This window comes from Muntiacus reevesi, chromosome 16 (assembly GCF_963930625.1).
Source record: "Muntiacus reevesi chromosome 16, mMunRee1.1, whole genome shotgun sequence".
NCBI lineage: Eukaryota > Metazoa > Chordata > Mammalia > Artiodactyla > Cervidae > Muntiacus > Muntiacus reevesi.
The window spans coordinates 27,076,252-27,220,430 of record NC_089264.1 but is presented as its reverse complement, the minus strand read 5'-3'; the positions used below and the strand labels follow the sequence as shown (position 1 = coordinate 27,220,430).

At 36.6% G+C, this 144,179-nt stretch overlaps 1 non-coding gene across 1 annotated transcript; it reads left to right on the top strand.

Moving 5' to 3' along the window:
- The first annotated feature begins 55,237 nt into the window (after positions 1 to 55,237).
- Positions 55,238 to 55,309, top strand: TRNAC-GCA (transfer RNA cysteine (anticodon GCA)). Its single transcript has one exon. It is a non-coding gene; the product is annotated as a tRNA-Cys (tRNA).
- Positions 55,310 to 144,179: the final 88,870 nt, after the last annotated feature.

Genomic DNA, 144,179 nt, shown 5'->3' with positions numbered 1-144,179 from the left:
GTCTGTGAACAACCAGATTATTTTATGGCAAAGTATTTTGTCTGATTATATATAATGCAGAAATGGTATTTACAGTCTAAGTTGAGAAGAGATTCCCTGAGCTTCCCTAATAGCTCAGTTGGTAAAGAATCTGCCTGCAATGTGGGAGAGCTGGGTTCAATCCCTGGGTTGGGAAGATCCCCTGGAGAAGGGAAAGGCTACCCACTCCAGGATTCTGGCCTGGAGAATGCCATAGACTGTATAGTCCATGGGGTTCCAAAGAATCAGACACAACTGAGCAACTTTCACTTTGAGAAGAGATTCAATGGAGATTTGCAGACAAAGCCAAAGGCAGGGGGATCAAATGATTTAGGAACTAGTAATGAACAGTATTTTTCTTTTCAAGATTTCTTAATAGATTTGTATCTTGATAAAAATGTGTGTTTTCTTTGAAGTTACATCTCACCATAATGGGATTGCATATGTAAAAGGTACCAACAAACTCAACTGCCCTGACAGACAGCTAGAACAAAATTTGTTAATCATTTCTGTTCTTGGTTTTGTCCCTCAAAGTAGCTATTCTAATTGAAGTTCATCTTCTCCTACTTCTGTCCCCAAAGCAGTGTTCAGCCAGCCTTTTGGCACGAAGTCCATGCTATAAAAATATTTCCTCCTTTTACATGAAATCTAGATGTCAGCCTGAGACTCAATTTAATTTTTTGCCTAATAGCTAACATCTACTATGTCTTTTGACTTGTTTTGGACTCTTATTCTTATGGTAGACCTTGTGTTGGCAAATGGAAACAGAAGCTTTCACAACATGAAACTGTTAAACATGTATTTATTTTGTTGGGTTGTCTGTTATCATAGTCCTTGTCCCGTAGTTTACTGTGGCTGCAACACACTGTATTAATCTAATCGTTAAAATTTGTTGGTTTAAAAAGGTTTAGTGCAGGGTGACTGAGCAATACTTCTTCACACTGACATACTGAAAACTATAGAAATGTAGGCACTTTTTTTCCAAAGTAGGAATTCTTAATTGTAGCTATAGTTGTTCATTTACATATTTAATTTAAGCATTTGATATTGCTTGGTAGAAATGAAAATTAAATCCCAGTTTCCTTACTGGTTGCACAATTTGCCAATGGTGAACCAAAAATACCAAGGAATATGTGAGAGAATCCATGACAGTATCTCTGCAGCTGTGGCTCTTTGTGGAAAGCATTTTGAGGATGCTAAGCACAGATTTTAGCCTTATTTCAACGGCCAAATCACAAGCTATACTGACAGTTGAGTCATTGACTTCTTCCAGTCAAAGTAAAGAAAAAAAAAAATAAAAAAATACAGTTATTTGTGAATGTTCTGTTTAAGTCTTGAATACGGGACCTGCATTTTATCTCACTGCATTAGAGTAAACAAAACATCTTACTTCCATTTCTTGACTCATGTTTTGTTACTACAGCCTACCACTCATTTGTTGTTGTATTTGTTTGGGGCATCTCTTTTCTATCAGTGAAGTCTGATCCTGCCCTGGTCTGTGCCCTGTGCAACTCCTGGGCAAGTAGAGTCTCGCTTCAGAAATGCCAGGCATAAAGAAAAAGGGAAAAGCACCCCTGGCAACTGCTCCTATAGCGCTCTCTGCAAGGCATGCTCTCAGACAACTATACAGTGAAGCATCTTTGGTGCTGCTCTTGGAGAGCTCAGCATATGGTGATTTCAACGAAGAAGTACCTCTTCTAAGTACAGAGTGCTTCTGAAACGTGCTGTTTGCTTTGAAATACCTCTGTTAGGTAGAAAGGGCAATCTTTTCTCTCCATTTTTTTAGATAAGAAAGCAAAGACAAAATTTGTTCTCTGGATTACTAATCATAATTTCTTTGTGATTTGCCAGGCTATAAAAGTACCTCTGATACATTAACTGTAATACTCACCAACTATTTACTATCAGCTTCTCAGAAGACTGGGAATGGGAGGAGGTAATTATACATTAGTTGAATGTGCCTTTAATAAGGAGACTCCAATTTCAGATATGTTAAAAGGGGAAGCAGAGAATCGATAAAATTCTGTGTGTTAGCTGGTGCCATGGGTATAAACAGGACTTAAAGAGTTTGTCTAGCTTCCTTTACTTGTTGAAAAAGACCAGGAATATAACCAATATTTCAAATAAATAGCAAAAATAATTAAAATGAATAGTCTTTTATTCTAAAAGTAAAACGATCAATGATAAAACCTTTAAAAGTGTTTCAAGATAAGCTTTGAACTGCCTTGTATTTCTTCTTTACTACATATTGGATGGCTAATATAACAGAATGCCTAAGTATAAAGAATAGTGATAATAAGTTTTCATAATATTCATAGCATTACAGAAATAGACTCACAGATATAGAGAACAAATTAGTGAATTCCAACAGAGGGAAAGAATGAGGAAGGGGCACATTAGGTATGTAGGTTTAAGAGATGCAAATTACTATGTACAAAATATATAATAAAAAATAACATATTGTACAGCACAGGGAATTATAGCCATCATTTTGTAATAACTTTTAATCAAGTATAATCTGTAAAAATGCTGAATCATTATGCTGCACAGCTGAAACTAATACTGTAAATCAATTATATTTCAGTTACAAAAGAAAGAGGTTTCAAAAGCACATACATAGTTCTCTAAGACCAAAAATGAGAAATAGTGTCTGAATTTGATGCATTCAATTTTATTTTAAGACATTGTGTTTGATAATAATGAATGGTATTCAATACATCAAATTGTTCTTAGCTAAAAGTATTTCATGCAAAAGACATTTTTTCCCCCTGTCTTGGAGTTTTCATTTTCTTAAATGTGAGTAATTCAATTTATTAAGCACCTACTGTGAGCTAGGCATTGCTTCTCAAAGTATTTCATTTAATCCTCTGAACAATTAATTTCTTGAGTTTGAGCTTAATTTGTCCAAGGATGAAAAGTAAAAAGTTAGTAACTGGCAAAACCAGGATTTGATTTCAGAAGTATGCCTTCAGAAGCTAACTTCTCTTCACCTTATTCAGTAAAGTTTTATTTAAATTACATATTTTACACAATGTAATTTTAAAGGATACAGAGTTATTACAGAATAAAAAGCTTAGAATAAGAGTTTAACAACTCATTTTAATGTGATCTCTGAATTTAAGATATTCAATAGAAAAACTGGAAAGCATGCTGAAAGTTGAATTAATGATTTGGAAATTGGCAAAATGCTCCACCACTCAAAAGAGCCTTATGAAGAACTGGAAATCAGGAGTAAGAGCAACAAGAGAAATGAACATATCCAGGGATTCAATTTGAACTACTGGTATTCTGGAAACCTATTAGAGGAAACACATAAACCATGACTAGAGTACTCACATTATCTGAAAAACAGCTGAGCTTTTAAGACATGCCTACCAAGTGTGCAAAGTGTGATTAAGCAAAAGAAGATACACACCCAGACCCCTAGCCTGGTGAAATTTCCTCAATTCCAAGGATAAACTGAAAATGTACATAAATTTTTTGAGAGTAAAGGGAGTCCATTTTTTGTCCCTCATCTCATCTGCACCAGTGAAATCTGGAAGATAGCCTGAGACTGAACCATGAACTCCTTCTTTTGTCAAGGAAAAAGGCAAAATTAGAAACAAAAAATGGAAAGAAGGAAAAAAAGGAGCAAGCTAGGTACATACACACATACCTACCACATGGAGGTATATTTTCTGAGACAATTTGAAGAGATATACATATTCTAAGAATTGCTCAAGAAAATCCCACATTTGAAAGAAAATGGTATCAGAATATCTAAAAATAGAAGGATAGTTAATCAGGGAAGCACAGTTAAAAATGAATCCAGTAGAATTCATATTTAATACAAATTGATAATAGTTTGTGAACAATACTGTTGATATAAGAAGCATTCTGTAAGAAAAAAATAACTTGGATTTAAATTCAAAAGTTTATTTAATGAAAATTAAGAGTTTTTGTGTGTTGGAAAAACTGAAGAAATAAATATGTTATAAAAGTTCTGTGTTAGTGGAAGTAAAGGTTTATAAAATTTTTGATTTTGGTATAAATAAATAAACCTATGCTTAAATGTAATCATTAAAATGATAAAGATAAACACTGAGAAAAAAATATATATCTACATATGTATATATCACACAAAGCAGCTTGAAATTACTGACTAGAGGAAAACAAATTATTCAATCAGGTAGAAAAGAAAAAAAAACAAAGGCAATAGGAAGGATATTGAATAATAAAAGTCAACTAGATAAGAGAAATAAGCTCAAATGCATTTATTATTAGAATAACTGTAAATAAGTTACAATTCTCTGTAAAAAAGCAGTAACTTCAGTTGAATTGAAATTTACAGCTCTATCCTGATTTCCAGAGAAATGATACCTATTTGAAAGTTAAAAGGTATAAGAGAAATACATGGACTAAAGACATACCATGATGTAAATTAAAGTGAAATGTTCTGACGTTATGATAATGAGGGAGCATTAATCTTTTTAGAGGGCTTATACTGTTGCAAGATGTTTATTTTGTGAAAAAAGTGAGAGTCAATTCCTAGGCAGGTTGATAAGAAGTCCAGGGTCCCCAAGGGGGAGAAAGAGATCTGGGCTCTCAAGGAGGATATAGGGGTCTGGCATTCTCAAGGAGGAGGAAAGGACAAATGTTTTTATTTCCCCTCTATATTCCTCAGTCTTAGTTCCATAAGGCTTTTTTTTTCTTTAAGCCTTGAATTGATGATTGTACAACAAACAACTCAGTTTAAACTCTGTACCAAGGGTTATATAACAACAGTGGGTCCTACTTGAAGACAGTGTTTCCTTCCTGAAACCTTCAGGCTAATCCTGTCATCTTAAAATGTAAATTATGGGGGTGAGTCTAGTAAGATCTTTACAACCTTGAGACATTCTTTTGATTAACTGTAATAACTAATTTTAAAAAGTATATAACTCCCTTGCTAACACTAGCAAGGGGGGCACTCCCCATCTCCCTTCTGATGTCTATGCCAGAAGCTTTCTCAGTACCTTTTCTTACTTTAATAAAACTCTGCACACAAAAGCTCTTGAGTGATCAAATCTGGTCCCTGGTCCTGAAGCTAAATCTTTTTCAGAGATCAAGAATCTGACACCGTTCACCGTAAGCTATCAAAAGCTTTATTAGCCTTGTTTCACAGTTGAAAATTATATGGCAGTGTTAGTACAGGCAATTTATCTGTTGACTAGTATTTATATGAATAAGATTTCAATACAAGATTGGACTCACAATTCTTTATGCTATCCATTAGACCAAACTTCATTACCTGTGAGCATGGAAAATGTGTACTTCAGGGTTTCCACATACTTATTATAGCTAAGCTGTATGTTATGAATAGAAGTATTACCCATTTCTAACCTTTAAATTAACAGCAATACCTGTTAGCGAACACTCACAATTGTCATCAGATATTTATCACGGTACAGTGGTTTAATAGAATAAAAAGAACCAACACTTATTCAGGTATAAATTGGACTTTCATTCATGACATTGATGGAATTATCTGCCAAGAAGAAAAGGATCAACTGTTTAATAGTGGTGTTTGGTAACCGACTAACTACTTAGGAGAATACAGAAGTACACTCAAACATATCAGTTTACTTATGAATGTATTTCCATTGTATTGGAGCTAAAAATGTAAAAAATAATCCCACAATCAAGTAAATTAAAGAAGATTGGATGGAAACATCCAGGTATTTCCATAATTTGGGAGCGGATATGTTCTTATTCCCAGAGTCTATAAAGATAAAGGAATTGAAGTACATTGTTACACAAACATGTTGAATTCTCTAAGAAGACAAAAAGAAACTAGAAGAAGATCCTGACCATAGCTTGGGCAGGAAACATCAGTATGTTTTTTTCTCTTAAACAAAATGATTCTAAAATGTCAAAGAAAACCATAACAAGCAAGCATCACAGTAGACAGAGGATGTGCTCAAAAATTTTAGAGAAACAAAAATGTGAAAGCTCAATAAGCAGGTTGTGTTTCTCCAAGGAGCAACAAGCAACCCAGGTTCCCTCCTTGAGTGGGCTTCATTGCTTGGGGGTATAATGCTCTGTGGCCATCATCTTGAAATTCTTAATGATTTAAATGATCATTTGGGGTTTTTTACGTGAATTCAGAGAAGACATTCAGAACATGTACCCTGGCTCCGGTGAGGTTCAGCTTCTTTCCAACTTCCTGCCCCCTGTTACTTCCCTGGGATGGGTTCCTCCCCTCTCTGTTTGTGTGCCTGGGGAGGGCCCCCCTTTTCCCTGTCGCCCTGTGAAGACCAGGGCCTTCACTGGGCATACTGTGTGGAAGCCGCGGGTCAGGCACTTGCTGTAGGGGGTCTGGACAGGGCCAGGAGGGGTGAGCCCACCTTGGCCGCCTGCCTACTGCTGCTTCTGTGGAGTTCTTTGGCTGGCCTCTGCCCATCTGCAGCCAGGTACCACTAGTGCCCAAGGGTGGGGTCTTCAATCCCTTGGAAGTTACCACCCACAGTGGGTTGCAGGGCTGTCCTCTGAGAAGCGGAAATTGCCTTTCCAGATCCCAGCTGGGACCCTGCATTTTCATTTCATCTCAGATCCCACCAATCATGAGCTGGTCCTACTCACTATTGGTCACAGTTAGGAATAAAGCAACAATGTTATTCTCATCAGACTGACCAATAAATGAAGAGGTAGAATTCAGCAATGATGAAATAACAAGGATATGAGTTCTCATTCATGAATCCTCTCCATTCTCCTGGTGAGACTGTACAACATCATCTACAGTACTTTTGTTTCAAATTTTATGCTGCTTCAGTAATCCTACCTTGGGGAATATTTCAGATGTTAAGTCAAAATATTATTAAATATTATTAAATATCTATTATTATTATATATAAATATATAAATATAATATATATTAATATATATTATATTTTATATATTATATAAATATTAAATATTGACATAAATAGTATTATGTCAAAATATATTTCAAAGATATCTATTGCATCATAATTTATGGAAGCAAATATTGGGCAAAATTGGCATTTACACCCAAAAAGGAATGATTAAGTTGGTTCATTCAAACTATGGAATGCTGAGAAACTAATAAAAATAAAGCAAAGTATGTGTGGCTACAACAATCAAGTGAAAAATGGTACAAAATGATATGTTTTGTTTATAATTTCATATTGCTAAAATTTTTTATTACAATAACCAAAAGCGATGTATATATGTGTTGGAAGAGGAAAATAACTTGAACTGATTTGTACTAAATTGACAAATTTGGTTAAGTCTGTGGAGAAAGGGGTAAAGCTGAGGAAGGAAGATGCTAATGATTTTAAAATTCCTATCATTTACTTGGCCATTTAAATGGCAGGAACCTATATTATATTTATCTTTGTAAATCATATGAATGAAATTTCACATATATATGTGTGGATTTTAATGAATGCATATTTATGTACACATATATGGATATATGATGTACTTTCATACACATACAGAAGAGACACAAATCCCTAAGAACCTGAAAGTCTTCTAATTGCATAGGAATTAAAGATTACACCCAAACCTATATCTTTTTTGAGAGCAGACTAATTACAACAGCAAGCAAATTATAGTTGTGCTTTGATAAAATCTGTGATCTGATTTTAAATATTCAACAGGGCATTGCATTTAAGAAAACAGAGAAAGAGAGGCAAACACTTTCCTTGTATCCCTTTGCTAGGACTGAAGTGTTGATTTTATAATTTTCTGGAAGAAATTCCAGATTTTGCTGACTTTGTTGATTTGATATATGTCTGTTGGTGGTATACTAACATACTGACCTAAATCCTCAGTCTCGCTTGTGCCCCATTTCTTTAGTTTGACTCTAAGTTGCTAAGCCCGGGAGTAGCATCTCCTTCATCATAGTCTATTCTAGGGCTGTCTTTGACTTTCTTACTTTAAAAGAAATCCCTGTTTTCCTAGATTAAAGACTGTATCCAGTCTTTAATGTCTTAGGCATTGTCCACAGATGCTGACCTCCTTTTCCTATCTTTTAGCTACTATTTTGAGGGAATATTTCAGAGTCTTCCAGAAAATGCTTAACCCAGTCATTCTATAAGGAGAAGAAAAAGCATTATTCTTTACACTAAAATCAAGGGAAAATAAAATGTCCCTATAAATTCACCTCTGTGCCTTCAAAGTTATAATATTTCTTAGACTGATTTAGTGATACCCTTTCTTGAATTATTTTGCTAAGGCTGGGGATAAGTTCTTCAGTTATTCTCTCCATTATTATTAGAGAAAGCACATCTTACACTGCAAAATATGATCCAAATAGCACTTATTGCTGTTATGATCATTATATGTGACTTGGGGGCCTGTAAAATAAATATGCTGCCTCTCTCCCATCCTCCACTGAGCTGGGCACCAGGTTTGTCACATGACAAATTTAAATCCATGTCTAAATTTTGATTACTATGTAAATTTTGACATCATGTTGAATAAATCACACGCAGATGGCAGAACGCTGTTTTATTACCTACCAATCCTTACTTTGCACCATATCACACATCACACAATGCCCTGAGCTGTAAAATAACATATAATTATGAAAGCATAGAAGCAAGGATGGCCTCAGATGCTGGTGCTGTTTACAGAAGAATTTTTGAGTTTGTTTATAGTCGTATAGATTTAGTGGTACTTTCCCTCCCCCTGTCATGACATCCACCATAAAAGTTAGCAACACAAAATTCCTTCCACTTTATTGCAGGTGCAACACTTGGAAGTGTTTTCAAGGAAAACTAAGCTTTCTATATACACAGAAATTATATTTATATAAAGACATTACTTCTGTTTAAGTAGTTAGCCTTATTGGGGGTGGGGGGGAGGCTATGAGTTTCCTGTTGAGAGTGCATGTGTGTGTGTGTGTGTGTGTACATGTATGTGTGTATGTGCCTGTGTATGTGTGTTGAGCCAGGGCCCTCTAATATGAGATTTTTCAGAAGAAATTATTTTTTTTTCCAAATGTTGCTTTATTCCACTAAGTGTGTAAATCACTAGTCTACATTCTGTTCTATTAAGCTCGGCGCTTCTCCACACTTATTCACTTGCCCTCAATCCTTCTCCCTCTTTTCTCCAATAGGTATTAACTAGAACCTACTTTCTAAATCTGAGCAATTAAAGAAGCATAATTAATCTTCTTAGAAGCTAAATGTAAAATGACAGAGTGTGTGGTAACATCCTTTTAGCCCTCCATTTACTGCACTGTAATTTCTGAAGTAGGAAAATAATTCCACAGTTCATTTAATTAATGTATAACACATGTGATAGATTGATAGCTGAAAAAATTCTCTCCCCACAAAAAAATGTCTAGAGTTGTTACAAAACTATTTTTAAGAAGAGTTTTAGAATATTCTATTGTCCAGAAATGCTGGGCTATGACTCACAAGCTGGAATCAAGATTGCTGGGAGAAATATCAATAATCTCATGTGCAGATGATACCCCTTTCATGACAGAAAGAAAAGAGGAAATAAAAAGCCTCTTGATGAGGAAGAAATAGAGTGAAAAAGTTGGCTTAAAACCCAACGTTGGAAAAACAAAAATTATAGCATCCATGATGGGCATCCAGTCCTATCACTTCATGGCACAGTTTGGGGAGAAGTAGAAATAGTTAAGGATTTTATTTTCTTGGGCTCTAAAAGAACTATGGATGATGACTGCAGCCACAAAATTAAAAGAAGCTTGCTCCTTGGAAGAAAAGCTATGACAAACCTAGACAGTGTATTAAAAAGCAGATACATCATTTTGCCAACAAAGGTCCCTATAGTAAAAGCTATGATTTTTCCAGTAGTTGTGTATGGGTGTGAGCGTTGGGCCATAAAGAAGGCTGAGCACCAAAAAAAAAAAAAAAAAAAAAAAAAAAAAATTGATGCTTTTGAATTGTGATGCAGAAGAAGGCTCTTGAGAGTCCCTTAGACTGCAAGGAGGTCAAACCAGTCAATCCTAAAGGAAATGAACCCTGAATATGCATTGGCAGGACTGATCCTGTAGGTGAAGCTGCAATACCTTATTCACCTGGTGTTAAGAGCTGACTCTGGAAAAGACCCTGATGCTGGCAGGGATTGAGGGTAAGAGGAGAAGGGGGTGACAGTGGATGAGATGGTTGGTGGCATCACTGATTCAATGGACATGAGTTTGAGCAAACTCTGGGAGATGGTGAAGGATACTTCATGGGGTCACAAAGAATTAGACACAGATAACAGACTGAACAACAGCATTGTTCAGAAAACACCTATAAGGAAGAGAGCTGTTGACCTTTGAACTGGAAAACACTCTGACAATCAAAAGCAATTAATGCAACATTCGTACCTTCTTTCTCCCTTTATTTTTTCCCCATTCTTCTGTCTTATGCTTCCCTTTCCCTTGATAGATTTTTATTTTATTGCATCCCTTTATTTTATAGTATCTGAAAAAACAATATTTCTTGAATTCATATATGATGTGACTGTCAAGTGAAGGATTCTCTGGTGAATTTGAAGACATAACAGGTATGTAACGTTTTATTGATATACTAAACCACTGTTTACTGACTTCATTTTTAGAACTTAGTTCTTTTCCTAAGATTTTAAACTTTTTAACAGTGTTCATTCCCTCTATAGAAATCTTGGGGTCATATAATTTCAGATATAATCACTCATCTTACTTGAGAAGATTTTCAGATATTTTTTATTTTTAATGTGTGTAAGTTCAGTGAAAATGTTAAGGTACTTTAAGAGTTAACGTACATGGTAAAGTCTTTAAATTTCTCAAAATAATTTCCCCAACACAATTATGAGAAGACTAATGTGTAAGGTTATGATTTAAATTTTCTCATATCATCAGATGCATCAACAAAAAAAGTTCATGGTATCAAGGTATTTAAGGAACACTCATCATTTTTGCATAGATATATTATCATATGAAATCACTGTAAACAGAACTTCACCATTTAAAGTTTTTACTCTGAGGTTAAATTTATAAGGTTTTGGCCTGGAGTTCCCAAGAACTTGAGGTATTTTAATAAAATAATAAATTACTAGAATAATATTCATTTTGGTAATGGGAATAAAATAACAAAATTTAAAAATGAAAGAGTTATAGGAAATCACCCTAGACATCATCTAAAACAAGTCTGCAGAGCTCCCTCAGATCTGTAGAATGTTATTATACTTTTACCCCATGTGTGTTCATATATATATGTGTGTGTGTGTGTGTGTGTGTGTGTGTGTGTGTGTTATAGTCATATATTGTGCTCAGTATTTTTGTTCAGCCTTATCTCTCTTCTAGTTTTAATAATTATAAAAAAAGTTTACTTATTTTCTTTCTGCACTTAATAGACCATTTTGCATATCCCCAGTGGAGATACACTGTTATAGATATTGAGTTTGACAGATAATTTAGCTGAGTTATTCTGTTAGTTAATTAATCACAAAATCTAGTGGGAAAATAAGCTGTTGATTTTATGTCCAGAAATTCCTTGAACATGTTGGAATTCCTGTGTAAAAATTTAAATAATTTCATGTATTTCTGATTATTAATCCAATAAACATACCAATCTCATTTACTGAATATCCATTAACTACAAAAAAATGTGAGTTACTTTTCTTATTTGTAAGAGACAACTCCAGGTCCTATAGGCTTAAGAGTTCCTCTGTGTCCTTGATAGTTGGCTTGTAAAAATCAGATAATTCAATATAAGTGGATATGCTGTGTCACTGGATTTCAAACTAATAGGAATAGAAAAGAGAAGAGGTAATGGAAAGAAATGATTCAAAAAAAAAACAAAACAAAACAACAACACCCCTACAGAAGAAAGGTCTGTGTCAAGGAGCCTTGGCAGTGAACCAACAAGAAATCTACAAGGGCTCATTGAGTCATGGCTTTCCTGATTTGGTAGTTCATGTTAATTCATGCATTCATTCATTCAGCAGCTAGTTATTGAATGCCTACTTTGCAACAGGTAATATGCCCCCATGCCCTCCACTCTCATTACCTCCTCCCAAATCCCAAAAGTCCATTGTCTTATATTTTCACATAGACAAATTCATTCTGACAGTCTCATTGCATTTATTTCAGTCAGGTTCAACATGTCTGGGTTTTATTTTTATAAGTTGTGAGAGATATATTTGAAATTAGAGCAAAGAAAGAAAGAAAGGGCTATAGTTTTGAATTATTTGGGGCCGAGTTGGGGGGGGGGAATAGCAGCCTCAAAAAGAAAATTAGAAAGTTAGAGAGAACACAAACTCCAAAACATAAGAGAATACTCTGAGATATAGAGAATGTACTGAGAATTTAGGGCTTCTGAGGTGGTGCTAATGGTAAAGAGCCCGCCTGCCAGTTCAGGAGACATTAGAGATGTGGGTTTGATCCCTGGGTCAGGAAAATGGCCTGGAGAAGGGAATGGCCATTCACTTAGTGTTCTTTCCTGGAGAATCTCATGGACAGAGTAGCCTAGCAGACTATAGTCCACAGGATCACAAAGAGTCAGGCACGACTGAAGTGACTGAGCAAGGTAGGGATTTTTAATCTTGATTCCAGTTGAAACTATAAGTTATATCTCAATCTGGTTAATATTTTTGGTTTACTTTTACAAAAGAATAAAAATCTTCCTTCTGTACTAACTATAATATATAAAATTCACTATGAGAAGAATACGCATGTGTGCATGCATGCTAAGTTGCTTCAATCATGTCTGAATGACAGAATAAGTAAAATCATATATAGCAAACTAAACAATAGTCAAGAAATTCTTCTCGTAGAAGTTTTAATTGACCTCTATTTTTTTTTTTTTCCTTTGTCTTCCCTGCAATTAAGTTATGTTATCCCTATCAGGCTCCTCTCTCCACGGAATTCTCCAGGCAAGAATACCAGAGTGAGTAGCCATTCCCTTCTCCAGGGGATCTTCCCACCCCAGGGACTGAACCCAGGTCTCCTGCATTGCAGGCAGACTCTTCACCCTCTGAGTCACCAGGGAAGCCCCATCATTATCTTTTCTACAAGTCTTTCATACATTTTAGATTACCTCTAACAGCAACATTGTCATTAAGAGAGTGAATATGAATATTCACAAGTACATATTTTATAGTTTGAGAAGAGGCTTCTGGAGTCAGACTGTCTGTATTTAAATCCCGGCTCCACTTTTTCTCATATGAGTGACCTTGAGCACATGACTTGCCCATTCTAGTCCTCAAATTGATGTTCTATGAAATATAGAGAATCTCAGACTCTGCCTCATGGAGTTACTGGGAGGAATCAGTAAGGTAATACCTATAGAATTCTTACCATTGCACATGGCTAGTTGCTAAAATATTGCTATTATTACTGTTTATTATACTGTTGACATTTTCTACAAATTAAGTTGATAAACACAATATTATTTTCAATTTTTTCATTTCAACAAATTAATATGTATTTGTTGAACAGACATTATATCTGTGCATACCATTAAATGTGCATCCTAGGAAAATAATTTTAAAATAATATGTTTCACTTGCCGTTAAGAAACCAATACATATGGTAAAGGTAGGGTTTCAATTTTATATTCTTTTAGAAGGATAGTCACTTTGTGTCAGCACCGCTTGTTTCACTTTGGCCAAAATCTTGTTTATTTGGTTATAATGTCTTTATGCTGTGTTCTGCCATGAGACAATTTTTTCCTTTTCCTGACTCAAAATTTCTTGACTAGCCTCAGATAGTATTTGTTATTTAAAGCATGAAACATACTAATACAAAGAAAAACATCACTAACTCCAATTCCCCCCTTACATCACTTTTGTGTTTTTAATTGGATCTGTATATGTATAATCTTATGGAGAGCCAATCTATGTGTGGTAAAAATTCTTTCCATATAAGAGAGATACATGGTCTTCCCATGCATCCAAATAATATTTTACATTTGATGAGATTAAATAGATTGTTTCTTCTAAGCCTTTTGCCTAACTTTATTTTTAAATTTTAGTGTTTATATGTTGCACTTATATAATTAGATTTACACTCCTTTTTCCTTTTCTAAGAATACTGCTAGTACTACTCATTAAGAGTTTGTATAAGATAAGTTGCTAAACTTTGATACTTGAGGGATAGCAAGGCTAAGTTTGTAGTAAATAAACTAATTTACAGAAACACTAGGCCTGGCCTGCTGCAGTCCATGGGGTCACAAGAAGTTGAACACGGCTGGGTGACTGAGCCACAATAGCAACAGAAATGCTATTTGTTCCAAACAGTATTCTTATTTTCACAGTCACACTGCAGGTCTTACTTAACTCATTTGACTGAATCAACAATTAACCTCACTTTGTTCAGCCACATTAAATAGAGCTGTTATTTTTATGTATCTTTTTTCAACTCCTATCATATTTTTCAATATGGCATTCTCCCAAGACAAGAAAATAAGAAAACTGCTTCTCAAATATTTTCTACCCTAGATGTTCCATAATGATGCCATCTACTAATTACTCTTTACTTTCATAGTTTTCTTCGGTGACTTAAGATTAAATAATTGTAGAGTGGTTGACACTATATGCCAAACACTGCTGTGTCCCGGTAGCTTATAAACACGAGTAAGCCAGGCATGCTCTCTGCCTTCAGAAATCTGAGCGTCTACAGGAGACAATGGTACTCTTTATAAAATGCTATTAAAACTCTCTATCTATATATACTTAAATGACTTCTGAATTGAATTACAGACCCTCTTATATCTGGTCAATTAATGGTAATGGTAAGTAAAAATGAAATTATCACACATTAATAAATAGCTAAGTAGGTCACAGATAAAGAAATCTGTGTCTATGAGGCTATGATTAAGTGTTTGATCACCATGCTTGGTTTACTTTACTCTTTATCCATGATTTTAGCCTAAACACTTAAAACTGTGCAGTTTTGCAAATATGATTATGCCAGATATCACTAATGTTTCTACATATACCCCCTTTTTGGAGAAATATTTTAAAAATTGGTCAGTAGCATTTTCTGAATCTACAAAGGCCAAGACCTCTTCTTCAAATAAGCATTTTAAAAAGATGTATTGCCATGAGACATTTGCTTCTTTGTGGTTAAGGTACATGCCATGTTAATATTTGTTTATGACCTCATCATTTTACAATATCTGTTGCAGGTAACTTTTGTAGAAAGATACCTTCTTCCAACTTAGCAATAAGCAACCTATCCTAGATAGAATTGTCATCTCCAACTTTGCTTTTCCAATAATGTTTTTTACTGTAAAACTAAATGTTTTATCAGTGTAAAAGCAATAATTTAATTTAATAAATATTTTTGTATTCACCAGGCAGTCAGTACCCTCAATTACAATATGTAAACTCAGGCAATAAATTAAAAACATCTTGAATATAGGATCTTCAATACCATCTTTCTAAATTCCTCATATATATGTGTTAATATACATTATTTGTGTTTCTCTTTCTGACTTACTTCACTATGTATAATAGACTCCACGTTCATCTGCCTCATCAGAACTGACTCAAATGCATTCTTTTTTATAACTGAGTAATATTCCATCTTATATATGTACCAGAACTTCCTTATTCATTCATTGGCTGATGAACATCCATTCATCTGTCAATGGGCATCCAGGTTGCTTCCATGTTCTAGCTATTGTAAATAGTGCTGCAATGGGCATTGGAGTACATGTGTCTCTTTCAATTCTGATTTCCTTGGAGTGTATGCCCAACAATGGGATTGCTGGGTTGTAAGGCAGTTCTATTTCCAGTTTTTAAAGGAATCTCCACAGTATTCTTCATAGTGGCTGTACCAGTCTGCATTCCCACCAACAGTGTAAAAGGGTTCCCCTTTCTCCACACCCTCCCAGCATTTATCATCTGTAGACTTTTTGATGATGGTCCTTTTGACCAGTGTGAGATGGTATCTCATTGTGGTTTTGATTTGCATTTCTCTGATAATGAGTGATGCTGAGCATCTTTTCATGCATCTATTATCCATCTGCATGTCTTCTTTGGAGAAATGCCCATGTTTTGATTGGGTTATTTGTTTTTCTGGTATTGAGCTGCATGAACTGCTTGTATATTCTGGAGATTAATTCTTTATCAGTTGTTTCATTTTCTATTATTTTCTGTCATTCTGAGGGCTATCTTTTCACCTTGCTTATAGTTTCCTTCATAGTGCAAAAGCTTTTAAGTTTAATTAGGTCCCATTTGTTTATTTTTTATTTTATTTCCATTACTGGGAGGTGGGTCATAGAGGATTTTGCTGTGATGCAGAGCAACAAAGGAGACACAGATGTAAACAGCGGACTTTTGGATTCAGTGGGAGAAGGCAAGGGTGGGATGAATTGAGAAAATAGCATTGAAACATGTCCATTACCATTTGTAAAATAGATGGCCAGTGTAAGTTTGATGCATGAATCAGGGCACCCAAAGCCAGTGCTCTGGGACAACCCGGAGGGGTGGAGCGGGGAGAGAGGTGGCAGGGGGATTCAGGATGGGGGGGGGGGCACACGTATACCTGTGGCCAATTCATGTTGATGTATGGCAAAAACCATCACAATATTGAACATAACAGTAGAAGTGTTCCCCATCCAGAACGGGAACACATGTGCTCTGGTGGCTAATCATGTTGATGTTTGGCAAAAACCACTACAGTATTGTAAAGTAATTAGCCTCCAATTAAAATAAATTAATTAATTTAAAAATAAATAAATAAATACATAAAAATACAAAAAAAGCAATAGAAGTGTTATATAATATGCTTTCAAAGTTTGACATTAAAATGTTGGCAAAAAAGATCATAGGGTGAACCTTTTATTAATAGATACCACATAACGTTTAGAAAGGTAATAGAGGATCAAATAACGTATTGGTGATTTTGTATCTACTATGATATATAAGATGGCTCCTTTTATAGAAATCACTTACTCTGTCTGCTTTCCCTCCCTCTCAAATCTCCTATGAGCTCCACCATCTGTTTTTAAAAGAGCAATATACCTGTCTAGCCTCCAGCTATTTTGCCTGTGACTCAAGCAATCAGATGAAACATTCAGTAACTTGACAGAAATGGCAGTTCTTTTTGTTCCTCAGCCCCCTCCCCCGAAACAGCATTTTAACTCTCTCCATCTCAAAGCAGTCAGCCAGTTTTCTTAGGACGTGGCATGTCAGCCTAATAGCTGTGTAAGGGACCTGGCTTGCAGAAGCTGAGAGCGATGTCTGGGTGTTAGACAGCAAGAAAATCAGGACTGAGTCTTATAGGAACAAGGGACTGGATTCTCCCAACCCAAACGCATTCCCTTCCCCAGAGTTCCCATGTGTTATTGGGCATCTACACTGTTTAGTGTTTATAAGTTTTTAGGAGTGTTGTTTCTGAAGAAAGACTACTTACATTTGTATTTCTATTATGAGCTTGCTGTGTGACTTTGGGAAAGTCATTTAACATTCCAGTGCTTCACTTTCTACAAGGATAAAATGGGTCTAATGATAGTATTTAACCTATAGGGTTACTGTGTAAATTAAATTAGTTATTACATAAAAAACTTAGAAGAATTCCTGGCATATAGAAGAGTTCTATATTATCTATTTATATGGTATATCATATTTTTGGTTTTTACAACTGTTAACACAAATGCCTAGATTATAAATGTAGTGACAAATAATTAAATCACTGGGTAAGAAAAAAATCATTTTCAATTACAAAAGGTAGCAAATTATAACTTATAGAGAAACCTGAAAATGATGTAAAGCTTTTTCCCCCAAGGGGAGGGAACAATTTGCAAAAATGGTTAGTACTTGACTTATCCTGCACTCTCAGAACTTGGATAATATTTGAAATCTTGCTTTATCTAAACTGAGACCAATTTAGAGTTCTCAATTCCCATGGCTCAAAAAACCTCTCAGTTAATTTGCCTATACTGAATTATTTTAAATTATTGTTACAAACTATTAGAAGAGAGGTGACATAAGCCCCTCAGTACATTAAAAAACGGTGGTACATTTACTGCTATAAAGTTATGAATCAATACAGTGCCAAATACAAATACAAATACTAATTCCTGAGGGAACAAGAAGGAGCTCTTACTGCCCCTGCAAACCCTCATTAGCTAGAATTGTTCTCTAACTTGGGATTTTGTTAAAATGCAGATCCTGAATCAGCCGTTCTGGCATGGGACCCAAGCCTCTGCATCTATAAAAATTCCCTCAGTAATATACTCATCTTTGAACCATAGACCCTCTTTGAAGGCAGAGGGGTGAGTGGAGGATCAGCATTTCCCACAAGAATAGCATGTTCACATGGCCCATTTACCATAAACCAGGGACTTTAATTGAAGTTAATTTCTCTAACAGTTTGCTCAAATTTCTTGGAAATAAGCAACAAACATTTGAAGTATATATGAAAATAAATAACTTACAATAATCCCCCAGTCACTATGGTTTTTAAAATCAGTTCTAACTGTAGAGGAGTATCATTTCCAAGATCAACATGAAAACTCCTGGCTCTCAGAATTCACCTCCTGTGCCTAGTTGGTGACTCAGAGATCACATGTGGAGTATAGGCAAGGTTACCTAGAGAATGTCTTCACTTACATACAAACCACTTAATAAATTCAATAGTCCAAGGACACTCAAAAAACAATATTGACTTAGAGCCCATTGGTAATTCTTGGACCACGGCCAATTATACCAGAGAACCTGCTATAGAGGCATATTTGCACTGCCTTTGCTTTTAAACCTATTTTATTTACAGCATAAATTGAAATTACTAGGCAGTAATAAGCTTTATCTTTTTAATTTCCTTCTTTTAAGTTCCCGTCATGATTTTGCTCTCTAAAAGCTTTCCCTTTGTTTGATTAATTAAGCAAATTTATACACCCATTTACAAGGCATTTTCCCAAGAGTTACTGGAAAAACTAAGCATACATTTTGCACTGTACATAAAGGAGGCTTGAATTATAAAGGTTCCGTCTAAGTGATACATAAAATTTCCCCTTTACAATTAATATGCCCACTAAGAAAACTGCAGCTAGCAGGTTAGCACCAGATGAAAGTGCTTTCACTGGATCCATCATTTTCTCAGTACCAATCTCTGACTGACTCTGCTCTTAGATAATTAAACAAAGCTCCTATTAGGTTTAATTTCATTAAATGAACTAAGTATTTTCACTTTGTCTCCAATCTGATGACAACTTGTATGAGGAAATGGAAAGAAAGTAACGCGAATGCAGTTTGCTGCTCTTTAACTTCATGAACAAAGGGAAAGCGTAACTACTGCCAGTTTCTCTTCCCTGCCTGGAGCACTGTGTTATCAGAATATGCTTTCTTTGGTCTTTTAGATGGCCCTAAATTGGGAAGGTAAGGTATCTAAGGTTAAGCGGTTAAGTGGTGTTTTGCAATACATGGGGAGACTTTTTCATTGACAAGGCAATGAGACAGTAGTTAAAAGTGAATTCTCCTTTATCCATTCATCTATTGATGGACACTTAAGTTGCTTCCATGTCTTGGCTATTGTGAAAAGTGTATAGATACAATGGACTTCTACCCAGCCATATAAAATAATGAAAATAATACCATTTGCAGCAACATGGATGGACCTAGAGATTATCATACTGTGAAGTAAGTCAGACAAAGAAAGACAAATATTATATGGTATCACTTACACGTGGAATCTAAAAAAAATAGTGTAAACGAACTTATTTGCAAAACAGAAAGAGAGTCATAGACATGGAAAACACTATGGTTATCAAAGTAGAAGTAGGGGAGGTATAAATTGGGAATATGGGATTAACAGATACACACTACCATATATAAAATAGATGAACAAAAAGGATTTAGTGCATTAGCACTGGGAACTATGTTCAACATCTTGTAATAAACTATAATGGAAAAGAATCCAAATAATAATATAGATAAGTACATTTGGTCATTAGTTCAGTCGCTCATTCATGTCTGACTCCTTCATGACCCCAGGGGCTGTAGCCAACTAGGCTCCTCTGTCTGTGGAATTTTCCAGGCAAGAGTACTAGAGTGGGTTGCCATTTTCTCCTCCAGGGGATCTTCCTGACCCAGAGATCTCTTGTCTCATGTGTCTCCTGTATTGGCAGGCGGATTCTTTACCACTGTGCCACGGAGGAAGCCCCTTACATATTTATGCATAGCTGAATCACTTTGCTGTATGCCTGAAACTAATGCAATATTGTAAATCATCTACACATCAATATAAAAAAGAGATAACAGTCCAAACATTTAGGAAAAGAAAGTCACGATGTTATTATATAGAAGAAAAGATATATGAACCAAAAATTCATACAAATTTAGCTGCCATTCCCTTTCTCTGTGGGAACAACTTCAAAATACATAGAACCCTCTCTTGTTCCACAAGGATATAAAGCTAATCATGGCAGAAGGAAGCAGTGACTGAACTCTCCATTCAGCATGTGGTTTTGTCTGAAAGAACTGAGCTGAAAATTAGATTTTAAGTTTCATCTACTCTACTTTAACAGACAAAACTAATGGACAGGGTCATAGGAATTGTGTTGGGACCTTACTTGTATGTAAGTTGGAAACAGAGAAGCCGTGTATTAACACAATGCCTTGACAAGCACTGGGGTGCCTGATGAAAGTGGCTGATACAGAAAGTCTTCATAGAAAAGTAGCTGTCAGTTTCAAACTTGCAGCGTTAGATAATCCATATACTTAGATAAGAAGGTAGCTGTATAAGATGAGTTGAAGCTCCAATACTTTGGCCACCGGATGTGAACTGACTCATTGGAAAAGACCCTGATGCTGGGAAAGATTGAAGGCGGGAGGAGAAGGGGACGCCAGAGGATGAGATGGTTGGATGGCATCGATGATTCATGGAAATGAGTTTGAACAAGCTCGGGGAGTTGGTGAGGGACAGGGAAGCCTGGTGTGCTGCAGTTGGTAGGATCACAAAGATTCAGACTCGACTGAGTGGCGGAATTGAATTGAACATAATTGGGTAACAGTGATGATTCCTACTTGGAAAAAAAAAAGAAATCACAACAAAATATTGAAGATTTATTTGTAGACTCAGGTCCTTTTTTGCTTCCATTTTTTTTAGAGAATTTGTTAGAAATGTTTTCATAAGAAGATGTCCTCTTTGCAAGTTGGTTTTCTTTCCCACCTAGAACACTGTGCATAACCACAATCCTCAGAGGCCCTAGGAAGCGAGGGGCCCTTCTTCAGAAACTTTAAAGATTTTCTTTAGCTTTATGCTAAATCCATCTCTGCCAAACACACCCATATCCTTTCAAATAAATTAATTTTCTTTTTTAAGAGAAGAAAAAAATGGGAAAATTTAAAAACAGGTTCTTTGATCATTTATTTTTGAGACTCTCAGAGCTTACATATGTACCAGTACTGGTTATTACTGTATGAATTTTTAAGGAAAAAATTTCCATCTTTTGTATGTATAAATAAAAAGACTTAAAATAGTTAATATCACTTACATATCACTTTAATTATTTTGAATTATTTAAGTACTTGTCTATTTTACATTCATTAGATTGTTTGCCATATTTGTCTATTCTAGCTATAGTTATCCTTATAGTCTAAAAAACGGCAAACATGAAATGAGGCCTATCAGTAATTAAGCATATATCCAGTTTGGTTGTGTTTCTTCATTTTTCATTTATCAGGTAGTTTGAAAATTTAGGAGGAGGTGAACTAAGCAGTTTCTTTCCTTAAAAATCTTTCTAGCAACTCAAAACTGCATTAGTAATTTGAAAAATAAAGCCTCTAATATCACGTATCACATTTATTATATAGTGGCAAGTTTTTCACACTTCATCATTGAACCAAGAATTCTGTCATCTTGTGAAAAGATAGCAAAATTGCCTCTACTGGTGAGATTTGTAAATTGGAGCTGAGTGTGAAGGTAACGTGATGAGAAAAGCACATTAACCAACCCAGAGTTCAATACAAGATTAACACTTCAGCCTAGACATGTGTGAAAGGTTGCTAATACAAACTGAAGATGCAATTTTAAGACAAGGATTCGATTACTCAGTTACACAGTTAAACACAATTTCTAAAAACAAGAAGCATAACATGTCTTGCATCCGAATTACAGACAGTTTCATACATTCAGAATAGAACTTATTCTAAACAAGATTCATTAAGCTACTCAAGGAGCCTAGTATTTTTAATGCCTCTCCTTTGGTAAAAAAAAAAAAGAAAAGATTAGAGTTAAGCTGATGTTCAGAAAGTTAGGTTAAAATCAGAGGAGTGAGAGCAAACAGCCAGAACATGCCTTCATTACTAAGCACTCATAGAGCCTGGAATGGAAGACAAACTTCCCTCAGTTATCCTACATCCAAGTTATTGTAATGGCTCCCAACAGTGGGTTCTTCACTCATCTAGCACTCCCTTCTCTTCTTGGGAAAAAAAAAAAAAAAATATATATATATATATATATATATATATATATTAATCAATATACATTTATCTTTCCTTTTGCTACCTCCAAGCCCTGTTCTTCCAATCATCTCTTGGTATCTTTAATAATCATAAAATTAGTTGTAGGTGATACTCTTTCTTCTTTGCTACAAGTAAACACTGTGCTAAAAGCCTTATATTTATCGTCTTGTTATATTTACCCAACACCTATATGATTTAAGTACTGTTTTTACCCAATTTTTCAGATGTAGAGGGTTATCTGACTCTTCTTTTGCCTTGGTTCTAAATCTGTGCCTTTAAGAGATCTCATCCTCTTCATTAACAAACATAGTCCTTTCCCTCTTACCTTATTTTTCCTAAGTTGTCTACTCCCCTTTCTTTACCATAAAATAATGTGCCTTCAACTCTATCTTTTCTTCAGTCTATCCATTTATTTTCTTTTTCCCTTTAGTGAAGAAAGGTTTTTTTTTTTTTTTTTTTTTTGGAACTGCCATCTATAGGACTTTCTGTCAGCAGTTTTAAACTCTGGTTAACTTTGACCCACTGAATCTGGTTCAGAGCCTGCTGACTTGCTGAAACTGCCCTGTAAAAGGTCGTAACCACTGCCCAGTCAAACTGTCCTTAGAACCTGACCGTTTGACTTCCATATAGCAAATAATAACTCAACTTTAGCACAGTATAAAAGTAGACTCTCCCAGGGTGAGTTTGATGTATGATGCATGGCACCCAAAGCTCTGTGACAACCTGGAGGAACAGGGTGGATGGGGAGGCGGGAGGGGGGAGGATGGAGGAATACATGTATACCTATGGCCGATTCATATTAATGTATGGCAAAAGTCATCACAATATTTTAAAGTAAATATCCTCCAATTAAAATAAACAAATTAACAAAGTAGACTCAAACTAGAAATCTCATAATTCCTTCTTCTTCACTCCTGTTATTAGCTATCTATTGCTGTGTAACCAACTTAGTTGTCTAAAAGATGACACATTTATTATCTCATATTTTTCTGTGAACCAGGAGTCTGGGTATAGCAAAATTGGGCTCTTTTTTAGGATGTTATGATGCTATAAACAGGGTGTCATCTAGAACCTGCTGTCTCATTTAAGGCTCTATTAGAAGAGGGCCCAGTAAAAGCTTACTCTGCCAATACTCTGTTATTGGCAGAACTCAGTTCCTTAAGTGTATAGTACCAAGGGCCTGAGTTCCTTCCTACAATACCTTGAAACCTTAGGACTAATCAGCAGTATCTGCTGAGAACCCCATAGAATTATTATTATTATTATTTAACTAATATTCAAAAAAGATCGTCACGACCCAGATAATCACGATGGTGTGATCATTCACCTAGAGCCAGACATCCTGGAATGTGAAGTCAAGTGGGCCTTAGGAAGCATCATTATAAACAAAGCTAGTGGAGGTGATGGAATTCTAGTTGAGCTATTTCAAATCCTCAAAGATGAGGCTATGAAATTGCTGCACTCAATATGCCAGCAAATTTGGAAACTCAGCAGTGGCCACAGGACTGGAAAAGGTCGGTTTTCATTCCAATCCCAAAGAAAGACAATGCCAAAAAATGCTCAAACTATCACACAATTGCACTCATCTCACACGCTAGCAAAGTAATGCTCAAAATTCTCCAAGCCAGGCTTCTACAGTATGTGAACTGTGAACTTCCAGATGTTCAAGCTGGATTTAGAAAAGGCAGAGTAATCAGGGATCAAATTGCCAACATCCACTGGATTATTGAAAAAGCAAGAGAGTTCCAGAAAAACATATACTTCTGCTTTATTGACTATGCCAAATGTTTTGACTGTGTGGATCACAACAAACTATAGAAAATTATTGAAGAGGTGAGAATACCTGCCTCCCGAGAAACCTGTATGTGGGTCAAGAAGCAACAATTAGAACCGGACATGGAACAACAGACTGGTTCCAAAATGGGCAAGGAATACATTAAGACTGTGTATTGTCACCCTGCTTATTTAATTCATATGCAGAATACATCATGCAAAATGCTGGGAAGATAAAGCATAAGCTGGAATCAAGATTGCTGGGAGAAATATTAATAACCTCAGATATTCAGATGACACCACCCTTATGGCAGAAAGCAAAGAAGATCTAAAGAGCCTCTTGATGAAAGTGAAAGAGGAGAGTGATAAAGTTGGCTTAAAACTCAACATTCAAAAAACTAAGATCATGGATTCTGGTCCCATCACTTCATGGCAAATAGATGGGGAAAAATGGAAACAGTGACTGACTTTATTTTTTTGGACTCCACAATCACTGAAGATGGTGATTGGAGCCATGAAATTAAAAGAAGCTTAGTCCTTGGAAGAAAAGCTATGACCATCCTAGTCAGCATATTAAAAAGCAGAGACATTACATTGCCAACAAAGATCTGTCTAGTCAAAGATATGGTTTTTCTAGTAGTCATGTATGGATGTGTGAGCTGGACTATAAAAAAGCTGAGCTTCAAAAAAACAATTGATGCTTTTGAACTGTGGTGTTGGAGAAGACTCTTGAGAGTCCCTTGGACAGCAAGGAGATTCAACCAGTCTATCCTAAAGAAAATCAGTCCTGAATATTCATTGGAAGGACTGATGCTGAAGCTGAAACTCCAATACTTTGACTACCTGATGTGAAGAACTGACTCATTGGAAAAGACCCTGATGCTGGGAAAGATTGAAGGTGGGAAGAGAAGGGGACGACAGAAGAAGAGATGGTTGGATGTCATCATCAACTCAACAGACATGAGTTTGAGTGAACTCCGGGAGTTGGTGATGGACAGGGAGGCCTGGCGTTCTGCAGTCCATGGGGTTGCAAAGAGCTGGACACGACTGAGTTGCTGAACTGACTGAATATTTATTGTGTATTTTGTATGTACTAAGTGTAGCTCCAGATTCTTTCATGTTTTAACTCATCACAAAAATCCTATGACATAAATATTATTTACTCTATGTTACAGAAGAAAAAAAAACTGACACAAGAATAAGTTATGTGAATTCTCAAATTCATATAGCTAATAAACAATGGAACCAAGCCTCATGAAAATGCCTTTTGAGATAAGAATTAACACTTCTAATCACCCCACCATAATAGCTTTTTGTATAAATTATTTATTCTTTTAAATTTGGAAAAGTAGAAGGAAGTCTTATGAGAAAGTTAATGATGTTTAGTTTCCCAGCGAAACTGGAATTCATTAAGCAAACATTCCATGTTTTTATTTTTTTCTTTTTTATTGCTCCTAAGCTTTTTAACATCTATAAAATCAGGCTAGTCATTAATGCTGCTAAGTGCTGTCTTGCTCCTCACACATTTTAATATATCAATCTTGGGAAGATGGCTCAATCACGAATAGACCCCTACTTAAGATAAAATAAATGAGGTGCAGTGAAGGGCAAACTCTGAAAGGAGTCAGACTGAACATAGATTGGTGCTATTGTCATGAATATTCTGCTTATTCAGATAGATACATATATGCCTCCTTGGCTTCCTCCACTAAATAAGCTACTAAGGTATTAAAGTAAGTAGTAAAATGACCACAGTCAGTTGATCCTCCATCAGTATTTCCTAATCTGTATCCAGCTATGGCCACATTCACCGTAGACAAAGATGCCCAGACACTTGAATATACTGCTTTGAGACCAAGAGTGAAATACCAGAGTGGTAGGTTATTAATGTCACTTTACTCTGATCATTGAAGTTAGAGGAAAGAGGGTTGAAATAAACAACTGATTCAAGGGTATGGCTCTTGTATGTACTACTCCGAATCGTCAACATTCAGTGAATATGTTCTAGAACCTAGAGCAACTAGCATGCAATGCACATAACTTTATAAACTTTGGTTTCCTCATTCATAAAAAGGAAGTAGAGAGTTAGGTATTTCAAATTAAATGTTAGCTTATTAAAAATTAGGTAAGTTAATTCTAAAATAAGGTCCAGATCCCAAACTTGCTGGCAAAGAGTATGTGTTTAGTTTATACTATTTATTAATATTAGCCCTTGTAGTATTGTTATGAGAATTAAATAAGATTATATATAATATATATAGTGCTTTAGCTTGAAAAATTATACTTAACAATATTATTTAATTATTAATTATTATTATAATTACAATATAATAGCATGCTCTCATTAAGTGCTTGCTTTTTGGCCAAATTATACACAGCCTATCAAAGAAGTATTTCCCAGTGAGATCTTAGAAAATACCACATGTACTACTGAAAAATTTGATATAATTTCAGTAAGATTGAGAAGTAAACTTAATATTCATTATTGGATTTCTGTGTGGACATGGGACACAAGAAGGACCTTCATGACAGCCAATCTTTCCTCAAGAAGCAGTTTCAAATCTACTTAAATAAAATCATGCTAAAATGTATAAAACACATAGTCAAATAAAATGTGAGGTCTCACATTGGCAATATTCCTAGAATGTTAGAGGTTTCAGGGATCAATTCTGTAATCCAAATTCTTTAGGTTCTGCATGTTATTTTGCACAAAGTAGTAGGGGTTTTACACCGAAGTTAAACATCAGTCAGGATATTTTTTGACCCCATTTAATAACGGAGATGGGCTTCCCTTTTGGTTCAATGGTAAAGAACCTGCCTGACAATGCAGGAGACGCAGGTTCGATCTCTGGGTCAGGACAAGGAATATGACACCCCTGGGTAAGGATCCCCTGAAGAAGGAAATAACACTCAGTCCAGTATTCTTGCCTGGGAAATCCTATGGACAGAGGAGTATGATGGGCTAAGTCCATGCAGTCGCAAAAGTGTAGGATATGACTTAAACAACGACAACAGAGGCAGATGGTACAGGATACTCATCACCAATGGCATTATACTCATATTCCTAGTTGATGCTCTAATAAGTTTCATATTAGAAAATGAAGAAAATGGTTTCAATCTGGGGGGGGGGGAATCAATAGCTGATGTTGCAAATGACAAAATGGCTGATCTTAATGATATCTCAATATAGCCAACCAGATAAGAGGGATACAAAGGCAAGAACACTACCATATATTCAGTAAGTTGATTGGTATTGTCTCATTATCCACTGAGCTTTGGAAATTAATGATAAGTATCTTCTTGTATGTCAGGAATAAAACACGGACATATTCTCCAGCCTAGTCTCAGACAAGTTTACCAAGCTCCCACTTAACCAAGGCAAGTTTCACCAAAAACATTAAAAGCAACTGAGTAATTTCCTGTTATTCCTTTGATGAAGGATACAATGAGGTTAGGGATAAGTAGAAACGAAGATAAAGAGAAGGGAGGGCATGGATAAACCAAATCAGCCCTTCTTTTTGTGTGTCAGAGTTGACCGAATATCAGTCTGATAAACACAGTTGGTTCCATAAATCCTCATAGTAGTTAAAGCATTTTATCACAGCTTATTAGACTGTGATAAAATGTATAGTTCAGTAGATGTCCTCATATATTCTGGAAATTACCAGCACCCATTTATATGGAACCTGTATTACTAGTTTTAATTAACTGAAATCATCTGCTTGAAATTATGCTCTCAATTTAGCTCACATTTCAATCTCCATAAATTCTTTCTCAGTGTTCTACTCTGAGGAATGCAAATGGGTCCTGTGCCAATCCCCAGGAATGTCTAATGGCATCAGGCAGTGGCATGTTGTAGAACATTCAGCAATACACAGAATGGGGAGGGGGTACTATACTAAAGTAGCCCTGTTATACTGATTTAACCTGAAAAACAAGCAAAATTTTCATTTACACTGAATTTACCACTTCTGGTTAGCAAATTACTATTAATATTTGAATCAAAGATAGTTTACTTGACCTAAGGAAATGATATCTTCTCCATATAGGATATAAAATTTTATTTCCTTTTTTTGGCCAGGCAGCTTATGGAATCTTAGTTCCCCAACCAAGGATCAAACCTGCATCCGGGGCAGTGAGAGCACAGTCTTAACACTGGACCATGAGGAAATTCCCAATATTTATTTTCTTTAATGAAATTATGTGTGAAATTGATAGTATTCTTCATAAAATGCTGAAGTTTTCTACAATATGGTATCTGATGCATTTATTTATATGAAAGGAAAATGGTACCTATATATATATATATTTGCCATATCAAAATTTTTTACACTTTATTTTCTTTCTATCTCTTTTACTAAATCTAAAATGAAATGCTGTTGATAAATCTCAACATTTAAAATGTCACTACATGAGAAAATAGAATAAGCGTATCATGTTATATATGCAAATGATAATTAACAACTGTATTGTAAGTTAAATAATGCTTAGTATCCAGCTTTCAGAAGAGTAAACTAGGTCAGGTGAGACAGGATGTTAGAAATGTTAAAAAAAATACTTTAAAATACTTGCTGAGTAAGGTTTATAAGTGAAGAAAAGGTAGTTATTTGCTTCTTTCTTTACTGTGCCCTATCTACCAGTTCTGCTCTGAAATACATGTAAGGCTTTGCTGAGTTAATTTTACAAACAGACTAAGAGTCAGTTTGATGCAGTTTCATCTGACTTGTTTCTTCATGAATACTGTTTCCTCTTGGACTATGACCATTCCAAGAATAGTTCTCTGTAAACAGTAGGTGCTTAATAAATATTGTTGGTTAACCATGCAATTAAACTGGTAGTACACATTCCTGTGTCTAATGCTTCTTGGCAATCAGACTAAAAGAATACAAAGAACTAATTTGCATCACATGGGTGAGCACAGAGAGTGTTTAATTCAGTCTAATGTTCTTTCCAAATGGTTCAATATTTCCTTGAATTGCGTCTCTTTCTATGAGCAGGCAGAGTGAGTAAGATACTCTCTGGGAATAAAGTGCTCATCCATGTGATGAAAATTAACTCCTTCAGAGCACCAGGGAGTTAATGGTAAATTATTTCTTCTTTGGTACCAAAATGAATTAAATTGCCAATTAATCACTTCCCAGGGCGTGCCAAACAACAGGCTGCAGTTTTTGAAAATGTCTTGGGAAGAGAGTGTGCACCTTCTCTTTAGTTTGCCATCTTGCTGAGTCTTACGAGTCTTCCCCCCTGCTTCGTGCTCTTTGCTTTCCCCTCATCTAGACCAAACTTCAGGTGTGTGTGCAGAACGGAGGACATGAATAGCTTCTGGACAGACCGACTGGCCGGTAGCATCAGCTGGCGGTCTAGTCAACAGTATCCCCGCTTGCCGTGCTGACAGAGGCCTGCTTGTATTTCAATGTACAGAATGTTTCACTGTCAAAATCAGAGTTCTGGTGTCTGCTTTCTCAGGTCACCTGACTGCCTGAAGTGAATCATGGTAGTCTCCTTCCCCTTCTCGGGGTGTAGTTTAGGTGTGGATACATGACCCAGTGTGATCTGTGGGGCGTGAGGAGAAGTCTGCTGGGGTAGCCCTTGGTACAGATTCCTGACAAAGTAGGACCCAGAAAGAGGCAACCTTCCTTCTACCATGAGGTGTCTGGGCCTCTAACGGCGGTAGCCATCTTGGCAACAAGAGACCAGAGAGGCGCAGGCTGAGACTGAGGCTGAGGGCCGCAGGCTATAGTTGTGGAAGGAGCTGAGTCCCTGGAAAGGTCATTGAGGCCTCTCTGATGGTGCTGGGCCCTGCGTCTTAACCTTAACTCCAAATAAGTGAGAGGAATAAATCTCTGGCACACTGTGAAACAAAATATTCCTTATTACTGACATCAGTTGAAACAGAGTTGTCTGCTAATTGCAGACGAATGAAATGCCTCCTTTGAACCTATTTCACACCACCAGAAATAAATATTTATTTTTATGGGATCTGGGACGGTCTCTAAAATTATCTGTTCTTGTCAAAACAAGATCCCTAAACAGAGACTATGTCTTGGTCGCAGACATTGAGAAGTTAGTTCTTAGAATTCTACACTCCCCCAACAGAAAAAGTAGAAAAATTCTGTGTATTATTAATTATTTAAATATTTCTGAGTAAAGCCCAGATTTACTCCTTTTAAATCTAAAATAATATCCTTATTTATTTCTAGTGCTTTGAAATATTCACTGGGAGAACATAAGGTCCCCATTTCTAGGTTGAAACTTTTTCATTGCAATGCATAGCCAGTATTTTGACTATGCTTTACCATAAGAGCAGAACTACTGTGTACAGAGAATCTTCCTTGGAATGGTGACCCCAAGAACAAATGCAAAATGAATTTGTTGGAAATAGATAAAAGAGAAATAAAAATAAAATGGCATACTCTGGGATAAAAACAGATACTTTTGTAAATAAACTTACCAGGAACAGAGATAGGAGGATATAAAAGAATAAGTATGTAAATGGAGACTTATTCATGAAGCTATTTTATATTTCAATAGCACCTGAAGAAATAATATGTACTCTGAATTGTTATCCAGAGATCACAAATCAATTTTTAGTTAAGTGGTCCTACAGCTAAATATCAAGAAAGAGTAATACATATCGTAATGACATTTCAGATGGGGGGAAAGCACATTTCATAGTCCTAAAAATAGTAAAACATTCATTTGAACATCTGGTCACTTCAGATGGAAAATCGAAACGTTTGCCACGTATGTTATTATATTAAAAGTCAGAGACAAGTACTGGTTGGGAACAAAAGGCTCACTTGTGTGCTTCTTCACAGCATTAGAGTCACTTAGATCATTAATTAGTATTAGCTGACACTCATGCATATTGTTAGTTTGCAATAATGCCAACTGAACAGAGCTATAGAGTGCTCACTATAATTATAATAACCTTGACTACAAGACAGAATGGCATTCACATCTTATTTTCATTTGTCTGTAAAAAAAAAAAATAATGTCATGTTCTTTCCTTAAAATAAAACTATCCTATCTTTCATTGCTCCTAACTGTGTGAAATACAGTTATAGTTGAAGGAGAATTTGCATAACACTTTCAAGGGCTTAATAGCTATAATAATTTTAATCTACCACGGAATGTTTATAATATACAAAAAGATGAATTCTTTATTGTGAGAGGGGATTATTTAAGGCATATCATCTAATCAAGAAAATAATTGTACTACATGGGTAGATGACACACAAGGGTTTATATTTTGCAAATAAGTTGGAGATTTTCCTGTAATGATTTGGCCAATGAGTCTCTCTGGAAAGGAACTGCTTGGAAAATGAGGTTCTTTTAAAATGATTTATCTTAAAATTGGCTTGTTGTCTTCAGTGAGATACCTTCTCCAGCCTTTGGAATTTTGACTCACATTATATGAAAGGATCCCTATAGAGAATATTGCTTTCTCTTTTTATCCTACTTTTGATCTGAGAGTATGATTTCTTCATTTCACAGTTCTAGATAGGGACAAAGACACAGTGCAGAGCTCTCTGATGTATTCTGTCAGATATTATAATCTATAATCTGTATAACATCACTCTTCCAGGAAATGTCAAATGGTGAATTTAGTAATTTGATATTAATTATAATAATTAATCAAATCATTTTTGAGGGAAAAACCAATTTCCTTTTCAATAATTTGCATATTTTTTCTGATTATCTTCCCTCCACATCTAACTGCTTATGAACTAAAGCCTTGTGTTGGCATATGGAACTGTTTATCAGTTAATTGTGTAACCTTTCTGTTGGTTAGTTAGTTTCTTTATATATGAAATTAATATAGCAGAATTATTGCTGTGATCAAATGAGGTGGTATATAGGAAAGTGATTACAACATCACATATATGCTTATAGATATGTATATATGCTGTAGTAAGTAATCAGTAATATACTTTTAAAATGATGCAGTTTTCCTAGATTTTTGATAAATCAACTCTGTTTACTTATTTAAAATGAGTTCCTTCAATTTCCAGCATCAGTATGAATGATAGTATCTTTTCCATTCTATGCCTCAGAACATTTTAGAGGAACTAATGAATGACTAATTACATATAAGCATATACCTGTATACATAAATGCTATATACTTTTATTTATTGCTTTAAAAAAAGAGTAGTTTTTCAAAAAATTTAAAAAGGTATTTAAATATCCTCAACTATTTTTTCCTATAGCTCCACCCACAAAAGATTTCAAGGGTATTGTGTACTGATTTTAGAAGCTATCAAATTTTGTGAGCAACTGTATTTTCAGTCAGTATATAAGTAAATGCCAAGTCAGAATTTTATGTTGTATATGTGAGATGCTGATGTGATCATTTACCAACTTGTGAAAGTGTGCAGAATCTAATGCCAGAGAATGTACAAGGCATAAGCCATACATGAAAAATAATGTTGCATGTAGCTCATATACTTAAAACATGATTCATAAGAAGTATTCTTATAAGTCTGAGAAGGCACAAGTTTTCTATCTAATGCAATAAAAGCTTATACTTTAGTAGGATAATTTTAATGGACTTTTGTATGTTTTTTATCTTTCTCTCCTTTTCCCTTTGCTTATTTAGATGCATTACTACATATTTATGCAGACTTTAATTCCTTCTAGAGATAACATTTTAGACATTTTTACTACCACATCTAGTTAAGACCTTAAATGCACTGGCATAAGAAGTCCCAAATCTACTTGCTATAGACCTTGTGGATAGATCGCTGCTGTTTCTTCTGGTCACTTGCATTTGGCAGCACTCAGACAAATGTCATAAAAGGATGCTCCGTGTAGTGCATTACTCATTTCAATGAATGAATTATATGTTTATTTGCAATGAAGGTCTCCTTGGTTTCCTGTCCTGTACTATGATGATTCTGCAAGATAGCAGCTGCATTTCACCTGAGATAAGGTCTCATTTCTAAAGAGGATTAAAGTGGCTTCTGAAAATGTGACTTGTAAAGCTATCATTGGAGAAACACCATGTGCAAATAAAGTTACATAAGAAATATAATGTTGCTGTTGTTTAGTTGCTCAGTTGTGTCCAACACTTTAGCGACCACATGGACTGTAGCCCCCCAGGTTCCTCTGTCCATGGGATTTCCCAGGCACAAATACTTGGAGTGGGCTGCCATTTCCTTCTGCAAGGGATAATTCTGACCCAGGGATCAAACTGCTTGGCAGGTGAATTCTTTACCACTGAGCCACCTGGGAAGCCCAAGAAATATAACAGCTTTAGTAAATAAGCTAATTTATTGTATGAAATAATACCTGCCCAATAATTTATACAACCCGCACATGCATTTAAACATGACAATGTGATGTTTTTTGTACAAATAATCCATTTTCCCACATGCATTGCATATGGCTTAAAAGTTATCTCAAATACTTGCTTGTCTTGTTGTACTGTTCCCATTACCTTGAACAGTGCTGGAAATATCCTGGTTCTAGAAGATCCTGTAGAGAAGGGAATGGCTACCCATTCCAGTATTCTTGCCTGGAGAATCCCATAGACAGAGGAGCCTGGCAGGCTACAATCCATGGGGTCGCAAAGAGTCAGACACAACTAAGCAACTTTCACTTTTATTGATAATATCTTAATCTTCATTTTAGAAGTATAGTACATTTATCTAATGACTATAAATGTACATTTTCATATTCTATCTTTAATGACAGTAAGAATGTCACTGTCAAGGGGCATGTCTAATGTTACCTCACACTAAACATGCCCAGAACCATCCTAGCACCAGAGAAGAGTTTGTTATTAGGACCCAGACAGACTCTAAAGTCTCACAGACTTGAATATGTCTGACTGCCTTTCTCTACTCTTTGCTATTTGATGAAAAGAAAAGAAAAAAAAAAAGCAGCTACAATGACCATATCTAAGAACAAAGTCAGGTATCCGTCACCATTATCTCCACAATCCGTTCTCCACAATCCTATATGAGAACATCTGGAAACTAAAAACCATGATCTTTGATATGTAAAATGTATTTCCACTTGTGTATCTCACATGGGCCATGCTTTGGGCTACGAAGACAACCAATGAGAATTTGAATAACCTAGAGAAAATACTAAAATACCTTTTCTACAATCCTTGGAAGAATGCACAACAGATTATTTTTAACTGCCCTATAAAATAAAGACTCTTCCTTAATTGTATATTCTCAGTTATTTAATAAGCACTCTCAGCTAGGCACGGTGTTAATTGCTGGGTATCTGTTAGCAAAGAATACAGATCATAATGTTCCTTATAGGCATTATAATCCATTGTAGAGGAACTGGAATCATACAGTAAATAAATTGATAAGTAATTTTTTTTAATCAGTTTTCAACTTCTCTGGAATAAATGAATTTCTCATCATACCCTATTACTTAAGTGATCTGGTTCAAAGAAACTTATGCATTTTTTCTTTTTTACAAGATGTGTCAACTCATAAAATTGTACCATGCAGTACCAACAATTGTGGAATCAGGTCAGCTTAACACAATATCTAATGAAACCACTTTATCTATTTCTGGTTCCTCAAACAAACGGACTCCCTCTAAAGTTCTTCCAGAATATGAAAGAGTATGGATAAACTCAACATCCTGCTAATCTTCAGTTCAAGCTCCAATAGTATTTGATCATTAGGGATTCTCATTTTAGTATAGTTCACCTGTATCAAAAGGCAGAGGGGAAATAGTTTTAGCAGAATGTAGTAGCAGATCATAGAATAAGATGCTGTAGCAATATAAATGAGGTGATAACATATGTCTAGGAGAAATCTGTCAAGGAAGGAAAATGCAATGAATTACAGGCCAAGAGTGTGGCTTTTGATCATCTCTAAAGCATTTTGAGGAGAGCAGAAGTATTCATCAGGACTGACTTCAGGGAAATGTACTTGCAGCATTCCATAGATTGAGTGATCTCAAGTACTCTATTTTATCTTTTAAAAAAGCAGTTAACAACCCAATACTCTCAAGCTCCTGAAAATATCGATCTATCATTTGCCTCCTCATATTCTATATTAGTGTGCTTCCCAGGGGGCATACATGGTAAAGAACCCACCTGTCAATGCAGGAGACATAAGAAACTTGGTCCCTAGGTTGGGAAGATCCCCTGAAGGAGGGCATGGCAACCTACTCTAGTATTCTTGCCTAAAGAATTCCATGAACAGAAGACCCTGGTAGGCTACAGACAACAGGGTCGCAAAGAAGTGGACATGACTGAAGTAACTTAGCGTGCATGCAGGCACACATTTTATATTAGTACAACCTATGTCTGTGCCAAGCCATGTGATTTCCACATAATCTCCCCAATCTTATTTATTCTTTAAATCAATATAGTATGTTAGTCACTTGATAGTGTCCAACTCTTGCGACCCCAGGCTCTCCTGTCCATGGGATTTTCCAGTCAAGGGTACTAGAATGGGGTTCCATGCCCTCCTGCACTTGATCTTCCTGAGCCAAGGATTGAACCTGTGTCTCTGGTGTCTCCTGCACTGGCAGACAGATTCTTTACCACTAGTACCACCTGGGAAGGCCTAAGTCAAACCTGAAGGAAGCCCTAAGCTAAACCTGCAAGTGAAGTTGCTCAGTCATGTCTGACTCTTTGCGACCCCATGGACTGTACCCTACTAGGTTCCTCTGTCCATGGGATTTTCCATGCAAGAGTACTAGAGTGGGCTGCCGTTTCCTTCTCCAGGAGATCTCCCCAACCCAGGGATCGAACCCGGTTCTCCCACACTACAGACAGCTGCTTTACCATCTGAGCCACCAGGAAAGCCCTAAATCAAAATAAATGAGTATAATTATAGACTCAGAATGGTCAGGCACCATCTATTCGTTGGTTTATCCATTAATTTTGTCAACAGCTATTTATTGACTGCCTAGTACATGTCATGATACTATTCTAGCATAACATTTAAACCCTAGGGTGTAAAAGTGAACAAGGTAGGCTGAAATCCCTGCTCTTATTAATCATACATTTTCATGGGGGGAGAAAAATCAATTGACAAAAAAAAATGTGTAAATTATACAGCATACGGAAAACGATTAGTGTAATTTGGAAAAATTAAGTGGGGAAGCTGAATATGGAAACCAGAGTAACTAGAGATATGGAGTTACTATTTTAAATGGGGAAGAAGATATTTAGAAAAGTCTTCCCTGAGAAGATAAAAGGTTTATTAAAAAAAAACGGACTAAAATGGGGTTGTACTTAACCCTCCTAGTGCACATGCACCTATACCTGAATATGATCACTTAACACTTCCAAATAAATCATTTGATAGATACCACATTTCTACTCTGCTGCCATTAGGAATCAGAAAGGCAGACATTTTCTTCTTTTAAAATGACATCATTGCACTATCAGAAATCAGAATGCTTCTTAAGCAGCCAAACAAGTTGGATGTGATTCTCAGAGACCATCAGTTACATGGCAGCTAGGCTAAAACTAAATTTGCATTTGGCATCATTTAACTTTACTTGAGCCACAGTAAATAATTCCATCAAGAGTCCCTGAGGAGTACGTTTTGCAGCTCACAAACTCAAAAGGAGGCAGGACTACACCAAGTCTTACATTCTAGAGAAGGCAGTTGAGATTCTACCTCTTCCAAAAATGATCTCAGCCAGAGCCTTCCCAAGCTCCATGGTGCGGATCTTCCTGGGACTAAATCCTGGTGAGCAGATAAACAGCACGCTTGCTTTCTTGTCTGTGGCAGATTTTATTAACATGTCATGACAGTTTCACCACAGAATACTGAAACTACCTCAAAATTCTCAAGTTAGACTTCTGGGAAGTACCAGTTTAGCTGAGATGGCCTTTAAGATAAAGCAAAGAGTCTTCAGTTGATAGAGAGTCAAAGCTCTTTTAAAACAGATTTGACCAATTGCTCCCCTGCTGTTTACTCCCATGTGGACAGGGGATGACCCTCCAAGTGGGCAAGAATATAATTCAGCTCCTTAATTTCCATAACAGAATGTAACCTTGCTGCCAGACCATCTGGTATCTTTTCAATCATCAACATAGATTTGTGTGTGCCAGGTACTTGCCTGAGAGATCTGTTTCGAAATAACTATTATTTAGCTCTAGGCAAAATATGGCTGAGGCAAAAGCTTCTCATCAATAATGGTCTAAGGGACAGGGTACCTTTAGGTAGGTTCAAGTTATAGCACTAGAAAACAATGTACTTGGGCTTACTTCTTAGCAATGATTTGTTGCAATTGATTCTCTTGTCAGTTTTCAGTATTACCAATATATATCTAACTGATGACACTTTCTGCGTTTTCTGCAGATATTAAAGACATTGTTATTTAATATCCTTTGCATGTGATACATTATTACTAAGGTTATAAACAAGAAAATGCTTATTTTTCCTGAATGCTGATTCTTTTCTTTTAGAATGACTAGAAGCCACATGATTTCAGTTTGGCTATGTTGTCAGCCACAAATTTCAAACTTAAATGTAAAGCTGCCGCAAAAGCTTCCTCATATTTATAATTTAGTTCTCACCTTTCCTGCTGGCTACTTGTCTAATTTTACTCTGACCTTTTAAAAATACCGTGTGAAGAATATCAGTTTTATTTCAGGCGTCTTCAATATACATAGAAGTAGGCACATGCGTATTAAAAATTTAAAAATCCATTCAGACTTTGTTGTGTGGATACTATTGTAATGAATACATGTACTCCACTTCGCTCTCTTGTCCGGGCTACTGTAGAGACCATCCAGCAGATAAGCCAGCTCACAGCTCTGTGCTCAGTGGGGGTTGCCCTCCTATGTCAGCATAGGAGCAGCCCTGGCTCTGTCCTCCCTATAGGACGACTTGTAGTCAATGATAGGCTGCCGCAAGGACATAAAGCCTCTGCCATTCATTTCATTTGAAGCGACTGAGGAGCTATTTTAGTGTCAGCACTCCACATGCAATCAGAGGAGGCCTCACTTGCAACTGCATTGTAGATCAGATGTCCCTCTCTTAAGGTGAATCGCTTAAGAATGAGAAGGTGCAACTATTAGTTGTTCATTTGTGTCCTAGGACTCTTTGCAACCCTGTGGACTGTAGCCCACCAGGCACCTCTGTTATTGGAACTTTCCAGGCGAGAATACTAGAATGATTCTCCAGGGGAGTGATCTCCAGGGGATCTTTCCAACCCAGGGATCAAACTTGTGTCTCCATCATCACAGCCAGATTCTTTACCATCTGGTCATTTCCTACTGCAGGGATCTTCTCAACCCAGGGATCAAACCCACGTCTCTTGGTTCTCCTGCATTGGTAGGTGAATTCTTTACCACTAGCACCACCTGGGAAGTCCTCACTCCACTTCACTCTCTTGTCTGTGTTACTGTAGCGACCATTCCCCAGTTAAGCCAGTTCACAGCTCTGTACTCAGTGGGGGTTGCCCTAGACAATGAGGGAAACACATTTATCTCTAGATAAACATGTACACAATTCCTTATCTCAGAGTGTGTTTACAGGAAACCAGGTTACCAACTCAGTTTCATTTGCTTTTTCATTTATTTGCGTTGTTTTTGTTTAGACAGGAAGACTATTTCCTGGGCAATAACAGTCTTAAATACAATATTGATGAATTAATTCAGATGGTGTATGTTATTACTTGTTCTAGTTCAACATGCTCTTTTACCAAATAGTACAGTGGACCTATTACATGCACTTAACCTACCTATTATGCATGCTTCCTATTACTCTTTTCAAAGCAATTTTTCAGGGTTTGTATAAGATGTAAACAGATATTAGAAATCATTTTACTCATTTTGTTTGTTTTGGTTAAGGCATTTAAAACCAAACTATGGGATCTCTATGACTGGCTGCTGAATCTGGGAAGATGAAGTGTAGCTACTATAAATTTCTATAAAAGTAAAAATGGATGATTTTCTGAACACACATAACATTCTTCTATTGATAAAATGTACATGTCATAGCATTATATTAATCTTTGAGGCAGGAAAAGTGATTGTAAATTTAAGAAATTACACTACTGTTTATATTTTTAGTCCCAAAGCAATCTTTAAAGTGACAACTTGCCATTAGTTAATGTTTACAATTGATGGGTAAAATTATTGCCTAAATGGACTGCATATGTTTTAGTAAAATGTGGTATAAGGCAAATTTATTTTAAATGAATAATGTATTCATAACAGCAGATATTATGCTATTTCTACCATTCACTTTGAGAAAAAAATTAAAGAATATAATTCTGGATCTTTGAGTTTAAAGATGTTACAAATTTTTTCAGTTACAAGTACATAAAGTATTTGCTAACGGTTTATACATCAATTTTTAAAATTTCTTTTACATCCTTGAAAATATTCTTGATAAATGTACTAATTAGCTGGCAAAATTGGTCAAAATCCTACATACTTTCAGTCAAGAAATAATCACTGAAATGAATTTGAAGATGATTTATATTTATTTCACTATACATGTCAGGTGGCTGATAACTTCTATATGCCTTTGAATATAATGCAATACATTTAAACAATTATATTTAATTTTCTGCTATTTACATCAGTCAACTAATGGATGTCTCTTATAAAAACAATAAGGGCTCGCTAGTGGCTCAGCTGGTAAAGAATTCGCCTGCAATGCCAGAGACCTGGGTTTGATCCCTTGGTTGGGAAGGTCCCTGGAGAAGGGAACAGCGATCCACTCCAGCATTCTGGCCTGGAGAAATCCATGGACTGTACAGTTCATAGGGTCAGAAAGAGTTGGACACGACTGAGCAAACTTCATTTTATATAAACAATAGAAAGTAAAGATAAACAATATTTACCTATAAAACTATCCTGAAATGGAATTATATGGAGCATAATTTAAAAACTTTTCATGGTGAAATGCTTCACATATTTGGAAAGCAGATATTGTAACATTTTGCTCCATTACTTTTAGATATTTTTTTACACATTGTATAAAACACACATAATTGAAGCTTTTGTTTGTACTTTTCCTATTTCTTGTCTTTCCTTTCCTCCCCAGTGTTAACCACCGTTCTAAAAATCGTGTCTACTTTTGTCCATGTTTACTACGTAGTATGTGTCTGCAAATGATATGCAGCATTGTTTTGCATAATTTTAAGCTTTATATAAGTGCTTTCATATTGCAGCCATTGTTATAAACCTTTTTTTTGTCTTTTAGTATTTTTTATTTATTCCTTTCTTATAAAAATGTAATATCTTAAAAAAATAAAAATATTTTTATGCTGTATCGTGGTGTAGCTCGTTAACAACATTGCGATAGTTTCAGGTGGACAGTGAAGGGACTCAGCCATACATATACATGTATCCATTCTCTTCCAAAACCCATTCCCATCTAGACTGCCACGGAGTTTCATATGCTATATAGTACATCCTTGTTGGTTATCCTTGTTAGTTTTAAATACGGATTTATTGCTTTTAATTTCTGTAATACCTAGGACATTTAACTTCCACTGTGTTCCCTTATATAAATATGGTATCTAGATGGCTCAGTGGTAAAGCATCAACCTGCCAATGCAAGGAGACAGAGGAGATGCTAGTTCCATCCCTGGGTCGGCAAGATCCCGGGGAGGAGGAAATGGCAACTCTCTTCCGTATTCTTGCCTGGAGAATCCCATGGACTCAGAAGCCTGGCGGGCTACAGTGCATGGGGTCACAAAGAAGTTGGATGCAACTGAGCACTCATGCATTGTATTATTTTACGCTTGTGTGCTCAATAGTGTCCAACTCTTCTTTGTGACCCCTTGGACTGGAGCCCACCAGGCTTCTACGTCCATGGGATTCTCCAGGCGAGAATACTGAAATGAGTTGCCATTTCCTCCTCCCGGGGATCTTGCCTACTCAGGGATGGAACCAGCGTGTCTCATGTGTCTTCTACATTGCAGGCGGATTCTTTATTGCTGAGCCTTCGAGTACAACTTTTTAATTGTTCTGCTAGCATAATTTTGATTTTTTTGTTATTATTGTTTGAATATGTGTGTTAACAAATAAGATCATCCTTATATATAGTATATATGTGCAAAAGTTTATCTTATAAATGTTCGACGTATACCTAGAAGTGACATTGTGAAAGACGATGTCAGTTTCTTAGATAATACAAAGTTAAAAACCAGGTTATTTTTATATTTACACACCCAGATTAAGATAGAAAACTACTGGTTTCTTAACACTTGTTCCTCTAAGGATCTCAAACCTACACATTTCATAGTCTTCTATTTCTTACTTTTAATGAATTTTTATCGTCTTTCATAAATTTTTGTCAATTTTATTATTATTATCCTTCTCTGCATTAGTTTTCTTTGCTGTTTATTTATTTCCATTAAGTGATTCCTCCTGACCCTTGGCCCCTCCTCTGTGTCTCCTCTTCCAGTTTTCTCCCCACTCACCTCCAGTCTATCATTCTCTCAAGATTCAGCCCTGTTTGTTATGCAATTGCTTGCATTTCTGTTTTTCAGGATTGTTGGTCAAACATTAGATTTTATAGCACAACATTTTAAATAAACTATACTTCAATTAAGAAAATAAAAATAAGAGAACCAGATTATATATATCTCCTCAGAGATGATGCCAGACAATTCAGTCACCGAGTGAAAGGATTGACTCAATTCTCTCAACTTAATTCTTTCTGCCCTCCTCTTCCCCAGACATACGACTTCATTCAGCCTGAAACACCAGGCAACTGCTGGAAGATACAATATCTAAACCATGGAGTAGGAGGTGAAGGAGGAGGAAAATCCTGCATATGCAATACTATCCTGAGTTCATATTATCTTCATACCTGCTTTTCAGGTTACATGCCATAAATATACACTTATTGCAATACACTTATAACTATATTATTCTTTCAGTGACTCTCTAATAGATTGTCATATGGATGTACCATACTTTAACTAATTCACTCTTAGTTCAGTTCAGTCACTCAGTCATGTCTGACTCCTTGTGACCCTATGGACTGCAGCACACCAGGCTTCCCTGTCCATCACCAACTCCCAGAGCCTACTCAAACTCATGTCCATCAAGTTGGTGATGCCATCCAATCATCTCATCCTCTCTTGTCCCCTTCTCCTCCTGGCTTCAATCTTTCCCAGCATCACGGTCTTTTGCAATGAGTCAGATTTTTGCTTCAGGTGGCAATGCAAAGAACATGATCCAATTTGGGACCACTCTGTTGTTCCCTGTATTAGAGTTTCAGCTTCAGCATCAGTCCTTCCAATGAATATTTGGGACTGATTTCCTTTAGGATTGACTGGTTGGATCTCCTTGCAGTCCAAGGGGCTCTTGAGTCGTCTCCAACACCACAGTTCAAAGACATCAATTCTTTATTGTTTTTGTGCTCAGCTTTCTTTATAGTTCAACTCTCACATCCATACATGACTACTAGAAAAACCAAAGTTTTGACTAGATGGACCTTTGTTGGCAAAGTAATGTCTCTGCTTTTTAATATGCTGTCTAGGTTGGTCATAGCTTTTCTTCCAAGGAGCAAGTGTCTTTTATTTTCATGGTTGCAGTCACCGTCTGCAGTGATTTTGGAGTCCAAAAAATAAAGTCTCTTACTGTTTCCATTGTTTCTCCATCTATTTGCCATGAAGTGATGGGACCAAATAGTATGCTGCTAGTTTTTTTAATGTTGAGTTTTAGGTCAACTTTTTCACTCTCCTCTTTCACTTTCATCAAGAGGCTCTTAGATCTTTGCTTTCTGCCTTAAGGTGTCATCTGTATATCTAAGGTTATTGATATTTTTGCTGGCAATCTTGATTCCAGCTTGTGTTTTATCCACCCCAACATTTCTCATGATGTACTCTGCATATAAGTTAAATGAGCAGGGTGACAATATATAGCCTTGACATATTCCTTTCCCAATTTGGAATCAGTCTGTTGTTCCATGTCTGGTTACAACTGTTGGGTTTTGACCTGCATACATGTTTCTCAGGAGGTAGGTATTCCCATCTCTTTAAGAATTTTCCACAGTTTCTTGTGATCCATATAGTCAAAGGCTTTGGCATAGTCCATAAAACATAAGTAGATGTTTTTCTGGAACTCTCTTGCTTTTTCAATAATCCAACCGATGTTGGCAATTTGATCTCTGCTTCCTCTGCCTTTTCTAAAGCCAGCTTGAACATCTGGAAGTTCACAGTTCACATACTGTAGAAGCCTGGCTTGGAGAATTTTGAGCATTATTTTGCTAGTGTGTGAGATGAGTGCAATTGTGCAGTAGTTTGAGCATTCTTTGGCATTGCTTTTCTTTGGAATTGGAATGAAAACTGAACTTTTCCAGTCCTGTGGCCACTACTGAGTTTTCCAAGTTTGCTGGCATATTGAGTGCAGGACTTTCACGGCATAATCTTTTAGGATTTGAAATAGCTCAACTGGAGTTCCATCACCTATTCTAGCTTTGTTTGTAGTGATGGTTCCTAAGGCCCACTTGACTTCCCATTCCAGGATGTCTGGCTCTAGGTGAGTAATCACACCATCTAGGTGAGTGATCACATCACATCTGGCTCTAGGTGAGTGATCACACTATCTAGGTCATTAAGATCTTTTTTATACAGCTCTTCTGTGTCAGTATTTATTTATTCGTACATTTCTATTACCATTACACATTCCAGTGAAGATCTTTTAATATATATCCTTGATACATTTGCTTAGTTTTTCTCTTAAGATAAATTCCTAATAGTAGAATTTTTGTGCTAAAGATGTGTATCTTTCAGACTAGAAAAAGAGTTGCAGTAGGTTTTCAAAAACATTATTTTATCTTTAAATCTGGGAAATAATACTTAGAAAAACTCAGTCGTGTAACTAAATCTTTATTTGGAATTCTGTCTCAGAAAAAATTAAATAGATGATATCAAAATTATCAATTAATGAGAAGTAGCAAGTGTTTATTCAGCTATTCAGCACTGAATTATATACTGTAAATATTATAAGAAATTAGTTGTGAAACTCTTGGTTTCCCAGGACTTGTTAACATTCTTAAAAATTATTGAGAATCTATAAGTGCTATTTTTAATGTGGACAGTATCTGTCAATATTTATCATATTAAAATGAAAACTAAGAAGCTTTAAGTTATATATTAATTCATTTAAAACAGCATTAATAATCTCATTGCAATTTAATATAAATTAAAAAATTAAAAGTAAAATATTTTTGTAAAACAAAAGATAGTTAACCTTAAGAGTGGCTTTGCTTTATAATTGTCAAATTCTCTTTAATGTCTTACTTAATAGAAGACATCTGGATTCTCATAACAGCTTCTTCATTCAATCTGTTGTGAAACATTTCTTTGGTGGAAAGATGTAAAGGAATGTAGCCTGTCATATTAAGTAGTTGAAAAAAAAAGAACTTTTGCAGATTAATCATGGATAGTCTTTCTTGTACACCAAACTCAATGTGTGGTAGTTTTTAAATGTAAGTTGTGATTTGAAATCTGAAATCTTCTAAAAGAAATAGTCATATTCTGTTTTGTTAAAATCTACCATTTTTTCTTCACTTTGAACAGATTTTGGAGTATCACTCATTGGTTCTTTGAGGAAGATAAGTTCACTGGGTTCCATACATCTTCCAAATGTTGACAGATTCCATTATTTAACAACAAAAGAATCATATTTCTTGCTATCACACAAATCTCATCAGAAAAGTCTTTAGAATTGGAAGGCTGTCAAACTCATGTTGGTGAATACAAGTGTTCCGAAATTATAATTTTTACTCCTAATTTCATATTTTATCATTAAAGAAAATGTACTGTCCAGTGTTTTTCTTAAAATGATGAGCTCATTGTCATGATATGTCTATTAAGTGTCCAAGTCTGGATGTCTATAGTTCATTAGTACTTTCAAATAAAAATTATATTCCATAAAAAGGCATCCAAGCTAATTTGCCATGCAAATAACTGCACATGTGATTTTCCTAAAGACAATGATTGTATTTTGGTATGCAGTAGCGCTTTATGCTTACATTCCATTTCATCAAACAGCATATTAAAAAGACAGTATTCAACTAACTGAGATGTGGAAAGGATGTTAACGGCAATAAGAAAATGATCTTCTAGGGAAGACCAGCTGGGAAGTTGTTGCTGTAATCTGGGCAAAAGATAATGAGAGCCCAGAGCAGGAGAAAACAGCTTTGAGAAATATTCAACAGTTTAAATTATCAGAACTTGGGTGATTAGATGTGGGAGTGTGGGAGCAGGTCATGTCCCCATGAGAGGATGGTTCTTTCGTTTCTGACTTTGACAGGTGGGTGAACGGTGGCAACACTGAGATCGGGAACTCAGGAGGAGAAGCAGATAAGGGGTAGAGGCAGGGGAGAGACTGAGTTTTCAGGGGAGGAAAAAGTTTTCCTCAACCCTCTTAGGGTCCTAGATTGGGTCTAAACATTAAACTGATGAGGCCAGATTAAGAGGAGATTACAAGTTAATAGTTTATGGGATATGGGGTATGTAAACCTTCACAAAGATATGAAGACATAAAGAAACTTCCAGACCTTTGTTCTTTTACACTGCTTTGATGAAGAGTGGACAGCTAAGGGGAACATGATAGGTTAAGAAGTATGAGGTAAGTATAGTAAGCTTGGAGGAATTTAACAAGACCTATTTATTAGGATTCTTCTTGGCATTCCTTTGTCTTCGGAGAAAAGGATGCTCTTTCCTCCAGATATAGAGAGGGTCCCTATCACATGAGGAAATATATTATAGCCTGTTTCAAGGAAAGGTGAAGCAGGGGGCAGATAAGGGTGAGGGAGTTCAGAGTGATGTCCCTGCTTCTGCTGTTTTCTCAGACTCCTTCAGCTTAAAAGAGTCAATGCGTTAAGGTGACATATTTTGTGTGGCCACGTCAAATTCATTTTTAGTAAGATGCATCTAATGTATTTGTAAGAGATCTTGGGGATACATGGTGTAGACCTGAGCAAGGAACACAAGGGAGAGGGTGGGTCTCTATCTGCAGATGTGATGAATACAAGTCCTCAGCATGAAAGGGGTCCAGCAGACAAGGGTATGGAGCTGGGTGAGCAAGGAACTAGGAGAAAATTTGAGGAACACAACATTTAAACATGGAAGAGGAGCCCATGGAGGAGATTGGGGTGGGGGGTGGAGTGCGAGGGAATGTTGTCCCCTGTTCCTGAAGTCAGGAAAGGACGGGGCAGGGATCATCTGTCTAATCAGCAGAGAAAATAAGAGGAACCTTGGCCAGAACAGGTTCCAGTAGAGAACTGGGCAGAAGCCAGATGAGGAAAAAGAAATCTGAAGGAGAGTCTTCACATCATCTAGAAAGATGGTGGCTCCCTCCTTAAAGGGCCCTTTTATTTTTTTCCATTTATTTTTATTAGTTGGAGGCTAATTACTTTACAATATTGTAGTGGTTTTTGCCATACATTGATATGAATCAGCCATGGATTTACATGTGTTCCCCATCCCGATCCCCCCTCCCGCCTCCCTCTCCACCCAATTCCTCTGGGTCTTCCCAGTGCACCAGGCCCGAGCACTTGTCTCATGCATCCAACCTGGGCTGGTGATCTGTTTCACCCTAGATAATATATATGTTTCGATGCTGTTCTCTCGAAACATCCCACCCTCGCCTTCTCCCACAGAGTCCAAAAGTCTGTTCTGTACTTCTGTGTCTCTTTCTCTGTTTTGCATATAGGGTTATCATTACCATCTTTCTAAATTCCATATATATGCGCTAGTATACTGTATTGGTCTTTATCTTTCTGGCTTACTTCACTCTGTATAATAGGCTCCAGTTTCATCCATCTCATCAGAACTGATTCAAATGAATTCTTTTTAACGGCTGAGTAATATTCCATGGTGTATATGTACCACAGCTTCCTTATCCACTCATCTGCTGATGGGCATCTAGGTTGCTTCCATGTCCTGGCTATAATAAACAGTGCTGCGATGAACACTGGGGTGCACGTGTCTCTGTCTGATCTGGTTTCTAAGGGACCATTTCTATCTGCTACTGCAAGGTGATGTCTGCATGTGCTCTGTCGCTCAGGCATGTCGACTCTTTGCAACCCCATAGGCTATAGCCCACCAGGATCTTCAGTCAACAGAATTTTCCAGGCAAGAATACTGGAGCATGTTGCCATTTCCTACTCTAAGGGATCTTCCCAGCCCAGGGGTTGAACCCATGTCTCCTGTGTTGGCACGTGGATTTGTTTTTATCACTAGTGCAACCTGGGATGCCCCCTGCAAGGTCATAGAGACTTTGACTTGTATGATGCATGCTAAATAAGTGGAAAGCAGGTACCTGAGGCACAAACTGGCCAAGTTTCTGATTGTCGGGTCTTTCTTTCAGGTAAAGACCACAGGGAAGGCATTTGATTAGAAGTGGGCAAACACTGGAGTACCACATGTGGCAAAATAGGAATATTTTGCAATGTAAAAAGAAACAGAAGTCTCAGAAAATCCAGATGCTGGGTGGATCTGTGGAAATGGTGATGGGAGACAACTCCATGACCACTGTTTACCATTTTAGTTGGATAGAAATAATAAGCTATGAAGAATACCTAGTCTTAGAACTACTGAATAAAAGAAAGAAAAAGCAGTGGTAGATTCAACAAACAAGCAAACAAAAAATAGGTGAGATGAGGAAAAAATGGGAAAATTGAAGGCCAGACTTCACACAGATGATGAGCTAAAGTAGATGGATCACAGCCACATATTTGGAGAATAAGGAATCATGAAAACAAAATTTTGCACTTAGAAATTATTTTATGCCAATCAGAATGTAGGCTACAAGGCAGGAATTGCTTTATGTTCAGCCTCTAGGATGACAGATCCTGAAAAGCTCCCATACTGTCTCCTTCGATAAACCTGGTGAGTTTGGTGGACTTAACCCCAGAGAGAATTTGGACCTCATATGGGCATAAACACAAACTTGGATGCTTAGAGGTAATAACTTTTGGTTTTTCTCTTTTTCTTCTCTCTTCCCTCCCTTGCCTTTTCTGTTCTTTTTTTTTGCCCATGTATTTATTTTTGATCAAGATACCCAAATTTTTAACCACTTCTGAGAATCATATCTTCTACTCAGTCAAGTATATGCTCCAATTTTCAGGCTTCAGGGGAAAGCAGGCAGCTATGAAATTCCATGTGGGAATGACTTCTCCCAATTCAGGCAGCATGCTACTCTTCCCTTCTACCACAGTCTGTAGAATTCCCCCAAGCTGCCATCTACCATATCGTAGGATAACTCTGGAGTTGAGAAACTCACTCTGCCTTCTGAAACCAATGCCCATGAGAACAGTTTTTTCATCATACTGCATCAAATTTTGACCTTTTATTTCTTTAAAAACCTCTGTCCTAGAACAGCATAGTATGGAGAAGAGAATTTCATATTCTTTACTGCAACCTTACAGATTCTTTGTTTCATTGAAAGTGTGAAGAACACATTACCTGGCCCACTTTAAGCAAACAATAATCCTCAAGACTATAGATATAAAATAGTAGTTAGTGAAATTATTACATCTTACTGCTTCAGCATCCTTAAGTAAAATTAATTTTTTTTTTTACCCCTGTGAGTGTATGACATTGGAGACTATAATGGCTTAGACTAAGTATCTTGGTGCCATTGCCTTGATTCAAGTTAGGGAATCAACAGTTTTTACCCACCATTGCCTTTTACCATCAGCGCCAAGGACAACACAGTGAAAAAGTCAAATAGCATCTTGGCATTATTATGAAAACAACTTTGACCTCATAGACACTTGAAATGTCTCAGGTATTCCTAAGAATCTTTGAACCACACTTTGAAACTAATAACATGTAAGGAAAGAATCCTTTTAAAGAATAATTAGGGAAAAACAACAGCTTTCATATTTTGAATATTTCAAATGCAACTTGTATCTTACCATTCTTCTTAAAGATCAATTTACATTAATTCCTCTAAGTAAACGGTTTACTTATACACTTTAAGTTTTTACAATTCTTTGGAAGTACTCATATCACATTCAATATTAGATAACTAATAAATGCCTGTCATTTTTGACGCAAGCTCATGTTTAGTTCAACTGTATGTGTACACGCTCTTTTGTCTACCGTAAATGAATATGTAGATTCAATGTTTGGAATAAGGATAGCTTACACCTCAACTAATGGGAAATATAATCTTGTCTTGTTATATGACAACTTAGTAATTGTTTATTGAAAATTGCACTCACCTTATTCTTAATATATGAAACCAATTATTTAAGATGTATTCAGTCAGATTTCCCCAGTGTTTGCATAATAATTAAGCAATTTCTGAAAATGGTGTTTATGTTTTCAGTTAAAATTTTAATATAACTTTTAAAGTTTATCTAATTTAAGATTGGCTACTGGAAGACTCTGACTCAGTTTATTGCATACTTGGTATACGGGAGTTATGGGCACTATCATGCTCTAAGAATGGAGCACCGGTGTCATAAGGAAGCAATAATGATGCATATTAGACAGCTAATTCACCTATCTTGAAATGAAGTAATCAATCAAAATTAGATGCTTTTCATTCTCCACCATTCTCCCCAAATCCCACAGAAACCCATACAGAGTAGATAATATCCAGAGAGCTCACAAATACCATCTCTCAGTAAGGCTTTCCTTTCTATGTTTTTTCTAATATTTCTGGTAAATATCACTTCTCTTCTATTTCAGTAACTGTGGCAAGTAGGCTGCTTTGGTTGAAAACCAGAAATTCATTCTGTTCTATTTAACCTTAAGAAATTAATAGCATTGGGAAAACTGGTAACTACATGCAAAAGAATCAAATTGGATGACTTTCTGACACTGCATTCAAAAATAAACTGAAAAAAGGATTAAAGATTTACATGTGAGGCCTGAAACTATAAAACTCCTAGAAGAAAACAGTGGCAGTATGTTCTTTGACATTGACCTCAGTTGGATACATCTCCTCAGTTAAGGAAACAAAAGCAAAATTAAACAAATGGGACCTAATTAAAAATTGTTGCACAGCAAAGAGAAGTATCAACAAAATTAAAAGACCACCTATTGAATGAAATTTGATATTTGCAAGCAACATATCTGATAAAGAGTTAATATCCAAAATATACAAAGAGCTGAAGCAACTCAAATCAGAAAAACAAGTAACTTGATGGAAAAAGTTGGCAGAGGAAATAAATAAAAGTTTTTCCAAATAAGACATACAGGTGGCCAAAAGGCATGTGAAAACATGCACAACATCACTAGCCATCAAGGAAATCAAATCAAAACCACAATGAGATATCACCTCACACCTGCTGGAATGGATATCATCTCAGTTCAGTTCAGTTCATTTGCTCAGTCATGTCCAACTCTTTGTGACCCCATGGACTGCAGCACACCAGGCTTCCCTGTCCATCACCAACTCCCAGATCTTACACAAACTCATGTCAATAGAGTCGGTGATGCCATTCAACCATCTCATCCTCTGTCGTCCCCTTCTCCTCCTGCCTTCAATCTTTCCCAGCATATCATCTAAAAGACCACAAATAACAAGTGCTGGCAAAGGATGTAGCGAAAAGAGAACCCACGTACTAGTGTTGGGGATGTAAGTTACTGTATGACTATGAAAACAGTATGGAGTTTCTTCAAAATAATTAAGACTAAAACTACCATACAATCTAGCAATTCACTTCTAGGTATTTATCTGAAGAAAACAGAAACGCTAAATCAAAAAGATATATGCACACCTATGTTCATTGCAGGGCTTCTCTGGTAGCTCAGCAGTAAAGACTTTGCCTGCCAAAGCAGGAGACGCTGGTTAGATCCCTGGCTTGGGAAGATGCCCTGTAGAAGGAAACGGTAACCCACTCCAATATTCTTGCCTAGAAAACTCCATAGACAGAGAAGCCTGATGGGTTACACAGTCCATGGGGTCACAAAGAGTCAGACGTGATTTAGCAATTGAGCACAGCACAGTATATATACAGAGGAGCCTGGTGGGCTACACTCCATGGGGTGGCAGAGTTGGACATGACTCAACAACTCACACTTTCACATCCATATATATATATAAGATGGAATCAGTTCAGCTCAGTCACTCAGTCATGTCCGACTCTTTCCAACCCCATGTACTGCAGCACCACCAGGCTTACCTGTCAGTCACCATCTCCCAGAGCCTACTCAAACTCATGTCCATTGGGTCAGTGATGTCTTCCAACCATCACATCCCCTGTCATCCCCTTCTCCCGCCTTCAATCTTTCTCAGCTTAGGGTCTTTTCCAATAAGTTGGTTCTTCGCATCAGGTGGCCAAACTATTGCAGTTTCAGCTTCAGCATCAGTCCCTCCAATGAGTATTTGGGACAGACTTCCCTTAGGATGGACTGGTTGGATCTCCTTGCAGTCCAAGGGACTCTCAAGAGTCTTCTCAAACACCACAGTTCAAAAGCATCAATTCTTCAGTGCTAAGCTTTCTTTATAGTCCAACTCTCACATCCACACATGACTACTGCAAAACAATAGCTTTGACTAGATGGACATTTGTTGGCAAAGTAATGTCTCTGCTTTTTAGTATGCTGTTTAGGTTGGTCATAGCTTTTCTTCCAAGGAGCAAGCGCCTTTTAATTTCATGGCTTCAGTTGCCATCTGCAGTGATTTTGAAGCAAAAAAAAAAAAAAAAAAAAAAATTAAAAGCTCTCATTGTTTCCCCATTTATTTGCCATGAAGTGATGGGACTGGATGCCATGATCTTAGTTTTCTGAATGCTGAGTTTTAAGTCAACTTTTTCACTCTCCTCTTTCACTTTCATCAAGAGGCTCTTTAGTTCTTTGTTTTCTGCCATAAGGATGGTGTCATCTGCTTATCTGAAGTAATTGATATTTTCCCAGCAATCCTGGTTCCAGTTTGTGCTTCATCCAACCCAGCATTTCTCATGATGTACTCTACATATAAGTTAAATAATCAAGGTGACAATATACAGTCTTGACATATTCCTTTCCCAATCTGGAACCAGTCTATTGTTCCATGTCCAGTTCTAACTGTTGTTTCTTGACCTGTATACACATTTCTCAGGAGGCAGGTTGGGTGTTCTGATATACCCATCTCTTGAAGAATTTCCCACAGTTTGTTGTGATCCACGCAGTCAAAGGCTTTGGTGTAGTCAATAAAGCAAAAGTAGATGTTTTTCTGAAATAGTAGAATATAAAGGAATGAAATCTTACAATTTGTGATAACATGAATAGGCTTAGAGGGTATTATGTTAAGTGAAATAAGTTAGAGAAAGATAAATACTATATGATTTCACTTATATGTGGAATCTAAAAGACAAACAAAAAAAAACCTCAAATATAACAGAATAGGAAGAGTCACAGAGACAGAGAACAAACAGGTGGTTGCCTTAGGGAAGGTGCATAGGGGGATTAGAGAAATAGGTGAGGGAGACTGACAGGTGTATACTTTCAGTTGCATAAGAAAAGTGAATCATGGATAGAAAATGTATAGTGTGGGAAATATAGTCAATAATGATGTAATATCTTTGGTGACAGATGGTATTTATTGTGATCATTTGGTGATCATTTATGTGATCATTTATTGTGATCATAATGGTGATCATTTCAAAATGTATGGAAATACTGAATCATTATGTTGTGCACCAGGAAATACCATAGTTTTGTAGGTTAACTATACTTCAAAAACAAACAAATTCATACCGACTCAGACCAACAAATAAACTCATAGAAAATGAGATCAGATTTGTGGCTTCCTGAGGAGGGGGTTGGGTGGAAGGGGAATTGGATTTAGGCATCAAAATGTACAAACATGCAGCTATAAGATAAATAAATACCAGGGATTTAATGTACAGCATGGTAAATATAATCAGCACTGCTGTATGTTACATTTGAAAGTTGTTAAAACAGTATATCCTAAGAATTCTCACCATAAGGAAGTATTTTTTCCCTTTTCTTTTCAATCTATATGAGATGATGGACTTTGACTAAATTTATTGTAATGCTCATTATATTATATAAGTCAAATCACTATACTGTAGATCTTAAACTTATGCAGTGAAATGAAAGTCGCTCAGTCATGTCCAATTCTTTGCAACCCCATGGACCTAGTCTATGCAGTATTATATGTCAAATACATCAATAAAACTGAATGCAAAAATAATGAATTTTTTGGAGAGATGTGTGTTAAAATAGTAAAAGTTAAATCTATTCTGAGGCTTACAAGATGCAAATTTCTGCTTTTATAAAAATCCAGGTGATTTAAAATTCTATTCCTAATAAATAACATAGAAGATCATTGCAATTGTATTAACGGTTATCTGATCTGCACCCATTATGGTAACCTATTCTTGGAGCAATCTGCATTGTTATTTCTTTTCCATAAATACTGCTGTAAGACACATTTTAAGAAAAACATCTGACAAACAAGTTTATGACTGAACAAGTTGTCATTTCAACTACTGACAGTACTTCATGATTCTGGCATGGTGAAGCCTCCCACTATTTACAAGCTAGTCATTATCTCCAAGCTCTAAATAAAGATACAGAATTCAGTTTAATAAGCATTAATTGACTATGTTCCTTGCCCAAGATACAGTGCCAGGAACTGAGGGTACATAACTCCTGGTACAAAGGAGCTCTGAATTTTGTTAGAAAGAGAGTTGTATAAAGCAAACTCTAATGCCAGGAAGTCTGTGATAAATACTATAAAATAAATTTAAGGATGTTTGATAGGAGAGCAGAGAAAGAAAGAATTATCTTTGACTGGGAAGAAGGGCTGATGACTTCACAGAAAAGTTTCACATCAAATAAAGACTGCATTTTGACAACTGAAAGTGGTGCAGTAAAAGTCTCCAACACCTGGTCATGTGGTTATATTCTGAAAATATACAGCAATCTGGATATAGCCAGCAGATGGTGCACAATTGTTCTAGGGAAGGTGGGGAGAAGGACTCAATGACAAAGAAAAGGGAGGAGTGCATTCAAATGCATTCTGAACCTTCTTTTGTGAAAATTTCTGTTTCTTCCTCTTTATCTTTTTTGCTGGAATTTCAACTGCAATTAAGTTGCACATTATTTTGCCAACAAAAGTCCATCTAATCAAAGCTATGGTTTTTTCAGTAGTCATGTATGGATGTGAGAGTTGGACTATAAAGAAAGCTGAGCGCTGAAGAATTGATGCTTTTGAAGTATAGTGTTGGAGAAGACTCTTTTGAGTCCCTTGGACTGCAAGGAGATCCAACCAGTCAATCCTAAAGGAAATCAGTCCCAAATTTTCATTGGAAGGACTGATACTGAAGCTGAAGCTCCGATACCTTGGCCACTTGATGCAAAGAACTGACTCATTGGAAAAGACCCTGATGGTGGGAAAGATTGAAGTCAGGAGGAGAAGGGGATGACAGGGCATAAGATGGTTAGATGGTATCACTGACTCAATGGACATGAGTTTTAACAAGTTCTGGGAGTTGGTGATGGATAGGGAAGCCTGGCGTGCTGCAGTCCATGGGGTGGCAAAGAGTTGGACATGACTGAGTGACTGAACTGAACTGAACAAGCTCTCCACAGACCCAAAATAGATTCTGGAGAGGGAAAATTGATTGGTCCATTCATACTATCTTTTGTATTGAAAAGGAGTGAAGTCACCAGGTTGAATAGGGCTGAATGCCTAAGTTTATTCAACAAACATTGGTTATTTAAAGTGAGCCAAACAGTGAGCTGAGTGCTGCAGGTACAATGGTGGAGAAAAGAGAAATGATTCTCTTTCATACAGAATGTACAGTTCATTTGGGGAAATGGATGTTAAATAGCCATAGAAACATTTGATTTAAAACAGTTATAATGTTCTAAAGGAAAAAATTAAGAGAATAATTAAGGCTATTTCAGATATTTCTGACTTATAAGTCAGGTTGGCATTTACATTTCTCTCAATGGTAGACATAGTTTTCTAGATTAAATGTTTATTTGTGTACACAATTTATATCTTTCATAATAGCAACATTCAGGAGAATGAACTCTGAAATAAGGAATTTCATTAAAAATCTAGCTCAGATAATTGTCACTTAGTTACTGTTATTTGATCCTGCTTTTCTATAGGGACAATAATTGCCACCTTATAAGGTTGTAAAGCTTCCCTGGTGGCTCAGATGGTAAAGCGTCTGCCTGCAATGTGGAAGACCCAGGTTCGATCCCTGGGTTGGGAAGGTCTCCTGGAGAAGGAAATGGCAACCCACTCCAGTATTCTTGCCTGGAGAATCCCACGGACAGAGGAGTCTGGTAGGCTACAGTCCGTGGGGTCGCAAAGAGTTGGACATGACTGAGCGCCTTCACTCACTCAAGGTTGTAAATGTAAATCAGCAATACATGAACTGTGAACTTCCAGATGTTCAAGCTGGATTTAGAAAAGGCAGAGGAACCAGAGATCAACTTGCCAACATCCGCTGGATCATCAAAAAAGCAAGAGAGTTCCAGAAAAACATTCAGTTCTGCTTTATTGACTATGCCAAAGCCTTTGACTGTGTGTATCACAAAATAAATTGTGAAAAATTCTGAAAGAGATGGGAAAACCAGACCACCTGACCTGCCTCTTGAGGAACCTGTATGCAGGTCAGGAAGCAACAGTTAGAACTGGACATGGAACAACAGACTGGTTCCAAATAGGAAAAGGAGTACATCAAGGCTGTATATTGTCACCCTGCTTATTTAACTTATATGCAGAGTGCATCATGAGAAACGCTGGGCTGATAGAAGCACAAGCTGGAATCAAGATTGCCGGGAGAAATATCTATAACCTCAGAGATGTGGATGACACCACCCTTATGGCAGAGAGTGAAGAAGAACTAAAGAATCTTTTGAAAGTGAAAGAGGAGAGTGAAAAAGTTCGCTTAAAGTTCAACATTCAGAAAACTAAGATCATGGCATCTGGTCCCATCCCTTCATGGCAAATAGATGGGGAAACAGTAGAAACAGTGGCTGACTTTATTTTTTGGGGCTCCAAAATCACTGTGGATGGTTATTGTAGCCATGAAATTAAATGACACTTACTCTTTGGAAGGAAAGTTATGACCAACCTAGACAGCATATTAAAGAGCAGAGACATTACTTCGTCAACAAAGGTCCATCTAGTCAAGGCTATGGTTCTTCCAGTAGTCATGTACGGATGTGAGAGTTGGACTATAAAGAAAGCTGAGCACCAAGGAATTGATGCTTTTGAACTGTGGTGTTGGAGAAGACTCTTGAGAGTTCCTTGAACTGCAAGGAGATCCACCCAGTCTATCCTCAAGGAGATCAGTCCTGGGTGTTCATTGGAGGGACTGATGCTGAAGCTGAAACTCCAATACTTAGGCTACCTGATGCAGAGAGTTGACTCATTTGAAAATACCCTGATGCTGGGAAAGATTGAGGGCAGAGAAAGAAGGGGATGACAAAGGATGAGATGGTTGGATGGCATCACCAATGCAATGGACATGGGTTTGGTTGGACTCCAGGAGTTGGTGATGCACAGGGAGGCCTGGCATGCTGTGGTTCATGGGGTCACAAAGAGTTGGACACAACTAAGCGACTGAGATGAGCTGAAGGTTGTAAAAATAAGAATATGCATATGTAAAAGTCTACAGATGAAATTTCTTACATTAACTAATAATAAACTAAAAATAAACTAAATATCAACACCACTATGGAATTTCAAGCTAACCCAGAGTATCATTCAGAAAACACAACTGTTAACTTGTATCAGCTAAAATTTGAACAAGATAACATGCTTGACAATGTTAGTTTTTAAAGTTGGTTTTTAATTAAACACTATCTCTCTTATCTTATCCCCTAATGTTAAGAACTAATTGATAAACAGAAGAGTGTGTCTCTAAATGCCAGTTGTATTTCCAGAAGTGCTGTAATGGGGAACATGTTTGGACTCTAAAGGCAAATTGGTTCCCAACCATTATCTGTAACCTGCCGCTCAGTCTAAACTTTGGGGTGGTTCATCTGAGAAAGAGTTTATCTGCGAGGCAGGCAAACACTACATAAACAGCAATAAGGGTAATCACTCTATATTATTTTTGATGTCTGATAGAATGAGTCTAGTGAAAAAATGTCTCTAACACCTGCTCTTAAAAGTTAGCCTGGCCTGACCAAGGTCTGCTCTCCATGTGAAAGCAGGCACATAGCAGAATGCATCTACCTGTCCAGGGGTGATGCTACTCTTAAAGAAGGACAGAATGGCACCGAGATGCTCATGTTCAGTTCCTTCCTACAAGTCAGAAGTGTCACCATGCTACACATCCTCTAGGAAACACGATGACAAGCAAACAGAGTCATCATAAAGATCCATCAACTGCAGTAATAATGAGGGCAATCCAGGCCAGAGGTACATGGAATTGTGTGGGCAGAAAAGTGAATATGAAGGAGAATATCAAGTATAGATTAAATCAACTTTACAGTTTAGCCTAAAAAGAATCATCACTGTATTGTTCTAAAATAAGTTGTTCACCATCTTTGGCTAATGATCCATATAATGATCCTCTCCAATCCATATAGAGGGCTTGCTTTTCCTTATCAAACATATTCACACCATATTCCATTTGACCTATAAAGTTATATCTATATGTAAAATCATTCCCAAGGACTATTAATAGATTCATGTCATAAATTAAAAAAAAATTGAAGATAGTTTTCTTAGTAAAAAATCTTAGAAATAAAATATAATTATGACAATTCTATGGTTATTACTTTAGCATTTTGAGCCCTTGACAACTAAGCAAAGGAAAATGGATTTCAATGAGTTGTTGTTCAGTTGCTCAGTCTTGTCTGACTCTTTGCAACCCCATGAACTGCAGCACCCCAGGCTTCCCTGTCCTTCACCATCTCTCAGAGCTTGCTCAAACTCATGTCCATTGAGTCAGTGGTGCCATCCAACCATCTCATCCTCTGTCGTCCCCTTCTCCTCCTGCCCTCAATCTTTCCAAGCATCGGGGACCTTTCTAATAGTTGACTCTTCACATCAGTTGGTCATAGTATTGGAGCTTTAGCTTCAGCATCATTCCTTCCAATCAATAGTCAGGCTTGATTTCATTATGATTGACTGGTTTGATCCCCTTGCTGTCCCAGGGACTCTTAAGAGTCTTCTCCAGCACCACAGTTCAAAAACATCAATTCTTCAATGCTCAGCCTTATTTATGGCCCAACTCTCACATCCTTAGGTGACTACTGGAAAAACCATAGCTTTCACTATATGGACATTTGTTAGCAAAGTAATGTCTCTGCTTTGTAATATGCTGTCTAAGTCGGTTATAACTTTCCTTCCAAGGAGTAAGCATATTTTAATTTTATGGCTGCAATCATCATCTGCAGTGATTTTGGAGCCCAAAAAATAAAGCCTGACACTGTTTCCATTGTTTCCCCATCTATTTTCCATGAAGTGATGGGACCAGATTCCATGATCTTAGTTTTTTGAGTGTTGATTTTTAAGCCAGCTTTTTCACTCTCCTCTTTCATTTTCATCAAGAGGCTCTTTAGTGCCTCTTTGCTTTCTGCCCTAAAGGTGGTGTCATCTGCATATCTGAGGTTACTGATATTTCTCCCTGCAATCTTGATTCCAGCTTGTGCTTCATCCAGCCTGGCATTTGCACAATGTACTCTGCATATAAGTTAAATAAGCACAATGACAATATACAAACTTGATGTACTCCTTTTCCTATTTGGAAGCAGTCTGTTGTTCCATGTACAGCTCTAACTGTTGCTTCTTCACCTGAATACAGGTTTCTCAGGAGATAGGTAAGGTGTCTGATATTCCCATCTCTTTAAGAATTTTCCACAGTTTTTTGTGATCCATTAGGTCAAAGCCTTTAGCATAGGCAATGAAGCAGATGTTTGTCTGGAATCCCCTTGCCTTTTCTATGATCCAGTGGATGTTGGCAATTTGATCTCTGGTTCCTCTGCCTTGTCTAAATCCAGCTTTAACAGCTGGAAGTTCTTGGTTCACATACTGTTGAAGCCTAGCTTGAAGGATTTCAAGAATGACCTTGTCAGCATGTGAAATAAGTACAATTGTGAAGTAGTTTGAACATTCTTTGGCATTGTCCTTCTTTGGGATTGGAATGAAAACTGACATTTTCCAATCCTGTGGTCACTGCTGAGTTTTCCAAATTTACTGGCATATTGAGTGCAGCACTTTAACAGCATCATCTTTTAGGATTTGAAATAGTTCAACTGGAATTCCATCGTCTCCACTAGCTTTGCTCTTAGTGATGCTTCCTAAGGGCCAGTTGACTCACACTCTAGGATGTCTGGCTCTAGGTGATTTACCACACCATCATGGTTATCCAGATCATTAGGATCCTTTTTGTATAGATCTGTGCATTCAGAAAATTTATCCCTTCACTATCACTTAATTCTCTTGAAAGATTCTCACTTTAGCTTGCTGTGTTCCTTAAAGGGGTGGCACTTTTACAGGTACTTGATCTTTTCAAAGACCTCAGAACTTTGGGAAGAAAAGAAAGTCCTACTGTCTTTAATGGTCTTCCCCAGTGATCCAGCGATAAAGAATCCACCTGTAATGCAAGAGACGCAGGAGACGCAGGTTCAGTCCTGGGGTGAGGAAGATACCCGGAGAAGGAAACGACAATCCACTCCAGTATTCTTGCCTGGAGAATCCCATGGGCAGAAGAGTCTGGCGGGCTACAGTCCATAGGATCGCAAAGACTCGGACACAACTGAAGAGACTAATCCTGAATTGTCTTTAATAACTTCTGAGTTCCACTTCATGATGTAATTCTTGAAGTACCTGTTTTAGCTACAAATAGAAACATCCTAAGTTTTTACCTGCATCATGTTCACTTCAGATTTCACCCTTCTGTTATGTTTTGCTTTCAAAGCTACTTAGACATTTAATTTAATTTTATCTTTACAAATAGGATGGTGGTAGGAAGAATGAAAAAAACGCAAACTGCACTATCACATTCTAAAGTGCAAGGCATAAAGTTGTCACATGTGAAATCTGTTTTAGACTTCCCACTTTACAAAAAAATCAGCTTGCATTTTTGACTAAGGTCCTTTGAGGGCGCAGGGAATTTTGACTGTTTTCCTTTTAAGTGGACTAACTTGCACCCTGCCACGATCATTTTCTAATCCCTTTTCTACCAGGTGGTAGTATTTGTGTGTTAATTCTAACTGTGGTGTTTTTGACACATCAAGTCATAAAGCAATATAATCCTTCATTATAAATCTCTGATTCATTTTATCTCAATGACTAACTGTTTTTCCCATACAGGCATCAATTTCCTTTTCCCCTCCCATCTCCCAAGAAACCAGCTCATTTAATTAGGCATTTCTGGTCCGTCCAACCTTGGTGAGCTCTACAATCAGTAATAGGAGCAAAATATTAATAGGAAGAGCAGGGAATAATCTGTAATAGGGGCTCCCTTCATTATGAAACACCTCCTATTCAGCATTTATATTAATGCATAATTAAGTAGCTGTCTCGTTAAAGCCTTTACTTATATCAAAGCTATATCTCCAGAACACCTCATTTTCCCTGAGAGTGAGTGAGTCCCTAAAGTATTCACTTTTTAATGTAACTATTAAAAATGCAACACAGGAATTGAAAATGTGGCTAAATCGTTTAGTAACCTCTTTTGACATTTTCATTACATCTCCTATTACTGGAATCAAAATGAGAATAAGATTATTTCAGAAATTTAAAAGAAACCCTCCATGGCAGTCTATGCATGACATGCAGTGTAGAATTTCATATTGTTGAATTTATCGTATTAAAAAAAAACACAGGAGAGAATAAATACAACTTTGCATTTTTCTTCCCTGAGGACCTCTTTCCTGAATATATCTGGGAGCAGGCTTCTCACCAATGGCTATGAGAACTGAGTATCCTTCGCTGAGGATTTTATACGCGTGATTCAAATATGCAGTAGGAGGCTAGACTTATTATCACTGCTGCTGCTGCTAAGTCTCTTCAGTCATATGACCAAAACACCTTTTAATTGTAATATTCTGATTTAATTGTAGTTACATAACTAGCAGGTAGGCTTCTAGGGGAGTTTTCCCTTTGACTTGTCCTCCTGAGGCAGATGCCTAGCTCACAGGATAAGTGTGAAGCAAGGACTTCTAGCATGCTCTGTGTTTTCTTCCTCCAGTCAGATGGTATTTTTCTTTCAGATGCTGGGAAAGGCTCATTATTGCGGCCATGAGCCTCTAGCATTAGTGGCCAAGAGCCAAATAGTGACTGTTTACAGAACTCTTATTATGCGTCAGACACAGTGGTTCAGACAGTAAAGAATCCGCCTGCAATGTGGGAGACCTGGGTTCCACCCCTGGGTTGGGGAGATCTCCTGGAGGAGGGCATGGCAGCCCACTCCAGTATTCCTGCCTGGAGAATCCCCATGGACAGAGGAGCCTGGTGGCCACAGTCCGTGGGGTCACAAAGAGTTGGACACGACTGAGCAACTATGCACATGTGATGTTTAATGTTTTACTTGCATTATCCAAATCATCTCATATTAATTGCAGGATTTTAGTAGTGTTAGTATTCCTTTTGACAAAAGCAAAGGCCCTACTTAGTCCTGTCTCTTACTACTTAGTCCTATTTCTTACTAATGTCAGGAAATGGTGTGAAAGTTGTTGGGTGGAGGATGCGAAGTGAAAGCAGATCTGACTTCTTCCTGTCCGGTCTCTGTAGTGAAGTGGGCTATCCTGCTGCCTGTGGGCAAACGCATGGGCCAGAAGTCTGTGTTCAGCTGGTAAGGCGTTCCACCACTTATACTTTTATTTGTTTGTATATTCATCCCTTCACCAATATTTATACATTGTCTTCCAAGTGCTAAGCATTGTGCTTGCTGATAGAGATAACGTTAAGAATAAGACGGACGTCTGTTGTGCTTGGTAAAGTATAAAAAGCAACCGAGAAGCTGGGATCTATCGTAGATTGTTAGTAGCTAGCTAGCTGAGGTGCTCAGAAGAGGAAATAGCTTTGGATTACCCAGTCGGGGACCGTATCATAATACATAGTATTACAGCTATTTGTCAGGAACTTCTCAGGGGTGATTTATCAAATAGTTGACGTCAGAAACTCAGTCCTTGATATTGTGGGGGAAATCTAATCCTCTCATGACGCGACTCCTCGGCCTTGCCCGACTCATCTGGCTGAGGCTCTCCTTTCGGCAGACATCACGGATGCTTGGGGAGTGGCTGAGAAGGTACCTTTAGCCTAGCGGGCTACTTCTCTTCCCCCGTGTCAGTTTTGTAATGAAGCTGTCAGCCAAGGTGATTTATCTTTGTATCATGTGGTCCTTTAAGAATTTCTTTCTTGGATAATTGAATGTCACTCATCCAGGGAAGATCCTACTTCCTGCGTTAGGATGTCAGGGGATGCATGGCAATCACGAGCTGGATGGCCACATATGGGAGCACACCATACATTACAGGAGTGGCTCTGCATGGCTGATTATCCTGCAGGGAGAAGCAGAGCAGCCTTCCTGCTGGAGACCCCAGCGGACTGCAGAAAATGCAGAAAATGCCTTTGCCTCACAAACTGAAATGTAGAATTGTAAAGTTAACTATTGAGGCAATGCCAGAAGAGTTACTTCTGCTGTATCCTTGCTGCCTTGACCTGCCTTCACTTCAGTGGAATATAAACAAACAGAACTGCTTCATCTGTATTACTGCTTTGACTGTTACTCGCATCTTGCCATGTTTTATTGTGTCCAGATATTTGAAGCACTCTCCAGAAATTAATTTTAGGTGATGCATGTAAGTCAGTATTTATTCAGTAGAAAATGTCTGAAAGGAGAGTGAGTAAGCAGTGATAGTCTCTGGATTGTGGGATTATGATAGATCTTTAACATCCTTTTTTGATTTATCTGTAGTTTTAACTTTTTGTAAATATATATGAGTTACTTTTGTGACAGAAACACAATTAGTTTACATGTTTTTTAAAGACCTGTCTTCCAATAAATTGAGAAAAAGTATGTTATCTAAATAAAGTAAATAACCAGTATCAGAAATTCCTAAATGTTGGGATCAATATGATCATTCAAATGGTAAAGAATCTGCCTGCAGTGCAGGAGACCTGCATTCAATTCCTGGGTCAGGAAGATCCCCTGGAGAAGGGAATGGCTATCCACTCCAGTATTCTTGCCCGTAGAATTCCATGGAGAGAGGAGCCTACAGTCCTACAGTCCATAGGGTTGCAAAGAGAGTTGGACATGACTGACTAACGAACCCTTTAGCTATCTTTTCTATCAATTGAGAAAAAAGTATGTTATCTAAATAAAATAAATAATAAGTATGACAAATTCCTAAATGTTGGGATCAATATTCTAAAATGGAATATGTGATATTAATTAATATTAGTTATATTTTCCATTTGTCTTTTAGACCACAAGTTGGAAAAACGAATGCTATATTGAAAGTAGCAGAAACTGATTTTTTTAGAAAAAACCTTACAGTTCTAAGTAACGAGTTTCTCTACTGTTTTGGCATTTTGCTTTGTAGAATACCTCTTCTTGTTAACATATTTAAGTTGTTTTTTTTTTTTTCATGAAATAAATTTGTTATGCATGTTCTGGGGTGTCTATTCATTAACATCCTCCTGCTGTTCACATTTTATTAATGAAACAACCCATCTCCCCCCTACCAGCAGACACTTAATTCCTTCCCAGCATCCATCTGCTTTCCATGGGCTTCAGAGGCCAAATTCCTTTGCAAGATCAACTCTAACAAAAGCTTGATTTGACAGATCAATTAGATACCAAAGATAGTTAGCTATTTCCCAGTATCAGAAGCTCTGAAAGTGTGTTTTTACTGATTACTACTCACATGACTGAGGGGTGGATGATTAGGGAATTCATGTTCTACTTGTGAAACTTGCCACTCAAGTTTTGAATACACACTTGGCAAATATAGCTACTTTCACTTATCTATTTTGCTGTGCTTCCTTCTTTTTCTTTTTCTTCCTCCTGCCTCTCCCTTTCTCTCTCCCTCCTTTCCTTCCTCTTAATGATAAATATAACAAACATCTTATTGGCCCATTTATAATTTACTTGTTATCAGTATCAGCCAGCTCTTGTCAATCAAGTTGAATCCAAGAAATCTTCAAAGAGGAACATTTACGGAAGTTGCAAGATATGGAGTGTTGCTGTGTTATTAATTATGAGAATCTAGAGTTCTGAGAAAATTCAAACCTGCACAGAGGTGAGGTTCAAATGCATTTTAAACTTGCAAAGTCTTCTGTGTTATATTATATACACATATATATCAGCATTCTATAGATGTGCTATAATCAAAGTATTATAAACACAGTTTAGCTTCTGCTCTCATTGTTTTTCCTACCTTTTCATTTGTGACATTATATTTGACATTGAACAAATGGAGAAATACTCAATTGTTGTTCTAGCTTAATCCTGGACCCCTTTATTTTCTCCCTCCACAGTTACTGCTTTGGTTACTTCATCTGGCCTCATGCCTTTAGATACTAACTGCACATGTATCATCCCAAATTTTATCTCCAGTGTGAATCTCTTCTCTGAACTCCAGACTCATAAATCCAATTGCCAATCTAACCTCCACTTAAACGCCAAATAGTCATCAAACTTAACATGTTCAAAGCTGTTTCCATTCGTAGTCTAATCTACTACAGCCCTACCTTCTCAATTAATGGCAACTTTATAATTCTGGTTGTTCAGGCCAATATCCTTGATGTCATCCTGGTTTTCTGTCTAGTTTTATATCCTATACCTAACCGCCAAGGAATTCTATTGGTCAGACTAAAAGTATATCAGAATATGGTTATTACACTATCTCCAGTACCTTTACCTCCTGCAAGGAAGGATAACCTCTCATCACCATTGCTGCAAATCCTCAAACTAGACTCCTTACTAGTGGTCCTGTTTTCCTACAATCTATGGTCTATTCTTGACAGAGTAGCCACAGTAATTGAAACAGACTCAACATGTCCTTTCTCCTGGTTCTCTATCTCCCTCAGAGTAAAATAATTTGTTTATATGATCCAGCGCCTCACATTCCTATTACTCTTCCTTAGTTCATATTCTTCTATCACCAGCCACACCCACATCTGGGTGTTGTTTTTGCGTTGGCTCTACCTCTTCATTCTTTCTGGAGTTATCCCTCCACTGATCTCCAGTAGCATATTGGGCACCTAGCAACCTGGGGAGTTCCTCTTTCAGTGTCATACCTTTTTGCCTTTTCAAACTGTTCATGGGGTTCTCGAGGCAGGAATACTGAAGTGGTTTTCCATTTCCTTCTCCAGTGGACCACGTTTTGTCAGAACTCTCCACCATGACTCATTTGTCTTGGGTGGCCCTATTTGTCTTGGGTGGCCCACGGCTCATCATTGAGTTAGACAAGGTTGTGGTCCATGTGATCGGGTTGGTTAGTTTTCTGTGATTGTGGTTTTCAGTCTGTCTGCCTTCTGATGGAGAAGGATAAGAGGCTTATGGAAGCTTCCTGATGAGAGAGATTGACTGAGGGGGAAACTGGGTCTTGTTCTGATGGGTGGGGCCATGTTCATTAAATCTTTAATTTAGGAGATCCAACCAGTCCATCCTAAAGGAAATCAGTCCTGAATATTCACTGGAAGGACTGCTACTGAAGCTAAAACTCCAATACTTTGACCAACTGATTGGAAGAACTGACTCATTTGAAAAGACCCTGATGCTGGGCAAGATTGAAGGAAGGAGAAAAAGGGGATGACAGAGGATGAGATGGTTGGATGGCATCACTGACTCAATGGACCTGGGTTTGAGTAAATTCCAGGAGCTGGTGATGAATCAGGAGGCCTGCGTGCTGCAGTCCATGGGGTCGCAGAGTTGGACACGACTGAGCAACTGAACTGAACTGAGTTCATATTGTACACAAGCTGCAATGGACCCCACACTATTTTACAAACAGTTTAGGCCTTTGTCTTCATGGATGTCTAAAATACATTTCCTCCAATTACCTGCATGGCTTGCCCTGCTTACCTGCGTCATGTGTTTGTTCAAAGAAAAGAGCAGAGTGGTGTAAAGGCAAAGAGCACGGATCCCAGAACCAGGCTACCGGTGCTAAGTCACTGCTCCACCACTTCCCAGTTTTGTGGATCGTGGGCAAGTTAGCCTTCCTGTCCTTCCTTTTTGTTTTTTTATACCATGGAGTTAATAACAGCATCTGCTTCACAGAGTTGTCATGAGGATTAAGTGAGTTAATATTTGAAAAGCACATAGCCTAGAAGACAGCGTTATACAAGTGTTTTTGTAAACAAAAAAAAATGTCATTTTCTTAATCAGGTCTTCCGTGACTCTCTACTGAAAATTTTAAACCACCTCTCACCCTACCATCTGCAACTCTCTTTTCTGGTTTTTCTCTTCCCTTTTGTTCTTACTTCTAAGAATGTACTCATTTCACTACTTACACTCTTAATAGATTCTATGCTCCATGTAAACAATGATATTTTACTGTTAATTAACTAAAACAGTTTCTGGAATATAGTAGACATTCAATAGCTATTTGTCAAAAAATATATGAAATTAGTGATAATGCTATATTTAAATGAAACTTGGAAATAAGCTAAAACTCTTAGATGCATGGATCCTGCCTTGGATTCTATTTTGAGAGTCCTTTAGGGTACAACATGGTATAATTTGAAATGCAGCTGCTGATATTGTTTAGGTTTTTATCCTATAAGAACAGGGTCATTGGTTTTCTCTCTAGACTGACATTTTGGGTGATGTCACCTTAACTATGAAACCCTGCTTGAGATAAATTGCCAATATAACTTGCAGGCAGAGAAGCCAGATTAATGCTATTTGGCTGCATTCTAAATGTCATTGTTTTTATTTCTAAAGGCCAGGAAATAACATTTTAAATACTTGTAGCACCACTATTCAACATCAATGCATTCAGCAAAAAAGGCAGAATCTGAACTAACTTTTACAATTTTAGAAACAGAGCTTTATAGAGATGAAATATCTCTTGACACATAGTAGGCATTGGTGTAAAATATCTAGTGAGATAAAACCCAGTGATTAAATCTTTTGAGTTTATGAAAGCCCACTATTCCCAAAATGAGAAAGAAGAATCAATATGATTCTTAAACATTGTAACTGTTGATAAATAAATAAATATGTTTAAATCAGATACATGTATTCTGTTACTTTTTTATATCTTCCTGAAGATGGATAAATAATTGCTATCCATTTAGGAATTATGAATAATTAATAATAAATTATAACATTAATTTTCTATCAAATAGTCATCTAGATAGTGTGCTTGAATGTAAACAGTGGAAAATGTCTTTTCCTCAATTTAATTTCAGTATTTTGTTGACACTGGTGTTGGGTTGCAAATGAGACACTTTGAATCATTCAAGGAAGCACGTTAGGAACTGGCAGCATCTCTCCCAGAAAGCTCACTCAATAAATATTTATATCTCATGTTTCAAAGAGCATTCCATGAAGACTATATTTCATATGTTTATTTTAGAGGAAGAATTAACATGTAGTGGGTTTGGGTATATTTAGATACTAGAACCATTAGCATAATTGATGAATAATGTAAATCACAATAGAGAAACCAGTTTTTATTTTTCCTTTATAATACATTGTTTATCATTAAATAGATATTGTAGAGTTTTTAGTTATAAAATTTAAAAAATTCTAACCAGAAATTTGTAATTAAAAAATTAATACTTTAAGAGAATGATGAAACTAAACTTATAGAAAATGTTTCCAAATCACATATCTGATAAAGGACTTGTATTCAGAATATATAAAGAACTTTCAAAATTTAATAATAAAACCACAAATAACCCACTGAAAAATTTGGCAATCAATCTGAACAGTACTTCTTCAAAAAAATATACACAAATGGCAAACAAGTACATGGACACAATTCTCAGCATTATTAGTCATTAGGGAAATGAAAAATGAAATCACAAATATTGACTCATACATATTAGAATGTTTAAAATGGTTGACTATATCAAGTGTTGCAAACATTTGAATAAGTTGGAATTCTCATAAACTACTGGTTGGTATGTAAAATATGCTGCTTTCACAAATAGTTTTGCAGTTTCTTACAAGGTGAAACATACACTTATCCCAAGCTCAGTTATTTTACTGAGCATTTATCAAAAAGAAATGAAAGCTTATTTTCATAAAAAGAACTTTTTTGGATGTTCATAATAGCTTTTATGTAATAGCCTCTAACTAAAAACAACCAAAAGTCCTTCTAGATTATCAAATTATATATATATATATATATACACACACACACACAGACACACACACACACACACATATATATATATACACACACATATTGCACTCTTATTAGAAATAGTAATAATGAGCTACTAATACATCTAACAATATGGATGAATTTCATCTAATGATGCCAAGTAAAAGAAGCTCAACAACAAAAAGTATACGGTATATGATTTAATTTATAAAAAATTGTACAAAAATGGAAACTAATCTCCAAGACAGAAAGCAAATGAGCTGCTGCCTGGGGGCTGAGACAGTAGGGAAGGACAGAATGAGGAATTAGAAAGAGGCACAGGAAAAATCTGGATGGAAATGGATATTTGCTATATTGACTGTGTTGACTGCTTTGCAGGTATATGCAAATGCCAGAACTTAGCAAATTATACAGTTTAAATACACAATGTATGCCAATTATACCACAATATAGCTGAGAAAGGGTTTCCCTGTTGTCTCAGATGGCAAAGCATCTGCCTGCAATGCAGGAGACCTGGGTTTGATCCCTAGGTTGGGAAGATTTCCTGGAGAAGGGAATGGCAACCCACTCCAGTATTCTTGCCTGGAGAATTCCATGGAGAGAGGAGACTGGTGGGCTACAGTCTATGGGGTTGCAAAGAGTTGGACATGACTGAGTGACTAATACTTCCAGTTCTTCCACTATAGCTGAGAAAACATACACCTTGGAGTAAATGTTTTATTTACATGATAATGATGGACAGATCTATTCCACAAAGGATCTATATCACTAGCTGTGCAATCAGAACTGTTGGTGATCAGGAAGAGGCTGGAGACTCAGACCCTCCTGTGGAGAAGTGCATGATCCAGAGGTGAACGGGCTCACTGTGGACCAATGAAAGGAAGCTGCGGTGCTTAAAGACCGGAATAGGACATCCTAGTCTCAAGGCTAATTCTCCCACCATTCATCCATTTTTATTTTGGAAAATTTCAATTCTGTGAAAAGTTTAAGGGCCAGTAATAATAAGTACTTACATTGTTGTTGTTGTTGTTGTTCAGTCGCTAAGTCATGTCCACTTTGTAACCACATGAACTGCAGCATGCCAGGCTTCCCTGTCCATCACTATCTCCTGGAGTTTGCTCAGACTCATGTCTGTTGAGTTGGTAATGCTATATAACCATCTCATTCTTTGCCGCCCCCTTCTACTTTGGCCTTTGATCCTTCCCAGCATCAGAGTCTTTTTGAATGAGTTGGCTCTGAGCATCAGTTGACCAAAGTACTGGAGCTTCAGCTTCAGCATCAGTCTTTTCCATGACTGATTACTTCCATGTTGTTTAGTTGCTAAGTTGTGTTGAACTTTTTGTGACTGCAGCCCAACAGATTCCTCTGTCCATGGAATTTTCTAGGAGAGGATACTGGAGTGGGTTGCCATTTCCTACTTCACAGGATCTGCCTGACCCAATGATGCAACCTGCATCTCCTGTGTCTTCTGCATTGCCAGGAAGATTCTTTACCACTGCACCACCTGGGAAGTCCAAACCCAAGGCCAGGAGAGGAGTCAAAACAAGAACACTAAAGGAATACAAAGTGTCTTGAACCTAGTTAAGGCAAACATCAAACACAGTCTGACTCCCAGCCAGATTAACATAAATCCTCACAATGAAACCCCATTTATCTCATTTGCTATTATGGAGTATATGTCCAGTTTTTAATAAAAATATTAAAAGGCATGGTGGAAAATTATATAAAATAGTCTGAAGAGATAAAACAGTTGTCAGAATCAGAATCAGATATGTCACAGATGGTGGAATTAGAAGGTAGGCAATTTATGGTTACTGTGTTGAAGACTGTAATGGAAAAAGTAGACAGCATAGAATAATGCATGGATAAATGTAGGTTAAAAGATGGAAATGTTTAAAACAATACCCTAAATAAAAAACACTACTAGAAATGGATAATGCCTTTAATGGGCTCATTAGTAGAGAAAGCATGCTGAGTTGCTTCAGTCGTGTCTGATTCTGTGCAACCTATGGATTGTAAGCCTGTCAGGCTCCTCTGTCCATGGGATTCTGCAGGCAAGAATACTGGAGTGAGTTGCCATGCCCTTCTCCAGGGATATTTCCAACCCAGGGATGGAACCCACATCTCTTAGGTCTCCTACATTGGCAACAAGGTTCTTTACCACTAGCACCACCTGGGAAGCTCATAGCTGAGCAAAAAATCAGTGAACTGATTAGTCAATAGAAGCTTTGCAAACTAAAATGCAAAGTGGAAACAAAAAGAATTAAAAAGCAAAACTAAGCATTCAAGAACCATGGGATAATTTTGATAATTTTTAACACACACAGAATTAGAAGACCAGAAGAGAAAGAAAGAAAAGCTACAAAATAATTATCTGATGTAATAATGAGTGAAACATTTTTAAAAGTTATGACAAACACTAGACCATAGGTCAAGGAAGCTCAGGATAAATACCAAAAACCTACCCCTGGATATATCATACTCAGATTGTGGAAGACCAAAGAAAAGTTGAAAATCCTGAAAGAAACCAAGGAAGTAATGAGGGGGTGGTAGGGATCTTACCTATATAGGAATGAGGAAAATAATTACAGACAGCTTTGTATTGGAAAACATGCAAGCAAGAAACAAATTGAGTGAAATATTCAAAATATGTTGGAAAGAAATATGATCAACCTAGAATTGCAAATTCAACCTAGAATTACACTTCAAAGTGAAGGATATTACCAGTTTCCAGTTCCATGTGTAAGGAACCTGGAATACACCACTTCATCTAAACAGCAAGTAGAAAGCTCAGGAGACTGAAATACCAACAACCCTTCCTAGATTCCTAAGACAGGTGTGCCCCCAACAAGAGGAGACATGAATACAGAGAGTCATGGTTTACCTGAGGAGCCTCCAGAGCGGAAATCTCCAGGGGGACCAATGCTGGAGTAAAACTTGAGCTGTAACTGACACATTACTGGAAGTTCAGTGTAGACAACTCTGAGAGTTAAAAACTCCAGGGAGAATCTGGTCACTGGAGAGCCAACACAACTTTGTGAGATGTACATCTAGGAGGTCAACCAGGTTCTCACAGTAAATAATGGAGAAAAACCCCTTTCGGCTTCCTGCAGAAAGAGTGGAAAGGGAAGCATTTGAAAATATGCCAGGGCACTCTCACAAAGCCTACCCTAAGGAAAAACTAGTTTATCAGAGGTGAATTTAGTGGAGTATTATCAGAGCCTAACTATGGAAGGGAAGTGACTGACTCCAGTCAGTTCTGTCCTTCCAAGTGGTAGAAGGGAAAAACCCAGTCCCAGGCCAATTCAGTTATCCTCTCCCATAAAAGGAGGGAGAAAAAGTGCTGAGAAACACCCTTGCGAAGTTCACAGTCAGAGGCATGTTCTCGCTAAAGGATTGAGAATAAAGTAATATTGGATTATATCCCAATATATAAAACAAATATTCATGAGCTTATGGTGATATAAATAAATAAGTAGGGGAGAATATGAAAACCTTCTGTGCTGAATAATTCCAAATAATTTCTATAGATATTCCACCCGCAATTAGCTGGAGCACACTCCTCACTCCTTAAATGTGAGTTTCAAATAGCTATTTCCTTGCAAAGACTACAGCATGGATAGGGGGTAGAAAACTTTACAGTGTGTAGTCCTGACAAATGCCCCCTAGCCAGTCCATCAAAGTTGGCATCAATAATGACAAATCTTATTGACAGTACATAACCTTGATACAATATGATATCATGATAATGACATATCACCCATGTGGCCTCACTTCTAAAAAAAAAATAGCGCCAGTCTGATTATGAGAAAAATATCATACAAACCTAAAAGAGGGACACACTACAAAAGCCTGACCAGTACCACCTCAAAAATTTAAAGGTCATATTGTAAATAATGCTGCAATGAACATGAGGAGTGCATATATCTTTCCCAGTTAGTTTTTGTTTTTGTTTATTTTTTCATCTTCTCGGATAAATGCTTAGAAGTACAGTTGCCAGATCATATGGCAGTTCTTCTGCTTTTATCTTTTGAGGACCCTCTATGCTGCTAGAAACTCTACTATGAAACTATAACCCAGGAACTTATCCTACACTGTGCTTGTCCACCAAGGGCCTCCTTTTAATGGGTTCTAGTCCTCCCTATCAACGAGATTAAAATCAACAAAAAGGTTTAAAACTCTAACAAAAAACTGAACATAGAATGTTGTTTCCTTCTAATTAGGAGTTAACATAGGGATCTTGTGACTTTATTATCTGACTCAGTATACTGTCAGTAGGAAACTATCGTGACCAATAGTGACAGCAGCTTTCAGAGCCTGACACTTCTGTTATGTTTTGAGAGTGGCAGGTCCCAGTGAAGGGCTCAGAATCATTAGAAATAATTGATGTGATTTTCCTTGTTGCACTGTCCTCTGTTTTTATTTGAACTAGCTTCTTAAATCTGCTTTTATGTTTCCCATCTTAAGTGCACTTCAGTTTCTGTGCTCATTCTAACTAAACTAAAAAGTGTGTTAATGACTTCCTTCCTCCCAAGATATAGAATTAAGTCATCATCCTAGACCCAGTGCCTTGAAGGTTTAACCTTAAATTCATGTGGAATGCAAGGCACATTTCTATCCCTGTTTATAAAACCTTTAATGTTGACCCCTTTTGTGTAAATGTTCATGGGGTTCTCAAAGCAAGAATAACGAAGTGGTTTGCCATTGCCTCTTCCAGATGGTGTATTAAAAAGCAGAGATATTACTTTGCTGACAAAGGTCCATATAGTCAAAACTATGGCTATGGTTTTTCAGTAGTCATGTATGGATCTGGGAGTTGGACCATAAAGAAGGCTGAGTGACAAAGAATTCATGCTTTCAAACTGTGGTGTTGGAGAAGACTCTTGAGAGTCTCTTGGACTGCAAGGAGTTCAAACCAGTCAATTCTAAAGGAAATCAACTCTGAATATTCATTGGAAAGACTGATGCTGAAACTAAAGCTCCAATACTTTGGCCACCTGATGCGAAGAGCCAATTCACTGGAAAAGACCCTGATGCTGGGGAAGATTGAGGGTAGGAGAAGAAGGGGATGACAGAGGATGAGATGGTTGGATAGCATCACCAAATCAATGGACATGAGTTTGAGCAAACTCTTGAAGATAGTGAAAGACAAGGGAGCCTGGTGTGCTGCGGTCCATGGGGTAGCAAAGAGTAGGACATAAATTAGCAATGAAAAACATTGATGTAACTAGGTTTCTATCTTCTTTTATTCTCTTATAACTTGAATTGCACTTTTCAGTGCCAATCACTCCTCTAGACAGGAGGCCTGCTCTCAAACTCAGCTCACCCACTAGAAGTGTTTTCCTGGGGAATAGAAAGAGAAGGCAAGTATAGAGTGTGAGACCATACACTCAGTGATTAAGACTAGATTCTATTTCCCTTTTCTGGTATCATCTCAATTTCAAAACTGTAATAACTGCAACTAAGGTTTCTGTTTTTTCATTTTTACTATACCCCAGCAATTCTTCTCCACAACTCAATCTAAGAAATTTTCAAGACATTTTCCCCCATGTATCTCTCTTTTCCTGTATCTTCAGTCATGTCACTAATTTATAAAATGATAAGCCTGTGAATATGCCATAATAATTAAATATAATTAAGTTAAATGCTCTGCTTTTAAAAAGTATGTTTAATAATATGTATTAGTATTTTATATTATTTATAATTATTTTAGTTATTTTATAAAAGTTACATGTATATTATTTTAATTTAACAGAACTACTACTATATATTTATACAAAAATAACACAGCATTTAATATACATTGGGTCTACTAGTTTTTTAGACAGTAGAAAATTAAAGAAAAGGAGAGAGGGAAGAAGTGATGGAACAGAGTAGTTATGAAATATTCACTGTATTTTAGGAATAAATTTGGATTTAGCCTCTGAATGATTTTGAAAATATTTTCATCTCTCCTTCATGGGAACAGATATGTCTCATATACTAGATCTATTATTTCAAAATGCCGTTTCACAGAGTTTGCTAAAGATCTTTTGTCAGCTTAAATACTATCATTCCATTCTAGAAAGAAAGTCAATTTCCACCTTTATTTTTCAATGTTTTCAGATTTGCTAAAAATTCAATAGTATCTGAGTAACAGAACTTTTTTGCTAGTCTTTTTTTTCCCCCCAACCCTCAAGACAACCCCAGGATGATATATTTCATCCAGTTCTGAGAGCAGACCAAGCTACTTGAGTAGGTAACATTTAAAACAAATCACTAGAATCTTGAGGTGATTGCTTTTAGGCCCTGGGGCATTGCAGCCACATTATAGAGTGCTCACTGAATGCTTTCAGGCTCAGATGATATCATCACACATTTGGTGTCTGTGATGTTTAAGAAAGGTACTTCTGTCCTCAAATATTGAGGAGCTGATGATATAATAGGTTACTCTTATTTGGGAAATTGGTTGAGTATTTCTTTAGCTGTGAACATGGATTTAATGTGTCTTTATAATTTGATAGCTAGTGATATAGGGCTTCCCAGGGAGCACAGTGGTAAAGAATCTTCCTGCTAATGCAGGATGCAAGAGATGCAGTTTCAGTTTGTGGGTCGGGAAGATTCCCTGGAGTAGGAAATGGCAATCCTCTCCAGAGTTCTCACTTCGAAAAATCCCATAGACAGAGAAGCCTCTGGACTTCTCAGGTGGTGCAAGTGGTAACGAATCTGCCCGCTAGTGCAGGAGACATAAGGGTCATGGGTTCAGTTCCTGGGTTGGGAAGATACCCTGGAGAAGGCTATGGCAACCAACTTCAGTACTGTTACCTGGAAAGTTAAGTGGACAGAGGAGCCTGGTGGACTATAGTCCATGGGGCTCTCAGAGTTGGACATGATTGACTCAGCACATACATATATAGCTGTCTTATACCTACATCAATACAAACTGATGATACCACCTATTAACGCTATTGCCAAAAAGCAACCGTTGAAATTTCTATATGAATATATATATTAAGTAAAGAAAATGATACAAAACTGCTTATACTGTTTGATCTCAACTACATTACAAACCCCCAGAAAAAGACGTAAAAAATATCCTAATTGTAGCATTTATTTGAAAAGTAGAATCATGGATGACCTATTTCACTTCTTTATACTTTTCTATACTTAACTTTTTCTCCCCTCTCAGAATATACAAAGACATATTATTTGTATAATCATATGTGAACATAAAAATAAAATATTATTAAATTTAAAAATGAATTAAATACAAAAAGTATTGACATTCTGCCAAGGAATGCTCAATTCCCAGCCTTTCTCTCTGGGATCCATCCACCATCTATCCACATGCGGTTAACCTTCATAAGAACCCTAGTTGGTTAAGCAGGGTCATTCTCCCAATTTACAGCAACAGATACAGAGGTCTAATAAGCAAAGAGACTCACCCAAGCTGCCAAAATCAGAAAGTGGTAGAACGAAAAAATTAAAGTTTCTCAGGCTCCTATTCCGATTCTTCCCACTATACCACGTTGTCCTTTTTCCACTCCTGAAACTTACTAGCAGAAGTAGTGCAAGATGTGTGCGGTGCGCTGTCGCTCAGTCACGTCCCACTCTTTGCGACCCCATGGACTCTAGCCTACCAGACTCCTCTGTCCATGGGAATTCTCTACGCAAGAATACTGGAATGGGTTGCCATGCCCTCCTCCAGGGGATCTTTCCAACCCAGGAATCAAACCCAGGTGTACCACATTCTAGGCGGATTCTTTACCATCTGGGCCACCAGTAAAGCCCAGTGCAAGATCTGAGGACTGCATTTTGAGAAGCAGTGCTTCTATATTCATAGGCTTCCCTGGAATTATTCAGCAATTTATCTGCACCTACCTTTTGGTTTTACGTTCTATATTAACTGGTATCAATCTTTCTGTCTTTTCATTCATACATCAAACATATATTGAGCATTTAACATTTTCAAATGTTTTTCTAAGAGATGGGGGAGATGTTGCACAAGACAGAAAAGGTCACTGCTCTTGTTTTATGTGCCAAATAATATGGTAATTTCAGGGAGCAAAAGTTTCTGGAATAAAGAAGGTTATAAGGAAAGAGCAGATTGGGTGAGTAAAGTACTTGATTAACAAGGGAAGGTAAGGAAGTGACATCAGGATTGAGAAAAGATTGGTGACGGCAACTGGCTACACAAAGAGGCAGGGGAAAACCTGAGGAGGCTAAGGCAGAAGAGAGCCTGGCAACTGAATGAAAAGAAAGAAAGCGAACGTTCTTGGAGGATAGTGAATATGGGAGCAGTAACCCAAGCAACATGTAAAATTATATCATGAGTGCCAGTAATGAGTCTGACAAATCATTGGACTTATGCAGGGAAATGGCGTGAGCTATATATACGCTTTATAATGGTCTTTATATGAAGACTAGGTTTTAGAATGTAAGGGCAGAAACAGGAACACCAATTAAGAAGTTGTGGAAATAGTCTTAAAACAAGGTAATGGTGTCTTGAATTAGAGGTATAAAGTGGAAAAAAAAATGAGTAGATTCAAAATATTTATCAAAGGACTTGCTGATAACCTGAATGTTTTCAGTGAAGGGATGAAAGAAATCAAGAATAACTTTGGGGATTTTAACCGAACAATTGGATTTGTGATCTGCCATTTACTGATCTAAAGAAGATTAAAAAAGAGATTATTTGGAGATGGAGGGAGGAATAAGGACTTTATTCCAGATATGTTCTGTTTCAGAAGATTAGTATATATCAATGTGGAGACATAAATTGTGTAGTTAAATAAAAAGTTTTGAGTTTAGGAGAACTTTAGAAGATTTACAGGAAATTTCATCTTGAATACATGGGTTGTATTTTAAGCTGTGGCCTTGGATGGATCAGCAGTGGAGGGGGTGGAGAGACAAAGCAGAAATGTCCTGCGTTCAGCAATATTTAGCAGTTGGAAGATACTGAAATATCGACCAATATGCTATGAGAAAAGTCAAGGAAAAGAAGGAGATGACAACTGCATAAAACATTATTAAGAAGCTGAATAAGATGAAGACAGAGAAGTAGGGACAGAAATGATAGCAGATGGAAGGCTTTTTTATTCAAAATGTCACACTGAGTAAATGATGTTGTGCTTTTTACTCCTGATAATTAATATTATAGAGAGTAATTTAAAATGTTATAAGCCCTCAGTAAGTCAAAGATAAATTTAAACCATATGTTATCAAGTCAGAAATTCCAAAAAGAGTGGAAAAAAGACAGAGAAGGCATCCCAATCTTGAACTGCAGCAGAACTTTGAACAGTGGGTGAGTACTTTGGAACTGCCTGATAAACTGTTCAAAATCTCAATGGGCATGTCAGAAGTAGAATGAGCCAATCAAAGCAATGATTGATGACACCAGCTGCAGCTTCAGGAGGACACGGGGAAATGGTGCTCATAGGAAGAGCTCAGTGTAAATGAAACCCTCATTTCTTTAACCAAAGGTTTTTCTGACATCACTTGAGAATGTTCTCAAGTATTTACCTTGAGTTACCAACATTTCCACCTCCAGATGGGAGGTGGAAATCAATGCCCTTGTAATATACAGTGAGTTCCCCATATACAAGTGAGTTCTGTTCTGAAAGTGTGTTGGTGTGAGGCCAAAAGCGAGTCCAATTTTGTTCCTAGGTCCAACAAAGTTAGCCTAGGTACCCAACTAAAACAATCAGCTCTATAGCACTGCACTGTAATAAGTGCACACACATGATATGTACATAAAAAAACAGAGAAAATAAAGCATTTTATTCTTATAGTATAGTACCTTGAAAAGTACAGTAGTACGGTACCACAGCTGGCACAGAGGGACTGGCATGCATGTTCCCATCTTTGAAAGTTCACAATGGAAATGTTTGTACACAGGGAAGTTACTGTACGGGAAATTCCCTAAAATGACTTTGGCTAGGTGAATAGTTCATACTTTTCAATGGTGGAAAAATTAAGGACAGTGACAATAAACATGGAATCACATCAGTAGAAATCTTTCAGGCCCTGAGCTATTCTTATAGGTAGTTTTAAACTTTAGGAGTTACAGTATTTTATTATTTAATATCTTGCCTGGAAAATCCCATGGACGGAGGAGCCTGATAGGCTTCAGTCCATAGGGTCGCTAAGAGTCAGACACGACTGAGCGACTTCACTTTCACTTTTCACTTTCATGCATTGGAGAAGGAAACGGCAACCCACTCCAGTATTCTTGCCTGGAGAATCCCAGGGATGGGGGAGCCTGGTGGGCTGCCGTCTATGGGGTCGCACAGAGTCGGACACGACTGAAGCGACTTAGCAGCAGCAGCAGCATTATTTAACATGAATAAGAAGAAAAATCAACTATTCCCACAACAATATATTTAAATGTGTTGATGGATCAGTGTCTAATAGAGTCTTAAGATTTCTGATTCCAAGGTAATTATTTTTAAAATTTGCTTTTAAACCTAATTTTGGTATAGAATGTCAGATAGCGTTACCTACCAGAAGAGTAACACAGTAGGAATAAAGCTACACCATTAGTGAAAGTGAATATACATACAATCTTGTTCTACCAACATTTTCCATTTCATGATAAATGGGATGGTAGTATCCACAGGAAACACTAAACTACTATTTTTCATATAAATGGAAACAGAAGTAGTTTTCTATTTCTTATGAAATTGAGAGCAATGGAATATTAAAATAATGCCTTTAGCCTTTTATATTTTATTCAACTAAGTTACACTGAGAGGTTAATACATATGAACTAAGTTTGCTCTTTTTAATCTTTAAATGGTTATTTAATTGTGAATTACATATAGTGAATCTGGGTAAATGTTTAAAGATTTCATCTTTCCAGAATAAAGTTGCTTATATTAATGTATAAGCAAAGTAATGACCATACCACCATGACAAAGGCTATTCTGAATTAGGTTGTTTAATCTCATCACGATTTATAAAATTGCCAAATGGGGATAATCAGGCACCACCCAGAGTTTTCTCCAATAACTGAAAACAGAAGCTTCTCCTCTTGATAAGTGGACCCTAATGATCCAAGTTTAGGCATTTCCAGTATCTGTGACTGTTGACGTTTCTTTCATCTATTCTCAAATCTCACATATTCACTCTTCTGGACATGACCAAGAGTTTACAAGAGAACTAGTGACTGGAAACAGAGGGAAGCTCTCTAGGTCTGAACTGAGAAAAAGTAAAGCTCAGTTGAATTTGTATACTTATTCTCCAAAGCCCTGAAAACAGCTCAATTTTAAATATCAAATAAATACCCTTACTTTATATTTCCCACACGCTGGAAAGTTGAAAATAGTGTTCTGTATCAGGAGTCTTATTTCCATGTCACCATGTCAAATAGTTGTTGCCTTCAGCTATAAAAGTGCTGCAGTCTTGGGAGTGCCATGCCTGAGTTTTAATTGACTTCAAAGAACATCCACTCAATGAAATGAAACTCGGTGTTGGAAGGAGATGTCCCAAGGCAAATCAATAAGGTCATTTTAGGGGCTCTAAGTTTGAGAGGAGTTCCCTCTAGTATATTCTCTCATATGCATCCAAATCTTTTTCCTTTTTTTTTTTTTTTGTAAAAAGTCTAAGTCTAAGTGGTTCTCATTTAAAGTGAACCAACAATGCCCTTAAATTAACCAACTGAATGAGAACCACTGAAATCCACTTTTGATTTATGTAAGAATTTCTTTAAAATGATAGATCCCCAAAATGTTTATGTTGTGATAAGGGTAATGTTTATTCTCAGTAAGTCTGGAGTAAGTCATTATAAAATATTGATTCATTTTTCCCCTATAGTAGGATACAGTTTCCTTAGAAACACATCTCCTATTAATATGATATGTTCTATTTGCATCATAACAAGATCCCTTATGCTTCATTTCTGATGGATTTTTAAAAATATTCACATAGTTGTATATAAATCAGTGGATCAAACTATTTGGACATAAAAAGACTTGTAAATTCTTAAGTATAAGGTTATTTAGATATGAAGTGATTTTGAGAAGACAAAATTTAGCAATTGTGAGAGACCCATTAAAAATAATAGTACTGATCACTCTCTAAATATGGCCTATGTTCATATGTTGGAGATTTTGATTAACATATATGCTTTCAGCAAGAGATCTTATATGGTCATCACATATATTCAAAAGACATTTAAGGAAAGAAAACCTTTAAGTAATTCCCAAACATCCTTGCAGTCCCTCAAAGACAATCATTCTCCTGAGATAGCATATTTCTTTAAAGGAACATTATAATGAAATGTTATTCACAATGAAAATAGTACTTTCTCCTTTAGACATAGTATTTTGCCTGCAAAGCATAAGTCTTAGTTATAAAATAATGACAAGCTTAGCAGTGAGGATACCAGAGTACAGTATCACTGAGCCTTCCCCTGCTTTGCAGTCATATTTGATTTCTTCAAACAAATGAACTATTGACAAAAAAAAAGAGAAAGAACATTATTTTTAACATATGTCAATTGATGTGGTCCCTAGTTACTTACAATGCTCGTAGGATTTTGAATAATTTGACTGCTGGCTTTGTAAAAAAAACATCCTCATTGCCTATCAAGTGGTATCAGAAACACTTTCAGCAATCACATCAAAGTTGGTTTTATAAACATAACAAACAATTCAGATAATTACTAGGTTTTAATACTATATTTAATGTTGTATTTAATACTGTATTGCATATCAAGAGGAAGTCATCCCTATCCCATCCAGAAATGTCCATCATTATCAAGGTGGGATTAGTCTATTTTTATAATGGAAGTTATCTTTTTTGTTCCATCCATTTGTTTCCCACACACTGACAGCCTTGCCAAGGCATGAAACTTCTACACTCTGTCCATCGAGTCTCCCATTTTTCCATCCTTGTGACCTGATTCTTGCATGGATCTAGTGAGTCTAGATGACAACTGTCTCCCTAATCTGGACAATATCTAGTCTGTGCACAGTGCATAGACAGGGTATTAGTTGCTTGGGTTGTCATAACAAACTGGACGGCTTAAGACAAGAAAAATTTAGTGCATTACAGTTTAGGAGCCTAGAAGTTTGAAATCAAGGTATTTGCAGAGGTCCCTCTGAAACTGTGGAAGGAATCTTTCTTTACTTCTTCCTAGCTTTTAATAGTGGCTGACAATCCTTGGTACTCTTTGGCTTATAATTATATCTGTCCTGTCTCTGCTTTTTTTTACCACATGGCCATCTTTCTGCCATCTTCCATCTGAGTGTGTCTGCTTAAATTTCCCTTAAATTGTAAAAGAACATTAGTCATGCTGGATGAGGGTTCACTCTAATTGCCTCAACTTGGATTGACTAATACAAAGAGTATATTTCCAAATAAGGTCACATTTTGAGTTACTGTGGGTTAGGACTTCAACATATCTTCTTCAGTGGTGTACAATTCAACCCATAACAGAGAATATAGTTTGCTTATTTTTTAAAAGATTATTTTCAGAGGTGAGGAATATACTCCTAGACATAAAGAGCAGAAAGAAGAAATTCTGGTTTGTTATATGTTCTGTTTGGTAAGGGAATTTTGGTGTCTTCAGCTGCACTATTTACATTCTTTTAAGTCTATGCTATTTAGTATATGGTTTGTCAAATAACAAGAATTCTAGTCATCATAAGACATATCACTGATTATTGAATTTCCATCATAATATATGTTATGAAATCAATGGAGTATCTGCTAGTTGCTAGATCCCTAGGGACATTTAAATAGGACAGGCAGTCAAAACAGTGAGGCTTTGAGATTTCTTTCCCCACCACTTTCTTTATATATATATCTCTCAAACAGTCAGCCTTTAGAGTATGTTTCTTCCATAGTCATATCACCTCTGCCTTCTATTCTTCCTTTTACCAAGTCTCAGAGCTTTGAATTGTGTTGATTTATTCCAGGAAACAAAAAATAGCATTTTACTTTCCCATAGCATCTGTCAAAGAATGGATGTGTTGTTTCTGCCTTCCATTGAGCCATCGCTGCTTCACTGAGAATGTATTTTGCTGTTGCCAAACAGTACCTGAACAGAGTAATGTTTTCAGGTGCCATAAAAGTCATTTTACCTGAAAGTGTCATTGATTTACTTGTGGTAATATAGGATTCCTTGATTAAGAGTTTGACAAATCCCCACCGAAGCTGCATAATAAATCAATCTTTTACTGGAAAAGCCTGAGATGGAGGTAAGTGAAGATGCTATACATTAATACCTGGGGGAGAGTTACTAACCTCTGTTCTCTGGTGATCAATCACCTTGGCTGGGTTGGACTGACAGTGTCTGGAGGTCATCTGGTTAATGAGACAGCACCGGGAAAGTCCTCTCCAGGATTACATTGTATCAGTCAATCATTAACACCCATATTAGACACCCAGATCCATTTGCTACATGAGAGAAAATCTCGTGAAATGTATTCAGAGCAGACTAATGATTATAAATGGATTACATAAAAAACAGTTAAGAAAATATGCCTTTGCTCTTAGAGTGCCTTCATTGGGAATAATTATAACAAAGTTGGCTTGAGGTTTTGTTATTTCTCCCCAGTCTTTTTTGAATACCAATTTTATTGCGCCAAAGGATAGAAAAATAACAATTGAGAAATTACATTATTTTAATTTTAAATGGGTCAGTAGTGGAGATATCAAGATTTGATAGAGACTGCGATACTGTTGACCAAATATCAACATATAGAACATGGATGTCTAGAAATTATCTCAGGAATATGTGTGCTTGAGAAACATGAAAACCAAACTTCAAATAAAGAAAACATTTATCTTGCATGGTTCTTTTCCTTCTTTCAGAAATATTACTTTTGGCTATTTACTGCAGGGATGAATTAAAATGCATACCTTTCTTTGTTTTCTGAGAAAATTGAAAGTGGAAAAGAAGTTGAGCCCAGTGCTCATTTAGATTTCATTTTTAATCTCTGATAAACAAGGCAAATTACTTTATTTCTCTCAGATAAATAGCAGACATCATTCATCTTTATATCCTCAGAAACTAGTAAGGAGACACTTGGAAACTGTTTTGTAAACAGTTTATTCCCTTGTTTTCTTTATAGCAATTTAAAATTATTCAAATCTCATATAAAATTGAGATTCACTACTTGTCTTTCTAAAGAAGAAAAAAATCTTTAAATTTTACCCAAGATCATCTCTCTTTCTGTGATACTGAAGTATAAATACATACCTTATATAAACACATATTTATAATTTAGTATCTGATATAAGTGCACATTTACATAAAACTGACTTAGGCTGATAAAATACTGAAGATTTCTATAGCTATTAATATTAGAATTTTCTGTCATAAATGTCTGAAAATTTCATTTTTTTCTCCTTCTCAAAGTATGTGCATAACATATTTTTAAATCTGGTTCTGTATTATACTTATCTGTTTATAAGTCTATCCCCTGACATAATTTAAATTTCTGGAGATTGTTGACACTATCATGTTCATTTAAACACAAGTGATTTGGAAATAGTCATAATTCATAACTGATCATGGTTTTGGAAATCCAGTTGATTTATAAAATATTACTTCATTCATAGTTTTAGCAACTTTTACTGCACTTAAAATACTTGTACACAGGCTTCTGTTTTAGCTATAATTAATTATAAGTAAACCATTTACTTATAATTAATGCCATGGATGAATTTTAAGTTTCATTAACTGAGGTGTTCTTAAGAGAAACCTTCTGAAAATATTTTCCACTTACAGATACAGACTAAATTGTTTTTTATTTATTAAACTTATTTTGTGTGTGCTTTCTGAATTTCTGTATATACTACTTAACCTAAAACTAACCTAGTAACTAAAACTAACCTAGTAACCCTATATGCCACATGATCCCTGTGGCAGGATCTGTTTGTCCAAAGATAGCTTGTGAGGCTGTCACGGCTAACGTCATGGCAGGCAGCCTAGATTAGGAGTAGGCCTGGTTTCCCGGGGTAACATAATTATCAGGCTACCTGGAGCCAGCCAATCAACATATGCCTAGCCAGAAAAAAGGGAACCTATCAGGGGAAAGCTTAAAGCCCCACGTAGGGCCAACAAAAATTACCTTGCAACTGTGTAACCAATCCGCTTACGCCAACTACCCACTGTGTAACCAATCCGATTGCACCAACTACCTGCTGCTTATTTTGACCTAATAAATACCCGAGAGAACTGGGGCTCGGGGCATTTTGTCCTCACACACCTGGTGAGGGCGGGAGGCCCTGGCTCGAGTCAGTAATAAATTCCCCTATTGCGAGTTGCATTTTTCGAGGAGTCTTCTTTCCCGACCGGAGACTCGGACTATGGGCAGAACAAGCTTCACTGTTATCAGCAATCACACCGGGTCTTCTGCTGTGTGACTTTCCCACCCCCATCACATGGTAAGGCTTCCTTGGTGGCTCTGCTGGTAAAGAATCTGCCTGCCAACACAGGAGATCCAAGAGACATGGGTTCGATCCTTGGGTTGGGAGGATCCCCTGGAGAATGAAATGGCAACTCGCTCCAGTATTCCTGCGTGGAAAATCGCATGGACAGAGGAGCCTGGCAGGCTACTGCCCATGGGGTCAAAGAGTCGGACACGACTGAGTGTACTTGCACACGTCAAGTGGTAAATTCAATCACCTTTCCCTTGCACCAGGTATGACCTTCTTATCTCCATTACATCCGTAGAAGATGGTACACAATATGCTTCATACTTTCTAAGGCTCGGTCAAAGGAGGTCTTGCAGCTCCTGCCTCAGTCTTTTGGAATCCTCATTTCTTCCTCTTGGAATATTTCCTCTCAGAACTCCCCCGGCTGCTTTGAGAAATGTCAGTCCCGTGAAGGGAGCAGGAGTTATTACAGTCAACAGTCTTAACTGAGCTCACACCCATGTTCTCCCAGCACAGGAGTCAGATATGTCACTGAAAAAGCTTCCAGATGACACTGGTCCCAACTCACCTGAGACACCAAATGCGCCCAGATGTTTCAGTTTGCAGTCAAGGTTCCAAACATTGTGCAGCAGAGATAAGCCAACCACCGAGCCTTTCCTGAACTCCTGGCTCACAGAATCTATATTCGTGTGATACTGCTAAAATTGGGTGAGTTATTGGAACACTTCCTCAATAAATAACTAATATTCTTAAATATCTACTTTTGTAAAATATTAAATATAATGCAATGGACTATTTCTATATCCACATATGAGATTTCTTAATACTTTTAAAATAAAATAACATCAGAGATCATATGTAAAATAATAACAATATGGGAAATATAGGGCTATCTCATTATGACCATATTAAACAAGATAAATCAATTAGACAAACTAATTCCCTGATCCTGTACAATGTTACAAACCTCCATCCATAGTATTTTAGGCACTCTCTCAGATCTAATCCCTTGAATCTATTTGTTACTTCTACTGTATAATCATAAGGGATTTGATTTAGGTCATACCTGAATGGTCTAGTGGTTCATTTAAGTCTGAATTTTGCAACAAGGAGTTCATGATCTGAGCCACAGTCAGCTCCTGGTCTTGTTTTTACTGATTGTATAGAGCTTCTCCATCTTCAACTGCAGAGAATATAATCAATCTGATTTTGGTGTTGACCATCTGGTGATGTCCATGTGTAGAGTCTTCTCTTGTGTTGTTGGAAGAGGGTGTTTGCTATGACCAGTGCGTTCTCTTGGCAAAACTCTGTTAGCCTTTGCGCTGCTTCACTTTGCACTCCAAGGCTAAATTTGCCTGTTACTCCAGGTATCTCTTGACTTCTTACTTTTGCATTCTAGTCCCTATAGTGAAAAGGACATCTTTTTCGGGTTTTTTTTTTTTTTTTTAATGTTAGTTCTAGAAGATCTTGTCAGTCTTCATAAAACTGATCAACTTATCTCTGGCATTAGTGATTGGGGCATGTGAAAGTGAAAGTGAAGTCGCTCAGTCGTGTCCAACTCTTCGCCACCCCATGGACTATAGCCCACCGCCCACCGGCTCTCCCGCATTGCGGGCAGACACTTTACCGTCTGAGCCACCAGGGAAGCCCAGATTGGGGCATAGACTTGTATTACTGTGATATTGAATGGCTTGGCTTGGAAACAAACCGAGATCATTCTGTCATTTTTGAGACTGTATCCAAGTACTGCATTTCAGACTCTTTTGTGAACTGTGAGCGCTACTCCATTTCTTTTAAGGGATTCTTTCCCACAGTAGTAGATGTAATGGTAATCTGAATTAAATTTGCCCATTCAGGTCCATTTTAGTTCACTGATTCCTAAAATGTTGATGTTCACTCTTGCCATCTCCTGTTGACCGCTTCCAATTCACCTTGATTCATGGACCTAACATTCCAGGTTCCTATGCAATATTGCTCTTGACAGCATCGGACTTTGCTTTCACTGACAGACACATCCACAACTGGGCATCATTTCCATTTTGGCTCAGCCTCTTCATTCCTTCTGGAGCTATTTCTCTGCTCTTCTCCAGTAGCATATTGGGCATCTACCAACTTGGGAAATTCATCTTTCAGTGTCATATCTTTTTGCCTTTTCATACTGTTCACGGGGTTCTCAAGGCAAGAATGGTTTTCCATTCCCTTCTCCAGTGGACCACATTTTTTCAGAACTCTCCACCATGAGCTATCTGTCTTGTGTGGCCCTACATGGCATGGTTCATAGTTTCACTGAGTAGAAAGGAGAGATAAGAAAACCTTCCTAAGTGAATAATTCAAAAGAATAGAAGAAAACAATAGAATGGGAAAGACTAGAGATCTTTTCAAGAAACTTAGAGATACTAAGGGAATATTTCATGCAAAGATGGGCACAATAAAGAACAGAAATGGTATGGTCCTAACAAAGGCAGAAGATATTAAGAAGATGTGACAAGGATACACAGAAGAATACATGGAAGAACTATACAAGAAAGATTTTAATGACCCAAATAACCATGATGGTGTGACCACTCAGCTAGAGCCAGGCATCTTGGAGCGTGAAATCAAGTGGGCTGAAGCATCACTATGAACAAAGCTCGTGGAAGTGATGGAATTCCAGCTGAGTTATTTCAAATCCTAAAAGATGATGCTCTGGAAGTGTTGCACTCAATATGCCAGCAAATGTAGAAAACTCAGCAGTGGCCACAGGACTGGAAAAGTTCAATTTTCATTCCAATCCCAAAGAAGGGCAATGCCAGAGAATGTTCAAACTACCACACAGTTGCACTCATTTCACACACTAGTAATGTCATACTGCTGCTGCTGCTGCTGCTAAGTCACTTCAGTCATGTCCAACTCTATGTGACCCCATAGACGGCAGCCCACCAAGCTCCCCCGTCCCTGGGATTCTCCAGGCAAGAACATTGGAGTGGGTTGCCATTTCCTTCTCCAATATGTGAAAGTGAAAAGTGAAAGTGAAGTTGCTTAGTCATGTCTGACTCTTAGCGACCCCATGGATTGCAGCCCACCAGTCTCCTCCATCCATGGGATTTTCCAGGCAAGAGTACTGGAGTGGGGTGCCATTGCCTTCTCCAAATGTTATATTAGTAATGCTCAAAATTCTCCAGGCAAGTAATGTGATACTAGTAATATTCAAAATTCTCCAAACAAGGCTTCAACAGTATGTGAATCATGAACTTCCAGATGTTCAAGCTGGATTTAGAAAAGGCAGAGGAACCAGAGATCAAATGACCAACATCTACTGGATCATAGAAAAAGCAAGAGAATTCCAGAAAAACATCTATGCCAAAGCCTTTGACTGTGTGGATTACAATAAACTGTGGAACATTCTTAAAGATATGGGAATACCAGACCACCTTACCTGCCTCCTGAGAAACCTGTGTGCAGGTCAAGAAGCAACAGTTAGAACCAGACATGGAACAATGGACTGGGCCAAATGTGGGAAAGGAGTATGTCAAGGCTGTATATTGTCACCCTGCTTATTTAACTGATATGCAGAGTACATTATGCAAAATATTGGACCACAAGGAAGATTGAGCACTGAAGAATTGATGCTTTTGAACTGTGGCATTGGAGAAGACCCTTGAGAGTCCCTTGGACTGCAAGGAAATCAAGCTGGTCAAAGGAAATCAATCCTGAATGTTCTTTGGAAGGACTGATGCTGAAACTCTAATACTTTGGCCACCTGATGTTTGGCTGACTCATTAGAAAAGACCCTGATGCTGGGAAAGACTAAAGGCAGGAGGAGAAGGGGATGACAGCGGATGAGATGGTTAGATGGCATCACTGACTCAATGGACATGAGTTTGAGCAACCTCCAGGAGATTGTGACAGATGGGGAAGCCTGCAGTGCTGCAGTCCATGGGCTCGCAAAGAGTCAGACACGCCTGAGCAACTGAACAACAACAGCATCCCTCATCCGGATTTTTATGAAAAATAATACTATATATATAATCTGAAATCAAGATATTTAAAACCTTAAAGCATCATAGTTAAAATAATGAGTAGTGTATTATCATTATAAAATAACAGCATTGTATTTATTAAAGCATGCTTCTTTTGATTTTATGTATTTATTATCTAGTTTATTTATTTAATTATATAAACACTGGTGTATTAGATGCACTACTGAGGTTTTCTCAAGAGATAAAAGCTGTTCTCCCAATCATATTTCAGTTGTTTCCTTTAATTTAGTGAGGTCCAGAGTAAATTATAGATTAATTGTGCTAAGTTTGATCACATAACTGTTTTCATTCCAAATACACATCAATCTTGGCAGAGCTATAATAAGAGTAAACATTTATATAATGTAGAAATGCCAGGCATTTCTCCAAGTATTTAGGGATCTTTACTATATCTTCATAATAATGGGGATGCCATAATATGCTACGCTTTTTATCCTTTTTTTTTTTTTTTTAACAGAAGAGGAAATTGAGGAATAATTTACCTCAGTTCACTCAACTAGGAAGTGTTGGAGCTGGGATTTAAATCTGAGCCGTCTGACTCCAGAGACTGAGCTCTGAAGCCCCACACTCTATTGTCTCTGCAGAGGTAGAAGAGCAAAGCAAGAAAAGAGTTGGTTAGAATTTAATGAACACCCCAGTTAAAATGCAGTTAGAACATTCTCTTGTTAGAACATTCTCTTGCAATCATTTTAGCTTTGATGCCATGCTATAACTTAAAAATTCAACAATTGAATTGACTTAAGGTGAAAAGGAATTGAAGTCACTGGGCACCTTGTTTATATAAAAGAAAACTGAAATTCTGTTTTGTTTTTATGAGTTTATACAAATCATACTTAATATAGTGAAGAATAGAATTAATGTTGCATTGCAAGGGACAAAGAAGACCGGGAGACAGGAGGCATCTGGCTTAGCATCCAAAGGAGAGGCAGATGCGCTTTGAAACGTGGGCATGTAGCACCATGACCTGCCCGATACGCAGCAATCCAACGCCTGACAGCGTGCACACCTGAACGTCTTTCTAACTGGTCCACTCCACATGCACTTCACCTTGTACACACAGCTTCAATAATCACTGCTTTGTCAACATGAAAATCTTCATGAAAAGGCTTAATGTAATTGCAATCTGTTAATAGGACTCCTCTTTATCTTTTCATTGCCTGTGCCAATGGCATTTCTTTATAGTTAATTTCATATCTTTAATGGACAGTATAAAATGCTATATCCAGAAAATGACCACTTTTACTATTCACTTTTTTTAAAAAAAATTGAATTTGTAGCTAATTCCCGCAACTTCTGAAGAAAGGAAATGACTAATGCTATTAAATCAAAGCCCTATCTTTAAATCTAATTATGTGAGGCCAAGGTATGAATATCATTATTAATATCATTCTAGTAATCGGATTGAATATTTTCAAAAATTTATTTGATGATTACAGATTTCTTTCTCTATATCTCTCAAGTCCTTCCACAAATACCCAGTTTCTTCTAACCTCCCATACCTCCAGCTCCTAATTCCTTATAAATCTCTCTTTGAAGGAAAGAAAAATCAGTAAGACTTAATGAGATCATTTGAGCAATGCTTTGGTTTCCAGCATTCAGAACTAACTCCTATATTTATTGACCACATCAAGCCTCCAGAAATGGCCAGCATGGCCAGCAGTGCAGTATTTGATACAAGCTTACTGAAGTAGCTATTTCCCCCTCACATTCCTCTTTCTTTCCTTTGTTACTAGGAGTGATGTAAGGCATAAATCAGTTAACTTCAATTCCCTACAACTCTACCAGATCTTAGCAACTGTTCTTGGAATAGCAACTGCACAAACTTCAAGCAATTATAAGAAACTTAAAGATCTTTCTTTTCTTCTTAACTTTTCTGGTGTTCCTTTTGATATTATTCCAGTAGTTTTTGCTAAAACAGAGAAGGTACTTGATAGGTGTCTGAGGAAGACAAGGAATTCTACATTGTGGACAAAACTGGAGAGACATATTTGTTAGCAGAGATGCTGTGGGTTGGAATTATGATAAACAAGTTTATCTAAGGCTTGAACATGAGAACTCTACCTACAAATGCACTTCAGACAATGAGATTTATGGTGAGTTGGAATGGGGCAGAAAGAGAAGCATTTAGAGGAAACAGGAAACAGGGAATGTCTGGAATTATCACTCTACTTTTCTGTAGTTGAAGATGGGAAAATTAACAAATTAGACTCACAGTACAGAATTACATATTATCCTTAATTATTTATTACCAATCGATAGTCTATTCTTTATAGGAAAAATGACTCAGTGTTTATTTGCTAAAAAGATGAAAGGAATAGGTGATTATATCTTATTGGTAAAATTCTAAAATAAACTTTTATACAGTGATTTGCTCATTTATTTTTAGCTTATTCTGGAAAGAATTTGAAAATATTGATGCTCAAAAATGTATATAATTGTAAGGCTAAAACAAATAATTGAAGAATAATATTTATTATAATAATAAAGACAAGATAAGCAGTCTGAAATTAGTATCATTAAGACATCTCATATGCTACCAAATGACAAAACAATTTGGTTTTAAATTTACAAAATGTCAAAGCAACAAGCACAGTTGATGTAACATTCTTAGTTTTTTAGATAAATATCTTTTTTTTCTTTTTGGCTGATTGGATATGATCCCAATTTTCTGCATGAAGTGAAAGCACACAGAGGACATCTATGACACTATGAATAATACCCCCCAAATAGACACAATATCAAAGTTCGAGGTACACATAAGTAAATAGATGTAGGAAATCTTTCTGTATTATTCCTGCAATGGATTTTTAAATCTGTGCGCTCTAACAGCTCTAAGCCAACTGCAGGAGTTTTGTTTAACAAAGTGATTATCCCTACTGCTTCATACTGATACAGAAATTTGTATTGTTGGAAACCAAAAAGTGTTTTTTTGTTTCAGTGCTGGCCTTGTATTGGGAGATGAATATAAAATGAAGCAATTCAGACATGACCTCTACTTGGGCTCTCCTTCTGTTTATCTGTTTTCTGCCTCACTTACCTTTCTTGACCTGTGCTATTTGACCTAACGTCACTTTTGTTATATTTGGTGATACAAATTTCCAGTCTAGGTCCCTGTCTCAAATATATTTCTGATCTTTTTTTGGTCCCAGCCTCACAGCTTGTGTCTGCCATTCTTTCATCTGTGCAAAATCTTGGCACTTCTTAACCTCTTTGACATTTGATGGCTGCTAAAGTTTGAAGGCAGAAATAAAGGAAAAGAGAAGAAGAAAAAGGACACAAAGGGAAGTCTACGGTAAAGTGGGTACAGGAGGGAAGTAGAAGAACACAACTGTCATATAATTTGTTCACACGATGCTAGCTAGCCTAGGAGACTAAAGGAAGGAAGTTAGATTGTCAGGTCAATTTTATATCAGTGTCCTTGAAAGTTGAAGTAATCCTACTCATATTTTTAAAATTGATCAGAAATGCATGCAACTCATATACTTTCTTAATAAAATTACTGAAATTCTATATGTTGTTCCAGCCAAATAATCATATATAATAATAATCAAGTACTATTCATAAGAATTTGCTTTCATAAGAAAGGACAAAACTAAAACAAAATGAATAGAACACTACCACCCTAACAAAAGCTTTACTGAGAAGAAGATATTTAAAACATATAATAATCTCAAATACTCTAAATGATAGAACAAATTCATTTGGTTGTCATGAAGAGACCAGAAAACCTTCTCTATTATGCTAACCTAATTGGATTGGATTATTTCCTTTGAATTTGCATCTTTGACTCTTCCCTTTCATTAACTTCCCAAATGAAAATCATCAGGAAATCTCCTCCAGAATGTATCCTGACTCTGACTTCTTCCCATCTCCTCCTCCATATCTTTAGTCCAGACTATTACTTTCTCTTGTCTGAAATACTATAATAATCTCTGATAAGGTCCCTGTCTCTTCTTGATTCCAAAAACTCTATTCACCACACAACGGTCAGGAACATTATTTTAGTGTAATCATGCCAATGAGATATCACCTCACATTGGCCAGAATGGGTATCATCAAAAGATCACAAAACAAATATTGGTGAGGATGTGGAAAAAAGAGAACCCTTGTTCTCTGGTGGTGAGGATGTAAATTGGTGCAGCCACTGTGGAAAACAGTATGGAGGTTTCTCAAATAACTAAAAATAGAATTACCATAATATTTGGCAATTCCACTCCTGGGTATATATCTGAAAAATATTATAACACTAATTCAAAAAATACATGTACATCAATGTTCATAGCAGCATTGCTTACAACAGCCAAAAATATGAAAACAACTAAAGTGTCCATCAACTGATGAATGGATAGAAAAGCCATGGAATGAATTGTTTCCATTTACAGCAACGTGAATTGACTCAAAGGGTATTATGCTAAGTGAAATAAATCTGACAGAGAAAGACAAATACTTCATGATTTCACTTATATTCTGAATTAAAATATACAAGAAACTAGTGAGTAACACAAAAGAGAAGCAGATATAGAGAACAAACTAGTTGTTATCAGTGGGGAAAAGCAATGTAACGGTAGGGGGAAAAGTTATTATGGGATTATACAGAATCATCTATGAAATTTTAGAAAAATTTAAAGCACTAGATTATTTAAAGAATCTTCCCTTCAAAAGAAAAATGTGAAGAAAAATTAACTAAAAAGGAACATCATATTTCACATCTATGCAGAGTAAAACAGACATGAAACTATAGAAATGTAAAATTTATGTAAAATAAAAATCTATGCATTCATTTTTAAGCTAAAAACCAAATAAAACATTGTGTTATCATGCCAAACTTCTATCCGGTGAACTCAATATCCCATCAGGCCATCCAAGGTCTGCACCCCTGTTTCTGTCCCTCCAAAGTCACTTTTTACATCTCTCCCTACTGTTCACACTACTCCAACCATACTGCCTTTCTTGGTGTAGAACAGTTTCAGCTGTTTTTACTTTGCCTCCCCAAGAAAGCCACAGGACCACAGAAGTTTCTCCAAAATGTCTTAAAGTATATGCTTAAATGTTACCTTATCAGGAAAGACTTTGAGGTCTCTTTTAATCCTCTTAGAAGGGAGGCCTTCCATCTTACCCTTTTCTTTTTCTTTCAGTTCTTTCGATACTTTTAAATGTGAACTACAATATCAAATACATTAAAGAACATAAAATATGTATATGTGTAGAGTTTAAAGAAGCAAATGAAATGAATGTGCCTGCTACGCAGTAGAAGGAACATGATTTTATCAACCCCTGTGAAGCATCTATGTACCCTTCACAGACTGCATATACTCTACACCACATCCTTGTCCTTGACACCTCCAACAGAAGAACCTACTATGATTTTAGTTTCATGCCTTTTTCAATAGGCTTGCCCCATAGGTATGTACAACTGAAAAGTATATCACTTAGCCTATTTCCTATGAAAGGAACCATACTTTCAGGTAATCTATGGTTTTTGCCTCAACAAAGGGCTTTTCTGATTCACCCATATTGATTCAGATAGATAGAATAGATTAAATTCTACTACTTAATCTATCACATGAATATCAATAATTTGGAAGGGCCTGAGATTTAATCCTACTCGACGGCTAACCAGTTAACCTGTCACAGTTTCATGACTTGCTAGAAGACACAAAACCTTTTGGGTCAGAGACAAAGAACTTTATTTCTCACACATAACAAGCAATAGGAGCAATAGAATCTTTGCTCAATACCCCAAACCCCAGTTTTCACAGGGCAAAAAGATGAGGGCCAGGTGAGGCTTGCATGCACAGTGGATTGTGTCACAGGAAAGAACACTGAGATTATGAATACAAATCTTTTGTAATGAGTATTTAGCATTTTTGCCCTTAGCTATCCAGGAAAGAAAGAAAAGATAGCGTAAGATAGAGTTGTGTTTGACTCCTGCAATTCCATGAACTGTATTCGCCTGCCAGACTCTCCCATCCATGAGATTCTCTAGGCAAGAATACTGGAATGGGTTGTCATTTCCTTCTCCAGGGGTACTTCCCAACCCATGCATTGAACCCAGGTCTCCTGCATTGCAGGCAGATGCTTTCCTGACTGAGCTACGCAGGAATCAGAGCTATCCAGGGAGATACCTTTCGGGACAATAAGCATGCCTGCTTTTTGCTCAGGAGGAGGCGATCCTCTTTCTGTCTTTCATGGTTGCAAGCAAATATGCTCTTTGCTCCAGAGGGAAATGCTACATATTTCATGGTTTCTGAAAACCTTGAAAAAATAGTCCAGAACAAGATGTGCAGAAACATAAAAGACCTATGAAAAACTGTCCCTTGGGAGCTGGTAGAGTACAGATAATTTATTCTATACTTGTTAGATGATTGAATAGTTTCCAGATTTTTGTACTCTTAAAAATATTGCTGAAAACCTTCTTTTACATGTGGTTTGATTAACACATGCAAGAGTTTTTAAGGGAATATTCCTAAAAGGGAGTTGCTGGGCTGCGTTTCCACCAACAGCATATACTCATTTTCATTCCATTTCATCCTCCATAGTCCTTTATATTGTCAAACCTCTTATTTTAGCAATTTTATGGGTGTGAAATCATATCTTCATTTAGCTTCAATTTTTATCTAATACCAGTTAATTGATCATCCTTTTTAATGTTATTGCTTCTCAGAAAATCCTGTTCACAGTTTGACCCATTTTTGTACTTAGATATCTTTTTCTTGTTAATATGTATCCTTTATGTGCCGTGGATACTACTTGGTTAATTTTATTTGGGGATATCTTCCAGTTTGGGGGTTCTATTTTCTCTATCTGTATGACATCTCTTGAAAAACACACTCTTATTGGACTTATTTTTTATATAATTAAAATTGTTACAGTGTCACTGATAATGTGTTGTTTTGCAATATTTTTAATAAATCTATTTCTAATGAGGTCATAAAAACTTTTCATTGATGATTTTGCTGTTTTGGTTTTGTTCCCCTTCTACTTAGGATAAACTAGCTTCTGGAATCTGGGAATGCTTGTCTTCTATTCTAGTACAAATCTGAGTCATTATTATTGTGATTATTTCTTCTCTCTTGTTTTTCCTATTCCTTTCTTTAGATGCTCAAAAACTATTAACTGAATAAGTTTTATATGCCAAACTCAATTTAAACATGTCAGTTCATCTCTTTCCTTCAGAGTTTTTAAAACTTTTTTTTTGCATATTTGTCTCTTTATTTGAACTGCATTCAAGTTATTTATTCAAATCTACCAATTCATCTGTGTTGAAAATGATTCCTCTCCTATCTGCTAAGTACTCAGTGGACTTTTTTATGTTTTGAAAATTCAATGTAATTTTTTTCATTTGACATAATTTTTGTTTTTATTTATACAAACATTTAAAAATAGAATATTTCTGTCTGAATCTTAAAATTCCAGTGCACTCATTTCTACTGTTTGGTGAACTTCACTCTGTAGTTTACTTTTACTGATTCTTACTTTTCTAGCTTTTTATTTATGTGTCTTACAATTTTAGTGGGAGCTTTTTTGCTTTGCACTTTATCTGTAGAACCTATTCATCATCTGGCTACAAAGTGTCTTTTCCTAGGATTTCTATGCTTATGTAGGACACTTGGGAGTTAAAAAAAAAAAGTAGGAAAAAACTTAAACTTTGGCATATGGAAGGAGGAGAGAGTTAGATCTACATAATTTGAATTCTAGCCCATATAAGTGCAGAAATACCAGGATGAAGTGTTATTTTCATTTTGTTTTGTTTCGTCTTATTTTGCCTTGTCTTTTTCCTCACATTGCACCTAGAGCTGTAAACACAGTAATATTCTTTAGTCTTATTTGTCTACAGGCTTTTAAAAAATTTTTTCCTATTAGATAAGAAAAGTTATCTTCAGCAATGTTTATTTTTTTATTTATTTTAGCAATGTTTCTTTTTTTATTTATTTTAGCAATGTTTCTTTTATATAGGTGTTTTGACTTTGTTAAATTAGTATTTGTTAAGTGAAGTACAAGGGCTCCCCAGGTAGCCCAGTGGTAAAAGAATCTGCCTGCCAATGCAGGAGATGCAAGAGACACGGGTTCCATCCTTGGGTTGGGAAGATCCCCTGGAGAAGGAAATGGCAATCCACTCCCGTCTTCTTCCCTGGAGAATGTCATGGACAGAGGAGCCTGGTGGGCGACAGTCCATAATTGCACAGCATCGGACACGACTGAGACTGAACAAGTGGATGCACAGGACGCCCCATGATGAGTCAGGGCTCAACAGACCATAAGAAAAATTGAAATTGAAAAATGTATTACCAATAGGTTCTTGAGAAGTACATAAGAAGACCCAAGCTGCCATACAGAGAGGTTAAAGCAGGGTATAGAGAAAGGAGAAAGAAGCCGGGGCACATGACTTTGTTAGGCTTAGCAGGTGGAGATGTTTGAGGTTCCTGGGCAAAGGTCAGACACAGCCTGGGGTATGTTGCATCCTTCACTGTTTTTTTGGGTTGTGACATCACAAGAACAACTTTGCAGGTCTAGATTAGTCACACCATGTCATGTGGGACCCTGTATTTCTGCACAGACCACACACACACACACACATACACACACAACCAATCTGACTGTATCATCTCTGTGTCATTTAATTGACTCTTCATTTTGCTTTGCATTTGTATGAGCACTTCTAAGGACTGAGTTTTTTACCCCCAGCTCTTTATACTTCAACAGAAACCAGTCATTCTACTAAAAAATTTTTTTGACAATCAACTATAAGTTTTTACTCCAACTCTGGTCCCTCTTCCACGCTCTCCATGCCCCTACTGCCTGTAGGACACTTCAGCTTAAATGGTTCACTCTAGAAACTTAATGGTTGCTACACTTTTACAAAAGTTACTATCTTCCCAGAAAAATAAATCACTTCTTTGCATGTCTTTCTAAATCCTATAAATAATGTCATTATTCTTCAAATGATCTAGGCTCCACACCAAGGGTCAACTTTTACTTTCTCTTTATACACCGTCATTTCCTTTGGTATCATTTCCTATTATGTTTGGCATTCATCATCTCTCTTCTATATTGTCAATATTATAATAGCCTCCAAAGGGTTTCCCTGCTTTAGAAGTCCCTTCCTACTTCAATTTGTCCTACCTAGGACCAAGTGAACCAACAGCTTTATAGTGAAAAAAAGGGAAGACTTCAGAGATGCTCTGATCAGAAGCTTCAGCATGGGGAAGCTGGAGGGAACTGATTAGAAGCAGGCCATGACCTTTCTGACCCAGATATCGAACCCGAGTCTCTTGGCAGGTGGGTTCTTTATCACTAGCACCACCTGGAAAGCCACTGCATCTTACAATGGAAATCATTTGACTTTCTCGGATTGGCCCTGAGTTGGAAACAGGGCAAAACAGAGGGAAGCTGGCAGTCATTGATGAAGTCTTCATGGTTCTGAGCCAGTCACTACAGAATATGTTGATTGGCCTCATGGGCTGGTTGCTGAAGAATTTGTGGGTCAGGGTATGTGCACCTATGGTCTTATCATATGGTCTGTCCAGTTTAACTTAATCTCTTGATACAGATGCTTTATGAATAAAATCAGAAAATGTATTTATTTAAAGCTCTTGGGTAATGTCTGGCATACTACGTGTGTTCATGCTAAGTCATTTCAATTGTGTTTAACTCTTTGTGACCTATGACCCTATGGACTGTAGCCTGATAGTATCTTTTGTCAATGCGATTCTCCAGGCAAGAATACTGGAATGGATTGCCATGCCCTCCTCCAGGGAATCTTCTTGACCCAGGGATCGAACCCACACCTCATTATGTTTCCTGTATCAGCAGGCGGGTTCTTTACCCTAGTGCTGCCTGGGGAGCCCCTGGCAGAGTAAGGCACTTTGTATAAAACATTGCTAATATTAACAATAATGGTAATTATTATGATTACGTTTACATTCTAAAGATTTTAGAAAACTAAGAAACCTAGGAACAGCAAGACTGGAACGTTTGTTACCTTCATCTTAACTATGTGTGTGTGCTCAATTGCTTCAGCCATGGCTGATTCTTTGCGACTCTATGGACTGTAGCCTCCAGTCTCCTCTGTCCATTGGATTTTCTGGGGAAGAATAATGGAGTAGGTTGCCAAGATCCAGGGATCTTCCTGACCCAGACATTGAACCCATGTCTCCTATGACTCCTACACTACAGGTGGATTCTTTACCACTGAGCCACCAGGGAAGCCCATCTTGACTAGACAGCATGTCAAATGAGACTTATATTGGCTCATAGGAAACTGTCATTTTTATAGGTCAAAACTGCTTAAATATCTCCAGTTTTTAATGGCTCCATTACCAAAATTATTCTGGTAATTATTTAAAAATGTGCTGTATATTAAAAATTACATAATGGCCCATATACTTACCTTAAAATCTTTATCAATAATATCCTTCCTTTTCTATTGCCTCAAGTCACTTATTTCATTCAGATGATGTCAGTTCTTCAGAGGAAAAACATGTGTAACTATATAGACAGAGTGATAATTACATAGAATGATTGGCACAAAACAATTGCTTTAAAAGGGAATAAATCAGTAAGTATAAAAAAAATCAGGTTATTCACACTACTTTAATATTCCTAAAATGTATAGCATCTCTGAAGGAATAAAATGTTTGAAACTCAATCACTTCCCTGCTGTGGCATTTTGCAAAGTATATTTACAGAGAAGTACTGCATAAAGGAATGAAGTATTTGTGACTTTGAGAATGTGAGTTAATTTGCTTTCTGCCAAGCTCAAGAGCCACTTGGAGAACTCTCCCCTCCAAGTCTAGGTTGCTTGCTTTCTGTCTTATCGCTGTGTGAGGTAAGCCCAGTTACTGCCTACCCTATAATTTGCATATGATCACTCATATTATTTGGTGATGATGCTTTTAAGTCTATTTTTATGTAAATGAATAACATGGCAAAATAACTCTACAATAAGCCTAACGGCATTGTTCAGGTTGTATATCGAATTGCTCTCTTTATTATCCACTTGACTTTCACACATTTAGGCATACTAAGTGGGGTGGAAGCCAACACATTTTATCTTAAACAACTGTTTAAATTTCAGTTTACAGGTGATACAGCACCATTAACCAGTTAAGGTTTTTATCCTACTGTCCAGGTGAGCTAAACAAGAAAATTGGCTCCAAAATAAGCCTCAGAGGTTGACTGTAGGTAGCTCTTCCTAGACATCATCATTCACTGTATTAATGATGAAAATTCACAGAGGGATCAAATCAATTCAACTTTTTTATACATAGGATGTAATGAATACTTGCTTTACTATTCTTCTTTGTAAGAAAACTTTTGCTTTTTAATAGCTATAAACATGTACATAAAAAGTGACTAAACCTGAATTCGAATGGTGCTTTATTTATTTAAAGCTATGTAAGAAAATTCCATAGGTTAAATTAATTTCCAGGTATGTAAATATTTCGGAACAGAAATTTTCCTCCATAATTAAGCTTCATTATTATGAAAATGAAGGCATGCTTTTGCATATGGTAAGTTCACTCTTGGGTCTCCCAGTTGGCCCTAGTGGTAAAGAACCTGCTTACCAAGGCAGGAGACACAAGAGACATGGGTTCGATTCCTGGGTCTGGAAGATCCCCTGGGGGATGGAAGGGCAACCCACTCCAGCATTTTTGCCTGGAGAATCCCATGGACAGAGGAACTCGGAGGCCTACAATCCGTAAGTTGCAAACAGTAGGACACAACTGAAGTGACTTAGCATGCATGCAAGGTCACTCTCAGCCTCTTCTACCTTCCTATATGTAAAGAGAAAAGTAAACATCCTTATCAATTCTTGAAAGATGTCTCTTTAAAGACTTTATTCTCTTAAGAGAATTATTTGGCATGAGTACAAATATCACTGAACTTTTATTAAAGTGTCTTTTACACTGCAGCACTTTTAATGTAATCAGGAGAGAAGCCAACACATATAGACTAATAAATAACTTAATGTCTTACAGTGGATATCTGCTGTGGTTGCACATAATCAAAATTATTATGTGCCCAGCAGATGGGTGCTTAGCCAGTTGGATAAAACTTCTATTTTAACAGCTTTCACACACACAAAAATGCCTCAATATTGGAGAATATTTTTTCTTCTGTCATTTATTTGCCACAAAATAACTGAAATAACTTGATATCTAACTGCAAAGCTTCAAATTCATTTAAAGCATACTAATTAAGGGGTAGTTATAACACCTTTTATCTCATTACATTTACTCATCCTTAATTTTACAATTACCAAACTAACACTGAGTGCATTGAGTATAAAACTAACTGCAGAACTTCTTGGAATAATCTCCCAGGCATTCAGCAGCCTTTAGCCATATGGGTTTTGCATGTACAGTTCCAAAATGGCTCTTTTCCATATGCATTTATGGAGAAATAAAAAAAATATATATATATATTTGGGTGATGTTGAAGACAAGTGTTAGCAACTACTAAACTGAGTTTGCCATAGGCCAGAGAGCATCCATTTGTAAACCGTTGGGTACAGGCTTGCCTTTGATGTGATCAATTTATGTCGGTTCTTATCTATCAGCAACAGTTCAAATAACAAAGAATGGAACTTTTTTATTTTTGGCTTGCTTCTTAAATTCAAACCCACTATAAAACTGTTTTAGTACAAGTACTGTTTCTTATTAGAATTGTGCAGCTGACATCTTGCATCCCTAAGAGCCTGTGCACCCATTCCCAGAATTTCTGTGTTGCTGTGACCTTAGGAAGATGGTGTGGGTGCTTGAGGCTACCATGCCCAGTAGAAGCAACAGGTGCCTGGGAATTTATTTGCTGCTGCTGCATCCAGGCCTGTAGGCAGTGACTAATTCTCTTGGTAACACTGAGGGAATTAGGGAGGGAATCCTAATTCCCTCATCCAAGAGGTGACTGGCCACCTAGAGCCCCTACCCTCAGGAAAGAGGCAGAGGCTGGGACTTCATCTAAAATCACAGCTTTGCTTGACTGTCTTGTTTCCCTAAACTCTTGGCTCAAAGTCTGCTTATCAGAGAAACAACTGAGGACAAGCTGTATCTGTGCCTTTCACAGTGAGTGGAGTATGATGGGGGTTGATGGATAATTGTGGAATGAACACATACTAGCAATGTGAGAAAAGTAGATAAAGAGGTCCTTGGCTGAGAGATTTAGGTAAAGTTGATCATTTTCTAATGTTTTTTTCTCTCCTTTCCTTGAGGGAAAGATATATTTTAGCACATGCTTGCAAACAGTTGTATGCAACTCTTTGATGCACAGTAGTTTTAAATGGCATTAGGGAGAGAGGCATGAGGTACATATAGACATTTTATCACATTGAGCAAATCTCTTTGTATGATTCTACAAGTGCATAACAGTTGCAAGTATTCTCTGTGACTGCATGTAATAATCACAGTAAGCTCTTGGGACAGGTGACAGCACAAAAGCTAACTTTAATAACTTACTAAGAAAAACAGAGCAGCATAAAGAAGGTTTACAGGAACTTGAATGATAATGCATATGATGAAAATACAAATACCAAATCACATATTCTAAATTTTAAAGTTTTAATTTCAACTTTAATTGAACCACAGTCATAGTAAAGCTATTTTATCTGCTGTTAGAATGAACCTCAACACTTTATGTGGCATAATAACATTAAGCTTCTTATGAAGATCTAGAAACTTACAATAAAACTCAAACACAATTTGACTACTAAGAACTTTGAAATCCAATGCTATATGGTTAATAATGTACACATGAGACAGAGAATCTTTGACTTTTTCCCTAGGGATGTATTTCATTTTAAAAGAAAATAACACTTTCAAATAACTATGCCTGAGATTTTTAATGATTAAATTGTCTGTCATAATTCTTGATTCTAGTCAGTAAGATACAATAATTAATGAATAAGTTAGTTGCTTTTAATGTTCTACAGTTTAGTGATATACAATTTACAGTGTCTCAGAATCTTTCAGAGTTATGCCTAGATGTGCAGACATCTGATATATTGCTTCTTTGGTAACGGTATAATAGCCAAAGAACAATTACTAGCTTTGTGAGGATGGCATTTTATCAATGGAACTTCCATTAAGCTAGCCTTCCATCTTGTTAATGTCATGCTCTTTTTTCAGGACCTTGACATCATTATAATGTGTCACTGTACGGGGAAAAAAGATGTACTTTTTAAGTGCCGTAGATATAAATGTGTATTCCTGTCTCTGGTAAATTAACATTCAAAGCTTTCTCACTGCAGTCATTTTAAGGACTACACAGGAATAATATAGATATAAAAAGTACATCATTTTTGACAGGAAAAAAAAAATACTAGTTACCCAACTGCTTGTTAACATTCACTCTTTACATATGGCATTCCGAAAAAAGTAGTTTTTAAAAGTGTTTTCATGGTATAGTCAGCATTCTGCTTCACTTGTCCTAATGGTAAAGCTTAATCTGAACTAAGTTGAATATTCATAAAGACGACATTTTAAATAGCTCTTCCATATATACTGAGTCATCTTATTGGTTAGAAATGAAATGCTTTAAAAAAATGAAATGTTCTTTCCTCTTATGTGATTTGATTGTTACTGTGTTTTGTGAGGACAGAGCAGTTGAGGAAGTATAAAGTGTAGTGAAATTAACGATTACCTTAAGTATTGCATGCTATTCACAGTGGTTATGCCTGCATCATGCCAAAAGGAAACATTAAAAATTCAAAATTTCAGGCATATAGCCAGTACTCTGATTGATTGGACTACAAGTGACTGATCTGATACATTACTTTTTCCATCAAGGAATTGCCCAGTGTTTGATGAAGCTGACCCAATCTGTCAAGTCTGTCCGTGGTATCATATTGAATTAGGAACGTATCAATGCTCTCTCAATAAAACTGAGTGCCACTTTTTTTTTTTTTTTTTTTTTACTAGCAAACCTCATATACTGTAACTTTGGTCATGAGATAACTATCCCTTGATGTATTCAAAATAGTTAAAAGTATTGTCCTATCCATTTGGAGATAAAAATTATAGAAAAATATCAATTCCACTAAAAAAAGAACCTGTCATATTTGGCATATCCATTTCATCTTTTTTTACTAGTGACTTCTTTGGTTATTTTAATAAACATGCTAGATCTCCCTATACTCTTTAAACTTCTCAGATTTTTTCTATTATTGCATAATGTATCAGCCAAATATACAAATGAAATCAATTTCAGGTATTCCAAAGCAATTCAGGGAGGACTTTTCCTGTGGAGAAGAGCTGTCTAGGGGTCATAGTCCCAATCATTGACCTAAGATCCTTCTCCCTTTTAGAGACCCCTCAGACTCTTAACTACTGCTGGACAAGGCAATCGGAGGTAAAAGGCTACACGTTAATCCCTCGTCATGTTTTAACCATAAAGAAAACACAGAATCCTTCTCTTAATTCCTTGTTGCACAAGTGAAACCCAGTTGGAAGATATAATCACAGCTTAAGGGTTCATGTATTACAGAAGAGAGATACAAAAGTAGATGGTTTTCTTTTTTTTTTTAGATTTAATAACTCCCTGTTAAGGACTCCCACTGGAAGGCCCCACACCCAACATCCCTTGACTTTGGGCCTTACCCAAAGTGGGGGAAGACATGCATCACCCAAGACCCACTGTCAAGCACACATAGATTTGATATTTCAGAACCCTGAGATTCAGTTTCCTGCATATGCACGCGCACACACACACACACACACAATGGTAATATTTCCCAACTAATAAAGTCTGTCTTCTAAATATTGGCTTCCTGTGTCTTTCTTTATTAAAAAAGACCAACATTCGAATACAGAGCAATATATCTTCACAAAAGTTGTGCACATATGTTAAAGCTCTTCTAATGCCTTGAATTATGTATTTTTCTTTCCTTTTGTGACCAGGCTTTCAAAGGAGTAATTTTAAAACTACTCTTTTTCTTACTCTTTCCACTGTCTGTGCATTGGGACTGCTTGAAATCAGGTATCTACCACCACATAAGTTGAAACTGATCATCTAATCACAAAATCAAGTGACCCGTTCTCAGTCTGGACCTCTATCAATTCCTCTGTAACTACCGACACTGATGACTATCTTCTTAAAATTGTATTATACTTCAGATCCAATAAACATATATATTCTGCTGTTTCTCTTGACACACAGCCTGTTCCAATCTTTTATTCTTTACTCACTCCTCCTGTTTGGCTACTGCCTAAATGAAACTATGCTATAGGATTCAAGGTCTTGCTTCTTTTCACCTTTATTGGTCTATCTTCTTTGGCAGTACCACCCACAGTTACAACCATCCAACTTTTTGAGTGCTTCCTAAATCTCCGAACCTTGATAACGCTTGACTGATTTAGTCTATAATCTAAAACTCTCTGCTGTGTTATCTAGCTGAATATCCTGAAAGACTTCTCAAACACACTTTAAAATGATATTCACTTCAGTCATTAAAACAATTTTATTCCTAATTTCTCATATTTGGTTTATGATAATTCTACCTTTATTAATTACCTAGTCTCCACAAGCCTAAATAACATTTTATTTCTCTCTGCTCTTCACATCCTATATCTGATCATTTTCCAGGGAGGTTTGGTCTTTGAATTATATTGTGATTTTGTACTTTACTTTCAATAGGTTTTTTCCTTACTCAAGTTGCTTTTCTCTTCATGTTTGGCCTTAGCTGTTTCCATTTTTATTTTCCATTATGTGTGGTTATTAAATTAATTCTTATTCACAGTGAAAAAAAACCTAATGAAATTTGAAGTTCTCTTCCAGCACAAATGCTCCATTTCTCCTACTGCCACAGTTTTATATGTATCAGTCCAAAAAGTTATCATTCATGCTCACAAATATATTTCTAAATCATTTCCAAAGTAGCTGAAACAATGTGCTCTTTAGCAATGTATGAAGATGTGATTTCTCTACTCTCTTCTAATCCTTGTGTTATCATACCTTAATATTTACCAATCTGTTTCCTTATTGTTGTTGTAATTTGCATTTTATTATTTATGAATATGATTGAACATCTATTCATATGCTTATAAGTAATTTGCATCACTTTTTCTATGAAATGCCCGTGCATATTATCAAAGTCTCCCTTCTTGTATTACTGCCTCAAGCCTCTTTTATCTTTTATGATGGTTACAAATTGTTTCTAGATTTCTTACTAATTCATATTTCCAGAGTAATTCCCAGTTAGATACTTTAAATTATTGTAGATTTTTCAACTGCTTAAAATTTAGATCTCCTAAACCAAAAGTTCTTATTTATAAGCACTAGAGAGCAGTAATCTGAATGATTTTAGCTGAAGGCATTTCCTTAGGAGGATATTGAGAAACTCACAATCTATGACAGTGCTTGAGAACCATATTTGCATGTCATGCATTTCGGAAAAAGAGTATTCAAAATTATGCTACTAAAATCTGTCATAAAAAATACCAGTGATGTTGCTCTGTATCATCAATACTGAAAAAAACAAATGGATGCTTTCAATTAGCAACATCCATGGACAACTTTGGAAAATAAGCGTTAGCTGATCCCTTTGTTACCGTACCTACCTGGTCACTCAGTTTAGATTAAACAGCTGAGATGTGTCTATCTGGTTGTTCTACATCCTTTACCTGAGCCCTACATTCAACAGAAGCACAGAAAGCAATTCTCCAGCACTTTTCACTTCTACAGTTGGATGTGTGTTTTGCCTCACAAGTCAGTGGATTCTCCACACATAGAAAGGGTTTCAAAAGTTAAACACCATGAAGAATGACAAAGCTCTCCTATACTCTGAGAAAACCATAATTCAAAAAGACGCATGTACCCAATGTTCATTGAAGCACTATGAATAATCGCTAGGACCTGGAAGGAACCTAAATGTCATGTCCGTCAACAGATGAATGGATAAAGATGTTACATGTATGTATATATATGTATATAATATTTGTATATATTGTATATATAGATACATACATATATAGATGTATACACACACACATACATATACAATGGAATATTACTCATCCTTAAAAAAGGAATGAAATTGGGTCATTTGAAGTGATGGTGATGAACCTAGAGTCATACAGATTGCAGTAAGTCAGAAAGAGAAAAAAAATATTGTATATTGACACATATATATGGAACCTAGAAAAACGGTACAGATGAACCCATTTGCAGAGCAGGAACAGAGGTGCAGATGTGGAGAATGTATTTGTGGACATGGGTCGGGAATGGGGAGGGTGGGATGAACTGAGAAAGCAGCGCTGACATAGATACCGCATGTACAGTAAATAGCTGGTTAGAGGCTGCCCTATGGTGCAGGGAGCTCAGCTCAGTGCTCCGTGATGTCCTACAGGGTGGGATGGGGGAAGGCCCGTGAGGGAAGGAAGATATGTATACATGTGGCTGATTCACTTTGTCCTATAGTAGAAATTAATGCATTGTAAAGCTATTACACTTCGATGATAAAATTAAAAAATAAAGTTGCTATTCATCCCCCTTATATGAATAATATTACTTCTTTACTTCTTTTAAAGAGCTATTTGCTTTATTCTTAATATAGCATATGGTCAGCCTCTCTAGACATAATACAAACCTTGATTTTCTTGCATGCCTCCTTATTTCATGCTTTCTGCCTGGTCTACTTATCTTTTGGCCATCTCCTACTCATTTAAAAAATTTCTACTTCAAGCATCTTTTCTCTGAGGCACCCCTATTAATTTCTCCTCTCTCAGCTCTCACAGAATCTGATTTCACCAAACAATAGTACCCATTGCATTTTTCCTTCTCCAAAAATTGTTCTAATATGTACCATCTTATCCTGTTACTCTGAAAGCACCAATTTTATAGGGAAAATACCATTTCATTTTTCAATGCATTAAAATATTCAGATTAGATATCAGTTTAAAGAACTCATCAACAACAGATTTCTAATTTCTTGCCATTCTTTCACTGATTCAGCAATTAAGTTCCAACTTATATTCCAATATTCTGCTTAGAGCTACAGATATAATGAAGAACAAAACTGACTCAATGTTCTATAGATTTTAGAAATGAAAAATCAAACTATACCACTAACAACAAAAATACAGATACATTAAAATTTCAGTAAAGTTTTTAATGCTTGAAATGTGTTATGAAAATTGAAGAGTTTTCTATGTAAAATACAGTTTGAAGGAGTGCATGAGGGAAATGGTTCAATTACTTAGAAGGGTTAATTGTCATATAAATGACAGATGATAACTGCATGAATTTAGGTAGTAGCAATGGAGACAGAAGTAACAAGGATTCAAAATGTATGTTGCAGATAGAATTGACAGGACTAATGATCTGCATGTTTTATGTGACGTAAAATGGCAAAGACTGTACTGTATTTTAGCAGAAATATTTTTCCACCAAAATTTATCACTCCTCACTCCCTGACCTTCCATAAGACTTTTTTTTTTTTTTGTCTTTCCAGGGTATTGTACAGTGCAAGAGATAATTGTATTAAGAACACTACAAATCCACAATTTTCAAATTCAGTTGATCCTACAACAGTAGAGATATATCAGGAAATAAAACTCACAGTTTGAACAGGGAGAATTTAGTATAAAGAATGGTTAACTATGATTAGGGGGCAAATACAAAGAGTAACAGGAACTCCAAAGAATGTCCTAAGGCTGAAAGGCACACAATCAAGGAAGGAAGGAATTTGGGAGGGAACGCCCATTCCCAAACTGGAATTTAGATCTTACTGGAGAACGTGTGGGTGCAGCACACTGGGTGGTGGAGAAATTGCCTGAGTTGCCCACAGCCACTGGTCAAGCACGAAATAGCTCTTATGATATGTGGGCTAAAGGTGACAGGTCAAATACACCTCTCCAAGGAAGGGGGCGCTGAGACTGACACAGTTATAAGGGGTAGAGATATGAATGAAGCAGCAGCTGGGACTGGCAAGCAGGAAACAGCTTTCCAGGGTGCAGAGGCTCTGAGACCAAAAGGCTAAGGTGCAGATTTATTCAGAATCTAGCAGCTGGACAGTGCAAAGTCTAGGGTGTACACTGTCTGCATAAGTGGCCCACTGTGAGTCAGCCACCCATCTACTGAGGATGAGGACTCAAGCTTGCCGAGAGATTACACATACTAGGTGCACGGCTGGGACTGACCATCCCTGGGTGTTCCTCTTTCACGCTACTGTAAACCACGCAATAGGAGTGAAAAGAAGCAAAAGGAAGGACACATTAACAAGAAAGAAAAACTCTTTCCTCTGGCAATGGTCCTCTGGTACCTCCTACTATCAAAATTTAAAGTTGTACTTGGAGCAAAAAAGAAATTTATACCAGCACAAGCTCCATTATCACTATGGAGGTACTGAGGATGGATTAAGAGTTGACAGGAAATACCCTGATAACTGGAAAAATTCACTTTTGTGGGCACAATTTCCACTGGCTTCTGAAACACACATTTGAACTCCCATATGACAATGAGGCAACTCTGTTTTTCCCACCTAATAAAATACAGCTGTCCTTCTGAGAAATGAAGTTTTTACCATTTCCCCAAACACTAAGAGGCACATTCACTATGACCATAATATTTTATTACATAATCTCTGATAATTTCATGAGCTAAACACTAAATGGTTTTCTCCTATAAACTTTATTTAAAATAAAAAGGAAAAGACAGAAAGAGAAAAAAATCACATAGTTCTATGTATAATTAAGCATATACCGATAATGAACAGAGAACAAATATGAAAACATGCTTTAGTCCTTCTTTCTGCAACTGGTCTCAAAACTGTAACATACATGGCTTCCTTCTTCTAATTCTGCATAACGTATTTCCCTTGCACTCACATAGAGCCTCAGTGGTCAATGAAGAACGAATCATGGCCCCCACCTCAAAGAATGAATGCCTTAGGTTTCAGATAGCTTTCTTTTCCAAAATTTGTATAACAACAACATAATTTCCTCTTGACAACTGAAAACAATTACTCCAACTAGGAGATCTTTTTTTTTCTTTTTTTGTTGGTTGTGTGGCATAAGATCTCTAGAATGGCCAGGGAACAGTCTTACCTTCTAACTGAATGTAGCATTACTTTCACTTTCCCAGAATGTAGTACAAGTAGACATCCAACTTAGACCAAGGACCCAGCAGATACCAGGGAACTTTAGTATCTGTGTGGAGAAACATATTTGCTAATTTTGTGACAAGTCACCATAAGACATTGACAGCATAGATCCTTAGAGGAGCCTATTCTGTGTGCTGCAGAGATTATTCTTTGAAAAGTAGTTCTTAGTTATTAGATCTTAGGAACCAGACATATAACAATGGGGCAGACATAGTGACTCTGGTAAAACTGCTCATCATCAGTTACTTTGTGTACAACTCATCAAGTTGAAAGGTGTGGTTGGCCCAACAGGAATACATTATAAAACAGAAGTGATGATTCAGGGATCAGGCTTGAAGGCCAAAGTAAACTGCATAGAGGAGCTCCATATGTCAAAGACACCCACCGCCAGTGCACTGACGCCAGCTCACATCTATGGCTTCAAAGTAGAGAAAAACATATAGTTCTATTTCTCTAGAATTAGGGAAATTGCAAGAAAACAGGATGACTGGAAGGAAGAGTACAAGTAAGTGGTAACAAGAGATGAGACTGGAGAGAGGAAGAAGTCAGTCATGAACAGCTTTATAAGTCACATTAAAGGATTTTAAACTTAACTTTAAGGGCCATTATTAAAGTTTTTCAGCTGGGTTAATCCATGAACAATGCTGCGTTTTAGAAAAATCACTCTGACTTCACTCTACTCAATGGAAAGTGTGCGGGAGGCAAGAAAGGGAAAAAGTGTTTCTTAAGAAGTGGTTGCAATAATTAAGCAGTAACTGAGGAGATGGTCTTCATAAATTCTCATCTTTACATATGCATGTTCCTTTCACTATGTCTATAAAACATCTACTTATTCATTATAGATTGTGTACCCCACCCCCCACAAAGGTAGCATTTCAGAGAAAATGCTATTTTAGCTCAAGGACTAATCATCCACATGAACACAATTAATATGTCACAGATTTGGGATTTAAACAGTCTGTATGATTTCAAAGCCAGTGTTCTTACAGAAAGATCCAGTGGGGAAGGCAGATATGCACATATACTGATAAAATGCAATGGTGGTTAGAACCCTTAATAAAGGCTGAATAAAATATCATAGAATCACTGTAGACAGCATTGGATTCCACAAATGGATAAAATGACCATAAAGTCCTAAGACACAGAATGTTATTAGTTAACTTGGGCATTTTCCACTACTACATATTGCTATATACAAGGAACCCAGTATTTGGAAGACTGTCAATTACAAAAAAAAAAAAAAAAAAAAATTCATTGCTTTGTCTTTGTGGTTTAAGTGAAAAATAACACACATGTATATCTACTTTTGTCCCCAGCACAAGATTTTGCTGTAAACTCTTCATTCCTCTATTTGTCATGCAAAAGGTATTTGCTAATTATGTGATAAACAAGCTTTCAAAAATAGCTTGATTATATTACTGTCTTTTATCTATTTTTTCTTTACTTTTGCTGTTATTTAAAAACAGTATAAGTTCATTTGATACAATTTCAAGCTACATAGATTTATAGAATGTATTAAGTGAGAGAACTTTCAATAGTTTGCTCTATCTTTTTCAGACAATTTCTTTACCAGATGTGAGATTCCCTCATAACCACTATATTTGAAAAATGTTTAAATCTTATGAGATAAAGTGTTATCCAGAAAGAATATTTATGTATTCCATACAGAGTTAATGGGAACATATAATTTTACAACTAACTTTGAAAAATTGTCAGCAGTTATGAAGTAGAGAACATGCATAGTCTATAACTTTATTGCAGTTCCACTCTTTAGCATGTATCTTGGAAAAGTGCTTGGAAGTGTTTATCAAATGATATACACATATCACATGTATATTTTTGTTTTTATTTTTCAGTCGCTAAGTCATGGCAAAACTCTCTGCCACCTGATGAACTGTGGCACCCAGGCTTCTCGTTCTTTCACTATCTTCCAGAGTTCACTCAAACTTTTTTCTAAGGAGCAAGCATCCTTCACGACTGCAGTCACCATCCACACTGATTTTGGAGCACAAGAAAATAAGTCTGTCACTGTTTCCACTTTTCACCCGTCCATTTGCTGTGCAGTGTTGAACCAGATGCCATGGTCTTCATGATTTGAATGTTGAGTTTTAAGCCAGCCTTTTCACTCTCTTCTTTCACCTTCTTCAAAAGGCTCTTTATGTCCTCTTCACTTTCTCTCACTAGAGGGGTATCATCTGCATAACAGAGGTTGTCAATATTTCTCCCAGCAATCTTGATTCCAGCTTGTGAGTCATCCAGCCCATCATTTTGCAGGATGTACTCTGCATATCAGTTAAATAAGCAGGGTAACTATATACAGCCTTGACATACTCCTTTCCCAAGTTTGAACCAGTCCAATGTTCTATGTTTGGTTCTAATTGTTGCTTCTTGACCTGCATACAGGTTTCTCAGGATAAAAGTAAGGGGGTCTGGTATTCCCATCCCTTGAAGAATTTTCCACAGTTTGTTGTGATCCACACAATCAAAAGCTTAGCATAGTCAATGAAGTGGATGTAGATGTTTTTCTGGAATTCCCTTCCCTTGCTTTTCCTATGATTCAACAGATGTTGGCAATTTGATTTGGGTCCCTCTGCCTTTTCCATAACATTCTATAAGCTAAGAAAAGTTTCTATAGGTTATAAAAAATACTCTGTCTTATGTAAAAACAAATCTATACAAGATAAATATATTAATATATTTACAGTGAAAGGCTTTAGCATAGTCAGTGAGGCATTTGCAGATGTTTTCTTGGACTTGCCTTGCCTTTTCCATGATTTAATAGATGCTGGAAATTTGATATCTGGTCCCCCTGTCTTTTCTAAATCCAGCTTGTACATATGGAAGTTCTCAGTTCTCATACTGCTGAAGCCTAGTTTGAAGGATTTTGAGCATAATCTTGCTAATATGTGAAATGAGTGCAACTGTTATGTAATTTGAACAGTCTTTGTTATTGCCTTTCTTAGTCTTAATGCCTTTAATATCTAGTTTCCCAAAGAGGAAAAATAGAAAGCAGGTGAAGAGGGGAGGAAGAGCACTGCTCTTTGGACCCTGGAAATCACTTCAGTTGGAGAAGGGCCTGCAATAAGGTAAGGAGGCACAAAAAAGTGGCTGCTCGTGTTTTTGTCTGCAACTCTGTGGCCTTCTGTGGCCTTCTCTGGTGGCTCAGCAGTGGAATCCACCTGTAATGCAGGAGCTGCAGGAGGCATGGGTTTGATCCCCGGGTTGGGAAGATGCTCTGGAGGAGGGCATGGCAATCCACTCCAGTGCTCTTACCCAGAGAATCCCATGGACAGAGGAGCCTGGCAGGCTACTGTCCATGGGGTTACAAAGAGTTGGACACAACTGAAGTGACTTAGCACACACGCATGCACTGTAGCCAGAAGCAACAATCAACAATGAGAACACACATCCCCAATATTTGGAAGGCTGAATCTTCTTATCCAGCCTTGCTTCCATAAACTGTGTGTAGGTTGATCCAAGCACAGGTGCATAGCTACCTGCCATGGGCCTGGGGCTGGGGAGTGGCTAGCATCTACTGTGCTAAGAGCTGAAATGGATCAGAAATAACTGCAACTGACTGTACTAGCCTTGTTCTAGAAGTTACAGGCCTTCAATGGGCCTCAGAGTTCCAAAATATTAATAGGTGAATCAAATAGATTTTGCTCATTTCGGGTGGATTCTTTACCACTGAGCCACATGGGAAGCCTAGTCTTCTCAAAACGCTTCCTCTTAAAAATCCATTACTGGCTAGCAATTTCTATTAAAGATAAAGTCCTTTGAAGCCTTACTATAGTAAATGCCCATCTTGTTAGCCTCATTTCATTCCATTTTTCTGTTTTTATTTTTGTAGCCAAAGCTGTCTTCTTTTTGTACCCAAATATATCAGTGCTATTTCCCATTTAACTTTGCATATGTTTCTCTCCTCTTCCTAAAAGTCTCTTCTCTAGTCCCTTTTACAGAAATAATACCTACTCATTCTTAAATCTCACCAAAATGCTCATTTTCAGGAAATTTCTCCAGACACATCACTCTTCATAATTTATGTACACACACATATCCACATTGTTAAGGCTGCCTTTTGTTTTCTTTCTACTATTTATCTTATTTCAAAATACACATTTATTTGTGTAATTAGTTAATTATTATATTTTTCTCTTCTGGATAGTTCAAGAAGAGCAAAGACCATGTTTATATTTGCTTTATGCACTAATTCCAGGGTCTAGAAGAGTGTATGGCACACGGCAGTTCTTCAGTCAACACTACACAGATCTCCCACTGCTTCAGTCATGAGACAGCTTCTGTATGGAAGGACTGACTTCCCCTTTTCTATTATAACCTGAAGTTAATTGAGTGACACTTCTGTCTTGATCTGCTCCGACTTCCTCATCCAAATAGTCCAACACACAGTGGTATTTTGTTAATCCTCAGAAAACACTGCTGGGATCATGCCACTTTCTTGCTCAAATACTGTGTCCCTGAATCAGTGACTCCCCATTGACTCTAAGATAATTTCCAGTTTCTCGATAGGTTGGTATGAAACCTCTTCTCTCTCACCAGACTAAGGAGTCACTATCCACAAAACACTGAAATTGATTTGCGCGCTCTGGAGATTTCCTCTCACCAAGTGTCTTGCTTGAGTTGCCCTCCAATATTCCTACTAACCTCCTCCTTAGCCTTTACCCCGGCACCACCCACCCAAATCTGTGCTATTATTTCAGACCACTGAAGTCCTGAGTTCTGCTCTCAGCATCCCGATATAAAGTGATGATTCTGTCTTCTGAATGCCTAATGTGCTCATGACATCTTCAGCAATTAATCACTTACTTCCGGTTCCTTCTTCTCCTAATGGGCTTTCATTCTCATTGTGATCTATTACTGATATTTAGGTTTCTTACTAATGTCTTGAACTTCCAAGTGGATAGATCGCAAGCATTTTAAGAGCAGGAACTGCTTATGTTTCTTTGTATCCTCAAATGCACCCACCACAGTGACTTTCCTATTATGTGCTCTCATAAATATTTTTATTTGATTTGATTTTACTGAAATTGTTCCAGGCTATGCAAACTGTGTTCTGCACAATAATTGCTGCTTTTTCAAAATGAGCCATGTCATCTTTTGAGCACAGTATGAAAGGCAGTAACTAAATTGAGGCATCAGACAATTATGGCAAAAAGATGAGACATGTAAAACCTGGGGATGGAGAAGGCAGATGAGTGAATATAGAACAAAAAGGAAAAATAAGACAGAAAACAAACATATACCATTTATCTTATATAACAATTTCTTGTCAATCAATAGTAAATACAATTTTAGCCTGAAGAAGCAATAAATGGTGACAGAAAGGACTCAAATTTTCTGAACTTAAGTGGAAATAAAAGAAAAGAATATGGAGGCATGGCTTTTGCTTTTAAAATTTGACCCTGGTTTTTTGTCATTAATGGTATAGTGGTCGTTCTTGGATCAGTTCCTGAATTGAAGTTAGTAGCATGGATGTCATCAATCTATCTGTCTGTCCCTAACAAAGGCATTGGTATACATTCAGCACAAATGAGGAATAAGACAGAAGTCTTCTCAGACGTTGAACTACATGTGAATCTCTAGAATTAAGACTCAAGGGAAAATTTTCTCTGAGTTTTATGTGAATATATTCTATTGTTTGATATATGAACCTTTTCCATTTTTCTCTCACATTTGTACATGAAATGTACATGAAAGGATCTTCATATAGTTTGATTAAAAACTATGTTTCCATTACCAAAGAAATAAAACAATGTATTTTAAATACAGTCCTTCTAATAGTCTGCTGCTCAAAAAAAAAAAAAGGGACAAATACTAAGAGTAACCAGGATAACATATACATACACACACACCATATACATAACTCATGAAAGGATGTTTATATAGTTTGATTAAAAACTATGTTTCCATTACTTAAGAAATAAAACAATGTATTGTAATACAGTCCTTCTAATAGTCTGCTGCTCAAAAAAAAAAAAAAGGGGGACAAATACTAAGAGTAACCAGGATAACATATATATACACACACACCATATACATACCACACACACACACACACACACACCCCATATACACACCACACATATGTATTATTGTTATTGCTGTTAGTCTCTAAGTTGTGTCCAATTCTTTAGTGACCCCATGGTCTGTAGCCTAACAGGCTTCTCTTTCCATGGGATTTCCCAGGCAAAGAATACTGGAGTGGGTTGTCATTTCCTTCTCCAGGGGATCTTCCTGACCCAGGATCAAAACCGTTTCTTCTGCATTGACAGGTGGATTCTTTACCACTGAGCCACCAGAGAAGCCAGTATATATATAATATATATATTATATATATAATTAATAAGTATTTATATGTAATTATTTACATGACTAAAACCATGTTTCAATATGACAAGTTTAAGATATTCCCATCTATCCTGACATTTTCAATCATAATGTCCTTTTTCAGTTAAAACAATTTAATCTTTTTCAACATTTTTTCTCTCTCCTTTGATTCATTCTGGTTGAATGAACTGACATTAGTTTGAAATAGTAGGGTGAAATATTAAAGGCATATGTTAGCAGCTGATTAAAAATAGCAAATTTTTAAAGTAAAAGAATTTAATTGCTAAAAATGTAAAGTTGTGATCTTTTTGAATTATTAATATGATACCATTTTATTGATGGGCAGCACAAAGAACCCTCCTATCCGAAAGCATATGGAAACCAAAAGACCTTGCTTTTCCTGTTATGATGTTTTGCATTATTTCTCATTTGTGCTCTCTTTCTAATATTGTAAATCCAATCTCCTAAATACACACACACACACACACACACACACACACACTCCCTTGCCACTTACTTTCTCAGCATGAAAAAGGCATTTGGAAGCAACAATCCTTTTCTTCAGAATCTGGGACTAGAGATGAGGCCCAACTAATAACAAGTCCTTATCCACCTGCACTGGTACCCTTGGCCTCAAGATCCATTGCTAGTTTTAATTCTGTGACAGAAAGAACAGAGTGTACAGGGAGCATTGATTCTTCATGGCCACATTTCTGCAGTCCCTCTGACTACTGCCCTGATTGTCTGTGAGCACCAGATGTCCTGGGTGAAATGGGTCATGCATACCATCGCCTGAAGACAGATGCTAGAGGTAAATGCAGAGGTGGTGGTGACATGCTTAAAGGCTCATGAACCCCATCAGCAATGAGGACCAATATTTTGCCCTAGGGTTTCACAAGATATCATTATAGAGTAAGTGTGACCCATAAAGTCTTATTGATCATCACATTGCTTTCTTGTAAGCCCTAATTATCTCCAATAAAAGTGCAGTCTGGCAATCAAATTCCCTAGAGAGATCAGATGGCATTTTTGAGTCTGAAGTTTCAAGGATACTTAATTGAAATATGATTTTCCTACCTTCTATTTGTTCAGCTGTTACTACCTATGTCTCATAAATTGAACATGACCAACCTTCATATGTCCCTAGATTTTTATTTTCCTGACCCTTTCTCCTGTCTCTGTGGCCTTCCATGATACATTTTTTGTTACAGAAATATGTATTGTGCAGAATTGCCCTTACTGTTGCCTGCAACCTCCTTCCTCCCACTCCAATGCATAATGATAAAACTTCAGTTTAAAATATAAAATAATGTAGGACTGTGATCTTTCCATTATTCCAGAAATGAAATCATGGTAACAAGCATTTCTGAAGTCTGGGAACACTTCACATTAATCCAGGTATGGGACAAGTAGTATCATTCTAGGAAAAAAGAATCTTTCATCTGTTTCAAGTACAATTTAGAGCTATTAAACAACATGCAAATAGTATGTTGTTGCATACAATGGTATAAAAACTTTGAATGAGATGAAGAATAGAATATTATTTTGCATTAAAGATCTTTTGAATTTATTATACTCTACAGAAGTTTACATTGAAAAATAAGATTTATTTCAGAACATGATCTTGACAGTCATACCTACAAATTAAGTCCTAGACAAAACAATCCTTTTCAGCTAATTTCACTGAATCATTAACTTTCTTTTAAACTAACCTCCCCTAGGTGGCACCTGTTGGAAGACTTGAGCTTGCACTTGACATTCTATCTCTACCATCCTCTTTATATTGATTATTCCTGGGATACTCTTTACTTTCAATCCTTTGTTATTATCTCTATAGTTGTTGGTCATTTTCAAAGTTTGTATGCAGAAACATAAAAAGAACAAATCATTGGATGTTTGGAGGGTGCCCTACAACATGGTAGCTTTGGGGATTCAAGTATTAACTCTTCATGGTCCCTGTCTTTGATAAACTCACAATCTGATGGAAAAGCAACCAAAAATGTGATTTCAGTACATTGTGCCATATGAATTAATAGAGACACTCGCAGGATTCCATCAAAGTGCATAAGAAAGGCCTCTATTTCAGATTGAAGGACTAAGAAATAAAAAATGAACAAACAAACAAAGCTTTCCCTGGTTTCTGTTTTGAATGACAATTCAGAATTAAGCATGTGGAAAACAAAATGGTATTTGTTCTGGGCACAGAGAGAGGCATAAGCAATGATTGAACAGACAAGAAACACTAAGCCTCTTGCAAGTAACTACAGGTGGCCAGAACACTTCTTAAAGCGTGGTCCCTGACCTACATAATCAGCATCCTGAGAAGCTGTTAGAAACACACATTCTGAGGCGACGTCCCACCCCTACAGAGCAGGTATTAGCAATTTGTGGTTGAACAAGTCTCCTGGGAATTTTGACCTGCACTAAAGTTTAAGAACCACGGGGACCGAAATCAAACATCATCTGAAATGGGGCCCAATTCTGTCTGTTACAAGGTGCCACTGAACGATTTTACCAATGGTGTCACATGAATACATTTGAGACTTCAAAGAGACAAATATGGTGTTAGCACAAAAATGATGTTATCATCTTCAGATTATCTTAGCATTATTTTATACAAAAGGTTGATTCCTCTGAATAAGGCTCAGACGAATGTTCAGTTTGAGTCCCATATTAGGAAGCTATTGCTTAAATGTAATGATATATGGCTGGTACTGCTTACCTTTTTATAAGAAAAATTCAAAGAGCAAATGAGTATGAACTGAAAGTTTTTTCCAAAATGTTTGTGTTAATTTTAAAAAATTATCTGTGATTTAAAAACTATGTAGATTTATTTGAATTAGTGAGGTGGTACTTGAGGCAGTGTTTTATACAGTAAATGCAATGTATCCTCACCAAGATTATTTTGAAGAATTAAATCCCTGAAATGATTTTCAACATGATATAGCTGTTATTTTGCAGCTGTTTATAATATCCAAATATGGTCGATATTGATTGTTGGAGTTTACAGATAAAAACAGTAAATCACAGCAGAAGGCAGCAGTGGTAGAAAATAAAGATTGTTTTACATCCAAATTAAAGAACAAGAAATGTGTTTTTATTATTTTCTTTACAGATAAAATAATGCATATTTAATATTAGAGGCTTTAGTTATTAAGCCAATTTTTAATCCTTTGTTAGTATTCAATGAAAAATTGTCCTCTCATAAATTCCCCTCACACAGTTTATCTTTGAAAAAATTCTTCCCATTTATCCTAAATATAAATGTGCCCTAGACTAATATAAATAAGATTTTGGTCTCTATTAATCGATATTTCAATACCGATAATTACTTAGCCAGCTCTACCAGTGTTTTTGGCATAATTGTTTTTGGCAAATTTGGCATAATTTGATTTTTCAGAAGTCACTTTCAGAATCTTGTTTGTTACAAATAACAAAGCTGTTCCTATTTCGGCACCTGCACTGAAACTATCCTTAACCTGGAATCACAGTTGACACCTAGTATGCCAATCTAAATCCGTTTAAACCATTCAGAACTGGATTTTCTATAAAGTGATTTTTTTGTGTGTGAAATTGAATTTTCTACTTCAGTTTTTGGTTGTTTAATACATGCAAAGGCCAAATAATGATGCTGGTTAAGCACTTCCTTATAATTAAAGTATCAATGAGCTTTCAGAGAAATTTGAACTATGTTTCCAGTATTTCTTTGAAAAATGTGTTACTCATATTTATATTTGTAACTACTCAATTTTATACATTATAATTCACAATGCTATGCGAATGCTAAGTTGCTTCAGTCATGTCCAACTCTGTGTGACCCCATGGACACAATAAGGAGTTATAATTTAAAACTGTGTATAGAATAGAACAAATGGGAAAATTACAATGCAATATTGTTTTATTTTATATGTTAAATGGCATAATGACCCTAATAGTATAGAAATATCAGAGTGCAATATAAACATTATTTCATTTAATCCTCACAATCATACTGAGAGTGAAGTATTACACTGTTTTGTCAAGCAATCACTGTGATGCTAATAACTGAGTCTGCTTGTTACAACAGAAAACTCAGGGTTTCACTTTCCAAGGCCAGTATTCACTTCCTCCTGCCACACTTGAAAATGGTACACAGTTCAAATGCTATATGACACAACTTTTCTACTGTAAAGTTAAAGTTAACAAAAGTTTCTTCAACCAGATTTTCCCAATATATCAGCAGCATGTTTTTAAAGTGTTTCTATAGAAATGTCAGCGTTATATTGAGCCATTTGTATATTGAGTCATTATATTGAGCATTATATTGAGCCATTATATATTGCCATTTATTAGAGGGCTTTACATTTAGGAGCTTGGAGAAGGAAATGGCAACACAGTCCAGTACTCTTGCCTGGAAAATCCCATAGATGAAGGAACCTGGTGGGCTACAGTCCATGGGGTTGCAAAGAGTCAGACACAACTGAGCAACTTCACTTTCACATTTAGGAGCTCAATTCCAAGCATGAAAGTCACTATTTGGAGAGCCTTCTGGCTCTATCCTTGCATCTAATATGGTTTCTGAAACACTGGAATACATTGTAAGGACATATTACTTAATTATTGATACATATTAATGCTAACATTTAGGATAAATACAATATGCATGGAAGTCAACACATATATAAAAGAAGTAATCCATAATCTCTCATTCCATCTATATTTTGCTGTCCCTACTAACCAGTATGACAATCTTATCTTCATTTATGACAAATTACACACACACATACACATTCACTATTTCTATTATGCTCTCTCTAAATATATAGCCCACAAGGCTCCTCTGTCCATGGAATTCTTCAGGTAAGACTACTGGAATGGGTAGCCATTTCCTTCTCCAGGGAATCTTCCCAATTTAGGGATCAAACCTTGGTCTCCTGCCTTGCAGGCATTTTTTACCATCTGAGGCACCAGATGAAGTCCATATATGAATATACATACATACATATATAACTTATTTACTTTGTTTTAGAGCATATTCATTTCTGCTTAGCAAAAAAGAGCAGCAATTTTTTTGGAGCCAGAGAACTCTGGGATAAATCCAAGACTCTGCCTCACATATTGATAATATCATTTCTGGTGAGTTAACAGGACTGAGCCTCAATTTACTCATTTATATAACTAAGGTAATAATACCTACCTACAGTGTTGTTAACATTGAAAAACTATGTAAGAGACAAATATAATACTTGTTAGATGTCAGGTAAATGACATATGGTGGTCATAATAAAGGGCTTCCCAGGTGGCGCCAGTGGTAAAGAACCTGTGTGCCAATGCAGGAGACATGAGACAAGGTTTCGATCCCTGAGTTGGGAAGATCCCCTGGAGCAGGGCATGGCAACCCACTCCAGTATTCTTGCCTGGAGAATCCCATGGACAGAGGAGCCTGAAAGGCTACAGTCCATAGGGTCACAAAGAGTCAGACATGACTCAAGTGACTTAGCACAGAGAACACACCATCATAATAAAGCAGCCATTATTTGGTGTTTTTTTTATCAAGGGTATCATAGACAGATATTTTGACATCACTTTCTAGGATCAGTTCCTTTGTTCCCGCTAATTGTTCCATTAATTTTTGATATGACTTTGCACTGCCCTTGCCACATAACCTCGCATATCACCTGCTCTTCCTCTAGTCATGCCCAGCGAAAAGCTCTGCAAATGTCCCAGTTCTCTAAACAAGCTCATCAGTAAAGTGGGTTGCAGCAGGAGGAAGACAGCAATGGGGAGGAGAAAAAGCACAGATTTATACCTGCAGTGCCAACACCTCAGGGGCATCCTGAGGAGTATTTCCACTGAGTCGAGAATGTGCAGTTGGCATGGCAATATGAAAGGGCAGTGAGCGAGATCTGTCAGAGTGAGAAAGGCCCAGATTTAGCAGGTCAAGGTTTATCAGTAGGATTTCAAAGAAACGTTTAGAAGAAAAGAGACATCCATCCCTGTCTAGACATTGCCATGTCTAGATAGGGGCTTAACTCTCACATAGTACAGCTACTATAGCAGAACAGTAAGTGAAAAATATAGTGTCACTTAACAGGCTGTATAAGTGGTATTTATGAAATAGTAGCTAAAGTTAAAACAAAAAGTTCCAAAAGCAGAAGAGTCCTTGCCAGTCATTTACTGGTAGATCAGGTCCAGGGTCAGCCTTAGCCTAGAACACGGGGAGAGGGGCACAGAAACAGTCACTAGCAACATGTTTGACAGCAGAAAGTTTTAAAAAATAATACTAAAAATGATGGAGCTATGAAAAGCTTTTTTCTTTGGAAAAGGCTCTGGTGCTCTAATAACAGGCATGCAAGAAATAGTCACTCCATTTCCTGGACTGCAGGCCTGCTTCATCTCAGAGTATAGCACCCGTGTGAAACGGCTGACTCCAGCTCAGTGGTTTTAAGACAAGTCACTTCTACTTCGAAGGAAGGAAAAATAAGCAAATCTCAGAGGATTTCTATGTTTCCCAAAGGATTGACTTTGCTGGTAGCACAGGTTTACAAGGGACCACTCAGAACAGGCACGACTTATTTTCTTTGGTAGTAGAGAAAGAAAGGAGCAGTATAATTTTCACAGAACATAAAGGAGATAGCAATTATTCACAGAATATAAATTACTGTAGAAAGCATTTCGTATATTTCTGCTTTACATTTTGAACATTCCTTCTAAGGGCTCATTTGGCTTTCCCTCAGTAACAAGTAATCATACCTGCTGGCTAACTCAGAACACTCACAAAATCATCAGGATAACATTTTCCACTGGGGTTACACCTCAGTCCACTCTGTATTATGAGTGAAATTGGCACCTGGACAATTTCTTACAGTCTCAGGGTTATACGAAAACTAATTTACTCATTCGCCTCCTCTACCTGGGGAGCAAACAAAATGCTGTTTTTCTCTGCCCTCCAACCTGCCAGCGTCCTTCAGCACATTAATACAACCGTGATTCCTTTTTGTGGGCTGCTGTGACACTGTGACATTCTCTGTACACCTATGTTCTGCTTCTGTCCTGCTCTAGTCTGTTTTTTTTTTTTTTTTATTAACTATCATAGCACTTTGTCAACAGGTCTTCTCTCTTAATAACACTGCCTCATGCATCATCTTATCTGAACTATAAAGTAAATGTGTGATGTAGGTAGGGTGGATCTCTATACTCCCATTTTGGGGGTAAGGAAATACAGTTTTTTTTTTTTTTTCCCTTTTTTAAAAAAATTTTATTTTATTAGTTGGAGGCCAATTACTTCACAACATTTCAGTGGGTTTTGACATATATTGACACGAATCAGCCATAGAGTTATACGTATTCCCCATCCCGATCCCCCCTCCCACCTCCCTCTCCACCCGACTCCTCTGGGTCCTCCCAGTGCACCAGGCCCGAGCACTCGTCTCATGCATCTCACCTGGGCTAGTGATCTGTTTCAACATAGATAATATACATGCTGTTCTTTTGAAACATCCCACCCTCACCTTCTCCCACAGAGTTCACAAGTCTGTTCTGTACTTCTGTGTCTCTTTTTCTGTTTTGCATATAGGGTTATCGTTACCATCTTTCTAAATTCCGTATATATGTGTTAGTATGCTGTAATGGTCTTTATCTTTCTGGCTTACTTCACTCTGTATAATGGGCTCCAGTTTCATCCATCTCATTAGACCTGATTCAAATGAATTCTTTTTAACGGCTGAGTAATATTCCATGGTGTATATGTACCACAGCTTCCTTATCCATTCATCTGCTGATGGGTATCTAGCCTGCTTCCATGTCCTGGCTATTATAAACAGTGCTGCAATGAACACTGGGGTACACGTGTCTCTTTCAGATCTGGAAATACAGTTTTATAGAGCATAACTAATTTGCTCAAGATTATAGAGCTCATAAGTGATGAAACTAAAACTAGAGCTTAGGTTTTCTGTTTCTATTCCAGCATCCTCTTTTATAGCAAATTACAATCCACAACTATGTTAATTTTCACACAATATACAAAATAAAAATAAAACATCTTACTTAAATTTAAGGTCCTAGTTAGTTTGGAAGTTACACTGAAGCAATAGAAATTAGATTTGTAAAAATGCAATGCTAATTGTTTGCTCAGTTAACAAATGTAAAATGAATTGGAGAAAACAGAAATTTTAAAATGTTCACTAGTTCAACAAATACTTGTTGTTTAGTAACTGGAGAGTCATTAAAATGAGATTGTATTTTACAAAGTCTTATAAAATGAGAAAGAAAATAGAATTGAAACAGAAGAAAAGAAAAAAGGGAGGAAGAAAGAAAACTAATATTCATTGAGTCCTTAGTGTGACATGTAATCTCATTTAAAGTACTGCATCTAATAGATAGAGTTACATTAAGAAGGGACTTGTTTGGGTGGAGAGGTAATAGAGCATCTCAGTCAGGTAACTTATAATTGGCCTGGCATAGACAGCTATGAATGTGACCTGTGTAGACTTGATTCAGGAGACTGCTTCAATGACATAAGGGATTCAGGATAATGACTATTAGGAAACGAGTTTGGTTAATTAGTGCAGGCTGAACTTGCTCATTATTTCAAAAAAAAAAAAGAGTTCTCTACCAGAGAGGTATGCATTCTTTCTATTTGCACAGCATCTGTTTCTGACCTCTTCTGCTGTCAGCATCTTAATTTCAGAGTGGAAGAAAGTCCCCTTCTCACTCTCTATCCATGTGACCATATTCCCCTTTCAGCTACAGGATAGGATTGGACGTTGGAGGTTGCTGTTTGTAGACAAATTTTATTTCTCCATGGATGAATACAAATTTTTATTTTTGAAATTAGTCTACAAAATGGGCAACTATCAAACAATTAGGAAAAGAAACTAGGCAGTATTTAGATTATGGAGAATCTTATGTGACATGCCTAAAATATGGGTGTTTATCCTTTAAGTAATAGGGAATTAATACTTTTATTGTTACTACTATCATTAGCATTACTATTATATAAGAATATGCTTTATGTGGGGAAATGAACATTTTATGTGGGGAAACTGTTTTATCTCCAATCTGACACCTTGTTTACATCAGTTAGCTGTTTCCATATAGCAAACCACATTAAAAGTCTTAAAATACATACACTCACATGTGTGCATGCACACTCAGACACAAACAGATACACACGCACACACTTTTATTTAGCTCATGAATCTGAAGATTGAGATTTTGGATTGATCACAGAAATGTGATTGTTGTGGAGTGGTCTGGTCTGGAATTGGTTAATCTTAGCTTTTCCCAACCAACTATCTGCAGTCAGCAGGTAGTTTTGCAATGGCTAACTAATTTATAATGTCCTCAAGCAGGCCTTCTTTTCAGGTGGCCTGTATCCATTCAGGACCTTTGCTGGAGCTTGTACACATGGTGGTAGGATTGCAAGAGTAGCAATAGGGTGAGATCTACTTTACAAACACTTTCCAAGTCTGTTTCTAACATCTCTGTCACTGTTCCCATGGACTGGAGGAAATCACAGGGCCAAGCCCAGCGGCAGTATGCAAAAAGCACTGCCAAACAGCCTGGACACAAGAAAGTATGAACAAGTTGAGGATATGACTGCATCTATCCACTGTACTTGCCTATGTGGATTCTGAAATTATGGGACTTCTGACTACAAATTTCCTCCAAGCAAGGTGGGTATGGGTAACCAGTACTCATTTAAGCTACTTTGGGCCTGTGTCTCACTTCTGGCCTCAGAGAGTCCCTCTCAAAACAATTAACATTTAATCTTGACTCATATTGCTAGAAATAGAAGTTGTCATTATTATTTGCATTTGTAAGTTTGTACAAACCCTGAAACATTTAATGTACAATAAGGTTTGAACTGAATGTAAAATACTTGACCTTTTTATTCAATATGTGCATACTAGTTTTGTTATTATTTTAATAAAAGATCTAAATAGACATTTCTCTAAAGAAAGCATACAGATAGCCAAAAAAGCACATGAAAAGATGCTCAACATCATTATTTCTTACAGACATGCAAATCAAAAACTATACTGAGGTATCACCTCACATGTGTCAGAATGGCCATTGTCAAAAAATCCACAAACAATAAATGTTGGAGAGTGTGTGGAGAAAAGCGAACCCTCCTATACTGTTGGTGGGAACGTAAATTAATACAGCCGTTATGGAGAAATGTACGGATTACTTAAAAACTAGAGAGGCCATATGACCTAGCAGTCCCACTCTTGGAAATGCATCTGGAGAAAATCAATATTTGAAAGGATACGTGAACCCCAGTGTTCATTGCAACACCATCAACAATAGCCAGGGCATGGAAGAAGCTCAAATGTTCTTTGACGGAGGAATGAATAAAGATGTGGTACATATGCACAATGAAATATTACTCAGCCATAAGAAGTAGCAGAATAGTGCCATCTGTAGAGACATGGATGAACCTAGAGAGTGCCAGCCAGTGTGAAGTCAGTCAGAAATCCCTTGATAACTAAATATCGTATAATGTTGCTTATATGTGGAATCTAGAAAAATGGTATAGATGAACTTATTGGCAAAGTGGAGATAGAGTCACAGATGCAGAAAACAAACTTATGGTTTGTTTATGGATACAATTATGGAAACATATGAAAACATTATGGAAATGAGAATCCGCTTTGGAAACGGATAGAGATACATACACTGCTATGTATAAAATAGACAACCAATGAGAACCCACTGTTTAGTGACCTGTAGTGACCTAAATGTGAAGTAAATCTATTAATAAGAAAGAATGCATATATGTGTATCTATATTTGTATATATATTACATTATATATATTTACAAAGTAAATATTGTACAGCAGAAACCAACACAACAGCTATACTCCAAAAAAACATTTTTTCAAATTTCAAATAAGTTTCATTTGGTGAGGTTTAGAAATATCAGAATTATTGTCTCAGATTTTCACTACATCTGTTGATCGTTCACACTGAGGAAAAGAAAGAGAAATTGTGATGGGAAATAATAATAAAAGTAATAAACATTTCATCTTGATTCCTATATACCCCATATGCTACTGAGCCCTTAACAGGAATCGTCTTCCCTTGTCAGGATGACTAAATGAGGCATCAGCTTGCACAAAAGGTTGTTTTGTAATACAAATAAATATTTATTGAAACATATTATTTAACTGTATATTAAAATTTAACTAATAATAATATATATACTTAATTATTCTCTCAAAGTTTCTGCTGTTCATAATATTAGTTCTAATTATGCTCTATTTAATTTTGCTGTTCAATAATAAAGCATTTTTCTTAAAAAACTTTAGATAGGAATGATCAAATTTAACTTAAAGACCATATATTATTCCCTAAATATAGATGTTGCATTCTACTTATTTTTAAAATAGGTACCTATTTTATAATGCTCTTCTTAAAATACAACTTTAAGATTTTTTTTAATATACCCACCCAGGAATTTTTATTGCCTTTTTCCACAGCAGTAGGTGTTTCGCAATCCTAACTTAAAAGTCTTAGAGTTAAAATTACTTCCGTTGAAATAACTTATTTACAAAAATATCTGTACAAAATTAAAAGTCCGTTTTTCAGTTTCCTTATGGCCTGAAAAGAAAATAAGCCTAATGAATAAGAATTAGAAGGAGACGTTTCAGGATTCTTATAGCTGCGTACAGCGTAGGGACCTGGCATTAGCTCCTTGGGCGCTTGCTCTCAGGGCAGAGACCTGTTCTATCTTTATCAGGTTTTGCATGGATTACCTCAGGCACTTTTTGCATTCAGTCTTTCTCTTTCCTTTCCCCTTGTGTTCTTAACAATTTGCTGTGGGTATTTTCAGCATGACATACAACTGCTGCTGCTGATAATGAGAACGATTCACCCACTTTCTCCCTGACTTGTGCTGTGAATAACTGTCCAGAGTCAGGGTGTGCAATGCAAACCTTCCTAGGAGACTGTAGCTGGAAGAATGATGACACAGGAGAAAGCTGGGGGAGCTGGACGTGGCCAAAATGTGATTAGCACAGTATGCGCCGCTGAGACCTAAGGGAAGAAAATGTGTCTTCACCCTCTGCTGCCTTGGACCAGGTGGCTGCTGGGTATACCACACATGCCTCTCCAAAGCACACCTTCTTAATTAGTTATAGGTGACTGACTCAAATGAGCTGGGAGGTTAAACCAAACCTCCTTCAGACTCTGTGTTTTGTGTTGGAGACAGAATAGACTATAATCTTTAAATGGAATTTCTCGGGGCCTCGGTGAATATCAAGATTCTCTTGAATTTGCTCTTGTCAAGCAAACTGGAAATTAATTAACTTAATTAGCAATAAGAATTGAAGGCAGTCTACATTTAAAGATTATTGGATGATTCTGTCTTGTGGTACGTATTAAATATTTACTGTGACCACAGCAACAAAGCACTGGTGGGAAGATTTCAAAGCAAACAGAAGACAAATTTCCTCTTTTCAAGGTCAATTTAGACAGTCTTCAAGGAGCGATTACAACAGAAGAAGTGGAAAACACAGACATGAGATTAAGAAACCAGGCAGCTACAAAAATAGTGAGATGAAAATGCAACAAAACATCACAACGTTGTGAGCTATATACTCATGTGTGTGTATGTGTGTCTCTTTGAGTTAGGTTACATTTTATGAAAAGGTTGCTTCTTAGTTCACTACTGAAAGGTTTCTATTTATTAGAAAAGAGAACATAAAATTCATGAAGGTAACTCTTCATGCAGCTCTTTAGTCATTAAATTGTGTCCGACTCTATGCAGCTCCATGGTGGAACTCTAGCCCACCAGGCTTCCCTGTCCATGGGATTTCCCAGGCAAGAATACTGGAGTGGGTTGTCATTTCCTTCTCCAAAATGACTCTAGAAAAAGTAATTTCTTTCACAAAGTTATTCTAACAAGCATTTAAAAACTTAACTCAAAATTTTCCCCTAGTGGTCTGCTTGCTCCTCCTCATCCAATCCATTCTCTTCAATAGCATCACTGATAACAACTTGCCTAAACCTTGAACCTTATGATTACATCTGATTCTCCTTCACCCTTATTCTATATCAGCCAGAGACCATGTTATCATTCTAGCCAGTTCTGTACCTTCAAAAGCCTCCAGCAACCACCCCCTCCTCTTCATCTCTATTGTTCTAGTTTTCAGCCTCTACCTGTGTGACAGGAACAATTGAAATGGCCTTTCTGCATTTGATCCTTTGCTGTTGAAGCCATATTCTACTTTGCTAAGACCATGATCTTAAAAAAAAAAATCTTAGTGAATTTCTACTCCTTATATAAAAATAAAGGTTTAGTCACGGTATATGTGGAATAATGGAAACTTAATGTTTATACTGGCTCCGAACTATGAGAATATCCTGAGAGAGAATTTTATACAATTTATTCAATATTAGAAAAACTACTTTGCCAAAGTCATGAAGTAAATAAGAGAAGAGCTGATATTTGTTTAGCTCTATCTGCCTGACTGCAAAGCGAGGCTCTGGCCTATCTTTCCTGCCTCACCACATCCCCACTCATCACAGTTCCTCCACTCCTAGCACATTGGAATCTCGCTGTCTCTCTCCAACATACACTTCCTATTAACGTGTCTCATCCCTACCCATCTCTGAAAAGTGAAATCAAGTGGGTCTTCATTTCCTCAGCCTCCCCCAAAACTCTTCACCCAAGAAAAAGTATCTAATATGCATTTGCATTTCCATAACATTTCATATATCCCTAAATTGAGCAAGTTTTAGATTATGTCATGGTTATTTGGTTATTTATTCATCTCATCCATTAGACTGCATGTACTTTGAGACCTGGACCCATACAGCACTATTTTCCAATATCCATGACATGTAACATAATTCATATTTCTTATTAGAACTTCAATAAATACATGCTGAATTAAAGTAATTTCAATTAATTATAGAGTGATCACATTAAAATTGCCTTATGTAAAAAGACTGAGAAAGTCATTTCCTGTGAATTGCATGAAGAAATTGTGTTTCTTTTCAAACTGTAGAGTCCTAAGTACTTAGCAATTACAGATCTAAATGTATTTATTATTATCTATGTACAGATACATAAATGTCTCTACTTTATGTAAGCATATGCATATGTTAAAATACATATGAACATACATACATTTGAACATACATAATGTAGTTGTGCATATAATAAATATCTATTTTTATTCAGTCAATTATCAAAAAGACTATAGTTAACATGAACAACTGCTTTCATTACATCCAACCCTTAACCTGGAATATTAATTTTTAGAGCCATTGCATAAACTTTAGCAATAATCCATTAAGTGATTCACTTTGTTAAGGGAGAAAAAATCCAAAGCTTGGGAATAAGTTTTTAAAAATCATGTCCATGATAAAGTTTGACTCTAAAAAATATAGTTTTTTTTTTTTTTTTACCAATTTACTATTGATTAGGGACTAATTTACAAAATTACATATTAATTTATAAATAACTGATAGGTAGTAAATAATTTCCATTTATTAAAGATTCAAATAAATTTTATCCACCTGAAAAATCAATCCAAACCTTACAGTTTTGTTGTCCTTAATACAATGACCAGTTTTATATCCATCTGTGCAAATTTATTCAAGCATTCTTTTTTCCCACATATTTTACATAAGAGTCTCACCTATTCTCTTCTGAAATGTGGTATTTAGCTAATTAATGAGTGAAAAGATGAGCAACATTATTAATCATCATGGAAATGCAAATCAAAACTACAATAAGTTATCACTTTACACCCGTTAGAGTAGTTAGTATCAGAAAGACAAGCAATAAGTGTTGGTGAGGATGTGGATAAAAAAGAATCTTTGGTGCGCTGCTGCTGGGATTATAAGTTGGCATAGTCACTATGGAAAACAGTATGGAGGATTCTTAAAATAGAAGTACTATATGATTCAGCAATTTCAGTTCTGGGTATTTTTCCAAAGAAAACAAAGATACCAAATCAAAATGATACATGTGCTCTATATTCACTGTACATCATTTAAAACAGTGAATACATGGAAGCAATCTAATTCTCCACCAATAGATAAATGGACAAAGAAAATGCATTTTACACACACACACTTACATACATACATATATACAATGGAGTATTATTCAGCCAAAAAAACCAAAATCTTGCTATTAGTGACAAGGATGGTCTTTGAGGGCATTCTTTTAATGAAATAAATCAAACAGAGAAAGACAAAAATTGGATGATCTCACTTATATGTGGAATCCTAAAAAAAAAATAAAAAGGAATCTCATAAATACAGAGAACAGGTTGATGGTTGTTGCCAGTGGCAAGGGTTATGGTATGGCTGAAATGCAAGAAGGGGGTCAAAAGGTACAAAAATTGAGTGTGGTAGGCAGAATAATGATCCCCTCACACCATTCATACCCTGATCCCTATGATTCCTGAATGTTATCTTACATGGCAAAAGGAATTTTGCCAATGCTTTTAAAGTTACAGAATTTGCAGTGAAGAGATTATCGCAGATTATCCACATAGGCCCAAACATATAAGTTCTTTTTTTAATTTTTTTTATTATTTTATTTTTTTTCCAGTGGGTTTTGTCATACATTGACATGAATCAGCCATAGAGTTACACATATTCCCCATCCCAATCCCCCCTCCCACCTCCCTCTCCACCCGATTCCTCTGGGTCCTCCCAGCCCACCAGGCCCGAGAACTTGACTCATGCATCCCACCTGGGCTGGTGGTCTGTTTCACCATAGATAATATACATGCTGTTCTTTCGAAACATCCCACCCTCACCTTCTCCCACAGAGTTCAAAAGTCTGTTCTGTACTTCTGTGTCTCTTTTTCTGTTTTGCATATAGGGTTATCGTTACCATCTTTCTAAATTCCATATATATGTGCTAGTATGCTGTAATGGTCTTTATCTTTCTGGCTTACTTCACTCTGTATAATGGGCTCCAGTTTCATCCACCTCATTAGAACTGATTCAAATGAATTCTTTTTAACAGCTGAGTAATATTCCATGGTGTATATGTACCACAGCTTCCTTATCCATTCGTCTGCTTATGGGCATCTAGGTTGCTTCCATGTCCTGGCTATTATAAACAGTGCTGCGATGAACACTGGGGTGCACGTGATTATCGTGGATTATCCACATAGGCCCAAACATATAAGTTCTTAAAAGCAGAGGGCTGTTCCTAGTGTGGTCAGAAAGAGAGATTTGACAGTAGAATACGGTAGAAAAAAAAGTGACAAGAAGGACTCAGTGCCCTATTGCCAGTCCTCAGTGAAAAATTGAAGACTCACTCTTGATGCTAAGGGTCGTCCCCACCTCAGAGCCAACAACAACAACAAAATACATAGTGACCTCAGTCTGTAGCCACAGAAACTGAATTCTGCCAGTAACCCAAATGAGCAGGAGACAGACTCTCTTCTTGAGCCTTCAGAAATGAACACAGCTGTGCTGGCTTCATGGTTTTGCCCAGTGAGACTCCTGCTGAAATTCTGTCCTACAGAACAGTGTAATAATTAACTTGCTTGGCTTTAAGCCACTAAATTCATGGTAATCTGTTAAAGCAGCAGGTGAAAAGCTGCTTTAAAATCTTTGCTGCTTTAAAGCAGTGAGCTTTAAAATCTTTGTTGTTCATCTATATTTTTGCAAGTCAATTTTTAAACTTTTTTGAAAATTATACTTTGATAATTATGATGTCTCCTTGAGTGTCTATGCCCACTTTGGAAATGACTTAAGCGAGCCTCTGAATTACAGATTGAGAAATACTACTTGTCTCCTCTATCTGTTTTAGAAATGAATGATCTTCTCCAAGAAGATCCTTCTGTTTTGAAGGTCTTCCAAAGGTGACTTATTCCTGAAAATTGGCTGGTATAGAATATCCCTTAGAACCTATAAAATATCTCTTGGTTGAGCATCACAATTTTATATGCTTGGAGAAAAAAAGAAAATCCCTGTTAGAGCCTCTTTAGTCTGAGAAGACAATATATCTATTAAATTAAAACAAATTCTAAGTTGAGTGAAATTTAAGAAATAGCCTAAGATCCATTTAGAAAATAAATTGAAGAAAGCCATTTCTGAAACAGAAGAATGGTGACAACTTTGGGAGATGCTGGAAGTATTGATAAAATTCTAAAAGGCAGTGCGAATGATTTTATCTGACTTCCTCCTGCACTCTATGGGGAAGCACTTTACTGTCTTACATACGTAAAGGGTACAAGTTGTGGAGGTTAAGTATTCTTTATGTCTTATTTTAATTGGCTGAAAAAAGAGTTAAGAAATATCAACTAATGTTTATAAACAACTGTTAACTGATAAAAGTTATATAATTTCAACCAGCATTTGATCTATAAATTGGAAAAATACCCTTAGAATATTTGGATAATTCATCAAAAGTAGACAGCTATTTGCATTCTACTGTTCACCCTCCTTAGAATATATGAACTAAATCTTTAACAGAAAATTCATTTCACATAAAGAATTGTCTTGAAACAAATTATAAATGCTTACTCTTATTTTTTTTTTTTTTTTGTATCTCCTTGGGGAAAACGCCTTTTATCCAAAATGCCATTTTCCAAAAATGTCTTTTATTAAGTGTTTCCATCTTCCTATGGACAGACAGAATGTAAACACACACACACACACACATTTATATTAATCTACAGCTTCCTATATGGGCTTCCTCAGTAGCTTAGCAGTAAAGAATCTGCCTGCAAGGCAGTGGCCATGGGAGATGCAGGTTGGATCCCTGGCTTGGGAAGGTACCCTAAAGAAAGTCATGGCAACCCACTCCAGTATTCTTGCCTGGAGAATCCCATGAACAGAGGAGCCTGGTGGGCTATAGTCCATCGGATCACAAAGAGATGGACACAACTGAGTGATGGGGCATGCACACCCACCTTTCCAGGAGGCACTAGTGGTAAAGAATCTGCCCACCAATGGAGTCAATGGAAGAGACAGTTTCGATCCCTTGGTCAGGATGATCTCCTGGAGAAGAAAATGGCAACTTACTGCAGCATTGTTGCCTGGAAATTTCCAAGGACAGAGAAGCTGGTGGGCTATAGTCCATGGGTTTGCAAACAGTCAGACATGACTATATACCGAACACAGCACACTGCCTTGTGCTATTAAAAAAAAAAATGCAATCTACATTAATAAAGAACACAGAGGTTGCTTATACATTTGAACAATTACACAAGATGCTTCTCAGTGAAGTAATGTATAAATGCACGGTTATGTAAAGGTATTCTACTTTACCTAATGTTAAGTCATAGTTTGGAAAGAAATGAAATTTATTAATTGTTTGAGCATTACTTTGTATGCTGCATAGGAAATTCGTTTAATCTAAGCCATTTGGAAAAATGAATTCACCATTCGTTGAAAAAAGGAAATAGAAGGGGAACATTATTTTATTTTTAACTAACACAACAAGAACTTTTTTTAAATAAACAGATCTCCACCTCAAGTTTTGTACTTTAAATAATGTACCATGATTTATTCTAGTGAGTTTAAAATTAAAGTGTAAGTTACTGTTCTTGAGTATAGTGACAATGAAGCAGATTTTATTTCCATTTTCCATCACTCAGACTATACTCCCATGGAATGCTGATCTTTGCATTCATTTTTCCAAGGTAAAACTTAATCATATCTAAGGGAAAATTGATATATTTCAATTTTATGAGATTTATACTTTTCAAACAATTGAAGTTTTCCTTTAGACAATACTTTAACTAAAAAAAATATCAAAACTTTAGCTTTAAGTTAATGGTATGTTTCTTTAAAATACTGTCTTGTATGTGGTTTGGTTTCATATCTAAAACTCAGAAGTAATAAAGTTTCTTAGCATAGACCATGGGGGAAAACCTGGATTTAATCTGATTGCAAGTTTAGACAATTATAGCCTCTCCTCATATTCCTGCCAATCTATTATCCATAGCATAGAAAAATCCCTCTTTTCCACTGCCTCAAAGTACATTAATGATTTAGAGCATTAAAGAGAGATATAAAGATGAAACGAGCTGGAAAAAGGACAAAATAGAAAGAGAGAGAAAATGAGTATATGCATGAGAGAGCAAGAGAAGCTTTGACCTTCAGAATTTCCTTCTTGGGTTCAAAGACAGCAGAAGTAACTTTTACTGATTGGCTCTAGTATAACAATTTAGAATGTAGCATTCACATAAATGTGACTGAAAAATTAGCACTAGAAGAAAATGTGTCTACACTGTAGGATATGTGACAAAAGAACAAAATTATTTTTAAATTAATAAAGAAAATTAAAGAATAAAACACTCCTGGGAAACACTCTTTATGTACAGAAAAGCCTCTAAATTGTATACAGTAGGCAGACAGATGGCATTATATGAAATTCAACTGGTGCTTGCAAATTAGATATCATTTAATTTTTTTATATAATAATCCTAAAAATGGACAATTCATTCTTTCTTCTGTAAATAATTGCTTTGGTCTGAGTTCATATATAATATCATTTACCAAACACACACATAAAAATAATTATTATTAGTTCTCAAGAAAATTATTCAGTAGATTGTGTAGTATGCCATTAATTGAAGGTATATTTCTCAAGATACACAAAGATACCTCCATGTAATTCAGTCAAACACAAATCTATCTAATGATATGTATGAAGTAAGAGAATTGGTGTGTCAGCATTTTCAATTTAATTGAAAAGCTTCAGATTGCCATTACCTCTATGCCAAATAACATACATTATTCCTCAGATGATAGACAAACATAAGCATAGTCATTTTATTTCTGGGCATGCACTGTAGAAGAACTCATAAGAGAAATTGTTGCTCTGTGTTTCATCATCCTTTCCGGACCCATTTGAAAACCTTTAACTTCCTAGAAATTGAAACAAAGGATCAATGGATATGGGCACAAAATATATCTGACGCACTGTTACCGATGTCTTCCACTTTGCTTCCCAAAAGGAAACTCTGATTTAACAAATAAAGTTTCCATAGAAGAAAATGTTGCAAGTTTAAAATATACTTAATTTGCCTGAAACATGACTGGGTTGAGTTCCGGTAATAAAAAAATTAAAAAGTCTGATTTTGGTTCTGCCAATGCTTGTCTACAGCTGGCAAGGCCTAAGAGCCAAGAGTGAGTAATATAAGTGGGTCACATATAAAACACTTACATAAGCTTTACATCCCCATTAAAAGCCTATTGGGGAGGATCCCTCCCCACATTTTATTGATGAGCAAACTGAAGCTGGGGTTTCCCTGGTGGCTCAGTGATAAGGAATCCACCTGCCAGTGCAGGAGACATGAGTTTGATCCCTGGGTTGGGAAAATTCCCTGGAGAAGGTAATGATAACCCACTCCAGCATTCTTGCCTGAGAAATCCCATGGGCAGAGGAGCATGACAGGCTACAGTTCATGTGGTTGCGACAGTTAGACAAGGCTTAGCTTGTCTAAAACAACAAGAGTAAACTGAAGATGAGCCAGGCAGAGTACCTTGCCCAGGATTATAGAATGAACAGATGGAAGGGACAGGGCCAGACCTGACCTGCTCCATCCTTTATACTGAACTACCACACTAAAAAGCTATCACCAAGTTCAAATTTATTGGCTCTGCAACTGATACTTTCATGGAAATGACTGTTTTTATTTGATTTTATTAGGTATGACTGGGAAAGATGTGTGGAAGAAATACAAATTCAAGGAAATGCTAAAAGATGAAATTCAAATGAGATTTGGGTATAAGTTTTGGATTTTATTTACTTATGCTATTACTGGCTTCCCCAGAGGCTCAGCAGTAAAGGCTCTGCCTTTGATGCAGGAGTCTCAGGAGACTGGGTTTGATCCCTAGCGTCAGTAAGATCCCCTGGAGAAGGGCATGACAACCCATTCCAGTATTCCTGCCTGAAGAATCCCACGGACAGAGAAGCCTGGCAGGCTATAATCTACGGAGTTGTAAAGAATTGGACACTACAGAAGCGACTTAGCACATGAGCACATCCACAGGAAAATAGTGCCATTATTTTGTAGAATGGTAAGAATTATTTGTAAGGTTCCATTTCTCTTAAATAAAATCCCTGCCAAAATAGTAGTAAAGTCAGTCCCATGGTTTTAATATAATCACTCAATGTTTCAGTTATATTTCACTTAAACTGCATATCCATAGAAACCATACACATTTTCCTGCCACCTAATGATTAGGCATATTCAAGTAAACTGACAAAGAGCAGCATTACATGTAGGTCAGAAAGCTGAGATACTTGAGACACATGCCATCAAAACACTCATATTCAAGTACAGGAAATAAAACATTTCCTAATATCTATTGTAGAAGATAGACTATGGGGAATTCTGTGCCAGGCAGATGAAGTCCACTGAGATGGTGATTGCAGTCATGAAATTGAAAGACACTTACTCCTTGGAAGGAAAGTTATGACCAACCTAGAGAGCATATTAAAAAGCAGAGACATTACTTTGTCAACAAAGGTTCGTCTAGTCAAGGCAATGGTTTTTCCAGTGGTCATGTATGGATGTGAGAGTTGGACTATAAAGAAAGCTGAGCACTGAAGAATTGATGCTTTTGAACTGTGATGTTGGAGAAGACTCTGGAGTGTCCCTTGGACTGCAAGGAGATCCAACCAGTCCATCCTAAAGCAGATCAGTCCTGGGTGTTCATTGGAAGGACTTGATGTTGAAGCTGAAACTCCAATACTTTGGCCACCTCATGCGAAGAGCTGACTCATTGGAAAAGACCCTGATGCTGGGAGGGATTGGGGGCAGGAGGAGAAGGGGATGACAGAAGATGAGATGGTTAGATGGCATCACCAACTCAATGGACATGAGCTTGCATAAACTCCGGGAATTGGTAATGGACAGGGAAGGCCTGGTGTGCTGCGGTTCATGGGGTCACAAAAAATCAGACATGACTGAGCGACTGAACTGAACTGAACTGATGGCTCTGAAAGAGTCAATGGGAGCTACAGGAAAGAGTCAACTTATGCATTGAGCCTAGGAGGCAGGCAGACAATATTTGGACAGAGTAGGCAGGAAAGAGAAACAGTGCTAAGAAAGAATTCCTTGAAAAAAAATCACAGCAGTAATGAAAAATATAGCCTATTCTATATAATTTCATGTAATTCTTTGGAAGAATATGAATGGCAGTAATGCTGGAACCATAATTTGGGGGTGTCTGACTACAAAATAAAGGAATTTGGACTTAACCACTGGTTTTTAAAGAGATTCAGCAAACAGCTCATGAATTCTGTCAAGTCCCCAGCTAGAATGAGTGTGTCATGTAACCTGAAATGATGGGTAGATTTCTTCAGTTTCATATTAGAGTGGTGTTAATCACAAGAGAGCTGTAACATTAGGGGAGACTATCCATTTCCTTGTCAGAGATTCATAGATGGCTAGACTCCCATTATACAGTAGCCTTCAGTCTCAGGGAACAAACCGTAGCCATCAAAAAGTAGTACCTCCCTTTGCTGGAAAGCCAAATTAATTTAATTTACAGGGAATTCCAATCACACAGATAGTTGAAGGCTTCTCTCAAACCAACAGTCCCCCATACATATGGCTCATTTAAATAAATGATATCAGTAATAAGAGACACATGCATTTTTTTGCCAATACTTTTGTAGCTTAAAACATCAATAAATATTAGTGATTTTTCTAGGCTGTACTAAAAATATGGGAAATAAACTGTGCTAAGTATTCTTTATGTGATGAAACATGTATAGTTTATGATGATATTAGAAAAAGGATGAACACGTTTATAATATATTTACTGAAAAAGAGTTGTGTTGATGGCATGCTCTACTAAGATATATACAAATGTAACAAAAACCTTGAAGGGCTTCTGTTAGCATTAACATTCTGTCTTGAATTGCTGGAGTTTAATATTGTTTATATTTTCAAAACTACTTTTGTAACCCAATCACATGGATCCAGTTGATTCCAAAAGCGCTCTCAGTATATTTTAAATAAAATGGTATTGTAGCATTTTGAAGAAAATCACAAAGATGTCGTTATCCTATTTTCTCTTCCTATTCCAAGCACACAGGAAAACAGACTCATGCAAGTATTATATATTTAAGACTTTGTCCTTGTTGCCTTTACCATTAAGTGATGAGATCTGTTCTCTCATGCTAAACTTAAAGTAATAGGTCTCAACATCCTTTTTCATACAAACGACACACATATACACAAATCACTATTTATTAACTCTGATGTATAACTGCATCAATGCATGGGGTTTATTGAGGTTAAGCATATGGGCAGAGAAGTATCAGAGCACATGAAATCCATGAGCTCTCAGGCCAGAGAACACAGACCAGCTATGGCTGGACTGGATGACGCACCAGGGAACGAGCTCCTGGTGAAGCTGCTTTCTACTAAGGGAAATAGCAGGCAACTATCAAGACAAAAGCAAAACAAGAACTATCTGTTCAAGGAAAATGTCCTGACAAAAAGGCTGTGTCCACATAACTCAGAATCTGTTATGAGCCAGTTCTTCCATGAGCTTCCCTAGGCTAATGATGGGCTTCCTGCCTTCTTGCTCATCATCAAAAGTGGAGGAATGGAGCCTCCAAGGTTATTGAGTTTGTCTCTTGTTATCTGTATAATGTAGTTTGGTCAAATTCCATGCTAGCTGAACAATTAAGTACAGTTAATAGATGCAATATTTTAACATATTTTTCTTAAACAGAAAAGACAGAGACAAAAATTTAGTAGTGCGCCAAAACTGGGGCGTGGTTGAGAGTAGGTGGTATATAAAGAATGCTCTCTATCGTTTCTGGCTTAAACTTATAGTTTCACTATAGTTGGAGAGATGAAATAGATATACGTGAAAATGTTTCAATAATTATGATGCTCCAAAAAATCTAAAATGAGTTGTACAATAATCATAAGCTCAGCTGGGAAAGAATCCGCCTGCAATGCAGGAGACCCTGGTACAATTCCTGGATCAGGAAGTTCGCCTGAAGATGGGATCAGCTACCCACTCTAGTATTCTTAGGCTTCCCTGGTGGCTCAGACGGTAAAGAATCTGCCTGCAATGCGAGAGACACGGGTTTGATCCCTGGGTCTGGAAGATCCCCTGGAGGAGGGCATGGCAACCCTCTCCAATATTCTTGCCTGGAGAATCCCCATGGATAGAGAAACATGGCGGGCTACATCCATGGAGTAGCAAATGGGACATGACTGAGTGACTAACCACAGGTGCTTGTTACTTTAGCAATTTTATGGTGCGCTTGTATAACAAAATAAGCATTCTCTAGTTGAATAAAATTATAAAAAGTAACTTTTCATGATTTTAGAAAGATTGATGTGAAGTATTTTAAAAACCATTTGAAATCTGTTTTTTTAATATTTACCTTTTGCTGTGTTCAAATTGAATTTAAAACAAAGAAAAAAATTAACATCTGTGAGTACAAGACATAATTTTTTTCTCTTCCAACACATAATCAAAATTTTAACCATTTTACCTGTAACTAGCTTTCCAATGACTATTTCTATTTTTCAAAATGCAGCATATTCCCCCCTTACAAGAAACTGCTATTTAAATTTTAAAACTGTGGCACATTATTAATAGTCACTGTGTAACTATTGCTCTTCTACTTGTAGGCTCCAATCACTGACATGTCATTATAAACATAGAATACAAGAGACTATATTAACTAATTCCAAAATGAACCATAAATTCAGCAAGTTAAATTTTTGTGTACTTTAGAATTTTATGTAATTCTGAGATCTATATAATGATTAATATCACAAACCTATGTTTATGCTCAGAGTAGGTTGTATCCAGGGTAGAACAAGGGTAGGACATTTTTCTTGAGATCTAACATATACACTTTTGTCAGTCTCCATGAGAAATAAAACAGTATTACATATACCTTAACACAACCTATATTCAATCACTATTTCATCTTAACATTTCTGGCTATCCATTTAATATAGCAACAAGTGGACAAAATTTAGCAGGACATTTCCTAAAGTACTTTTTAGTCAGAATAATAATATATCTATATTATTTTCTTTAATTTCATGATACCAGATTATCTTCATGTTATTTAAAAAATTTTTTTCCCTTTTCTAACTTTTAATATTTATTGCATAGTGATACTTCCAAGTACTGGAACACTATTTATCTAGCAATCATAAAATCAAGCATTAGACACTGTTCTTACGCCAAACTGCAGAACTGGTAACAGACAACAAGGTGTTTCAGTAAATTATCCAGAGTCATACTCTTAATAATTATGACCCCATACTTATGCCCCTATTCCATTTATGTTAGGAGAAAATATGAGGTTGAGAGAGGGTTGAAATTATATATTTTTTTCCTTTTAATTTATTGATATGGCCTTATTTAGATCTTGACTTTTGTTCAAGGAAAGGATATATAGTTCCAGTTTCTGAAATATAGGTTGTCCTTATAGTTGCATAATAACTTAATAAAGGTTAAAAAAATAAACATTAAACATAACAAAAGTTTAATAAAGTTTAACTTCCCTTACAGGCACATTTAACATAATCTAGAAAAAGAATACAAAACTTTATCTATTAAAAGCTCAATGTATTATTTTCCACATGTGTTAGGGACTTTCAAGCCACAGAGAGAAGCATTTGAAGTTGTTTATATTTAACAAAGTCTGTCTGGTTGTTTGCAGTTAGTCACAGGACACCAAGTTAAGCAAGACACCAAGAAAAACTAATCAATCAACCAACCAACCAACCAACGAAACCCAAAATATTGAATTAAATATATCAGAATAGCTTTGAATTATATCACTTGACAAACGTCGATATTTAAGACAAGATTTCTTTATTAAGTATGTCTATATATTAATCAGAATCCTCACTCACTAATAATTAGGAAAATGTATCTGCAGGAGAGTAAACAAACCTAGATTTAGAAACCTCTGCACATCATAACGTTGCATGTAGAGCTGTACATTTCAGGGAATGGGCGATAAGGGTTAATATGAAGAATATGGGGCTTCCCTGATAGCTCAGTCGGTAAAAAATCCATCTGCAATGCAGGAGACCCCGGTTCGATTCCTGGGTTTGGAAGAGTCCCTGGAGAAGGGAGAAATAAAAGATGAAGCATAGGAGAATTAAAAAGATGTTGACTATCATTTATTAAAGTCTACAAGATGTTTGCTACCTCACATATCCTATTTAGTCTTTCAACAACTCTATTATATAATACACGTAAATGAACAATTTGTAGCTAATAGAAGTTACATAAATAATTCAAGGTCAGATACCTGAATATGAGCAGTGAAATCTAAACTGATAGGAAGTGTAAAAGAGCAATAATAATGAAGTGAGAGCCAGATTACTGAGTGGATGATAGCTTTTACTTTAATTTTCTCTATTTTCACTGACACTTTCAAGCTTAGAGATTCTTTACTAGATTTCTTGATGGCCAAGTGAAATGAGTAAATATCTCTTGTAAATGTTTCAGAAGTTAACTAGTTTATTTCCATAACATCCAGCTTGATTTCAGACTTTGCAAATTAAAACAGAAAATCTAATGTGAGAATTTGCAAATATGTTCATAGCAGAGATTTAACTGTCACAAAGGTAAATTCATAAAGTGAAACCCATTACATTTATACAATTTGCAAATTTAGCAAAACATGAAATATGAGTTTTGAAAGCTAGAGTAGCTGGTGATAGGAAAACATTCATAATACTATCCAACTTTTGGAAACTTTCATGAAGAAGGTAGTAGTTCATGAATTATTTATTCATTAAAAGCAGCACTTAATTCAAAGGAGAGTCTTCTAGATTTCTGTATTTGTGTAAAAGAAGGTTTATGTTTGGATTAATAGGTGGGGAGTAGACAATTAAATATTAGACACTAATCGTTAAAAGACAGGGTAGGTATGTTTCTGGTCTGCTTTTTAATAAGCAAATGAATACCAAGCTGATATTTTGCCCACTTAACTATCTGGAAATTATATTTTTGGAACATATTTTCAGTATACAATTTCTGGGAATAATTCCCAGAAAGATATATGATCAGACCCAGTCTCTTTATTTTTCCTTGGGATAAATATAAACTTATTTTGAAATTAAGGTATATAAACAAAAACAAAGTCATGATCTGAAATGTGTGGTTAGATTTGAGAAGGGCTCTGCTTCTACTTGGGTGTTACACAGAGTCTGTTGGCAGTGTGGACTAAAAACACGTACATGATCCCAGAGCCCCTGTGGGATAAACTGGCATGTAGCATAGCTTGTTGGTAATCATGGCTGACATGTGCTTTCAGGTATTTGGCAGCTGAATGTACTGTGTGTATTTGTCAGCTGTCCAGCCACACTCAGGGTTAGGGGTGGAGGAGAGGGGAAGAAATTAAGGGTAGGAAAAGCCATAAACTTTAAGAATTCACCTGATACATGGATCTTAAGTAGAATCAAATTTTCCTTTAAATTAATCAGTAGACATCAGCTTTTCGGTATCACAACTCCTCTTTCTCCCTTTAATTGGCTTTATTCTATTTCATTTCTAAGGAAACTAAAGCATAGGTGTACTCCATCTCCTGCCAAGATCCATACTCTGAAAATTTAGTGGTAGCTTCTGGTGACATGCAAGTTTTTTTATTCTAGCCTTAATTGAGCTGTTTTTCTTTTTATTTTTCCTTCATCTGGCAATGGTCTACTACAACTAACTAAATGAATGAATGAATTAAATAATAGATTAAACTGGGATTATAATCCTTGCTTAAATAAGGGCTACTCATGTCAACTAGTGATGTTTTCAAGGTGGCATGCTGGGAAATTTTATTAGATTTTATTAGATTTCTCATAGGTTTCTTCTGTGCTTTAAGATGAAATCATCTCATTAATAACATTTCTTGTCTAACTTTTAGGCATGTTACAGGTTTTCTTCTCTATGAACAGTGAACACCAAGTGCATTTTTGACATCTTGAAGTATTCATGTATTTTTCAACGTAGTCTTGTAATGTTATGTAAGTATGTTTAAGTTCTTACTAGTAGACACATCACATTTTTTCATGGGCAACAAAG